Consider the following 103,224-nt stretch of genomic DNA (forward strand, 5'->3'; position numbering starts at 1 on the left):
CTATTGTTCTTAAAGAAAATAAAAAAAACTGTTTTGTTTATTTTTTTAAAAGGTACATTTTTGTTAAGCAAAGTTGTTTTGATAAAACGAAAACTTTTTGCTATTAGCAGAAAACTGATTCAAAACATTGATTTTTTCGATATAAAACTAACACTTCCGATAGCGAATAAATCGAAAACTATTAATTTTATCAAAAAAATGTATAGAACATTTTTAGCTTAGAATTAATGTTTTTATCAACTTTTGCGGTCGAAATAAAATAAAAAATGGCCACCCCCGAGATAGGGTGGCAACCACCCCCATGGTAAAAGTGCCTTTCGGCCTTATAGAGATTTTGATCCTTGGACTATCTACTACTTATTTTGTAGGTTTTGTCCCATTTTAAGCTTCATTACTTGGATTAAAAAACAAATCGCGTATCTTTATATCAGGGCATTTAGCACTAAAAACACCGGAATAAATCGATTTTTAAAAAAAGCACCTAGAGACTTGCAACTTTTGGCATTGTGTTCACGATAATGTCAGGAAAAAGATTACTATAGAAAAACCAGTGGAAATACATAATTGCATTTTAAATTGCATAAAATGCATCAAAAATTGCATTAACTTGTTAAAATAAGCATACCAAGTACCAGAGTTTATTACTCGGCCGTTTTTGAGGTTGCTAGATAGGACTGGACTCTCAGAACCGACCCTCAGAGCACCTGGTGCCTATGGTCACTGTTAAGGCACGTCATCTGTAGGTTCGAGGGATATCGGCACTAAATTGATGCTAACAGACTTCTCGGGGGTTTTTGGAGTTGCTGAATATGAATATGCCGTCAGAACGACACCCGGAGCACTTGGTTTATAGGGTCACCTCATCTTGTAGAGTTTCGAGGGGTTTTGGCACTAAATTAATGCAAACAGATTTCTCGGGGGGTTTTGGGGGTTGCAGAATACAAATTCGGCATCAGAACTGACTCCCAGACAACCTATGGTGCCCAAGGTCATTGCTAAGGCATGTTATCTTCTGGAGTTTGGAGATTTTTTGGGCTCCCGGTGCACAAGGGGTCGGTTCTGATTGCGTATTCTTGTTTAGCTACCCCAAAAACATCCGAGTAATCGGTTTGCAGCAATTTAGTACGGAAAACCCTCGAAACTCCAGATGGCGTGTCTTAGCAAAGAACCTGGGCATCAGATGCTCCGGTGGTTGGTTCTAATAGCTTATTCGTCTTCATCAAGCCCAAAAGCCCCTGAGTAACAAAGTCCTGCCCTTAATACACCTCTTTGGCATATTTATGCACTTTTGGATGCATTTTATGCAATTTAAAAGGTAACTATGCATTTCCAGCCCTTTTTCTCTAGTAGAATTTTTTCTTGGCATCATCCTGAACATTATTCAAAAATTGCAAGTTCCTAGGTGCTGTGTTTCAAATTCGATTTATTTTGTGCTAAATGCCCTGGACTATTTAGACGGCATTCGGATTAAGCATAATAATGCACTAATAATTGTTTATCCGTTAAAACTTATTTTATATTATAGCATTCCGCTGTAATTGCCCTATACATGATGCCCTAAAAGGTAATGTCAAAGGAAAAGCACAATCGAATGGACACCACAGCGAATCCATGCCTTTGACGACTGCAAAAACAGTTTAGCTAACGCTGCTTTACTGAGCCACCCTGTAAACGATGTTGATATCTCCATTACTTGTGACGCTTCCGATTTTTGTGCGGGAGCTGTATTACAACAAAAACGGATACAGGTATGAAACCTTTAGCTTTCTTTTCTAAGAAATTCTCACCTAGCGAAAAGAAATATAGTGCATACGACAGAGAACTATTAGCTATATATCTAGCCATAAAACACTTCAGACATATGATCGAAGCCAAGGACATAACGATATACACAGACCAGAAACCAATCACCTTCGCCTTTACTCAGAAGCTAGATAAATGTAGTCCTAGACAGTTTAGATATTTAGACTATATAGGACAGTTTTGCACTAACATTCAGCACATTTCTGGATTAACAAATATTGTGGCAGACGCACTATCTCGAGTCGATAACATCAAGAAAGATATCGACATCACTGACTTAGCTCTCGCACAAGAAAATGATCCAGAACTCAAACTTTTTTAAGTGAGAAAACATCACTTCAAATGAAGAAAATACGCTTTTCCGAACAAAACGTGAGTTTGTACTGTGACATATCAACATCTACAGCCAGACCATTTGTACTGAAACCACTTCGAACGGCAATTTTTCGCACCATGCATAACCTAGCACATCCCGCAATTAACAGTTCTGTGAAGATGATCACACAGCGATATGTTTGGCCATCCATTAAATCAGATGTGAGGAAATGGACTCAAGCGTGTCTACAGTGCCAAAAATCGAAAAAATCGCGCCACATTGTTTCACCTACTGGAAGTTTTCTACCACCTTCCAGCCAATTCGAACACGTCCACATAGACATTATAGTGATGCCGGTCTCAGAAGGAAACAGATACTGTCTAACATGCGTTGACCGTTTCACACGTTGGCCAGAAGCTTTCCCGATGCCTAATCAAGAAGCAGACACAGTAGCCAGAACATTTTTTTCTGGTTGGATAGCTCGTTTCGGCACTCTCAAGCGCATCACAACAGATCAAGGCCGACAATTCGAATCGCATCTCTTCAAATCAATATGCAAATTAACTGGAACTACCCATTTAAGGACAACCGTCTATCATCCGCAAGCAAATGGTATGGTAGAAAAAAGGTTTCATCGACAGTTAAAAGCAGCAATTCGATGTCATGAAAACATCTGATGGACCGAAAGCCTACCTTCAGTGTTACTGGACATACGAGCAGCGTGGAGAGAAGATTTAGGTACTTCAGCCGCCGAACTCGTGTACGGAGAACCATTGTGTTTGCCAGGTGAACTATTGTTTTCGTCACAAAGAAACACCGACGACAATGCTCACATTTATTTAAAAACGCTTCGTAACCATTTCGAAAACCTCCGTCCTACGCAACCGTCGCATCATGGATCCAAAAGTACCTTCATTTTCAAAGACATGAAAACCACCTCTCACGTTTTCATCCGCCGTGATACAATCAAAAGCAGCTTAGAAAACCCATATCACGGTCCTTTTCCAGTTGTTAAGCGAGGTGACAAGACTTTTGTCGTCCGGGTAAATGGAAAAGAATCAACAATTTCCATAGACAGATTGAAACCAGCTTACGAGCTTCACGACTCTACCCATCACGAAACAAAAAAAATGGCAGTATCCAGCAAAACAAATAACAGACCGGGGAGAAGAGCAAGACTTACCGGAAGCTACCAAGAAAGTGTCAGTTCACAGTATATTAAGTGATTTTTCGTTCTCCTCGTATAAACTGCGTTTTTTTTTTCTATTTTCAATTGTCATTATAATATGTATATTATATATTATTTATCGTCTTTATCACTCGAAGGGGAGTATATAGTATATAGCATTACGCTGTAATTACTATTTTCTGCTAATTTTAATTTTTATTTTTAATAACTTTTCGCAAAACGAAATACCTAATATGTGTCATATAAATTCACATGTAAATACAGAGCAGATGTTAAACGAAACGTTAAACAGATTGTGTAAGATTAATGTTTCTTTCAAAGAAACACTTCTTAATTGATTACGATGTCCCCAGCCTCGTTATGTCAAAATTCTTGAAATCCATAAAGTTTCTCAATTTATGGCTTTCTCTGGTTTATCTAAGAAACCGCAAATCAGTTGAAATAACAGTGGGGTTTCGTTCGACCCAGTCAGTCTACTACCAGTGTCTGCACAACACACACCCTTCGATTGTCGATATAGGTCAACAACACACCGCTTGTTCACACAAAATAAATAAACATATTACCGTTCGTTGTAGACATTATTTCTTTGTCGTTTTAATTAAATTCCGCCATACACCAACCGGAATATATATTTGGAAACAAAAAAAGTTACAAGGTGTATCACAATGTTTTCTACTATTGAGACATTCATCTATATGAAGCCATATTTACTTTACTGATGAAACACTTTCAACGTGATTATTATCTATATTTAAGAAATTGCATAAAATGAGTTTTTATAGGTATTCAATAATAGGTAATTATTGCCAGAACCAACTGTGAAGACCCGACAGTGAACGGTTACATCTGGACTCCGAAGTACTTAACTTCTCGTCGAAACATGTGACACTTCTTCGGGCCTAACTTCAAATTCGCTGCCCGCAGTCATTGAAAGATTTCTATTAGATTCTTGGCATGTTCATCGAAGGATCTTCGAACCACAATTACATCTTCCAAATAAACCCAGCATTATTTCCATGTTCGATTTCTTAAAAATGCCTCCATTAACCTTTAAAATGTGGCTGAATCATTACAAGAACCAAAAGGCATAACCGTAAACTACCGAAGCCCTGATCCTATCGCAAATGTGGTTTTCTTCCGATCGGATGGTTCCATGTCTACTTGCCAAAATCCACTTTTTAAATCGAGTGAGAAAATTGAATAACCTTTCAAATAAGCTAGCACACGACCCTTATTCTCCTTAAAAAAATCATCGATTACGTCATCACGTCCAGATGGTTGATGTCACTAGTATGATATACAGAGAGAGTCTGTAATTTGGAATAAATTCAATATCTCAAATACTAATATTTTTTTTGAAAAATGCTCAGAGCCGTCGATTAGTATTTCAAATTGTCCTTTTTGACATGCAATAATAATGTATACAGGGTGTCCCAATTTAGAGATATGACGTCATCGTTGATTTTCTTAAATGGCAATAGTGTCATTTTGATAGCTATTTTGATAGGGTGTGTAAAGTTATACATAACTGGCAAATATCAAATTGTTATTCTCTACCATTTACAAGATAATAAAAAATAACAAAGTTATGTCTGTAATTTGGATTAAATTCAATAATTCAAATAATAATTGTATTTTTGAAAAATGCTCAGACACGTCGATTAGTATTTTGAATTGTCATTTTTGACATACCATAATAATATATACAGGGAGTCCAAATTTAGAGATATGACGTCATCGTTGATTTTCTTAAATGGTAACACTGTCATTTTAATAGCTGTTTTAATAGGGTTGTAAAGTTATACATAACTGCAAAATTTCAAATTTTTATTCCCTACCATTTAGAAGATAATAAAAAATAACAAAGTTACGAAAAACAAGTAATCGAATAATAATTTAATTTAATTATTTCAATTAAGCAAATGCTCATAATGTTGCCCATTGACTATTTGACAATAATTAAGGGCAACATTATGAGCATTTGCTTAGTTGAAATAATTAAATAATTCAATTATTATTTGATTACTTGTTTTCATAACTTTGTTATTTTTTATTATCTTGTAAATGGTAAGGAATAAAAATTTGAAATTTTGCAGTTATGTATAACTGTACTATATCAAAATGAGAGTGTTGCCATTTAAGAAAATCAATAATGACGTCATATCTCTAAATTGGGACACCCTGTATCCATTATTATTGTATGTCAAAAATGACAATTTGAAATACTAATCGACGGGTCCAAACATTTTTCAAAAAAACAATTAATATTATAGTTCAAGTTCCTATCTCTCTAAAACTCTTAAATTAGCAAACACATTATCTCCGCAAATTGATTTCTTTGTGAACGACTTTACTGCGTTTTCCACACAATTATATTTATACTTAACTTAATGTTCTAATTTCAAGACTGATTTGTCAACTACTGTTATTGTCTTTGTTCTAGGATAAGTTGTATTTGTCAATTTCAAAATGTTCTAGCTCTCAATTGTTGAATGAGAGCAAGTAAGTTTATTCTTTATTATTGTTTGTTATGTATTTACCAATTTTGTATCTACTAGATCTTATTTTTCTAATTTGTGTGACATTTTAATTGTAAAAAATTTTAATTGTATCATGTACTAATGAACTTCGGTCCGTAAATGAATAATAAATAAATAAATAAATATTTGAATTATTGAATTTATTCCAAATTACAGACATAACTTGGTTATTTTCTATTATCTTGTAAATGGTAGGAAACAAAAATTTTATATTTGACAGTTATGTATAACTTTACACACCCTATCAAAATAGCTATCAAAATGACAGTGTTGTCATTTAAGAAAATCAACGATGACGTGATATCTCTAAATTGGGACACCCTGTATACATTATTATTGTATGTCAAAGAGGACAATTTGAAATACAAATCGACAGGTCTGACCATTTTTCAAAAAAATAATTAGTATTTGAGATATTGAATTTATTCCAAATTTCAGACTCTCTCTGTATATGTCAAAAAATTGTAATAGAAAAAATAAAATTCGACGTTTTTTCGGGATTTTTCCTTAAAATAATTAATTTATTCTATTTCGCTTTGCCACACTGTATAATGCCTAATAGTCTGGGCTGATTATCGGAGAATAGGCCATTTTTGGGAAAAGTTATTTACCAGCAATTTTATTGCTGGAATCGAATCTTATGATTTTATATATTAATAATATAGGTATGCAAAGTCCGCAGATAGTGTGCTACTTTTTTATAAACAAAATGGCGTCCGAAAATCGTGTTTTTTTCAATTTTTGCTCTATAACTCCAAAGATTTTAACTTTACACCAAAAACACTCAAATAAAAATTCAGCGCAATTAAATTCTGTATAGAGACGTGTTTCTTCCGATTTACTTCGACGAAAACTTTCCCCGGAAAAAGCGGGTTTTTCCAACAAAATTTTTAATTTTCAACTAAACTTTTAGATAAGTAATTGTTAATCAATAATTAAATAACTTGGTAAAGCAAAAGCCCTTTTCGTATAGATTATATTTCCAGAAGCCGATAGAAATTGAAAGAACAGTTTAGCAACAATTAAATTGTTAACTAAAAATTTACGGTCGCTATAATAACGACAATAATTGCGATGCATAAGAATAACTATGATTTTTTCATAAAAAGACACTATACCTATATAATGTACTTTACAGAATTGAAATTGGACTATTTAGGCGGCCTCAGGAATATTTTAAAATTATAAAGAATTTTTTGGCTTATAAACAAATTGAATATCTCGGGAAATATTAAACTAAATTAAATTTTAAAACCGGTATTCGAAAAACAGCGGCAGGATGCTTCTTCTAAAAGGAAAAACGTTTAATTATGATGAGTAGTTCCTGAGATACAACCGGTCAAAGTTGACCGGAATTTACGGCAAAGATATAAACAACAGGATCATAATTTTCAAACCATCAGCTTTTTATTTTTGTCCTCTTTTTCCACACCAATTTGCATATCCTTAAAATACTCATAACATATATTATTATAATAAAAACTATCGATAATACGTGTGAAAATTGCCAAAAATAGCAAAATTCCAATCAAAAATTAGGTTAGAGAAAATGTAACCCACAAAGTTCAAAATCGGTATACGTTAAAAAAATGCATTTTCTCGGCTTCCCATGGAGCAATTTCCTTCATTCTTTTTTGTTCCCAAGTAACTCGAGTAGAGGTATCGAACTAACGCATTATTAAATGTCAAACTTGCTTTTGTTTTGTTATAATCAATTAATTTATTTATTATAACACAAAATTTTAATTTGTTTAAATAAAAATTGTTTAAATAATTATACAGCTTTCAAATGAGAATATTTATGTTTTTAACTTTATAAGGTACACTTGTAGTAAGTTTATCTAAAAAAAGCCTACAACTGGAAAAAATATGTAGTTTTCTGTTCTTATAAATAAATTAATCTATTATAACAAAATAAAAGCAAGTTTGACATTTAATAATACGTTAGTTCGATGGCTCCACTGGAGTAATTAGGGAACAAAAAAAGAATGAAGGAAATTGCTCCATGGGAAGCCGAGAAAATGCATTTTTTTAACGTATACCGGTTTTGAACTTTGAGGGTTACATTTTCTCCAACCTAATTTTTGATTGGAATTTTGCTATTTTTGGCAATGTTCCCACGTATTATCGATAGTTTTTATTATAATAATATATGTTATGAGTATTTTAAAGATATGAAAATTGGTGTGGAGAAAGAGGACAAAAATAAAAAGGTGATGGTTTGAAAATTATGATCGTATTGTTTATATCTTTGCCGTTAATTCCGGTCAACTTTGACCGATTGCATCTCAGGAACCACTCGTCGTAATTAAATGTCTTTTCTTTTAAAAGAAGCATCTTGCCGCTGTTTTGCGAACACCGTTTTCACAATTTAATTTAGTTTAATATTTCCCGAGATATTTCCTATTTGTTTATAAGCCAAAAAATTGCTTATAATTTTAAAATATTCCTGAGTCCGCTTGAATAGTCCAATTTCAATTCTGTAAAGTACATTAGATGGGTATAGTGTATTTTTATGAAAAAATCATAGTTATTCTTATGCATCATAATTATTATCGTTATTATAGCAACCGTAAATTTTTAATTAACAATTCAATTGTTGCTAAACTGTTCATTCAATTTCCATCGGCTTCTGGAATTATAATCTATATGAAAAGGGCTTTTACATTACCAAGATATTTAATTATTTATTAACAATTTCTTATCTTAAATTTAAGTTGAAAATTAAAGATTTTGTTGGAAAAACCCGCATTTTCCGGGGAAAGTTTTCGTCGAAGTGAATCGAGAAAAACAAATCTCTATGCAGAATTTAATTGCGGTGAATGTTTATTTGAGTGTTTTTGGTGTAAAGTTAAAATCTTTGGAGTTATAGAGCAAAAATTGAAAAAAACACGATTTTCGGGCGCCATTTTGTTTATAAAAAAAGTAGCACACTATCTGCGGACTTTGCATACCTATATTATTAATACATACAATAATAAGATTCGATTCCAGCAATAAAATTGCTGGTAAATAACTTTTCCTTGTATTTTGCTAATTAGCCTAGAGTATAACTGTATAGTGCCCCAGGGCCTATCCTGAAGGAGTATATCCATCCTTTTGATTTCATATTTAATTTAACAATGTTCGACATTAGTCAACATTTAAAAGGTTTTAACCTCTGTATTTTTGGGTGGCTCAACCTGTAAGTATAACCAAATTTTGTTTTTTTACCTTGGTCAACATTTTAACTTTAAGTTTTTTGTTTAAATGTGTTCAAATGTTTTGTGTTGTGTGTTAAATGTTTTAACATTTTGTGTGGTCCGGTTTCACCAATAACAAATAAATCAATGACTAACTATTCGTCGAATAAAATTCATTAGACGTTTACATTTATATTTTGTTTCAATATAATTTTGATAATTTAAAGTTAAACTGGCAAACTTACTTTCTTCTTAATATTTACAGCGAGATTAATTTACCAATTTATTCGAAGAGTAAATATCTATTTGATAAATACATAAAATAAGTCTCATTTGGCGTTAGTAAAATGGAGAAATGTCAGTTTATTGGTCGAATAACTTTATTCAAAGAATAAACTACTATTTGTCGTTGGTGAAACCGGCCGTAATCAGGCCCGGCTTAAGGACCGGGCAAACCGGGCGCTTGCCCGTGACGCCGCGAATGTAAGGGCGCCGGAGGCGCCCTTGCATTCGCAGCTCCTCAGCTTTGTCGACCACCAACAGCGGGCGATCCACTAAGTTGGTGATCCACAACCTTCCTTTCTGATTCTGAACAACAAGTTCGACCAAGGAGAGTCAAGCGCCAATTTGATTATGAGGTACGAGATGAAGCAGTTGTGGATCAAAAAAAAAACTTCAGAAGTAAATTTTACCTCTACATTTTGGACACAACAATCGCATCACTTGAAGAGAGATTTTCTCAGTTATCCACCCACAATGACACGTTTGGATTTCTTTACAAACTGAAAAGAGAAGACATCAATACTCTAATGACTAAATGTGCAGACCTGCAGGTATCTCTAACTGATGGAGAGCACCGTGATGTTGAAGGACACCATATGTATCAGGAACTCTTACTGCTGGAAACAGTTCTACCCGATGATTGTGGAGATAAACCAAAGGACATTTTGAAATTTATTTTATCACATTCTTTAAGTGAGAACTTTCCAAACGTTTGTGTAGCTCTAAGAATTCTTCTTTCTCTTCCAGTAAGTGTTGCATCTGGAGAAAGAAGCTTTTCTAAACTTAAGTTAATTAAAAACTACTTAAGATCCACTATGTCCCAAGAACACAACGACTTGATTTAAGGAACATCATTAAGGACTTTGCTGAAAAAAAGACTCGTAAAGTTGCCTTTGTAAACTAGACTTGCAATACTTAGAGAAGCCTATCAGACTAAATTACATCATTGACACCAGGATATTGTTCATTTTTCTTTATATAATATTTTTAAATACAATGTAAATATACTTTACGTCCAAACTGTGTCCAAAGTCTTCTGTTTCTTTAACTGACACTGTGCAAAATATACAACGGTTATGTCAAACAAAATGGCGTTGATTTACTATCCAATTACATTTATTTGGTATTACACACTTTTTGTGAGTGTCAGATTGACACCGTCTGTGTGTCATATGCACATACGGTGTCAATATAACACACAGTTGGTGTCCAAATTACACACAGACGGTGTCAATATGAAACACACAAAAGGTGTTAACATCCTGTGATATCATGCTGTGTTGATTTAACACGAACATTTTTACAGTGGGGCTGTCAAAGGTCTTAAAATAAGCAGTTACTCGAAAAGTGTTGAAAAGTGTTGAAAAGTGTTGTTTTTATAGGGGTTTTTACTAGAAGCGGGGGGCGACTCAAAGGATCTTTACCCGGGTGAAAATTTCGTCTTGAGCCGGGCCTGGCCGTAATACGGTTATACTTTTTACATTTTATGTAACACTGATGATGCTCTTTTTAGAAAGCGGAAACGTTTTGTGATATTTGCGACCCTTTTAAGGGTTTTTAAATAATTATATCTTTTACTAAGAGAAATTCTTTCATTAAATTTACTTTTATAATGTATACCTTTTAAAGCAAAACATTTTATCTTATTTTATTGGAAAATACGGCTCTTAAACCGAGATTGCCATCTTGAAGTAAAATTGTTTTTAATCAATCGCATATAGCTCGCGGTTTTATTACCAAATAGGCCATCTCGGAAAGGAGGTCTTGAATAACAAATTTAACTTTATTAAATTAAAAGTACGGCCTTAAAGACTTAACTTTATAAATCGTTTTCTTCGCGAATAACTTTTCGAAATTTACGCATTATACAATAATTATGACTGACACTTTCAGCAGGGAGATGAGCTAATTGATGACTAATATTTTTATAACTTTTTTGGGTCATGAGTATGGTAGGTAGCAATCACAAAGCTTGAATATGACTATAAAATGTCAAAACTGATAAGAACTAATATAGTCCTGGATCCCGCGTACCAAAAAAAGTTGATTAATAGCGAGCTGAAATTTTGTTAATAGCTTAAGGGTGTCTCGTCGAACAAACTTTGATGGACGGGAACACTGGAACAGGGGAAGTTTTAATTGTGGAACAGGTTAAAAATTTGGAACGTCAGACTAAGAAAATGTTCCATGCAAGTATTTTGTCGGACAGAACTTCCAATTGATTTGTTACCTTTTACCCTTTCATTAAACTCTCATGCAAAAATCAGACTGGTATTTATCACCAACTGGGCATTTTAATAAGTGTCGGACTTTTTCGGAAAAGTGTCGGAAAGTTTTGATACGTTTCAATGTAGGGAAACATCGTTCTGCTTCTGCTGTTGTCATTGGCATTGTAACGATTACTTGAAGAACTCAAACTATATCAGAAAAATCTTCTTTCAAATTATTTTCAGTCAAAAATTTAACCTTTAACTACACGCGCTGGCGTACTTTGTACGCCAGATATAAGAATTCTACTGGAAATATATTTAAAAATTTAATTTTTGACCTTGCTTATTTTTCTAACCTATCACTGGAATGTGCTTTACAGTTTGGTTTTAGTTTCGTTATAATCGGCGTTCTGGGAAGATCGTAATTTACATTTTATTATTTGTTGTTTCCGGTGGTGGACAATATACCCCAGGATTATATTACTATAAGTCGTAATATAAGTATATATTTTAATTGTTTTTTAGTCATTATGGCAAAAAATATATTTTTCTTTGTAAACAATACTTTTTCTCCTGTAAAAAATCACATTTAAAAAAAATTTTTATTAGTAATTTTATTTATCATGGAATCCAGTTATTCCATGATTCCAGTTATAAATCCCAATTGGCTTACTGAGAAGGAACTCCAAGTATTCGCTGATGCCGAATAAGGTTTACAACAAACAACTAAGTGTATTTTTTCAAAAAAAATTAAACAAATCCGCTGTTTTTAAGTGTATTTTCTTGTGGCGTACAAAGTACGCCACGCGTGTAGTTATGTTATAACTTGATGCACGGGTAGTTAAAGGTTAAGAACAGCAGGGATTTACAATATCGTATATACAATAGAATCCAAACAACTTTTTTAGTACGGGCCTATGGCGACGCGTGACTTTTTCTAAAGTGTTACCAAAACCAGATGCAAAAAATCTTATTTAAAAAAATGAAAATATGGCTAAATGTATATACAGCTTCAATATCATTTAGTATATCACTTGAAACTCTCGAAAAAACAGTTGATGTTTCTAAATGTTGGCAAAATTTTAGATATTTTTTGGCAATTAATGTTAACAAATCCCTGTAATTGCCTTGATTGTCAGAGTCGTCGCCCCCAAAATGACCACGAAACGCTAATTCTTGTTTGGCCAAAAAACATACGGTATCTATTATAAGTGTGCTAAGGATATACCTATCTATTTTTTTAACAAACTCATTATGTTTAGCAACATTGGCTTTAAAAGCTTGGTTAAGCGAACTTTCGATTCTTGTTTTGCCAAACTGAATCAAATTGGGTATACATCTTACATGTAGGTAACGGAAAAATTTCATGTCTCCTTTTTAAAACTCTAAAACTATTTAAATCGTGAACCTGGTCCACCCATTTTTCTGTAGAAACCAGAAGACATGTCTAACCATACAGTCTATTTTTCTTGCAACCACATAACCAAGGATTTTCACTGTCCCAACTAAATTTAAAATATCGCACTACTTTTTTTGATTCCTTTTTTAAATTCTTTAAAATAGGTCTTTCATTTCCAATAATCTCATTTTTTTCTTCAAAATTATACAAGGAGAATTACTTTTCAAGTAGTTGATCCATCATTACTCATCCATGGTTAACTGCACGCACAGTTTTTATAGGTACTGTAACCAAATTTAAATCTGGTAACAGGGCTACTGATATACACAGCGCGCTTACGGGCTTACGCCGTCGCTCCTTCAAAATTTTCAGTCACTAGCCGGTCCCGAGCGCCAGCGTGGGTATATAACCATTGTAACCACAAATGAGACTGGTAACAGAGTATAATAAAGTGCAACTGAGTCACATAAACTCGCCAATTTCGTGTTTCTACAAGTAGTTGGCTATTTACTGAATTAGGTATTATTAATGTTGTTCTGAAGCTATTTTCTTGTGGCATTTTTACAATTTTAACTATTTAGAATGGGAAATAAGCCACAATATTATTAAAAAATGATTTTTATTAACGTTTCGACGCCCCAATCGGGTGCCGTTGTCAAAATACAAAATACTATTAACATAAACAAAAATGTTGTTGCTTAGTAAAAAAATTCTTCTAATAATTTATTTAATTTGACTCATTTATATCGGCAATTCAGATACATATAATACATTTTAAAGTAGAAGACTTTAAAATGATATTGCCAATATTTATGAGTTGCGTTCCTGGGACGACTTTACTGAAAGATAGTTCATTCGATTACATGAAATCAACCTCAACTCAAGAATATCCGTCACAAAAAAAATCATAGCATGTGATCTGTCTTTAAAAAGACAACCACATGCAACGGTGACATTAACATTCTCGCGTTAGAGATCTCATAGTAAATCACGAGGGAAAACCAGGAAAAACCTCGTGATACTATCCCGACACCGTAAGTATTTGGTCTTACATTTAATTTACTCTCAAAATTAATATCAAATTCTGACTTTACTATAATTTTGTTTAAATTATCAATAATATCAATAATACATGGATATATAAGTAATACTAAAATATAAAATATGTACTAACTCGACTATTGACTTACTAATTGTGGTATTTTCTTTCTATTGACTTCCTCTTTCAGTATGGGTATCCACATCCTACTGCATTCCACCGAGGAATTTGCGACACAATTGGTTTCGTTTAGCATAATTAGAGCCGCTTCTTTGATTTTTCTCTTTTTACTATCTGTTTCTTTCAGGAATATACTTGAATCTCTCCACTGAACGCTATGTTCATTATCCCATGCGTGTTGACATATTTGAGATCTATCAAATTCTCTATTTTTAATATAAGATTGATGTTCACTTATTCTAACATTTAATGGTCTTGATGTTTCACCTATATAAAACTGTTCGCATTCACAGGGTATTTTATAAATACAATTCTTTGTCCTTTCTTGTTCATTGTCAGGTTTAGTTTTAGATAGAATAGATCTCAATGTGTTGGTTGTTTTGAATGTTGTTGAAATGTTGAATTTATTTCCTATTGTTTTAAGTTTCTCGGATAGTCCTTTTATGTATGGTATTGATATTTTCCTCGTATTATTTCTTATGAATGTTGTAGGATCCCGTTCTATGTTGTTCTGTTCCATTCGATCCAATCTTGACAATTCCTTATTTATAAACGATAAAGGATAATCATTTTTTAATAAAACAGATGTTAAGAATTGTTTTTCTTCTAAAAATGAATTTTCGTTAGAACAAGTAATTTTGGCTCTATCATACAAGGATTTTATGATTCCCTTTTTAACGTTGATGTTGTGATTTGATTTGTAATTGAGATATCTGTTGGTATGTGTTGGTTTTCTATACCAGTACCGGCGCTAGGGTATAAGGCAGGGCCGGACTGGCTCATGAAAAAGGCGCCAACCCAAATTCTAAAAAAGGCGCCAACCCAAATTCTAAAAAAGGCGCCAACCTAATATCTAAACAAAGGCACCAGACCCCCTTCCTAAAATTTTACATCAAACTTTTTATGCAAAGTTAATCAATATTACTCGTGAATTTTTTTAAGTTTAATTTTAATTTAACTCCATGAAGTAATTTACTATTTTTATTGGGAATAATAAATTATATTAAGATGCCACAAAAATATAGCTTCAGTTTCCCAGTATCCCTTTTAGTCCGGAGACATTGGAGTGAGTCATCAGTGGTGGTGCAGCTGGAACAAACTATGAATGAATGAGATGATATGGAACATCATCAACTACATCAATATCAGTAGTGAAGGGAACAAAAGGCAAGTACTTAGCAAAGAGGAAAAGAATAAGGAGGAAACTATAATCTTCGGAAGAAGAGGGTCTTCGGTTAGAAGATATTCGGTCAGGGGTAGGGACCTCACCAAGACGGATGTTTCAGGGGAAGCAACCTTGCAAAGGAGCTCCTCACTTAGGGAAAAATATGTAGAGAGAAGGAGGAGAACTCCGACATAAGACTATGGTAAGAGCAATGGAGAAACGAGAGTTACAAATAATTTAGTGAGACTAATGTCTGACCATACAAACACGAAGGTCGAGATCAAGAATGATGTATGTATAAACCTTAAGAGTGTCACCGAAGACATAGAGAGCACTTTCAGACAAGTCACCCTCGGCAGCATTAAGAAACGAGATAGAAAGTGGAGAAAACCGACGAGGAAGAAAGAAGTAAGGAGAAGGCAAGTGTGTCCACATCAATGGACTTCGAAAGTTCTTCCCCGAAAAACTTAGTGAAAGAGAGATAGAAATGATCGCAACAGTCCCGAACTCAGGTGAAAGAGGCTTTGAAAAAATAAACGACATTATAATAAAGTCGAATGGGAAGAAAATATCTATATGCGGTCGCGAAACCGGGAAAATGGAATAAATCTGCAGGCGACTTAGTAGTGGTCATGGAACAAGGACTTTCCGGTGAGGGGAAAAGGTACCACGACCTGATAAGGGAAAAACCGGTAGTATCTACATACAGCCCAAGAGAGATGAAGTACCTTTAACTTAATACTATGACCACAATTACAAGAAAGGGTCAGGAGGAAGAGAACAGGGGAAATCGTCAGACTATTTTCATGGTTCCTGTAGAGAAATGGGTGACAGGGATAAGAGACTACTGGCAATTCTTTTGAAATTGAGGGAAGACATGGAGACACTGGAGATCAGAGTAATTATATTATCATAGCCCTCCATTACTCTTAATAATTGGGGGCTATAGAAGTAGGAACATCAGGCAAATCCTGAAAGTAATCTTCTTGGGTATGGACATCCACCTCTCACTGAGGAGTATGATCGAGGGGACGCAGAAGTTGATTGTGAAGGGAGGTGGAAAATCCTACGCCGAGTTGCTAATTAAGGGTAGCGCAGACACGAGGAAGGAAAGGATTACCGTCAAAAGCGCTAAGAAGATTAGGGGCGGGGAGCTCAACCTCGAAGTGGCAGAAAAAGAACAAGCCGAGCACCTGAAGAAGGCTATCGTGACCCGCACGGAGGGAAACACAGTAGAAGATGTCCGGAGCTATCAGAACCTGGTGAAAATATTTGATATAGACGGAGATGTCACAAAGGAAGAAATCCTGAAAATGGTTTGAAGGTATACCGGCAGCAGGAAGTCTAACGACGTCAAACTCGTCTCTATGAGAAAATTGAGAAGGAAATACAACCGTTACAGTCGGAATCGCAGCCAAGAAGGCGCTGGAAAGAGAACATATACCCATTGGCCGGAAGTCGTGCAAGATACGAGAGAGTGTGCATGTGCCTCAGCGGTGCCTCAGATGCCTGCAATTCGGGCATAGTAAAACCGACTGCAAGGGAAAAAACAAATCGGACTCCTGCTACCGATCAGGCAAGGGGGCACTAGGCACGAGATTAAAGTAATGAGGCGACTTTCTGTCTTACGTGTAAAGTCCGGTCACAGAGCCGACAGCTTACAGTTCTCGGAGTATAAAAAACTGATCCTGGAAAAGCGGGGCCTCAAGAGAGACCCTGCCACAAGAGACGAAGAAAGGGTCGATGAAAGCACCTAGGACCAGGAATCAGACAAAAACCATCTAATACGAAGTTCCTTCAAATAAATATGGGAAGGGCGAGGACCACTCACGATGTTGCAGAAACACTTGCACGAAGAGAAAGTTGTGACGTGGTCCTCTTTCAGGAGTCCAATGTAAAGTTGGTCTCTCGACAAAGAATTATTAAACATAGGAGATCTGATGGGACAGGGAAACACCTATCAGAATGGATAGACGCCACAGGGATTACTTTGCTAAATGACGATAAGGCACCTACGTTTGTGAGAGATAATAGTGAATCCTTTCTGAACATCTCACTGGTTTCAACGTCACTTCTAAACAGGGTCATAAGCTAGACTGTTTTGGAAGAAGAGTCGCTCAGCTTACATAAATATGTGAGTTTTGAAATAATGAGTAAAAGAAAGAAACAGGAAGATAGAGATATCGATCTAAAGAGACTTTTAAATGAGGAGGTTTTTATGGATGCTGTTGGCTTGATTGGTTCGAGATGCGAGGATGTAAGTAAGTTGATCGAGGGTCTAAGTGCGACATCACAGTTGGCTTATGTAAAGTCAAACGGGAGGTACGAAAGGAAACAACCATAATGGTGGAATGAGCGGCATGAATATCTGAGGACAAATTGTATTAGAGTAAGAAGGATACAACAAAATTCAACAAGGTATTAGGTATCAGATTAGCTTTAAAGGTATCAGATTAGATAAAGAATGCCTGATATGAGTTGAACGAGTTGAATTTTGTTGTACCCACTGGACTTATTATGTAGCACTCTAGGGCGCAACAATATTATATGTATAATATAGAAGTAAAAATTGTGTTCGAGGGCGCCGCTCGTTGCATCTAAGCTATTTATTAAAATATAATCAGCGGGGGTTGATACCTACGAAAGGCGCCTGAATCGCAAAAATGATCTTCGAGGGCGGCGCGCATCGCACCTAAGCTATTTGATTATCTGATACCTGATACATGTTGACAAGTTGTATTTTGTTCATTGTCTGGCTTCATTATTTAGGATTCTGGGGCGCAACAATCCAGTATGTATACTGTAGTTATGGAGCGCAGAAAAATACACCTGTATATTTAGGCCAATTGTGGGATGTAACATGTAACACTCTTTATATTAGATATCAGATAATCAAATAGCTTAGATGCGAGACGCAGTGCCCTTGAAGACCATTTTTACAATTTGGGCGCTTTTCGTATGTAAAAATATCCGCTATTTCTATTATAGTAGAAACAGCGAAAATTGATACCTATATGTCTTCGAGGGCGCCGATAAAAATTTTCTTCGAGGGCGCCGCTAGTTGCATCTAAGCTATTTATTAAAATAGAATCAGCGGAGATTGATACCTACCAAAGGCGCCTGAATCGAAAAAATTGTCTTCGACACAGCGGAAATTGATATCTACGAAAGGCGCCCGAATCGTAAAAATTGTCTTCGATGGCGCCGCTCGTTGCATCAAAACTATTTATTATAAAAAAACAGCGGATATTGATACCTATGAAAGGTGCTCGAATCGTAAAAATCGTCTTCGAGGGCGCCGCGTCTAAGCTATTTATTATAATACACACAGCGGAAATTACCCACGAAAGGCGCCGGAATCGTAAAAATTGTCTTCGAGGGCGCCGCTAGTTGCATCCAAACTATTATAAAAGAAACAGCGAATATTGATACATATGAAAGGCGCCCGAATCGTAAAAATGGTCTTCGAGGGCGCCGTCCGTCGTAGCTAAGCTATTTGATTATCTGATGCCTGATACAAGTTGTTTTTTGTTGTACCGACTGGCTTCATTATGTAGGATTCTGATTACTGAGGCATGTAAAAACATTTTTTAGGGGAATGGTAGCTGCATCATCTTTGTGTAAAAGTTCAAAAAAAATTTTTTCCAGTTTAATTTTTTTTATGGATAGATAGGTACTAACGAAGGCAAAAGGCGCACCGGCCCGAGGGCCGGTGGGCCGGCGGGCCAGTCCGGGCCTGGTATAAGGCGCCCGCCTGCAAAAGAAGCATAGGCGCCCTTCGGTGTTTTTTAAATTAGTATTTTGTATAGCACCGACAGAAAAAAGGTCATTTTGGCGACCCCCAAACAGGGGCGCCCGCCTGCAGTGCATCCCTTTCAGGCCAGTTATCGCCGGCCCTGTTCTATACACTTGAGTCTCATATCCAGTATCCTTCTTTGAGACTAAAACATCGAGGAAAGGCAGGGTGTTATTATATTCCTTTTCCATTGTAAATTTTATTGTCTCTTCTTGATCGTTTATAATATTCAGGAATGTATCCAACAATTCTGATCTATGAGGCCATATTGAAAACACATCATCTACATATCTCCACCATACAGTGGGTTTTAAATTTTGTTTAGAAATGATATTAGTTTCGAAATCCTCCATATAAATATATTAGCCAATAATGGATTCCAATAAAAATCATTTTTTAATAATATTGTGGCTTATTTCCCATTCTAAATAGTTAAAATAGGTATTATTAACACATAATATAATGATTATTTCTATTGGTAAAAATATTGGTAAATGGAATTATTCATCGTCATAAAATATTTATTTGCAAGATTTTTAACTGTTCAAATTAACTGTAATCAAACAGTTAAACGGTAATCAAATTCTAGCTCCTCAATACCTGTTGTAGATATTAGTTATTTGGAATAAGGGAAAGCCTTTAAATAATCTATAAAACATATGGGAACATTATTTTGTTGTTCAAAACAATTTTTGACGCTAAAGACGTCTTCTATCGTGGCATGCGGCTAATTTTATTAACTTCGAATTTTGGATTGAAATCGTAGAGTTGGGATATAATGAAGCGGATATAGTAATCGGTAAAAACTTAAAAACTTAACTTAAACAAAATCATAGACAACTAGACTGCGCACTGCAATCTAAAACTATAGTTGGAGAGATAGAAGCGGATTTTGTGCGTGATAAGTAATGTGGAAAAACTATACGGGGATAGTGCACCAAAATTTGGGAATAAGTAGGTCATGACGTAACTAAATAAAATCTCTAGGGGCGGAACGCTGCGTGGCCGACAAAGGGGTGGGGGTAGGGGGTGAATATAAAAAATATAAAGGGTTTTTTGCGACGTTCGTGATTGAGATAGTGAACCAAAATTTGGGAATAAGTAGACCATAAGATTACTAAGTAAAATCCCCAGAGCCGGAAATCAGAGTAGGGGACGAGGGTAGTTATAAGGGGTCAAAGTCGCGGTTTTTATTATTTTTTTATGACGCTCATGATCGAGATAGTGCACCAAAATTTGGGAATAAGTAGGGGTACGTAACTAAGTAAAATCTCTAGGGGTGGCACGCTGCGTGGCCGACAAAGGGGTGCGGCAGGGATGAATACAAAAAATATAAGGGTTTTTTTGCGACGTTCGGGATTGAGAGAGTGCACCAAAATTTGGGAACAAGTAGACCATGACATAACTAAGTAAAGTCCTCAGAGCCGGAAACCTGAGGTGGGGGACGAGGGTAGTTATAAGGGGTCAAAGTCGCCGTTTTTATTATTTTTTTTGTGACGCTCATGATCGAGATCGGTAAAAACTTAAAAGAGGGGGGTAGGGGTGAATATAAAAAATATAATGGCTTTTTTGCGACCTCCGTAATTGAAATAGTGCACCAAAATTTGGGAATAAGTAGACCATGACATAACTAAGTAAAATCCCCAGAGACGGAAACCAGAGTGGGGGACGAGGGTAATTATAAGGGGTTAAAGTCGCGGTTTTTGTTATTTTTTTTGTGACGCTTATGATCGAGATAGTGCACCAAAATTTGGTAATAAGCAGGTCATGACGTAACTAAGTAAAATCTCCAAGGGTGGAACGCTGCGTGGCCGACAAAGGGGTAGGGCAGGGGTGAATATAAAAAATATAAGAGGTTTTTGCGACGTTCGTGATCACTATCTCGATCACAAACGGCGAAAAAACCCCATATATTTTTATACTCACCCCTGCCTACCACCCCTTTGTACCCCAAGCAGCGTTCCGCCCCTAGAGATTTTACTTAGATACGTCATGACCTACTTACTCCCAAATTTTGGTGCACTATCTCCATCATGAGCGCCACAAAAAAAAATAAAAACCGCGAATTTTACCCCTTATAACTAACCTCGTCCGCCACACTGGTTTCCGGCTCTGGGGATTTTACTTACTTATGTCATGGTCTACTTATACCCAAATTTTGGTGCACTATCTCAATCAGGAACGTCGCAGAAAGCCCCTTATATTTTTTATATTCACCCCTACCCCCACCCCTTTGTCGGCCACGCAGCGTTGCGCCCCTAAAGATTTTACTTAGGTACGTCATGACCTACTTATTCCCAAATTTTGGTGCACTATCTCGATCATGAGCGTCATAAAAATAATAATAAAAACCGCGACTTTGACCCCTTATAACTACCCTCGGCCACCACTCTGGTTTCCGGCCGTTGGTGAAAGTCATGTACACAACTAATTATAGTTTTTCCATATTACTTATCACGCACAAAATCCGATCCCAGCTCTTAGACTACTATTATTCCCCAGTGCGACAGATAAGTAAACAGGTTATGGATCCCTTTCTAATCAGCAGCGTTTATCAATCACGTGAATCACGTGACTTTCCCACTTCCGCCGATTTGATAAACTCGTCGATTAGAAAGGGATGCATACCCTGTTTACAAATACTTTTCTCTGTCGCACTAAGGGAACAGTTATAGATTGTAGTCTATATTATGTATTATATGTCTACGTTTGTAGCAACCAATATAGACACCTATGCGTCTATATTATATTCGTTGTTTGTAGTTTAAGTAAATATATTTCTTTTGTGTAAATCTGGCTGGCCGTGCTTAAATTAATCACAATCAAACAATTAGACAATATAATTCAAAAATTTCTCTGTAGTTTCGAAATGGATCATAACATGTTCAACGAAAACTTTATAAAATTAATACTTTTTAACTGACTTAATTTATTACAAAACGTATGGTTCTTTTCATGAGCATTTTTCAGTGCATCACAAATGATAGAAAAAAAGGTTAGTCCGTGATAAATACACATTTATGACATTTATTCTAACATGACATTTTAGTTAAATCTGATAGTTGTCACATTTTATTTGCAATTTAATATAAAAACAAATCAATTGTGTTTATTGCATTTATAAAATGGTATTTTCTTTGATTTGTATAGTCTTAACGATTAAATTTTTTTTATATAGAATAATATAATATTATTTAATATTATATTATTAGCGCCATCTATTGAGAGCTAGATTAAATGTTATAAATGTCACCGACGAAATGTAATCAGCGACGTGAGTTTTTTTCTGTCACATACAATTTAATGCGTTAGAGAGAAATCGAAAAACTGTGAGGCACTGAAAAATGCTCATGAAAAGAACCATACATGAATTTAAATATGCATTTTCTCATGAGCATTTATCAGTGCGTCACAGTTTTTCGATTTCTTTCTAACGCATTAAATTTTATATGACAGAAAAAAAGGCACGTCGGTGTATACTTTGGTAATTATTCTAGTTCGGTGATTATTCTAGTTGTCGGTAGATGGCGCTATAACAGAAAAAAATTTATTGAATAATTATACATATCTACGAATATAATCTGTACAATTTATAAGACTATACAAATCAAAGAAAATACCATTTTATAAATGCAATAAAGACAACTGATTAATATGCCCAATGGCAAATAAAATTTGACAACTGTCAGATTTAACTAAAATGTCACGTTAGAATAAATGTTATAGGTAAATGTGTATTATCACGGACTTACCTTTTTTTCTATCATTTGTGACGCACTGAAAAATCCTCATGAAAAGAACCATACGCAAATAAACAAGTAATTGGGCTTGATAAGTCCTATGCTTTCACCCAAAGTAATCGAAAGTAGAACTAGAAGTCGATATTTGACCTCCTCGTGTAACTTTGCTTCGATTAGTGTACGATTTTACTATTGTTTGTTTTTTAACCAAGAGGAGTGATTCAAATTTACCGCGCCGTAATGCTTGTTTCTAATTGGTCCAACCGCAGGCAAGTTTACTCCATTGTTAATAAATTTTGACACTAATGACATTTATCAAATTTTGTCACTTCTGTCATTTTATAGGTTAATTAAGTATATCCGCGATTTTTTGTGTTTTCTGCATTATTCCTTTAAGTTTTAGATTTTTAGTCTACTTTTATATAAAAACATTTGTTTTTAGAACTCTTTAGCGATATGTTAGTATAATATAATATGTATGGATTATCATCGAAAGCTGATAGGATCAACGAAAAAAGAAGATGAATTTGGTGACTTTTTTAGTAAATTTCTTGTGTGAATCTGTCTTTCTAGTTTACTCCTCTTGGTTAAAAAATCAACTTATAATTTTGTTTAAACATTGTTTAAGCAGAAATAACTTCAAAACCGGAACTAAAGATTCAAACTCAACTTTGCAATACGCTTCGATTGATGTGTTACATGAACTATTTCTTCGACTATAATGACACTTCTGGTTAGAACTTTTTAACCGGAAATTATATAAAAACCAAAATTTTATATTTATTCTGATCTTGCTAAGGCACGTCAAATGGTATATCGCTTATACTATTTCGGTGACTTTAAAACGGTACTTACGGTTGCAACTCTAAAACCGGAAGTCCGATATCAAAAATCTCCCTTGGGGTATAAGCTTTCATTCGACACCTCATTTGTCATTCTGTCTTTATTAATAACGGAGGAGTTGTATTCGCGAGCGGAAAGACAGACGGACAGGCAGTCATGAAACCGGAAGTATATATTTGTTCTCGTCTTACGAAGGCGCGTCGAATAATATATCACTTGTACTATTCCGGTGGCTTTCAAACAGTACTTCTGGTCGCAATTCTAAAACCGTAAGTTCTATGTTAAATTTCTCACATTTAGTACCATCCTTGGATTATAAACTTTCATCCGACACCTCGATTGTCGTTCTACCTTGTATAGTGACGGAGGACTTATATTTGCGGTCAGACGGACAGACTAACAGACAGCCTAGGTCAAATTTCTCACCTTTATTACTATCCTTGGATTATAAGATAAGCTTTCATTTGACACATCATTTGTAATTCTACCTTGTATAATGAAATAGGAGTTATATTCGCGGTCGGACGAACAGACGGACAGACAGCCTAGGTCAAATGTATCACCTTTAGTACCATCCTTGGATTATAAGCTTTCATTTGACACCTCGTTTGTCATTCTAGCTGGTATAATGACGGAGGAGTTGTGATCACAGACAGAACAGACAAACAGACAGACGGGCAGAAGGACGTACATAATTCAAAGTTTTCACATTTGTTCAAAATTGGGTGAAAAAAACAAAGTTTTAGTTAAGATAATATTTTTTAAATATAACCGTTTCGCAATAAAATTATCTTCCACCTCTAGATTGTAACAGCTGGATATTGCGTCATCGCCCGAGTGAACCGTCATGTTCATTTTATGTCAAGCAAAGAAGTGAAATATGTAAGGGGGCTACATTGTGTTGTGCATTTACTAGATGGCTGACATTTCCGTATATCTATAAAGAAAACATCACAAGAATTTTTAAAACGAATGTAAATATTCCAAACACAATAACAAATGTAAAGGATATAAATTTTCCAACAAATACGGAAATGTATAAAGACGTCCATTTTGCTTTTATCTCCGGCGGACTAGCGGCAACTGGCAGTGCATTTGGAAAGCTGTCGGGGTTGCCTGACTTCGAGGTGAGTTTTGTAGTTTATTTTTTTGTGTAGTGCTGCTCAGTGTTATTTTATAATAGTTTTTAAACGCAAATAACGCAATTTGATTTATGTTTATCTTTAAATAAGAATGTAGGTTAATTAGGTACTGGAAAATCAGAAGATCTAATATTTTTAAAATCTGTTTATTGATGTACACTAATGAAATCAAAATAAAGGTAGAGGAGTCTGGAGCAGAATGAAACACAAAATTTGGTTTTACGGATAGCTATCCCAATTGAGACTTTTTCCAACAAAGCTGCTTACAAAAGCATCTGGAGTAAAAAATAAGTTCAACTGGTTATATGGAAGCACAAACACGAAGTCATTATACACTATGTTAAAATTGGTGAACTCTGTTCCGAATGAAATTAAATATTTTTGTCTCTGAGTCCCTGCTGAGGCATAGACGGATTTCCCAATAGTCTATATTTATGTCTGTGCTATATAATAGAAGATGATATGAATGATACCCAATTTGGGTTCCGCAAAAGTCTTGGAACAAGAGCGGCATCATTGTTTGCGTTTAATGTCCTCTCTCAAATATGCTTAGATGTGAACCTAGATATTTATTCCTGTTTCATTGACTTAGAAAAAGCATTCGACAGGGTCCGATATTAAAAACTAATATACCTAATTATTAAAGAACAGAGATATAGACAGATGAGATTTACGAATTATCAATGTGTATTGGAATCAAAAGGTCAATATAAAGATAGAAGAACAAGAGTCCGAGAATATTGATATAAAGCAAGCAGTGAGACAGGGCTGTGTTCTGTCGCCAGTACTGTTTACGTATACAGTGAAACCATATTTCAGGAAGCGGTAGTGGAACTAAGTGATGGAATCTCTATAAATGGAAGAATAGTAAATAAAATTAGATTTGCTGATGGCACCGTTATAATGGCAGTCACTCTGGAATCGCTACAAGAATTGGTAAATAAAATTAACGATTATTGTATAAGATTATGAACTAAAAATAAACAAGACAAAAGCTAAATTTATGATTGTCTCAAAAACACATGGAAATGAAAGGTTAATGATAGAGCAAACCCAAATAGAAAAAGTTGAAACATACAAATATCTGGGAACTTGGATTAATGACAAAAATGACCAAAGCAAAGAAAATAAAGTCTGAATCGAAAGTGAAACTGAAAATTTATAAAAATGAAGACAATGCTTACAAACAAAGACCTTCAGTTGCCTCTCAGATTGAGGGCTCTAGGATGATACATATTTTCTATATTACTATACGGAATGGAAGCTTGGACATTGAAGAGGCAACACATAAGAAAAATAGAAGTGTTCGAAATGTGGTGTTACAGAAGAATATTGAAAATTCAATGGGTTCAAAGTATTACCAATGTTGAAGTGCTACGACGTTTAAATAAGGAGTTAGAAATTATGAACAGTATAAAAACAAGAAAACTGGAATATTTTTGTCACATAACCAGGGGAGAAAAATATGAGTTGCTGACAATTATTATCCAAGGTAGAAGAAGCATAGAAAGAAGACGCATATATTGGCTGAGTAACCTTAGAGAATGGTTTAACTGTAGTCCATTACAACTATTCGGAGCAGCAGCCAACAAAGTGACCATAGCCATTATGATATCCAACCTCCGATAGGAGATGGAACTTTACTTTTAGGAAATGTTCGTTAGATCTATTCTCAGTATTTTGTTCAAGTGAATATTCTACCCCGAATGAAGTGAAATGGCTAAAGATGTTTCCGATACCAATGGTAATACGAAGAATACAGTAAGAAATCCAAATTTGCGAACATTTCATAAAAAATGCATTGTCTATGAGTATAAAGATAAAGTAAGGTGTCACATTTACTTACCTTTCTTTACCCTTTGACATTACTGTCCTTGTAGAACGGTCTCAAGCACTATCCTGTTCTAAGCCCAAAGTTTTTGATCTGAGCCACTATCCGCTGACGCTAAGTTACTGGAGGTTGTGTCCTGTAAACTCTTAAACAAGCTGCACAGAATGTACCAACAAGGCGAGCAGAGATAGCACATTATGCATCTCTTTTCTTCCGAATGTGTTCTAACTTAGTTTCCTACGCATTTATGGCAAAATCGTCTCTAGCTATATGTGACATGTTAATACTTTTATCATATTTATGTGAGTTTAAATAAGAATATTCCACATTTGAAGACTTTACTGATTAATTGAATTTAAAATCTATATATTGTTACAGGGCTACATTTTAATAAGGATTATATTTTTCGCTCTGATGTTATCTACAAATACTGCTTCTTTAACATTTTTTGTTAAAGCCTTGCAAAAAATTGCGTCAATAAATGCAACACTAATCTCTTCGGCTACAAATTATATTATAACAGTAAGTATAGCGAATATTTTTGTTATTCACATATTTTTCTTTATTTTCTATCGATTTGTATTTATTTATTTATTCATTTATAATAGTAGGTATACACACACCCAAACTTATATGGAATCACCATGTATTTCAAATTAATATTTATTTCTTTTGAAAAAACTTGTTATTGTTGCGAAGATTAAAGGTTTTTATTGAAAATAAACAAATATATAAGACAATCGGATAGTATAGCCCGGTACGGTATAGATTATTTGCTTGAGTTGCAAGTTGAACGAAAATAAATAAACTAAAGTTTGCGTCCAAAAACGAAAATATGCCTCATGTGGGGTTATACAACTTACAACAAGGAAATATTATTGGTCTTGTGGAGAAAGTAATGTTCTCAGATGGACATAGCTGCAGAGCTAGGCGTAATACAGGGCGTTCTCTCCAAAACATGCTAGGTAACAGGAACTAGGAAAGCTCAAAAATAAAGCAAGGGAAAGTCGCCAAAAGTAATAACGGCTCTCCACGATCGTTTAATTGTCCAATCAGGTGGAAGACACCCAACCATTTCTCACCTGCAGCTCCAAAGGCAACTTTTGGAAGCCACAGGTGTAACTGTTTCAGTTGAAATGATAAGAAGAGTTCGTACCAAGATGTATACAGCAGGAGACAGTTATGGGTCCCCGAGTTATCCAGGCAGCACAAGATTGATCGCCTAAATTGGTGTCTTCACCACCAAAACTGGAACATTGGGAATTGACAAAATGTGCTATTTTCAAAAACAGTCAGGATTTAATGTAATCAGATGGAAAATGGATCAGTGTACTTAGAGGTCGAGGAAGACAAGCAAGAACGAAAACTGTCAGATGTGTTCACAAATATACAAGGGGAAGTGTAATGTTCTGGAAAGGAATTGTGATCCGTAAAAAAACTACTTCAATTTTCATCCAATCAACTTTAACTGCATACAGGCATGTTGATAACCTGTATTCAGACTCTGGAGAGGTGCAATAGAAGAAAATTTAATTTAATTGCATGATTAATGGACCTCTACAGACCATTAGAGTGACTACAGACATCATTGAAGCAGAAGGTATCCCTTGTTTGGAGTGGCCTGCTTGCTCACCCGAGCTTAATCCTATAGCTATAGAATATTTGTGGGATATGCTTAAAAGAAAAATTAGAGCTTGCCGGGATAATCCACAAAACACCGCACGGCTAGTACAAGCTGCTTTTAAAGGATGGAGCAACCTACCACAACCAAATGTTGATACTTTGATTAGGAGCGTGCCCACGCAAACTGAAGCTTGCATAAGGACTAGAGCTGATAATACTGACTACCACAAGATACAAAAAAAATAAATAAAAACAAGTTAAACATTATTCGTTTTACATTGAAATTTTGTATGCTATTGACTTTAAAACAACTACTTTCAATTTGTTTGTTAAATACTTTATTGTTTTATTTAACTGCTATGTATTTGTTATAAAATTGCTTTAAAATAAATATTGTTTGACTTCGTCTGTACGTTTTTTTAAATTCGCACGGAATAGTAAGAAATATCAGATGATTGCATATAAGTTTGGGTGTGTGTATAAATATAAACAAGTAGGTCTTGGTAGAGAGTATGTGGATACTATCGCAAATATATACAAAATGCAAGAAGTGTCGTTAAAGAAGGAAACTTTTTATCTGAATCATTTCCAATAACAAGGATGTTGTCTGTCTCCGACTTTATTTATATTCAATCATCGCTAGAGCAGTGGAGGAAACAAGTATCCGGAATGGGAATAGACATAGGCGGTGGTAAATGTCTAGCAACTTTGTTTTTCGCAGATGATCAGCTAGTCGTAGCGAATGATGAGGAAGAATATGTCAAAGACAGAGTACCTTAAAATATGGCATGATGAATAAGATCCTGATTTAGAAATTAGAACCACAGAAACATGTAAAGAATAAAAATATCTCGAATCTATAATATCTAAAGGAAGGCACTACCAAAAGAGACATCGAAAACAGAACGCAGCAGGACAAAAAAGCGGTAAACATTCTAAACTCTCTACTACGGTCTAAAGATATAAGACAACAAACGAAATTGACAATCTATCGTACATTGGTAGAGCCTATTATGACTTATGGGGCAGAAGTTTGGCAGATCACGAAGAAAGATCGAAAAAGAATAGAAGTAGTAGAAATGGATTATCTAAGGAGAGCGTGTAGTATATTCAAAAAAGATCACATCAGGAATGAAGATATTAGAAGGAGGACAAATACTGTATATTCCAGTGTAGATAGAATTGAAACGACACAACTAGTGTGGTATGGTCACGTGAAACGAATCAATGAAGATAGATGGCCAAAGAAAACTTTAGATTACATACCACAACAAAGAAGAAGAAGGGGAAGGCCTTCAGTTGCCTGGGAAGAAAATGCACGACACATCATGAGAGTTAGGGCACAGCATAATAAACGAAACCAGCAAGGACACTCCCTGATGCCGCCTTTGAAGTTGAAAAGTACAGGGTCGCCATTTTTCGCGTAGGTAGTACATCTCAGTGGTGATGTGATGTGTTGGTTCATCAGTGTTGCCGATGTCACCAACTTTATTACCCGTAAAGGCCGCGTCTCACCATCAAGTAATTTGATCAAACAGTTTGAGCAAACTTGACGTACTTGAGGAAGTACGTCAAAGTGACGTCACAATTGCAGTTTTTTTGAAATTCTAAAAATCTGTGCTCTCACTATCAGTCTAGTTTGATCAATTTTTTTGTATTGAGTTGTCTAACTTGTTTGTACTTTATTTAAAATTAAAATTTTTCATTATTATCCACAATGAACACTCAGGATGTGACGTCACTAACTGTCACTTTCAGTTTGCTCAAACCAGTTTGATCAAATTATTTGATCGTGGGACGCGGTCTTAAGAGATTCTTTTTGAATAATTTCTGGAATTTATGCAAAAGATTAACAATACAATCGCCATTCATCGTCAATATTTTGTGTTATGTCCCAATTATTGACATAATTCCCACAGGCATACGTATAAAATTATGTTAAAAAATATGAATGTCATAAATTAAGTAAATCTGATAATTATGTATAAATCGGCAACACTGTCGATTTTCTACATTGTCTGGTACTACGCACAAAATGGCCGACGATCTGCGCAGTAATAGTGCGCGAACTTTTCCCGCCTACTAGTGTGTCACTGCTGTTGCGTTTTCTATGCTGTGGTTAGGGCCATCAAAGGAGACGAATGGATGGACAGAAAAAGATGGCGGTCGAAATGCGACAAGCGGCAGAGGCTGTAGGAACCTCGCTTGTAGATAGATAGGTATATATAAACAATCACCAAAATAATCTATCAAATGAAGGAATGTGAAGAAATACAAAATAAGATGCAAGTTTTATAGTTTTATTGATAGATATCATCAGAATCTTATAAGATCCTTTAGTTACAACTATCTACTCAACATCGATTTCGAATGGCTTTCGACACAATGTAACGCTATAAATTTTACGATTTCTAAAGTTCAAGGATGCAAACAGGAGATACCTACGTAAGAATAATCTCAAATCGATACTGGAATAAGATAGCAAAGATTATGATCGAGAATAGACTGACCGAGAAAATATAAATTAAATAGTCCCTGTAATTATTCAGGGAACAATAGAAAGAAAACGTGGTCCTAGACGACAAAGAACATCCTGATTCAAGAACTTCCGCCAGTGGAACAAAAAGATCATGTGACTAGTTGCCAATATGCTTGGAGGTCAAGACACTTAAAAAAGAAGAAGAAGAAGGGGCCAGATTACTTAGTAGAATGGCTTCTACTTATCACATCATATCTAAATATAATGAACTGGGAACAAAAAAAGTCATAAGAGAATTATAATGAGTTGTTCAACTGCTTGGCCAATAGATTTTTAAAGTCATGGCTATTAAAAATGAATAACCATTTTGAATTTCGTTGCAACACGAAACTACAGCCTTAGTCTTGGACGAAAACTTAGTCTTTTACTAGTAGTTGCTGCTAGGACATCCCTGCCATTTCGTTCGTTTCAATGTGACTGCACGCCGGGGTTTGTCGTGGTTGGGTCAGAGTGAGCAGCATTTACGTGCCTCCTGGTGAGAGACTAATAAGTTTCGAAACCGGTAGGGGTGCTTGCTGCACTCTCTAATTGAACTAGAATATGAAGCGGCTGTAGTTTAGTGTTGCAAGGAAATTGAAAATGGTTATTCAGTTTTGATTTACATGTTTACTCTGATTTGAGTACGAAGGGAAACATTCTCGTTGGAACTTTACCGCGCTGAGCATCTGTTATGGCTTGCAAATTTTAGAAGCCTCGGAGGTGTAACCAGAGAAGGTTCCAATTGTTTTCGATCTGGTGGGATGTAGAGTAATATTTTTAGTGTTGTTTAATGTGCTATTAGATTGAAAACTTACGCCCGATTTCATAATCAACTTAAAGTGAACATTAACTAAAGATCACTTTAAAGTTGACATTTACCCATATGAATTGCATTGATAAAGGTACCAACTTAAAATTTAGTCCACTTTAACTGATTATGAAACCGAGCGTTAGTCTTTTTTCTAATGGATATTAATAAATAATAATTCTGCTGGAAAAGGACAACTAGAGAAGTCTTATATTTCAATTCATTCAGAGAGTGCCATAAACACCCTAACCGGTTTCAAGCTCCCAAGCTGTCATCAAAGAGTGTAATATATGACTTTCTCTGAATAAACTAAAACAAATCAGACTGCTATAGTCGGAGATATAGAAGCGGATTTTGTGCGTGATAAGTAATATGGAAAAACTATACGGGGATATGTTGAATTAGTTGTGTACATGACTTTCACCAACGGCCGGAAACCAGAGTGGAGGCCGAGGGTAGTTATAAGGGGTCAAAGTCGCGGTTTTTATTATTTTTTTTTGTGACGCTCATGATCGAGATAGTGCACCAAAATTTGGGAATAAGTAGGTCATGACGTAACTAAGTAAAATCTCTAGGGCCGGAACGTTGCGTGGCCGACAAAGGTTTGGGGGTAGGGGTGAATATAAAAAATATAAAGGGTTTTTTGAGACGTTCGTGATTGAGAAAGTGCACCAAAATTTGGGAATGAGTAGACCATGACTTTGGGAATGAGTAGATTTTACTTAGTAATGTCATGTCTACTTATTCCCAAATTTTGGTGCACTATCTCGAGCAAGAACGGCAAAAAACCCCCATATATTTTTATACTCACCCCTGCCTACCACTCCTTTGTACCCCAAGCAGAGTTCCGCCCCTGGAGATTTTACTTAGTTACGATGGCCTACTTACTCCCAAATTTTGGTGCACTATCTCCATCATAAGCGCCACAAAAAAAATAATAAAAACCGCGTCTTTTACCCCTTATAACTACCCTCGTCCGCCACTCTGGTTTCCGCCTCTGGGGATATTACTTAGTTATGTCATGGTCTACTTATTCCCAAATTTTGGTGCACTATCTCAATCACGAACGTCGCAAAAACCCCTTACATTTTTTTATATTCACCCCTGCCCCACCCCTTTGTCGGCCACGCAGCGTTCCACTCCTGGAGATTTTACTTAGTTACGTCATGACCTACTTATTCCCAAATTTTGGTGTACTATCCCGATCATGAGCGTCACAAAAAAAAATAATAAAAAACGGGACTTTGACCCCTTATAACTACCTTCCTCCCCCACTCTGGTTTCCGGCTCTGGGGATTTTACTTATTTATGTCATGGTCTACTTATATCCAAATTTTGGTGCACTATCTCAATCACGAACGTCGCAAAAAAACCCCTTATATTTTTTAAATTAACCCCTACCCCCAACCGTTTGTCGGCCGCGCAGCGTTGCACCCCTAGAGATTTTACTTAGGTACGTCATGACCTACTTATTCCCAAATTTTGGTGCATCTCGATCATGAGCGTCATAAAAAAATAATAAAAACCGCGATTTTGACCCCTTATAACTACTCTCGGCCCCCTACTCTGGTTTCTGGCCGTTGGTGAAAGTCATGTACACAACTAATTCAACATATCCCCGTATAGTTTTTCCATATTACTTATCACGCACAAAATCCGCTCCCAGCTCTTAGACTACTAGTACCGGATTACAGCAAAATAACACGATACGGGTGCCGTGGCGGCATCTACTTACAGCAATCAAAAGTTTTACTTCAATAAAATTAAAAATAATATTAAAATAAAACTTTTATTGAGACCAAGTGTCTGGTAACGCCTTCGTGGTTTCTATAATTTGCAAACCATACGAATGCTGAGGAAAGAAGGCTAGGAGAGATCTATGAATTGCATCTCACTTCCTGCCTACTAATCGTGGCAAAATTCTAACGAAATAGTCAATGGTTATTAACTTAATGGTTATTAAATTACCTATTAAAATCGTTAAAAAGGAAGAAATTTTGATCTGAATAAGAGTTACGGACACGTACAATATTATCTGGGTCTTAAGGTGTTCTACCTTAAAGATGAAATAATCTTAATTTTTGGTTTACGTAACTTATTGTTTAGTAATAAATACCCTTTTTTCAGGCTCTATTTGGTTTCTTAATTTTTAAGGAGACCACATCGTTATTATGGTGGTTTGGCATATCTTTAATAATGATCGGATTAGTACTTATAGTATCTAATACAACCAAAGAAGATAGGAAGGGCAAGAATGAATAACAGTATTAAAAAATAATAATACTATAGACTTGTTAATGTTATAATAAAATAGTTTTTATACAATCTTATAAAATAAATACTATTCAGATTTTTCGAGCTGTTCTCTTTTTAACATACATAAAATATTGATCCAAACAAACGAACATACTCCGATATATGTGACTCTGTAAACTGCTGGAACCACCATGAAATTTACTAATTGCGCTGGTAGCCAAAAGCAGCAACTGGTTTTAAATGTAGGTATAAACTTTTGCCTGCATTCTTCGAAAATGTCTTTCTTACCTTCCATTATGCTCATGGCTAAAAATAAACGAGGATTAAAATAAAATATAAATATGAATAAATACAAATTAAAAAGAAATCCAAAGAACCGGAAAATTAAAAATTTCTTTCGCTGGAAAAAAAAAACAACCTAAATCCGAGACTTATATACAATACAATACAATTTGAAAAGCAAAAAAACGGACGATAAATGGATTGGCCTGGGGAATCTACAATATACATTCCACGACATTTTGTTAGGTAAAAATCCAACAAATTTTATTCGAATGAGTAAAGCTGCCTTTTAGAACATCACACTTTGATTCACGGATTTCAAGCAAGCAATAGAAACGAACCCAGCCTGATGAGACTTGCATACCCCTAAAATTCCATACGGGTATACAATTAATTGGGATAAGAAGATTGATTTGTGTAAAACTTCACCCCGCCCCAAAGGATGGGTATATCCTCCATTGTTAGCTGTTCTTATGTAAACATTTCTCTTCTTAAAGAAGTCTGAGTCTTCTCTAGATTTAAGGCTATTCTCCATTCTTCTATTATATCCAGTACCGACTGTTGACTTCTTACAGGTATATTCAGGTTCCTGTGTCTTGTCGCTAATGTAGTGTCGTCTGTATATAAAGGTTGAGTAGTGATCCGGGTTTCCTTGGAACGTCTGCTATTTATATGCTATACAAAAGGGGCGATAAGACCACCCCAGCTTCCAGAGTTCCTTGTTCAGACATTACTTGTTCTATCTGGACCCTGAACTTCGGTCGCCTAAGTTAGAGGTGTGGAGTCTGGTCATGGTCACATTGTATCCATATTCTATCATTTTGAATGTTAACCCCTTATGCCACACTCTGTCGATTGCTTTGCTTACATCCAGGAAGACTGCTCCTGTGTATTGATTGCAGTTGAATCCATCTGTTATGTATTTTGATTATTAGTCTGATTACTTGTAGTTGTCTGGAGTGTTAAGATCTAGAGTGCTTCATACATTATTCCTAGTCTGTCTGTCTCTGTTTGGAGTTTGGATTAGATGACTCTTTCTGATACCTTGCTGACTGCTGTAGGTAAGCTAATCGACCTGTAGTTTTTCGGAAATGTGGGTTTTTTCTAGACTTCGGTATCATCATTGCTTCGGCTTCCTTACGTCGGTGTGGGAAGAGCCTGCATCTTAAGAAGATACTATAGAGTCCTGTTTTCTGTTTCATCTGGAACAGATGCTATTCTTGGTGAGCTCTTCCTAACCAGCTCACTGATTTTTTTTCTGTAGAAAAATTCACGGATTTTAAAAGAGTAGATAGATTTAAGGATAAAATTAAGATACTCAATATAAATTTGGAAATACTGAAGTAGCTTTTATTAGATACTTACAGGTGTAAAAAACTACCAGCAAACCAGCTGTGAACGTAAACTGATCAATGAGTAACTTCTTCGCTGAAATTTTTAATGTTGTCCCTACAATTTTTTTATCTAGAAATCTATACCTAAAACAGAAGAATTTGTTTTAACTGACTTTAAAGATACAGATAAAGAGAGTTTTAAAAGATAAATAGGAACAGGGTAAGCTATGTATTATGAATAAGGTAAATTCAGTAGAAATTCAATATTTTTAGACTAGTCAAAGAACGGGTTATCAAAAATCCAGGTTCCTGAGACAGATAAAAATTAATAAAAAACGCAGATATCCGTTTCAAAATACATAAATTAATTTTATTCTTTTAAAATTTTGTATATCAAGTCGGTAGAAGTATTTCTGTCGCCAGATTTCTCCTCATATAGTAGGTGGATATCGTTTTTTACTAATTCTTCTCACTCGCGTGGCTCTGAAATTAGAATATCTGTCAGACAATTACTGTTTAAAGGTAGTAGTTTGGTTTAATATAATACTGTCTAACAGTAATGGTATTTCATAGATAATCTGGATTTTCTATCTTCTCAGCGAATTTAGAAAAATCTAGGCTAACCATCATCTACCAATCCACTATGACAAGCTTGATATCGTTATAACTTTCTGTCGCCAGATTTCTCCTCATATAGTAGGTGGAATTATACTACCTAATTCTCCTCACTCGCGTGGCTCTGAAATTAAAATCTCTGTCAGACAATTACTGTTTAAAAGTAGTAGTTTGGTTTAAAATAATACTGTCTAACAGTGATGGTATTTAATGGTTAATCTGGATTTTTCTATCTTCTCAGCGGATTTAGAAAAATCTAGGCTAACCATCAACTACCCATCCACTATGACAAGCTTGACATCGAAATGAATTCACTGAGGTCCAGATATATTTCATTGTTAATGGGCAAAGAAAGCAGGTTCTTTCAGCTTCACCAGCGCCTAGAGAAGACCATGGGAGAGGAGAGCAACTTCAAAGAACCAGGAAGTACACCAAATGGCCTATATCGATGAGGAACCACTAAGCTTTGAACTGCCCCGTAATGCATGGACAACAGAATAGGAATAAGCAGCTGCAGATGTGCTGACAGCTTACATATATAGGGAAAAGCCCTTACTCCTGAGTGTAACTGTGGTGTGGAACGACATACTGTCCGTCAAATGGTTGAAGAATGCCTCCGAAGACCGTTCCCTGGAGTTTCTTGTCCGCTGGAACTTTCATATCATGTACACGATATAGTTCTTGGAGAGGTTTTGTGGTAGGCACTTAACAAGAAAGGAATTCCTGGTATATAAATATTATCAAAGGAAAGTATCAAGGTAGGAGAAGAGTAGGAAAACTGATTGTAATAGAATGCATAATATATCTTTATTCATTGTTTAGTCCTTATTTATTCTCATTAGTTCTGAATCAGATAAGGAGAGGGATACTGATAGGACCCAAAATAGAAACTTCTAGAGACATGTAGTTAAGGATGCCAAACCAACATAGGTGTAAAAGCTAAGAGAATGGTGGTATTTTGGTGTAAATTTCAGATTAACAATCTACATTGTGATTTGACGCAGTAATTTACGTTCGAGTCCCCACAGTTTTATACGATCACAAGTTTTTTCGTAGTTAATAAATGCAATATGTAGCGAAAAGTTATACTGATTCGTTGATTTTTCTTATTAATATTCTAAGAATATGAAGGTAATCATATACAATTAAATCACTTTATATACTATTCAATCCCACGTGACTTCTTTTTGTTTTTGTTTCCACGTGGAAACAAAAACAAATTAATCTAAAGCACTTATTATGCTAGCAGGTAATGATTTCTGGGTCACTACTGCAGCGAAGGATTATTGCATGGGTTCAGGATGATTTATAACAAAGTTTTGGTGTTTAAAAATCAATATTCACAAAACTGTGAAACATTTTGATACTCTACTAAAGCATCATAACATTTTTCAAAACGTAACAAAAGAACAAATTGTGGGCACAAAACGGGATTTCTTCATCTTCTGTGTTTTTTAACATAAAATATCAAAATTCAATTGTTTTGGCTTTTTAGATTTTAAAAATAATGTTTTCAATATTTTTATCATTAAGTATTTTCTATGGGAAATAAGCCACAATTTTACTAAAAAATGAATTTATTAACGTTTCGAAGCCCAAATCGGGTTTCGTTGTCAAAATATAAAATACTATTAAAATAAAGAAAAATGTTGTTGCTAAGTAAAAAAATTCTTCTAATAATTTATTTAATCTGACTCATTTATATTGGCAATTCAGACGTACATTATACATTTTAAAGTAGAAGACATTAAAATGATATCGCCAATATTTATGAGTTGCGTTCCTGGGATGACTTTACTAAAAGATAATTCATTCGATTACATGAAATCAATCCCAACTCAAGAATATCCGTCGCAAAAAAATCATAGCATGTGATCTGTCTTTAAAAAGACAACCAAATGCAACGATGACAGTAAAATTCTCGCGTTAGAGATTCCATAGTAAATCACGAGGGAAAACCAGGAAAAAAACCTTGTGATACTATCTTTCATATCAAGTCTTACAAAGACCAAATCAGATAGTAAAAAGAGAAAAATCAAAGAAGCGGCTCTAATTATGCTAAATGAAACCAATTGTGTCGCAAATTCCTCGGTAGAATGCAGTAGGATGTGGTTACCCATACTGAAAGAGGAAGTCAATAGAAGGAAAATACCACGATTAGTAAGTCAATAAGATATCGAGTTAGTACAAATTTTGTATTTTAGTATTACTTATTGTATATCTACGTATTATTAATATTATTTATAATTTAAACATATTAAAGCCAGAATTTGGTATTAGCTTTTTTAAAAATAAATGAAATGTAAGACCAAATACTTACGATGTAGGGATAGTATCACGAGGTTTTTTTCCAGGTTTTCCCTCGTCATTTACTATGGAATCTCTAACGCGAGAATTTTACTGTCATCGTTGCATTTGGTTGTCTTTTTAAAGACAGATCACATGCTATGATTTTTTTGCGACGGATATTCTTGAGTTGGGATTGATTTCATGTAATCGAATGAACTATCTTTTAGTAAAGTCGTCCCAGGAACGCAACTCATAAATATTGGCGATATCATTTTAAAGTCTTCTACTTTAAAATGTATATTTTAAAGTCTTCTACTTTAAAATGTATAATATACGTCTGAATTGCCAATATAAATGAGTCAGATTAAATAAATTATTAGAAGAATTTTTTTACTTAGCAACAACATTTTTGTTTATTTTAATAGTATTTTGTATTTTGACAACGAAACCCGATTTGGGCTTCGAAACGTTAATAAATTCATTTTTAGTAAAATTGTAGCTTATTTCCCATAGAAAATACTTAATTGCAAAAATGCCACAAGGAAATAGCTTCAGAACAACATTTTTATCATGTTATAAAATGTTAAATGTAAACTAAAACTTACCTACCAAGTTGCTATCAACGGACCCCCTATCCCGGTTCCATAAATGACATATTTGATAATAGTGTTGGTGTCATATGGTTCTATTGGTTGCTAAATTAGAAAATGACCATTTTATTTTAATTATGTTGACTTAAGAAAGTTTTTAATATTAGACCTGGATCCTGCGCACCAAAAAAAAAGTTGATTAATAGCAAGCTAATTATTTGTTAATAGCTTAACGGTATCTAGTCGGAGAAACTTTGATGTGTGGCAACACTGGAATACGGAAAGTTTTAATTGTGGAACAGTTTAAAAATTTGGAACGTCAGATTACGCAAACGTTCCATGTATTTTGTCCGGAAGAACATCCAATTGATATATTACCATTTTATTAAACTGTCATGTAAAAATCAGACTGGTGTTTATCACCAACTGGGCATTTTAATGAGTGGAACACGAAGAACATGTCAAATGACAGGAATCGTGTTGGTTAGTAATAGCAGTCTGATTTTTTCCAGAATGGGACGTTTCATCGCCACCGTTTCGATGCCGCCGGTTCATCGCCAGTCCATTTCATCGACGTACGTTTCATCGCCAGTTAGTCAGTTGATTTTGTATTATGGGAGATGACACGACACGACGTTAAATTCAGTTCAAAACTTATGACAAATAAAAAGATAAAAAATATTACCATATTAATTTACTGTTCTATTTCTACTTCCCCTAAATTTGATACCAAATAGTATTAAATTTGTAGTGTTAAATTATATTTTATATAATAAAAGTTTAAAAGTCTATTAAATGTAACTGTCGAAAGTAAATGTAAGTCCCGGCGCTAGAGTAAAAGGTGCCCGCCTGCAGTGCATCCCTTGCAGGCCCGTCGCCGGCCCTGGAAATGTAATCAAGTAATTATGATCAAGTAAATGTAACTGTCGAAAATTGGTCGAAAATTCGGAAATATATCAGTTAGCGATTAACTGACTGGCGATGAACCGGCCGGCGATGAATCGGGCGGCGATGAACTGGCGGCATCGAAACGGCAGCGATGAACTGGCGGCGATGAAACGTCCTAGACCCGATTTTTTCATGAGAGTTTATTGAAAGGGTAACAAATCAATTGGATGTTCTGTCCGACAAAATACATGGGACGTTTTCGTAATCTGACGTTCCAAATTTTTAAACTGTTCCACAATTAAAACTTCCCCTATTCCAGTGTTCCCATACATCAAAGTTTGTCCGACTAGACACTGTTAAGCTATTAACAAATTTTCAGCTTGCTATTAATCAGCTGTTTTTTGGTACGCGGGATCCAGGTCTATATTATTTACGTGCAATTATGGTAAGAGATAGTATACATATTAAGTGCCATTTTCAAAAAATTGCATTAGATGTGTAGTCCTGTCGCCAGGGGGGTACAACGGTCATCTTTATTCAGATGGACTTACTCAAGTTTTATGTATTATGACCCGTAGAACACGATTTATTTTTTGTAACAGTTGATTCGGATGTTGATAAGATTGTTACAAACAAAGAACTTGATAAATTACATAAAAGCGATTTTTCGCAAAACAAAAAAAATTTTTTTGTATTCTTGGGGTCATTTTAAGTAAAAAATGTTCTTACAAGTTTTTTCGTAGGATGCATAGTTTTCGAGATAAATGCGGTTGAACTTTCAAAAAGTCGAAAAATTGCAATTTTTGAACCCGAATAACTTTTGACTAAAAAATAAAATAGCAATTCTGCTTACCGCATTTGAAAGTTGAAAGTTCAAGTCAAATTATAACGATTTTGAGTATTTGCATTGCTAGAAATTAATTTTCTTATTGTCAAACAAAGCTATACACAAATAGTGTTTCCCGTGCTCAATGCATGCGTTTTAATGCAGGCTAGGCTACGTAGAAATTGCTAGGACTCGCCTATTCGTTCGATTTTAAATGAGAAATGCATTGAAAACATCACTCAAGCACTATGTGTTTATATCTTTGTTTAACAATAAAAAAAATAATTTATCTACTATATATCATATTATGTATAAGTTTTTAGTTTGTGAAAACTGTCATTATAGATAGCAGTGCGTGAAGGGTTTAAAGTGTGCGTGAAGGGTTTAAAGTGTGCCTGAAGTAACAATGTATTTTAAATGGAATTTACTTATTCGCACACTTTCAGTGGGTTTTTTGGCACACTTTCATATAATCAAATATCCTTAACTTTCGCGTTGTCATGGTGATGACAATATGAGCAATGACTTACAAAAAAATTTTTGACAGTTTTGTGGTTTGAAAGTAGTTAGGATTTTTAAATATCAAAGTTCTAAAAATTATAGAATAGAAATGAATTCTAGTGGCGAAGAGTTACAGTTTTTTTATTTGTTTATCGTAGATAAAATATTGTGTGAAACTGTGCGTGAAGTACTTTTTGCGAACTTACGCGATGTATAACACTCGCTCCGTTGTCGCTCGTGCTCTAAAAATCGCGTGCGTTCGCAAAAAGCATACTTCACGAACTGTTTCATAAATAACTATTTTAGCAATGCAAATAATCAAAACCGATAGAATTTGACTTGAACTTTCAAATGCGGTAAACAGAATTGCTATTTTATTTTTTAATCAAAAGTTATTCGGGTTCAAAAATTGCAATTTTTCGATTTTTTCAAAGTTCAACCGCGTTTATCTCGAAAACTATGCATCCTACAAAAAAACTTATAACATTTTTTGCTTAGAATGACCCAAGAAATACAAACGAATGCGGTTTTGCAAAAAACCGCTGTTATGTAATTTCTCAAGTCCTTTGTTTATAACAATCTTGTCGACATCTGGATCAACTGTTACCCAAAAAATTCGTGTTCTACGGGTCAAAATACATAAAAAAAACTTGGGTAAGTCCATCTGAATAAAGGAAGCCGTTGTACCCCTTAGCGACAGGACTAGTGTGGTAATAAACGAATGCAGAAATAAAATTTGAAGACTTCTAACTTAACTTTTAAGTTTTCTAATTCGGAGAAGATTGGAGATACCTATAGCAAGTTATCATCAAGTTCTTGAGAAGAGAAGTTTTTAAACCCCGAGCGTATTAGTGGTACAGTAAGAAATTCTTGAATCTTTGTACTTAGTAGTTCTTAAGTTATCAGTTTTTGGAGTTAGTGGAAGATATTAGTTGTATGGCAGTTATTCAGTTTTTAAGTTCAGAAAATAATACGGTGCCGTTAGTAAACTTTTTTTGTGTGAATGAATTGCATCATAAATTATTTTTCGACTGTGACAACAATGTATAAAATCATATATCTAATAAAATCCAGTGGCAACAGATGTAACAGTGAAAACGAATTATGGTAGGGGAGCCCAAGCGGGGATTTTTGCAGTTACTCGGGCGCGTCAGACTAGCATATGGGGAGAAACCTGGTGCCCTGTAGATGTAACTCTGCCATATATTGGCTCTTAACACAGGGGAGTTCGTTAAGGGGACCCGAAAAAAAAATCTATCCTTAAAAAAACTCGCAATTGTCAGATTAAGATAAGGTAAGTTAAGTACGTGCAAAAGAGTGTATATTTCAAAAATCTGACGATTTGAGCCAGGCGTAAGGAAATGGGTGAGTCCCAAAGTTTCACAAGAAGAATATATGATACCAAACACGACTTCCCACGGAGAGGGGTGGGGGGTAAATTTAATATTTTAAATACGAATCCCGCGATATTTCGCGAAATGAACATCAGATCGAAAAACTGTAAAATACACTTATTCAATATTTTTGAAAAATCTATCGAACGGCACCAAACAGGACCCCCACGGAGGTGGGGTGGGGGTTACTTTAAAATTTTAAATAGGAGCTCCCATTTTTTATTGCAGATTTGGATTCCTTACGTAAAAATAAGTAACTGTTATACAAAACATTTTTTCGAATTATGGATAGATGGCGTTATAATCGGAAAAAACGATTGTTGGAAATGGAAAATTAAATTAAAAAAAGGCAAGCTCCCACTAAAAGGGAAAACTTTACTTAACTTTTTTTGGTTTTAGGACCTAATAATCACAACACAATAGGTCCCCATAACGCTCGAGTGACTGCACATTTAGCATACTTTGCTCCCCTACATTACAGAATAGAAAAAGAAAAAGATCTGTCCCGAGAAGATCATTTAGATACAAATTGGCCCAATCCATATTAAACAAATTTGGTATAGCTAATCACTACTAAAGTATTTTATAAGAAAAGAATATAATAAAAAAAACTTTAACCAATACTACAACTACATGAATAATTATTAAAAGCCTCATAGTTCATATTCATATAAAATAAATATTAACTTTGAAAATATACTTACAGAAAGTTTTTTGGACAAAGTTTGTTGTGAAAATTCCGAAAATGTACACAAGGTTCCATAAATAATTGAATTTGTAATAATTGGACGTTTTACCAATGAAGTTTTTATAAACAATCTAATGCTGTTCATGCTGAAACAATAAATTCACTATCAACTACTGTACAAGTAATTAACAAATTCACTACTACAAGTAATTAAAAAAAAATTAAATTTGAAATTCCTGTTAAAAAAAATTTCAAGGCCACATTTTATAATAAATTTTTACATAAAACAGACATTTTTTATTCAGTGGTAATCAAACGTTTTCATGCATAGCTGATTCTTATTATCTATTTACTCACGTATTCATAATATACAGCGTGTGTCAGCCAAATGGAATAAATTCAATAGTTCAAATACTAATTGTTTTTTTGAAAAATACTCAGGGTGTTCCAATTTAGAGATATGACGTCATCGTTAATTTTCTTAAATGGCAACACTATTATTTTAATGGCTATTTAGATAGAGGCTGTAAAGCTATACATAACTGCAAAATATAAAATTTTTATTTTCTAACATTTACAAGATAATAAAAAATAAAGTTATGTCTGTAATAGTCCTGTCGCCAGGGGGGGTACAACGGCCTCGTTAATTCAGATGGACTTACCCAAGTTTTTTTTATGTATTTTGACCCGTAGAACACGAATTTTTTGGGTAACAGTTGATCCGGATGTCGATAAGATTGTTATAGACCAAGAACTTGAGGAATCAAATAACAGCGATTTTTGGCAAAACAAAACAATATTTTGTATTTTTTGGGTCATTTTAAGCAAAAAATATTTCTACAAGTTTTTTAGTAGGATGCACAGTTTTCGAGATAAACGCGGTTGAACTTTCAAAAAATCGAAAAACTGCAATTTTTAAACCCGAATAACTTTTGATTAAAAAGTAAAACAGCAATTCTGCTTAGCGCCTTTGAAAGTTCAAGTCAAATTATGTCGGTTTTGATTATTTGCATTGCTAAAAATTTATTGTGTTATTGTTAAACAAAGCTACAAACAACTAGTGCGTGAGTGATGTTTCTATGATTTCTCATTTAAAATCGAACGAGTAGGTAGAATAGGTACTAGTGCAATCAAGACTATTTCTACGTTACATGCGTTAAAACGCATGTAAAAGCACGGGAAACCCTACGTGTTTATAGCTTTGTTAAACAATAAAAAAATAAATTTTTACCAATGCAAATAATCAAAACCGATATAATTTGACTTAAACTTTCAAATGCGGTAAGCAGACTTGCTATTTTATTTTTTAATCAAAAGTTATTCGGGTTCAAAAATTGCAATTTTTCGATTTTTTTAAAGTTCAACCGCGTTTATCTCGAAAACTGTGCATCCTACGAAAAAACTTGTAGAAATATTTTTTACTTAAAATGGCCCAAAAAATACAAAATATTGTTTTGTTTTGCCAAAAATCGCTGTTATTTGATTCCTCAAGTTCTTGGTCTATAACAATCTTATCGACATCCGGATCAACTGTTACCCAAAAAATTCGTGTTCTACGGGTCAAAATACATAAAAAAAACTTGAGTAAGTCCATCTGAATTAACGAGGCCGTTGTACCCCCCCTGGCGACAGGACTATAATGTGGAACAAACTTAATAGTTCAGTTCAAATAATAATATTGTTTTGTTTTTGAAAAATGCTCAGACCTGTCGATTAGTATTTCAAATCGAAATTTTTTACATACAATAATAATGTATACAGGGTGTCCCAATTTAGAGATTTAATGTTATTTTTTATTATCTTGTAAATGGTAAGGAATAAAAATTTTATATTTTGCAGTTATGTATAACTATACACACCCTATCAGAATAGCTATCAAAATGATGGTGTTGCCATTTAAGAAAATCAATAATGACGTCATATCTCTAAATTGGGACACCCTGTATACATTACTATTGTATGAAAAAAATGTCCATTTGAAATACTAATCGACAGGCTTAAGCCTTTTTCAAAAAAAAAACAATTAGTATTTGAACTATTGAATTTATTCCATTTGGCTGACACACAGCGTATATTAAGAATATACACGCAACCAAACTTATATGGAATCATCTGGTATTTCTTAGTATTTCCTGCGAATTTAAAAAAAACGCACACACGTAGTCAAACAGTATTTATGTTAAAGCAATTTAATAACCAAATACATAACAATTAAATAAAACACAAAAGTACTTATATTAACAAATTGAAAGTACAGTCCAACCCGCTTATTGGAATAGCCTTCGTGTCAAGCAAAAGTATTCCTATAACGGGGATATTCTAATAACCGATCATTGGTGCCTAGCAGAAACGTTTTCTGTTGCAGAATCTGTTGCAGAAATGTTAAATGCAGAATGTTGAAGAAACATTAATACTATTGTTATAACGTACGTTTGTAAAAAAAAATTACTTTCAAATAAATGTACCTATTTGTGTTTCATACTACATACTTCAAACATTTTTACACCATTAGGTATAACAAACCGACTCCTTACTATCATTACCTCCTATATACCAATTTTATGCAAAATGATATATTTACATAAAAAAATTATGATTTTTCCCTCGATATCTAGCCTTCCTATTGTATATTGCTTAGAATTAATCATGAACTTGGTTTTCTTAACGTTCATTCGTAGTTCATATTTTATACTGACTTGATGTAATATATTTAGGTACTAATCGTTGCAGTGCTTTTAAACTGTCTGCAAAAATAGCGGTGTCTTCTGCGAATCTTATGTTTTTCAAGATTTTTCCGTTTACTGATATACCCTGTTCTTTCTCTAATATTGCTTCATTAAAAATAGCTTTAAAAATAGCTAAATATATGTTTGCTGAACAATAATTGTTTAGCTGAAACTAAAATATGTTTTTAATATAACACTTTTAGTACCTACCTATATTGTTGTGCATTACTACAAAATGTATACGTATCGTAATAGTTTATTTTGACAGTATATTTTGGCACTACTTTGAGTTTTTTGAACAATTATAAAGAAAAAAAGAAGGTAACTTCGGCAACAAAAAACAAAATTGTTTTATTTCCACAGATCCAATGAATGATAATTTGTTATTCTGCAGATAGGCGCTATTTGTGATAAACAGTTCAAATAAAATAAAATAATGTTACAACTTAACACGTATTTGTGATAATTTTACGCGGGAAGTTCTTTTAAAAACCAGTGCGCATTTCAAAATTAAACGTCTTGAAATGGACACGTATGTGAAAGCAGATATGCTCCGCCGTGTACGTGCCGATTTCAAAACTACCCGGTCTTGAAATGAACACGGAAACGTAAATACGCTTTCGGGACCTGAAATGTCTGTTCCTTAAAGCGGGATATTCCTTTAACAGGTATTCTTATAAGCGCGTTCGACTGTAGTTGTTTTAAAGTTAATAGCATAAAAAATTTCAATGTAAAATGAATAATGTTTAAATAAAAACAATTATTGTTTTTATTTTTTTTTTGTATTTTCTGGTAGTCAGTGTTATACTCCTTATGCAACCTTCAGTTTGCGTGGGCGCGCTCCTAATCAAATTATCAACATTTTGTTGTGGTAGGTTGCTCCATTCTTCAAGAGCAGCTTGTACTAGACGTGTGATATTTTGTGGATTATCCCGGCGAGCTCTAATTTTCCTTTTAAGCTTTCCCACAAATACTCTATAGGGTTAAGCTCGGGTGAGCAAGCAGGCCACTCCAAACAAGGGATACCTTCTGCTTCACTGATGTATCTAGTCACCCAAATGATATGTGTAGGTCCATTATCATGCATGAAAATTAAATCTCCAAACAAGAGATATCTTCTGCTACAATGGTGTATCTAGTCACCCAAATGATAGGTATGTGAAGGTCCATTATCATGCATGAAAATTAAATTTTCTCCTGTTGCACCTATCCACAGCCTAACTACAGGTAATCAACGTATATACGAGCAGTTAAAGTTGATTCGATGAAAATTAAAGGAGTTTCTTTACGGATCACAATTCCTCTCCAGAACATTACACTTCCCCTTTTATATTTGTGAACAGATTTGACAGTTTTCGTTCTTCCTTGTCTTCCTTGACCTCTAAGTACACGATTTCATAGGTCATCTGATTTTACACAAATCCTGGCTTTTTCTGAAAATAGCGCAATTTGTCAATTCGCAATGTTCCAGTTTTGGTGGTGAAGAAACCAATTAAGGCGATCAATATTATGCTGCATGGATAACTCGGAAACCCATAACTGTCTCCTGCTGTATACTTATTGGCACGAACTCTTCTTCTTATCGTTTCAATTGAAACAGTTGCACCTGTAGTTCCAAAAGCCGCCTTTGGAGCTGCAGGTAAGAAATAGTTGGGAGTCTTCCAGCTGATTGGACAATTACACGATCGTGGCGAGCCGTTATTACTTTTTGGCGACTTTTCCTTGCTTCATTTTTGAGGTTTCCTAGATTATGTTACCTAGCATAGGTTTTGGACAGAACGCTCTGTGTTACGCCTAGCTCTGCAGCTATGTCCCTCTGAGAACATGCACCACAAGTGAAATAATCGTTTCCCTTTGTAAGTTCTATAACCCCACATAAGGCATATTTTCGTTTTTGGACGCAAAAGTTAGTTTATTTATTTTCGTTCAATTTGCAACTCCAGCAAATATCCCATACCGTACCGACCTGTACTATCTGATTGTCTTCTCGATTTGTTTATTTTCAATAAAAACCTTTATTCTTCACAACAATAACAAGTCTTTTCAAAAGAAATAAATATTGCTTTGAAATACATGGTGATTCCATAATATAAGCTTGGTTGTGTGTATATTGAGAATATTATGTATATACCCAAATACGACTTTCAAATTTTGTTTGCTTTTAATTTAAATGTAGAATCTTATTAAAATATTTTTATGTTGAAAATTCAATGAGCCTCATTCCATTCTCATTTATGATAATACGCAGACTTTATTTTTCTATTGTAGGTTGGTACCTGTTCAATTTTCACATGCAAAAAATATTTTTATATTTTTTGCTGCATTAAATCTCTTATAGCAACCCTTACGTTGAATAAGTACCAGGGCAAGCAAGCAAGCAATTTGATTTAACCCGACCTGTGGGAATGTCCACCCTCTCGAAGGAGTACATTCGGGTGTAACAATTCATTGGGGCGAGGTGTTTTGACCCGAGTAAAAACAGGGATCACCCCACCTCGCTCCAATGCCCCAGGCCATCCCTTTCCCCCCCATAGCACGCTGATGCGCGATGGGGGCACAACTATCGTAGCCAAATGCTCTTCACAATGGAATCCTGGGTAATAAGATTCCAATGTGGTACCCTAATCGAATGCAAAAACTAGGCCAGCGTGATGCGCTCTATGCCTTTATCTTCTTTCTTACTTATCCGCGGAACTAAAAAATTGCTTGCTTGGGCCCCGAGTCATCGTGCTGAGCCCTAGTGGGCTCCGCCCGATGACTCGTTGCTCGAGTTTGTATGTGTTTTATGGTTTTTTTATAATTTTTTTGGGGGCTTTCGCCATTTTTTTATTTTATTTATATTTTTTTGGGGGCTTATGCCCTTCTGTAATTTTCTAAAATTCACTTACCTTAGAGGCGATCGTGGTACTTGATCTTCGTATGTAACGCTGTCCTCGGCACTTGTTTTCGAGCTACGAACTCACTACTATCACTTATCACTTTTATACTCTTATCCCACTATTTGTTGCTTCGGACGTCTGTGCTTCCATCGGTGGAACTCATCATACCTTAGCGTCTCTCGCAGTATGTAATTTGGGTGGTGCTCCAGTTCCGCGAATTTGGTCCTTGCCTTATCTGTCATGATTTCGGTGACTCTCACCTGTTGGAGTTCTCTGAACAGGAATCTTTCAGCTACATATCTTGGGACTCTGGCGGCCTCCCTCAAGCTGTTGTTGTGGGCTGCTTGGATCTTCTTCTTGTGTGTGTTACTTACATGTCCCCATGCGAGAGACGCGTATGTTAATACCGGTAGGATTATACTATTGATCAGTCTTAACCTTGTTTTCAGTCTTAGTTTGCTTTTCCTGCCTGTGAGTCCTCTTAATGTTGCTTTTGCTATGTTGGCCTTCCGGACTGTGGCTTCTACGTGTTGTTGGAAGGTTAATCCTTTGTCCATGATGACTCCTAGGTATTTAGCTTCGTTTTTCCACTCGATGGGTCTGTTCTGCACCGTCAGCTGTTCCTCTGGCTGTTGTCTTCCTTTCTTGTATAGAACCGCTTGCGTTTTATCTGAGTTGATAGCTATCTTCCATTTTATACTCCATTCTTCTATTTCTTCTAACGCTGTTTGCAGGTTGGTCACTGCTATATCTACATTTCTATGTTTGGCCGCTATCGCTGTGTCGTCGGCGTAGAGGCTCATGAGGGTACCTGGTGTTCTAGGTACATCAGCGGTGTATATCGTGTACAGCAGGGGTGACAGGACCGCTCCCTGGGGTACCCCAGCTTCCGGGTTTCCGAGCTCGGACAGGACTTGTCCTATCCGAATCCTGAAAGTCCGGCCGCCCAAGTACGACGAGATTAGTCTCGTCATCGCCCCGCTGTACCCGAAATCACGCATTTTGTATAAGAGCCCCTTGTGCCAGACTCTATCGAACGCTTTACTTACGTCCAGGAACGCTGCTCCAGTGTACTGCTTGTCGTTGAAACCAGCTGCTATGTACTCGGTTAGTCTGAGTACTTGTAGCTCGCTGGAGTGCTCTGCTCTGAATCCGAATTGAGCTTCTGGGATGATATTTAGTCTGTTCGTTTCCGCTTGCAGTCTGCTTAGAATGATTCTTTCCACTATCTTGCTGATCGCTGGAAGTAAGCTGATTGGCCTGTAGTTCTGCGGGAATGTGTGGTTCTTGCCAGGTTTTGGGATCATGATGACATGGGCCTCTTTCCATCTGTTTGGGAATATCTTGTATCTTAGTATTGCGTTCACTATATTTGTGAAGTACACTATAGCTTTTCTGGGCAAATATTTTAGGGCTCTATTTGTTATTTCGTCTAAGCCAGGCGCTTTTCTCGGCGAACTGTTTTTGATGTGTTCGTTGATTTCTTCCGGTGATGTTGGGGGAATGAAGTCCTCAGGGTCTTCTGGTCCTTCTTCTTGTTCTTCAACTTCTTCCAGGAAGTCGTCGTCTTCGTCTTGGTGGTAGTTTAGGTCGCATTCCCTTTCGAGTGTAGCCCTCATCGCTTCTGCTTTATCCGCTATGGTGTATACCATACCGTGTCTTCCATGTAGTGGGGGGATGGGTTTTCTGTCGCTTCTCAACATTTTCTGTAGTTTCCACACATTTTTCATGTTTGAGTCTTGTTCTTCCGTCTCTTGTACAAAGTTGTCCCATTTTTTACTACGGTGGAGTTGTAGGGCCGTTTTGACCTCTCTGTTTAAAATATTTGCCCAGGATTTGTCTACTCGATTTCTTGTTCTTCTTGCTGTTTGTTTTGCTCTATTTTTTTCCCTTATCAAATCTTGTGTTTCTTGTGGAATATCTTTGAACCTTCCCATGTAAATCTCGACTTCTTCCTCTGTTGTGCTGCTTCTGATTGCCTCTTGTATGATGTTTTCGAGCTCTAGGACTTTTCCTTCTATTTCTTCTGGATTGTTTATCACTGGCACTATATTTATTCCTTCACTTACTAGTCTTTTGTAGTTTGTCCACTTTATTTTCTTTTTTGTTCTTTTTGGTGGGTTTGTCTCTTCCCATGTTCCGATCTCTAGTAGGATGGGGTGGTGGTCAGTTGATCCTTCGTTCAGCGTAATTAATTCTGATTGCAGCCCTAGGTTTTTGGCCACAACTATGTCGATATGGGTTGGAAGTCCATTTCCTGGGTAGTGGGTAGGTTCTTCTGGGCCCATTGCTATTGTGTCTTCATTGTTTTCTATGTATCTATTTAGTAGTCGTCCGTTTCGGTTCGTAGCTCTGTCGTTCCAGATGGGGGATCTTGCATTCAGGTCTCCTATTATGATGGATGGTTCGGCGATGTTTAGGAACGCATCTAGGTCATCGTCCATTAAAGGGTCTTGTGGTCTTACGTAAGCTGATGTGATTCTTACTGCTCCTTGCCTCATTTTCACTTCTACTGTTGTAGCCTCCATGTTGACCAGTGGTGGAGTCGTGAATCTGGTGTGTCTGATTCCCTTTTTTACTAGGATGGCCGTTCCTCCTGATCTTCTGGTGTGGTCGTTCCTGTATACATCGTATCCAGGGAATTTTAAGTTAAAGTTGTTAGTTAACTTGGTTTCCTGGATTGCTACGATGTCCATCTCGTATCTACTTGCGATTTCATCCATGATGTTCTGGTTTGTTGATATTCCTCCTGGATTCCAGGAGCCTATCCTCAAGTATCCCCTGTCTGTCAGCATTACTTCTGCGCTTCCCTGGTGCCTTGTATAACTTCTCTAACTACCCTAGTCACTATTCTGACTATGTAGTCTTCATCAGGGATCGCTGTTTGGTGTTGGTTGTTTTGCGTGGCCTGGGCGTAGGTGGTGCCGGTGGCTTGTGGTCTTCTTGCCTGTGGTTGTTGTTGTTGCGGCCTCCTTGGTGGGGGTCTTCCCCACGTAGGGCATCTTGGGCATCCTCTGTAGCTGGCTGGATGGCTGCCTTTACAGTTGGCACATGTAGCTTTAACTTCTTTGGCCCTTTTGCACATCTTAGTGGGGTGATCCTCACCGCATTTGACACACCTGGGGTCCTTGTGGCACGCGTTCTGGGCGTGGTGGTAGCCTTGGCAGTTGAAACACTGCGTGGGTCCTGTCGCTTTTCGGAGATCCTCTACCACGACCTTCATGTGGCACAGGTTGGTTATGCGTCTCGCCGCCTCGACGTCCCCCTGATCCAGAGTTATGACGAACATAGGTAGCTGTCTTCTTGGGCCGGCTCTTGTCGACATATTCTTTGCTGCTTGGCAGTCAATGTTATATTGATCTGCCATGTCATTCTTGATCTCTTCCTCTTTGGTATTCGTTGGTAGCCCTCTTATTACCATTTTAGGTTTTACTTCTTCCTCGAATGGGAAGGCTATCCATTGTAGTCTCTTCTTGGGATCTTTTAGGGTCATGTTCTTTGCGTAATCCTCAATAATGTGTGTCATCTTTCGATAATCTTCCGGGCTTTTCGCCTGGATGAGGGTTTCCCTTCCGCTTCTGGAGATCTTATTTGTCGTGATTACGCCTTGTTTCTGGGCTATACTGAGGATAGCCCCTGTCTCGCTCACGCTCTGTAATTTAATTACAGGCGGCTTACGTTGACGGGTTACCTGTTGTTCAGGTAACGCGGCAGCTTCTTCTTGCTGGTTGGTCTCCATTTGGTTCGACTCTGAATCCTTGGGATGCCGTGCGGCAGGCGCATTTCCACCCGCGCTCGTAGGTGGATGTATTGGTGGGGCATTTCCTCGGGGTAGGTTGAAGGAATCTTCTGGTGGGGGTGAAGCAGCTCTCATGGCGTTTCTAGCTTGATTTTCCCATGATGTCGTCTCGTCTTTTGAGATGGGTGACTTCAGTTTTGGGAAGTCTTCTTTATTTTTTGGATTCTCTCGTATTTTTCTTAGTCTCTCCTCTGCGGGTGACCTTTTGGCTTCAGGGATTGGCTGCGATTTCTCGATTTCAGAGACTGGCATCTGTTGGAGATTCTGTAGGAGTCCGTTCATCTTTATTTGTTGTTCTGTCATTGTTTTTTGTTGTTCTAACAGATAATCCAATTGGGCTTGCAGTTTTAGCATCGTTTCTTGTTGTTGAGAGATTTTGATTAACAATTTCTCGTTTTCGGCCTTTTGATGGTCTCTCTCTGCCGTCATCGCCTCTAGCATCTTCCTCATCTCTTCTTGCTCGTTTGTCTTGAGTACCTTCTCTTTCTTGTTTTCTTCGGCTTCACTCTCTTTCGGTTTCGTTCGTTTGGTGGTGCCTCTGACTGCCTGCTCTGCCTCATCATCCATGGGCTCTGCTGTTGGATTTTCTCCGTCCTTCTTCGCTTCTGCGTCGTTCTTCGGTTTCTCCTCTTTTTTCTTTTTGGATTTCTCCTTCTTCCTCTCGCTTCTAGGTTTCTTGAACCCATTTTCATCCATGGATGAGCAGTCGTCGGTGTCGGAACTCAATTCCTGAAACAGGTTAGAGCCCACTTTGCGTGAGCCCTCATAGATTGGCGGGGATTGCGCCATGAATCGGGGGTGTGATCGAGACCTAGCTCGATCAATCGTCTGGGGTTGGGGGCGAACGGTCCTAATTTTGGACGAAGCCTTTTTTTCTGTCGACTGGCCCGACGCCAGCTCGACTTCAGGGTTGGCTCCCTGCACCAAGCGCGGTTGTTCACGTACCCAGACAGAACTGTGTACGGGTTCCACTTGAATTTCTCAATCTACTGACCTAGGGGCCGGGGCTGCATCAATGTAGATTCTCAAAAGCTACACCCTGCAGTGTCGAGGTGCAGTGTTTTAAACTACACCCTTCCCTTACGGAGGCACAGTAGATATCCCGTAGCGGGCTCTCGTCGAGCCCGCTATTTCTTTTTCCGCTAGCCGATCTCTAGCTGTGGCGTCTCAGAGAACTCAATAGAAATTCCCTAAGTTTCACCACATCCAGACGAACGGCTTTTGCCTCACCTTCTTGCCTAAGGCGAAAAAGTGTTACGGTTTCGCTATCACGCTTACATTCGTGATGGAATGAGAATTCCTGCTAGCCGAAAACAACCTTTTCACCGTCTGGCTTCTTGTCGTCCGCGTCTTCTCGCCTCGGAGAGTGAAAACGCTCAACTGTTACCTCGCTTACATTCGAAGTAGGACTAATAAGTCCCCAGCCGAACAATCCCCACTACTCGTTGGCTTCTCTTCGCTGCTTCTCTGCTCCGCTCCGCTTGCACGCGTGTTACTAGTCTAGTGGTCGGCACTAGACTGTTACTTACGAGTCTCGCTGTATTACTCTACTAGTAATACGTATCACGTGTATATATCACGCGAATTCATATTCCAAATATGACGCCATTTTATCTTTGTTTTTATGTTAACGTATTCGTTAGCCCCTCCCCTTTCCTATGATACCTCACATGTCACGATCGGACCAATAACAACGGAGATATGCTTTAGTGCCGTTTTGGCTATGCCGCCATCTAAAAATACTGAAATGGAATAAAAATGGCGGATTGGTGTCATCTAGCGGAAAATAACTATGGTAGATTCCATTATGGAAGATTCCTTGTGACGTCAGCATCTATCTCACTCTTACTCATTGGAAAGGTACTTCTCTCTCTAACACATTGATTTCCCTATCTCTGTAGTGAGGGAAACTTTGGTTATCTACTATGGAAGTAGATAACCAAAGCTTTTACGACTATAGAGATAGGGAAATCAATGTGTTAGAGAGAGAAGTACCTTCCCAATGAGTAAGAGTGAGATAGATGCTGACGTCACAAGGAATCTTCCATAATGGAATCTACCATAGTTATTTTCCGCTAGATGCCACCAATCCGCCATTTTTATTCCATTTCAGTATTTTTAGATGGCGGCATAGCTTTTACGACTATAGAGATAGGGAAATCAATGTGTTAGAGAGAGAAGTACCTTCCCAATGAGTAAGAGTGAGATAGATGCTGACGTCACAAGTAATCTTCCATAATGGAATCTACCATAGTTATTTTCCGCTAGATGACACCAATCCGCCATTTTTATTCCATTTCAGTATTTTTAGATGGCGGCATAGCCAAAACGGCACTAAAGCATATCTCCGTTGTTATTGGTCCGATCGTGACATGTGAGGTATCATAGGAAAGGGGAGGGGCTAACGAATACGTTAACATAAAAACAAAGATGGCGGCATAGCTAAAACGGCACTAAAGCATATCTCCGTTGTTATTGGTCCGACGTGTGAGGTATTGGAAAGGGGTGTGTTGGATCGTGACGTACAAATGGATCGGTGGAAAGGGGCACGTTGCATATACTATATTTTATCTATGACCATAACATAATATGTTATTTAAACCAATCACGTGCAGAAATCTAAGCATTACGAGTTGTATACTATATTTTATCTACGACCGTAACATATTCGGCATTTTTATTCAAATTCGCCATTTTTATTCAAATTCACCATTTTTAACCCAATTTTCCTTGACATTACGTCGAAGAAATCTACCATAGTTTACCTATTAGCCGCTGAATGACGCCATTTTTAGTCAATTTTTATTCAAATTCGCCATTTTTATCCAATTTTCCTTGACATTACGTCGAAGAAATCTACCATAATTCAGCTATTATCCGATAGTTGGCGCTATACATCTCGTTAGCATTGGTCTGATTGGAGATTGTGGTACGTTAAAGGTGTGGGTAGTAACGAATATATTCATCGATATGAAAAAGAACTTCGACTGAGTTGACAAAGACAAAAAAAAATCTAGAAGGAAGATATTTAATAGAAAAAGATTGCAAATTTTCAAAGCAAAAGTCTTTTAGAGTAATTCGATTGAGAAAATTATATATACACAAGTAAAAAGAGAGGCATAGACAATAAAAGTTGTAGGTATGTAGTACCTAATGACAAAGACAAAAAAAATCTAGATGGCTTGACATTACGTCGAGGAAAATTGGGTTAAAAATGGTGAATTTGAATAAAAATGGCGAATTTGAATAAAAATGCCGAATATGTTACGGTCGTAGATAAAATATAGTATACAACTCGTAATGCTTAGATTTCTGCACGTGATTGGTTTAAATAACATATTATGTTATGGTCGTAGATAAAATATAGTATATGCAACGTGCCCCTTTCCACCGATCCATTTGTACGTCACGATCCAACACACCCCTTTCCAATACCTCACACGTCGGACCAATAACAACGGAGATATGCTTTAGTGCCGTTTTAGCTATGCCGCCATCTTTGTTTTTATGTTAACGTATTCGTTAGCCCCTCCCCTTTCCTATGATACCTCACATGTCACGATCGGACCAATAACAACGGAGATATGCTTTAGTGCCGTTTTGGCTATGCCGCCATCTAAAAATACTGAAATGGAATAAAAATGGCGGATTGGTGTCATCTAGCGGAAAATAACTATGGTAGATTCCATTATGGAAGATTACTTGTGACGTCAGCATCTATCTCACTCTTACTCATTGGGAAGGTACTTCTCTCTCTAACACATTGATTTCCCTATCTCTGTAGTGAGGCAAACTTTGGTTATCTACTACTAGTAGGCAATACTTGGTGGCATCTAGCGGAAAATAACTATGGTAGATTCCATTATGGAAGATTCCTTGTGACGTCAGCATCTATCTCACTCTTACTCATTGGGAAGGTACTTCTCTCTCTAACACATTGATTTCCCTATCTCTATAGTCGTAAAAGCTTTGGTTATCTACTAGCAATAGATGCCTATAGTAGATAACCAAAGTTTGCCTCACTACAGAGATAGGGAAATCAATGTGTTAGAGAGAGAAGTACCTTCCCAATGAGTAAGAGTGAGATAGATGCTGACGTCACAAGTAATCTTCCATAATGGAATCTACCATAGTTATTTTCCGCTAGATGACACCAATCCGCCATTTTTATTCCATTTCAGTATTTTTAGATGGCGGCATAGCCAAAACGGCACTAAAGCATATCTCCGTTGTTATTGGTCCGATCGTGACATGTGAGGTATCATAGGAAAGGGGAGGGGCTAACGAATACGTTAACATAAAAACAAAGATGGCGGCATAGCTAAAACGGCACTAAAGCATATCTCCGTTGTTATTGGTCCGACGTGTGAGGTATTGGAAAGGGGTGTGTTGGATCGTGACGTACAAATGGATCGGTGGAAAGGGGCACGTTGCATATACTATATTTTATCTACGACCATAACATAATATGTTATTTAAACCAATCACGTGCAGAAATCTAAGCATTACGAGTTGTATACTATATTTTATCTACGACCGTAACATATTCGGCATTTTTATTCAAATTCGCCATTTTTATTCAAATTCACCATTTTTAACCCAATTTTCCTTGACATTACGTCGAAGAAATCTACCATAGTTTACCTATTAGCCGCTGAATGACGCCATTTTTAGTCAATTTTTATTCAAATTCGCCATTTTTATCCAATTTTCCTTGACATTACGTCGAAGAAATCTACCATAATTCAGCTATTATCCGATAGTTGGCGCTATACATCTCGTTAGCATTGGTCTGATTGGAGATTGTGGTACGTTAAAGGTGTGGGTAGTAACGAATATATTCATCGATATGAAAAAGAACTTCGACTGAGTTGATATGTACGTAGTAGAAGAACAAAGCAGATTCTGCCATCAAGATAGGGAAATCAATGTGTTAGAGAGAGAAGTACCTTTCCAATGAGTAAGAGTGAGATAGATGCTGACGTCACAAGGAATCTTCCATAATGGAATCTACCATAGTTATTTTCCGCTAGATGGCGCCACCAATTCGCCATTTTTATTCCATTTCAGTATTTTTAGATGGCGGCATAGCCAAAACGGCACTAAAGCATATCTCCGTTGTTATTGGTCCGATCGTGACATGTGAGGTATCATAGGAAAGAGAAGGAGGTAACGAATACGTTAACACAAAAAACAAAGATGGCGGCATAGCCAAAACGGCACTAAAGCATATCTCCGTTGTTATTGGTCCGATCGAGACATGTGAGGTATCATAGGAAAGGGGAGGGGGTAACGAATACGTTAACACAAGAAACAAAGATGGCGGCATAGCCAAAACGGCACTAAAGCATATCTCCGTTGTTATTGGTCCGATCGTGACATGTGAGGTATCATAGGAAAGGGGAGGGGGTAACGAATACGTTAACACAAAAAACAAAGATGGCGGCATAGCCAAAACGGCACTAAAGCATATCTCCGTTGTTATTGGTTCGACGTGTGAGGTATTGGAAAGGAGCGCGTTGGCTCGTGACGTACAAAGGGATCGTTGGAAAGAGGCACGTTGCATATACTATATTTTATCTATGACCATAACACAATATGTTATTTAAACCAATCTAGACGGTCGTAGATAAAATATAGCATGCAACTCGTTAAGCTTAGATTTCTGCACGTGATTGGTTTAAATAACATATTGTGTTATGGTCGTAGATAAAATATAGTATATGCAACGTGCCTCTTTCCAACGATCCCTTTGTACGTCACGAGCCAACGCGCTCCTTTCCAATACCTCACACGTCGAACCAATAACAACGGAGATATGCTTTAGTGCCGTTTTGGCTATGCCGCCATTTTTGTTTTTTGTGTTAACGTATTCGTTACCCCCTCCCCTTTCCTATGATACCTCACATGTCACGATCGAACCAATAACAACGGAGATATGCTTTAGTGCCGTTTTGGCTATGCCGCCATCTTTGTTTTTGTGTTAACGTATTCGTTACCCCCTCCCCTTTCCTATGATACCTCATATGTCACGATCGGACCAATAACAACGGAGATATGCTTTAGTGCCGTTTTGGCTATGCCGCCATCTTGGTTTTTTTTTGTGTTAACGTATTCGTTACCCCCTCCCCTTTCCTATGATACCTCACATGTCACGATCGGACCAATAACAACGGAGATATGCTTTAGTGCCGTTTTGGCTATGCCGCCAGAAAATAACTATGGTAGATTCCATTATGGAAGATTCCTTGTGACGTCAGCATCTATCTCACTCTTACTCATTGGAAAGGTACTTCTCTCTCTAACACATTGATTTCCCTATCTCTGTAGTGAGGGAAACTTTGGTTATCTATGTACGTGAAGAAATAAGTACCAGGGCAACCCTGTCCTCTACAGTACCATTCATCCCCTCCTAGTCTTACCCTCTCTCGTAACCCTACGGACAGGCAATATTGGATTCAAATAGAAGAAATCGATCTCTAGCTAATCAGCCGTCCTACGGTCAAGACTCTCTCTTCACCTACACCCGCCAAAGGGTGAGCCTTTCTTTTGGGCTAAAACGAAATAAGCAGTATCTACGTGTTACGTTACGCGAGGAACAGTAATTCGCAAGTGCGGTAATCAAAACTCAATTCGCTGTGACCGCGGATCTAGTGATTTACAACATTGCACAACCTGGTAAGACTCAATATACATATTAATATTGTCTGTGTAAAACCTTATCCTTTATACTTAAACCTGAACCAGTTAAAACCTCATATATAGTCCAGACCCTCCGAAAGTATATTCATACTGTCACATATGTACAAGAATCACCTACTGTATTTCTTTCCCTAATTTTGGCTTAGCATTACCTACTAATTATTATCATATCATGTTCTGGCATGCGATCAACCTCTGAATATAACAAGTCACATAGGTATTGACTAAGGTTATACGATACCTATTAATATTTACAGAACATGCTCCAAAATATTCGGCAGATCTAATAAGCAAAGTCATCAGTCACCTTAGGTTCGCGGACGACATAGTCCTGATAACAGACCGCATTGATCTTGCCATCGAAATGTGCGAAAGGTTCTATCATGCCTCTACACAAGTGGGTTTAAAGATCAACTACTCAAAAACACAAGTGATAGTGATGACAAACCTCGTTGAGAACATCAACAAAGCTGGAACAAGTATAGACAACATCAGCATACAAATATCTGGGGCACGAAATTCGTTTCAGTAGAGACAACCAGACCAACGAATTAATACGTAGAATAGGGTTGACTTGGGCGGCTTATGAAAAGAGATGTTTTCAAATCAGCTCTTCCTATCTGCTTAAAGAGAAAGGTCTTTGATCAATGCGTGCTGCCGGTTCTAACCTATGGTGCTGAAACTCTACGCTCAACGCTCACTTAAGACGTCCGCAAACAAAATTAGAACACAGAGGGCAATGGAACGGTCAATGTTGGGATTAACCCTAAAGCCGATGCCGCACTGCAGGATGCTAGATGGTCGCTTGGAGGGTGGATTCTAAAGGTGGATGTTGGAGGGGCGCTGCATCCTGGACGCAGTGAAAGCGTGACTGACTGACTGCTGAGGAATCGTTTGTTTCATTTGTTACGTTACATTTGGTTTGTTTTTTAGCATAATATCGTCTTATTAGAGGTAAAACTCACTCACTACACTTTTCAGAAAGTGGAGAAAAATCGACTTAAAGGTAAAAATTGTTTTTTAAATTCACATGACTTGAATATTGAATTTTTTTAATGCAACTGCAAAGAATAAATAAAACAGATATTTTCAGCCATGTTTCGTCACATAGTGGGTCTGCTGGGTCCCAAATGGCCCTTCTTTTATACACAGCACTTATTACGCTTTCCTCCGTGGCCAGGCTACCCGGATGGAATATCAAACACGACTGATTTGGGTGGATAGACGCCTAGCGAACCACCGGATGGTTAGATGGCAGTGGGAGGCCACTGCGGCGACCGTCGTTTTCTTATTCGTGGTATAAGTAGCTGGATGGTCGCCAGGCAGGTATCTACCATCCTACCAAACTTCCTGCAGTGCGGCATCGGCTTAAGAGACCGAATAACCAATTCAGAATTGCGCCATAGGTCGGGAGTAACCGACGCAATCAAAATAATATCGACCTTAAAATGGAACTGGACAGGGCACAGATAACCAGAAAGATGGACAGATGGACAGATAACCTGAAGTGGATATGCCAAAATTGGACGCAAGCGATTCAGAACAGGGATTTGTGGGGTGAACTACGAGAGGCCTACGTTCAGCAGTGGACAAGTATAGGCTGAATGATGATGATGAATAATCAAAGACGGGAAAGCAGTCAAAGCCATAGTAGGTCTGCTAACAGGACACTGTAAGCTGAATGGGCAGTTGAAACTGATCAGATTGGCAGCTGATGACAAATGTATGACAAAAAATGCGCAATAACTACCCGTTGAAACCCACCAAATTCCATTTGCATATCGCAACCGGTTTTAGAGCAATAAATAAATCGTCAGTTTGCAAGAAAAATTTAAATCTCGGAAACGAAGCGTTTTCGGACATACTGTCATCATTTTTTCATTCAGAATTTCCCCTTAAGGTGTGTCATACTTATTTAAAAACACCCTGTATTGATGAAAAACATGGCTAGTTGTGAAAGTTCTTAATTTTTTATTGAAGTTATACTTCTTTAGGCACGAGGGTGAATTTTAATTTTTCTGGGCGCATGCGCACACCGACAGTATGGTATTAGTCGTTCAAATCCTATACGGGATCTGATTGGGTGTTAAAATCATCTGTCAATAATTGTTCAATATGGAGATTATAGATAAACAAATTTGTGTAGTATAAGTATTAGTTTTTATTGTTGTGATGGCAGAGAAAAGAGCAAGTTTATAATTAGTGACTTTTTAAATGGTTTTTAAAAGCGACAGGTACGTAATAATTGTAAATGTTTCAGTGTCCTAATAAAACATTACATAGGTAGGTACCTACCTATTTGGAAAATTTAAAATGAACCTACCAAAATAGTATGTAGGTAATGCTTTGGTTTACGTAATTTGATTGCCTTCAAAATTTCTATCAATATTCACCATATTGCTTTCTTACTCTATGTTTTGTTGTATTTTATTATTTCAATTCTGCATAAATCAAAATAATTTGGTTAAATTCAGAACTGTCAAAAGTTTAAACCGTTTAGTTAGTCGATCTTCCCACACGATGCATGTGTCTCCGTGGGTAAAAGTGTAAGATGAATAAATTTCAATACTAACTGCGCTAACATAAGCGGGTTCGAACCCCAATAGAAACTTTTATTTTTTTATTTTTTTTATATAATTAATGATTGTAAGTATATTTATTATATAATTTTTTTCAGAAAATACGTATTTTCCGACAATTATTGTTCAGAAATTATTTGTGGCATTTTTCAATGTGTTTGTGTGTATTTTATTCTTTTATTTTTTTAATTCTTGGTATTGTTTTAATAAAAATTTTTGAAAAGTAGTAAGTTTTAAAATTAGTATATTATTTAAATAAAATATAAACAAACTGTTTAAAGTATGTTAATTTCGATAAAAACGATCAAGGCAGGTTTTGTTTATAAACTGCGCGTCATAGAAAACGGGCACAATAAAAAATGAGTCATTTTTGATGTCGCGTATCTCCTAAACCTGTTGTCCGATTGAAATGATTTTTTGAATATGTTATAGCCCTATTCTTTGTCAATATCCCTGTAATAATATTTTTACTAAACAGGTAAATTTTCATTATATACCGGGTGTACGAATCAAACTGTGATTTTTTCTCAAAGTTCGCAACATCCTGTGGAATATTCTAGCATTTGTAAAATACTGAAATTAAAACCCAACTATAGCCTCAGGTTTTCTTAACATTCTGTTTTTTTATTCATTCGCTTATGTTGGATAATACAAAAGTTATGTACTTTAACAACTAGCCATGTTCTTCATCAGTACAGGGTGTTATACGTCTAAGGGGTTTTAGGGACTAAATAAGTTCGACAAACTTTAAGGGGTAATTCTGCATTAAAAATAATGACAGTTTGCTTTATAATCATATATCCGCAAAAGCTTCGTTTCCGAGATACGGGATGTTAAATTTTTTCTTACAAACTGATGATTTATTTATTACTTTAAAACCGGTTGAGATATGCAAATGAAATTTGGTAGGTTTTAAGAGATGGTTATTGCGCATTTTTTGACATTTAACTAAGAATTTTATATTCACTATTGGAGCGCATATGGGTAATATGACCGATCATATTATTCGTATGCACGCCAATGGTGAATAAAAAATTCTTAATTCTGTCAAAAAATGTTCAAAAATTACGTCTTAAAACCCACCAAATTTCATTTGCATATCTCAACCGGTTTTAGGGCAATAGATAAATCGTCAGTTTGTAAGAAAAAATTCAACATCCTGTATGTCGGATACGAAGCATTTGCGGACATATGTTTATAAAGCAACCGGTCATTATGTTTTCATGCAGAAACCCCCCCTCATGCACCCCTTAAAGTTTCTCGTACTTCTTTAGAAACACCCTGTACTGATAAAGGGCATGCCTAGTTGTTAAAGTATATAACTTCTGTATTATCCAACATAAGCGAATGAATAAAAAAACAGAATGTTAAGAAAACCTGAGGCTATAGTTGGGTTTTAATTTGAGTATTTTATAAATGCTAGAATATTCCACAGGGTGTTGCGAACTTTGAGAAAAAAACACAGTTTGATTCGTACAACCGGTATACAATGAAAATTTACCTGTTTTGCAAAAATATTATTACAGGGATATTGACAAAGAATAGGGCTATAACATATTCAAAAAATCACTTAAATCGGACAACAGGTTTAGGAGATACGCGACATCAAAAATGACTCATTTTTTAGGGTGCCCGTTTTCTATGACGCGCATGTATTTGATTCAGAGTTGGACCACCATCTCCATATAGCTATTTCAGCATCCTTATGCCTCATCAGTGAAGCTCAGAAGTCTCAACAGGAAATACAAACAATTCTGCCAATTTAAGACAAACCATCGCGATGCAATGAACCCACCTCTGAGACGCAATTTAGCGACATCTCTCGTATTACGAGGAAAACAACGAAAAGCCCCAGATACACAGTTTACTACCTTTTAAACAATTAGAATAATTGAAATAAAAATATAATAAACAATATTTTAAATCTAAGACTTTTCGTTAATAAACTGCTTTCTGGCTGCATCCCGTATCTCCGGATTTTACAATATATAATCACAAGAGACGACGAAAGTAGGAGAAAGCAAATAGAGGACGCTTAGGCCACGCATTTACCTTCCCTTCGTCAAGGAAAAGGACCGAAAGACAGTTTCTAAATACTCAAACTGAGTAAAAATGAAAAAGATAAAAAATATCAAGGCAGGTTTTGTTTATATTTGATTCAGAGTTGGACCACCATCTCCATATAGCTATTTCAGCATCCTTATGCCTCATCAGTGAAGCTCAGAAGTCTCAACTCTGAAGGAAATAAAAACAATTCTGCCAATTTAAGGCAAACCATCGCGATGCAATGAACCCACCTCTGAGACGCAATTTAGCGACATCTCTCGTATTACGAGGAATTTAATTAATTTCGTTGAAATCATATAATAGAAGTATAAATTCTTACGTTCTTTTTTATCTAACATAAGCCAATGAATCAAAAAACAGAATGTTAAGAAAATCTGAGCCTATAGTTAGCTTTTAATTTCAGTAGTTATTTTATAAATGCTAGAATATTTCACAGGATGTTGCGAACTTTGAGAAAAAGATACAGTTTGATTGGTAAACCCGGTACACAATGACAATTTGCCTATCTAGCAACAATATTATTACCAATTTTTTAGGTGTCAATTTTTTGAATGCCAATGTTTAAGATGGTTAATTTTTTGGAGAAGTGTATATTCCATTCAACTTACGATAGTCATAAGACTACCAAGAAATAAAAATTAATGTTTAGTAACCCTCTGTATTATATTTAACAATCAGTATTTTGAAAAATAAAAGATTTTTGTAAGCCAGACTTTTTGATTATTTTTAAACGTATCTCCTTGGTTAAAATAATGTCATCTGAATAAATGAAACTAATAAAACAATCATTTTTAGAGTAAAATTAAAAGAAAAAATATTTCAGAGCTACACTAGCTAAAAGTCTAATGATTTATGCTATTCATAAGCGGGTGATAAATTTGAAAAATTAAAAATTACGCTTATGAAATGAAATATTAGCATTGCTGCTGTTTAATATTCGAGAGTAATAAAATAAAGGCGAAAAAATCTGAAATCCAGCTATGAGCCAACTTAGAAACTTATGAATTTACATAATTGCATATGCAGATTCTTTTTGTCCCAAGCAAGGGATGTAACACGAATTTTTATTCTTAAAAATTAGGGGTCGACAAGACAAGAATTCTTGTCTTGATAAGCACTTCTTGTCTTGTCTTGAGAAAAAATCAAGAAATTTTAATAGATCCAATAAGAAAATAAAGAAAATATCCAATGGTTCACCTCGATGGTACCTCGAGCGTGAAACATTGGATATTTTATACATCCATGTGTAAAGTCACATCAATTTTATATGTTCCTATGACGGATTAATTTTAAAGGGTTTTTACCCTAATATTTTTAATTTGGTGGTTAGCATGTTTGATTCAAGAAACACTAATGATGATCGGTCAACCGATTGAAAACTAGTTCTGTTTGTTTTATGATGTAGCCCTGTATATGGATTTCAACAAATATACCTTTTATACATTTGGTGGGTTTTAAGACGTAGTTATTGCACATTTTTTAACATACAATTAAGAATTTTACTGTCATCCTTGCATTTGGTTGTCTTTTTAAAGACAGATCACATGCTATGATTTTTTTGTGACGGATATTCTTGAGTTGGGATTGATTTCATGTAATCGAATGAACTATCTTTTAGTAAAGTCGTCCCAGGAATGCAACTCATAAATATTGGCGATATTATTTTAAAGTTTTCTACTTTAAAATGTATAATATACGTCTGAATTGCCAATATAAATGAGTCAGATTAAATAAATTGTTAGAAGAATTTTTTTACTTAGCAACAAGATTTTTGTTTATTTTAGTAGTATTTTGTATTTTGACAACGAAACCCGATTTGGGCTTCGAAACGTTAATAAAATCATTTTTTGGTAAAATTGTGGCTTATTCCCATTAAAAATAGTTGATTATAAAAATGCCACAAGAAAATAGCTTCAGAACAACATACAATTAAGAATTTAATATTCACCATTAGCGCGCATACGTGTAATATGACCGATCATATTACTCGTATGCACGCTATGGTGAATATAAAACTTTTAGTTTTACGTCAAAAAATCCCTATAATCCCTATATAAAAAATAACTATCTTTTAAAACCTACCAAATTTCATTTGAATATCTCAACTGGTTTTAAAGCAATAAATAAATCGTCAGTTTGTAAGAAAATATTCAACATCCCGTATCTTGCTTGGAAACGAAACACTCGCGGACATACGTTTATAAAGCCAACTGTTATTATTGTTTCATGCGGAATTACCCCTTAAAGTTTGTCACACTTATTTAGAAACACCGTGTATTGTTGAAGAACATGTCTAGTTGTTAAAGTACCCAACTTTTTTATTATCCAACATAAACGAATGAATCAAAAAACAGAATGTTAAGAAAATCTGAGGGTATAGTTGGGTTTTAATTTCAGTATTTTATAAATGCTAGAATATTCCACAGGGTGATGCGAACGTTGAGAAAAAAACACAGTTTAATTGGTACACCCGGTATACAATGAAAATTTACCTGTTCAGCAACAATATTATTACAGTGGTATTGTTAAAGAATCAGGCTATAACATGTTCAAAAAATTACTTAAATCAGCCAACAGGTTTAGGAAATATGAGACATCAAAAATGACCAAATTTTTGAGTGGGTCGATTTCTACGCACGTAAGTTTATTTGTTTTTTTACATCAACTACAGAATGATACTAAGGAGAATACATAACAGCAGGGAGATACTGGATTCCATCAAAATAAGAAAACTTCAATACTTGGGTCATATAACACGTGGTAACAGATATGAACTCCTAAAATTAATTATGCAGGGAAAGATTCAAGGAAGGCGCAGCATAGGTAGGAGAAAAATGCCCTGGCTGAGAAATCTCAGAAAATAGTTTGGATGCAGCTCAACTGAACTCTTTCGGGCTGTAGTGTCGAAAGTGAGAATAGCAATGATGATTGCCAACCTTCGTCGCGGAGATGGCACGTACAGAAGAAGACAAAATTATTCTTCACACTGCTGTAGAATAAAAGACTGCTTTAAATAAAATAAACTTTTTTTTTCAAGCAAAAATGGAATTCTTCAACCAGCCAATAGAATAAAGATTGAAACGGCTCTGGCCAGAAGACTTATGCCATTTCCAATGAATCATCAATTATTCTATCTCCTATTTGATAGAACTTTGTTGCATATCATATAACACACTGAGGATTACCATTGTCAATTATGAAACCTTAAACATATATTATAACTTTGGAATTTTTCCTAATAACGAATGGAGCCGGGGAATCACCGAGTGATTATACCAGGGCGCCTGCATTTAAATATCAAACAAAACATTGTCCCGATGGCGCCGTTACAATTCGCGACGTCGGACTGTCGCATTTGCACCGAATATCCAAATTAGTAAATGGAATTTAACTATGCCGTTAAATTTTTATTAAGTACTTATTTTATGTTACTTCCTTGAATGTTATAAAAAAAGCTCGTAACTTTCTTAAGACCCCTGAGTCATCTCCAGGGAACCCCAAGGTTCCGCGGACCACAGTTTAAGAAAAGTGGTCTTAGATAATTATATTATGAACCTGCTCCTTTTCTATAAAGTCCAACCTTAAATCTCAAACTAGTAATAAAACCACATATAGTGCGGCAGATTCGTGCAAATATTAAAGAATTGTGCATTTAATGGTAGGTACAAGGTAATTCTGAACTTAGTATGAATTGGAATTGTATTGTTTGTTGTACTTACTATTGAACAGCTAACATTTTAATAAATTATATTTAAAATCTTTTTTTGATGTTATCTAGGTGCAATTGCAGTTGCATAAATTTTAGTTGTATTGATAAGATTGCCAAATATCGCTGTAATCGTTGCTTTACTTCTAAAAGTATTTGCAGTACATCTACAATTTGCGTTTTCTTGACACTTTGATAAACACATTTACGTTCTTGTACTGCAGCCATTTTTAAACATAAAAATATAAAGATATAATAAAAGTATTGTGACAGAAAAACTCAAAATGTCACAAATGGCATTTAAATTAGAAGACGTGACAAATATTTTGTTGATAGCGGATACGAACTAAATAACAGTTAGACAAAGGTTTCGCTCAGCTTTATTATTATTGTTATTTTATTTTCATTGTTAAATTGTTTTCAGCTTCCATTCTTGAATATTTTTTTTGGTTTTATGGCATAGACTTGGGTGCCAATTAGCCAGTCACAACTTTTTTTTCTATTCATGCATAAAGAAGGCAATGAGGTCCTTAGAGTTCCATAGCAAACTCTTCCACAGCTCTCTACTCAGTTCAGAAGCTGCAGCTGGCCGCTATGGACTATCCAAGTTGCTCACCACATTTTTCATTATTCCATTCTTGAATGTATAACTCCTTTTTTTGTTTAGGTTTCTTTTCATGTCAGAGGTTGAAAACCATCATCAGTATTTTAGCCTTCTTAGAACATATCTAAAGATCTCTCATAAGTTGCATTCAATATATCTTATTTATCATCTCTAGAATTATTCTTAGCTAATACGTTATGCCTCACCTGATAATTTTAAAAATTAAATTTAGTTTTACTGTATAATTTAAAGACGTGTGCTGCAAACTATCCCCCCTTTTTGTGATAGGTTCTCTAATCCTAATTACCTTTTCATATAAGACTTACAGTTACCTTACCTAAACTAACCTAGAACCACACCTAAAAATAAGAACAAGAATACAAATGGTAAGAGCAGCTTGCCTCAATATGAACATTTTTCTAAACAACCGCAGCCTCAGAAGAATCATATTAGGTATTAAAAAAATGAACACTCTAAGCTAGAGAGAAAATATAGAAAACAGAACGGAATTGAACTAAATTACAAATCAAAAAGACTCATGCGACAACCTGGGATATATTGAGTGATAATCCATACAAATACAGGACAACATCTTCACATGGCAGAAGATTTCACAGAAGATTCCAAAGTAGAACACGAAGGATCTGTTTTTAGGTGGATGTGAGAGGTGGCATTCGGATTTTTGCGGATAAAGTTAGGTAATAACTTCGCTAATAATAATTGACTTGTGCTCCTTATCAAATATACCCGGAACATTAATAAAAAAAATAAAATATTTAAAAATTTCGTGTTTTTTTTCTACTTTCTTTGCTTATATGTAACTTTAAAACGATTCATTTTGGAACAAAGTCGTATAGGAATAAAACAAAGATAATTAAATTTTCTATCAGATACGATTATATATAGCAATAAATATAAAATAAGGGGGTAAAACTAGCCAGTCCTTATTCAATGTTTTTCCATCACTTAGGTTACACTTGGAACCTTCCTAATTCGCTTAGAAAAATTTTGTAATGTGCTAAAACCGTCCACCAAATTTCATTAAAATTGACTTACTAGATTTTGCATAATAATTTTGCAATCTAAACTTTTTTTTTAAAATTAAATTTTTTAAAATCTTGCACAACAAAAATTAAAACATACAAAGATTTGTTAATTTTTTTACATATAAAGAAGCACTCCACCTATCTAATGCACTTTACAGAATTGAAATCGTATTATTTAAGCAGCCTCAGCAATGTTTTAAAGTTATCAACAATTTTTTGGCTTATAAACAAATTAGTGCTGTGTCCAGGAGGGGGTGCTACGGGCTTCTTTATTTAGACAAACTTATCCAAGTTTTTTTATGTATTTTGACCCGTAGAACACGAATTTTTTGGGTAACAGTTGATCCGGATGTCGATAGATTGTTATAAGCAAAGAACTTGAGGAATTACATAACATCGATTTTTCGCATTCTCGTAATTCGTAATTCTAAGCAAAAAATGTTCTTAAAAGTTTTTTCGCAAGCTGCATAGTTTTCGAGATAAATTATTTTTTTTTTTATTATTAAACAAAGCTATTTGTTCATAAACCAAAAAATTGTTTATAAATTTAAAACATTGCTGGGGCCCCTTAAATAATCAGATTTTAATTCTGTAAAGTGTATTAGATAGGTAGAGCACCTCTTTATATGTAAAAAAATTAGCCAACTTCTAAATAGTCTCTACTTTTAGTTCAGAAAGATTTTAAAAAATTTGAACTTTTTTAAAAACATTTATATTGCAAATTTATTATGCAAAATCTATTAGGTCGATTTTAATGAAATTTGGTAGACCATTTAAGTAAGTTATAAGAATTTTCTAAGCGAATTACTAAGGTTCTAAGTGCCACCAAAGTGGTTAAGAAACATTGAATAACAATAGGCGTATTTTGCCCCCTTATTTTGTATTTATTGCTATATTGCAGAAAAGGTAATAACTTAAGACATTTTTGACCAATCGTACAACATACGAAATTCAATTATCTTTATTTTATTCCTCTACGACTTTGTTCCAAAACGAACCGTTTTAAAGTTATAAGCAAAGAAAGCAGAAAAAAATCGATGTTTCTCGAAATTTTTAAATATTTTATTTTTTTTATTATTGTCCCGGGCATATTTGAGAAGGAGCATAAGTCAATTATTATTACTGAAGGTGTCACCTAACTTTATCTGCAAAAATCCGAATGCCACCTCTCACATCCAAAAATACACGTTTTTTTTACAGATTAGTCCTGGTTTAAAGCCCTACCTATGATGATAATCACCAAAACAAACTTTCTGATTCTATGAAATGCAACTCCCCTGCGCTAGAAATCTGAGATTGTATTATAATGGTCACTAATATCACAAACTCTAATCAACAGTATTCCAAATTTTAATAGAAATCTGAAAAAACTTCAAGCCTTTGGAGTCTTTGATAGTTCAGAGCAAACGGCATACATTCAAATGCAAGCATTACAAATGTATGTTTTTGTTTTTGGTGCAATTCCTGCACAAAAAATATGCACCCACTGCTACATTTGCAGCATCGTATCCATGGTTCCCCAGGATTGGATTTTGAAAAGGCTTCAATTTCAAATGCTTCTTGTGGGTCTATTTTAATTAGTTTCCTAACCCGTGTTGTAGTTTACTTTGAATTTTCTCTGTTTCTTTTTGTTTGGATTCCGCCAGGAAGGGAGTGATGGTGAGTACAGTTGGAGTCGGTTTTCTTTTGCTTGTAGTTGTTTGTTTCGATGTGGATGGTAGACGACTTATGGCATCCAGTGCAATAATCCATTCAACATTTTTCGTGTTGTTTGCTTCATTATTCTTTGTACATAAAAAGCACGAAAGCAACATCATATCAGTAAAAAGTTTCTCTACTAGAGTAGTTTCGTTAACCGTGAAACTAAATGAACGGTATGCCTTAAAAATCGTACAGATATATGCCCCAACAAGTGGCCATGCGGACTACGAAGTAGAGGAATTCTACGATGACATTTTTCTAGCCTTAAATGATACAACAACACACTATACCATAATATGCGGTGACTTTAACGCTAAAACGGGGAGAAAGGCAGACGATGCAGAAACATCACTGGGAAAATTTGGTTTGGGACATAAAAACGAACGCGGTGAAACTTTACTTACCTAGTTTCTTGTTGGAGAAAAATCTATTCCAAATGAACAGCTTCTTCTACAAAAAAAGAACATCGTAGATGGACGTGGCAGATCCCAAATGGAAAAACTAGGAACAAGATCGATTTTATAATCACCGACAAGAAGCAAATCTTTAAAGACGTTACAGTTCTAAACCAGTTTTCAACAGGTAGCGACCACAGAATGGTAAAAGTCTCGATATAAATAGAGCATAGGAAAGAGAGATACCGCATGATCAAAAAGAAGTCCGCAACTACCTAGACCGAGCCTAAAAATTAAATGCATTTGAAGAACATATCAACAGCATTCTCGTAAGCGATAGGAATACAGACTTAAATGTTAACACCCTTAATGACATTATAATAGAAGCTATGGAAGAGAGCCAGAAGATACACTGCCAAAATACATAACAAAAAAATCACATAACAAAAGTATATGCCCCCAAACACAAGCATTAATGGAGGAGCGGAGAAAAATGCAAAGTATTTAATAGAAGTAAAGAACACCATGAACTTAGAGAGATAAGTAAAAGAATACAAAAATCTAATAGGACGGACAACCGAAAATATAAAAACGAACAAATTCAACACACAATTACAGATAACAAGAGCCTCAACGTTCTATGAAGACAATAATTAACAAATGGCAAAAAAGTATTAACGAAATTAAAGGATAGAGATGGAAATATCATCATCAACAGAGATGAATTATTAAGGGTAGTACAAGACTTCTCTACAGAACTATACAACAGCCAAAAAAACCATGATAAGCCACTAGAAGATTCAAGAAAAAGGTTAGTCAACCAAGGATCGGAATTGATGCCTGATATGTCAACAGACGAAATCATAAACGCATTGAGAAAAATGAAAAGAAATAAAGCTCCGGGAGAAGGCAATATCGTTATGGAAGCAGTAAAGATTGGAGGAGACAGACTTTTAAACAACATAAAAGAATTGTTCAACTTATGTCTGCACCAAAGTGAAACACCTGCAAGATGGCACAGTGCACTTACCATCTTATTACACAAAAAGGGCGATCCAACAGACCTCGAGAATTACCGGCCCATAAGCCTATTAGACCACCTCTACAAGTTATTCAGAAGAATAATAACAAATAGACTGGAAACAAAATTAGATTTTTACCAACGTAGAGAACAGGCGGGTTTTAGGAAAAACTTAGGCACTAACGACCACGTACACTGCATAAAAGGAATTATAGAAAAATCTACCGAATACAACCGACCATTGGTCCTGGCTTTCGTAGACTTTTGCAAAGCATTTGATACAATAAAAATTAACAGCATAATGAGAGCGTTGGAGGAAAGTCGTATAGATCATATCGATACTCCAAACTGATAGCGAACATATACAATAATGCAACCATGACCGTCCGACTGCACAAAGATACCAAATCTATAAAAATCAAAAGAGGAATTAGACAGGGAGACACCTTATCTCCCAAACTCTTTGCAGCAGCAGTACTTGAACATGCTTTCAAACAATTGTCGACGGTGAAAGGCTGTCCCATCTACGATTCGTAGACGACATAGTTCTTATAACAGACAACTTAAAAGAGATTAGAACTATGCTTACTGAGTTAGATGCCGCCTGTAAAAAAGTTGGTTTAAACATAAATTTCGGAAAGACACAATACATGACAAACCTGGTACCAAGCGAAAATCCAAAAGTCGACGTCAACGAAATAGCATTGGTTCATAAATATAAATACTTAGGGCATGAAATCCAAATTACCAGAGACAATCAAACTGCCGAATTACAGAGAAGGATCACCTTAGCATGGGCTGCATATGGAGCTCTATCAGACATCTTCAAGAGCAAGTTGCCAAATTATTTGAAAAAGAAGACGTTCAACCAATGTGTGCTTCCAGTCATGACTTCGGCGCCAAAACATTATCGTTAACGAAACTTAGAGTGGCCCAAAGAAGAATGGAACGGTAACTACTTGGACTGGCGTCACAGATGTCATAGAACGAGTAGCATGGCTGAAGTGGAATTGGGCGGGCCATGTAGCCAGAATGAAGGACGGGAGGTGGACCCAAAAAATTACAGTATGGAGGCCAAGAGAAGATAGAAGAAGTAGAGGTAGACCACCTACACGATGGACAGACGACGTCAAAAGGATTGCTGGGAATTGGTTACAGAAAGCCTAAGATCGACAAAACTGGAAGAGATTAGGGGAGGCCTATATTCAACTTTGTATGCAGAAGGCTGGATGATGATGCTTCATCATATGATTTATAACAACTGAGACAGAGACACGTACTTTCATAAAGGTTGTCGACAGTACTACAATTTAGCGTTTTGAAGTGGAATGCAACTCCAGATTTGTGCGGTTTATTCAAAACCGGTACTGTGTCGTTTTACCCAAGTATGCCGTTATAGGTCATATAGAAACTCAGACTAAAGATTAAATAGCAGAGGTGACAGAACACATCCTTGTCTAACTCCCCTCCTAATTTCCACTTCTGCGGATGTGGAATCTTCGATCCTAACTCTGGTGTTTTGGTTGCAGTACAAGTTTTTTAGTAGTTTGATGTTTTTCCCATCTAAACTCCCACTATCGTATTGTAGGCGCTTATATAAAATTTTTAAGTGCACAAGTTGTATTATGTAATAGATACCTCCAAAGATTACAACATATAGTCCAAGAGGCAGCGCTAAAAAATCTCTTTGAATTTACTAAAGCTAGATTTTTCACAGTTGATTAGCTTTCTCTTTCTAGCATATGATGGCCGCTGCCTCTGTGTCTGTGTCGTTCCATTACTCCCACCTCTTGGTAGATACGCTCACACTCGTACGACAGACAAAGATAGCTAGACCACCGTACTTGATATTGGCGTTACACCCCGATGCATTGAGTGGCATATCTCTAGTCTGGTCTATTGTTAATATGTCTATGAGGAGAACCCGTGAGCAAAAATATTTCTAAAAGATGAAAAAAGATGAACTTTTCGATCCTAATAGCATTATTAATAATATTTAGAAAATATTAAAATATTACTAAAAGATTTTTAAATCGAAAACTTATTGGTCCATTTCCTTGGTAACACCTCCAAGGCTTCTAAAATTTGCAAGCCAAATGGATGCTGAAGCGAAGAAGACAAGAGAGAATTCAAAAAACTTACAATTCACGACCCCGTCTGTTCAGCTGGTAAATTCCAACAGAAAATGGACCTAGTTGCTCGAAGGAGTAAAGACCAATATAAAAATAAAATAAAAATTTTCTCCATGTGGAGAACAAGCCTACGTTCTTTCCGATGAGGCTCCAATAAGAGCCGAAAATCGCGATTCAAGGGACTGGACTGCGCTCCGTATTCTAATTGAAAAGTAAGATTGTTTTGCCTTCGCATTGCAGCTGAATTAAAAATAAAAAAATTTATTTTAAAAATATTTCTCACTGCAATGTCCGACTTTTCTCACTGCGTAAGAAATTGTTCGTTTTGAATGTATGTAAATAGTGAGAGAAGTTGCACATTGTATAGCACCCACAGATAAATATTTTGTCCTTACAGCAGATCCAGAACAAATTTATAAACTGACAAAAATAAGCAAATGCGTCAAATATGACAATTCAATATTTTTGTTTCTATAATTACAAACACTGTAGTGGGAGCACGCAAAATAGAATTCTATTTTCACTTTCAAATAAGATATGATGACTTAATAACAGACATTCATCCTATAAAAGCTGGTGTGCCCCAAGGAAGTATACTTGGTCCCATACTTTATACTTTCTTTACAGTTGACTTTCCAACCGATGACAATCACCTAACAGCTACTTTTGCAGATGGCACTGCAATTATGGTGAAAAACAAAAATCCTGAAATTGCGACTCGCACATTACAAACAAGATTAAACAAAAGACGAAAGTGGGCTTGTAGATGGAGAATAAAAATAAACGACGAAAAATCAGCCAATGTAACTTTCACAAAATGCCAAGGTGCGACACCATCAATATATTACAACAACCACCTAATACCAAAAAAAGATAGTGAATAGTATTTGGGATTGCATCTAGACAGAAGGCTAACTTGGAAAACACATATCTGGAATAAACGTAAACAACTAGGAATTGTAATTAAAAAACACTACTGGCTAATTGGAAGTAACTCACCACTATCATTAAAAAATAAATCCCTGGTCTACAGTTCCATCATAAAGCCTATTTGGACATACGGCGTACAACTCTGGGGTAGGTACAGCATCTGACAGCAACATAGCGATCCTAGAACGATTCCAGTCAAAGACATTAAGAACTATAGCGACTGTCCCTTGGTTTATCTCAAACCAGGTGATTTACAGTGATTTAAAAATCCCTACAGTGAAACAAGTGATCGCGCAGTGTAGTGATAAATATCTAAAGCGTCTTGAAGTGCACTCCAACAATCTTGTAATCGGTCTCCTTGATAACAACAGTGTACAAAACAACAGACTAAATATTCGTAGTCTACTGGAATTACCCTATAGACAAGAGACAACAAGTAAAAGTTTAGAATAAGCTTAGATTAAGTAGTGAAGTAAATAGATATAAGGCATACCAATGTATATCAAGTTGGAAAAATACTCAGCTAATAGAGTTATAGCCACTGGGCGATCACTCTTAATGTAAAATTTCTGTTCAACAAAAATGCTTAGTGTTTATGGTTTGAAATAAACAGATCGCGTTTGTAAAAAAAAAAGTTGCTGACGTCACAACACGAATTTCACAATGCGAGAATCGACGGTTGCTAGGCAACGTGAGGTCAATAAAATAGAATTCTATTTTGCGTGCTCTAACTACTGATTTGGTGGCATCACGAATATTTGAGTCAAAATAATAATATGTCTATTTTAAATATTCGATTTTCGGAAAAATAGTATGTATACCTTGTGGGAAAAGCCACATTCCCGGACTCTTCAACTCTGCATTGCCTTGTCTCGGCTTGCGCCTTGACGGCAAGCTCTCCATCGTCCGGGAATGTTAAGCTTTTCCTACTAGGTACACAATGTACTATTAACGATTCTGAGTATATACTCTACTCTATAGTATTAGTTAGCACACTAAAAACTAACTGATAATTTAAAGATCTTAAGATAAAAAATATGTACTTACATGATTCAATACATTCAAAAAATTATATCAAACACTATTTTTACACCTTCAAAATTTCAATATGTAGGTAATTTTAATAATAGCTTGATGATAAGATAAAACACAATATAAACATTAGAAGTACCTACAATAAAACACGAACGAATTTTTTAGATGTGGTTGTCGGTTTAACTATTCATTTCATTCAATTCAATTCAATTGGGAACAATTTCGATTAATTTAAAAAAATTATGATAATATATACGTACAACCTTCATTGTTAAAAAAATGTGAACTAACTCCGTTAAAAATGCTATAAGGTGAACTGGTTCGCTGCTTGATAGAAATGTAAAAAGTTAAAAAAGTTGGTGATAAAATAAAAACAAACAGGAAGGTTCATTTAAAAATTGGAAAGAATTTGAATTAAGGTGCCTGCTTGATTGTGATCGGTTAAAATGCTCTCAAATTTATATATAGAAATATAAAAATACTTACTACATTTCAAACATTCTTATTTATTAATGAAGTTAGACTATAATGTTAGATCAGGGCATTTAGCACTAAAAACACGGGAATAAATGGATTTTTAAATACAGCACCTAGAGATTTGCAACTTTTTGCATGTGTTCAAGTTCAACATGATGTCACGAAAAAAGTCTACTATAGAAAAATGGGTGGAAATGCATAATGACACTTTAAAATGCATCCAAAATGCATAAACATGTCAAAATAAGCATATTAAGGACAAGATTTTGTTATTCGGTGGGTGTTTGGGATCGCTGAACACGACCAGGGGCGTAACAGAGGCCCCCGCAGCATGAAGTTTACGGGGGATCCAATCTATCTGGGGCCCCATCTTGTCTTCTGATATTGTGTAAAAATCTGTTATTGGTATATTATTTTACGTTGTGTGTTTAAATTTAGCGGTGCAGAAGGCACAGCGGTGCAGAAGGCAAAGAGAAACCACTGCACTATTTTCCCAAGAGAATTTCTTCCCATAACGATGACAATTTCGGCAAGTGAAGATGGAATGTGTAGCGACCCGACTCACGCTCGGCGCCATCTCGGTTCCGGGTCGGATGGTGTGAAATTTGCTACCGGCTGCCAAGGTGTGAGGGATCAGGCACCTGGCAGAAATTGTGCGACTGAATCCAAATTTTCATTTAATTTAAGAAAATGTCAGCGAATTGGTACATGGAACGTCCAGGGACTGATCCAAAATCCTGGAAAGTTACACATAATTGAAAAAGAAATGGCAGACCACAATCTTTCGGTACTGGGACTCTCAGAAGCTCACTGGAGAGGAAAAGGGCATTTTAAAACAACTGCTGGCAACGTCGTCTATTTTTCAGGCCCAGATAACAAAAGTACAAATGGAGTCGCAATAATTGTACCCTCTAAACTTAACGACTGCGTAATTGGATATAATACTATTGATGACAGGATAATATCCCTTAAAATGAGAATATCCACCAATACCCTACACCTTGTCCAGGTATACGCTCCTACAACAGCTGCACAAGAAGAAGACATCAACAGGTTCTATGGTTGTTTAGAAGAAACTGTTCGCGCTATTCCGAATCGTGAACTCGTCATAATTTTAGGAGATTTTAACGCCAAAGTGGGGTCATCTAATGAAAATATTGAAGGAGTGCTGGGCAAAAATGGACTAGGACAGAGAAATGAGAATGGTGACCGTCTAGTGGAGTTCTGTGTAGAACAACATCTTACAATTACAAACACATTATATCAACATCATCCACGGAGATTATACACATGGCGCAGCCCAGATGGACGAACAAGGAATCAAATAGACTACATCCTAATAAGATCAAGATGGAAATCGTCGTCCATCAACTGTAAAACATATCCTGGCGCAAACTGTGGAAGCGATCATCAACTCTTGGTATTGAACGTTCGACTTCGTTTTAAAGTCCCCAAAAGAAGACCCCAGAGAAAAGTCATGTTTCTAAGTCCATCAAAAATCAATGACTTCCGACAAAACCTAGAAGATGCTCTTTCTTTAGACCAAGTAGATAATGACCCTGAGAGCACTTGGATCTATCTCAAAGATAAGGTAATCGAGGCTGCAAAAGACTGTGAGGCAGCGGTTTCCACTGGCCGTAAGCCATGGATATCCGATAATACGTGGACTGTGATTCAACGCAGAAAAGCACATAAAACTAGATACGGAACAAACGATGAATACAGAGCGTTATCGAGAGAAATCAGAAAACAGTGCCGCAAAGATAAAGCTGATTACATCTCTCAAATATGCAGAGAGATAGAGGAACATGGCTGTCGAAATGAACCGAGTGACTTATTCCAGAAGATCAAACTCCTTACCAGAGAGTTTAAACCTCAAACGTGGTCTGTAATAGATAAGGAAGGTAATTTAAAGACCGATACTGATGAAATATTGGAAACATGGCGAAACTACTGTGGCGAGCTATATAAAAATAACGAGGTATCAGCAGAAAATCAGTGGCCTTCTGACTACCCTAGAGAACCTAATGTCTTACTCGCTGAAGTCAAATATGCAATTAAATCACTAAAGGGAAATAAATCCCCAGGCATTGATTCAATACCATGTGAAATACTACAGTTACTAGGTGACAAAGGATTACATATCATCCATTCTATCTGTGTCGCTGTTTGGAATTCAGGAAAATGGCCATCTGATTGGTGTACCTCAATTTATATCCCACTACACAAAAAAGGAACTACTACCAGATGTGAAAACTACCGCACACTGTCACTAATAACACATGCTAGTAAAATCTTGTTGCATATCATCAAAAACAGATTAAAAACCTATCTACATTACCAAATACCTCAGGAACAAGCGGGGTTTGTAAAGGGTAAAGGTACAAGGGAACAAATCCTGAACCTGAGACAACTCATTGAAAAGTCTAGAGAATTTCAAGTACCTATGATTATATGCTTCGTTGACTACCAAAAGGCATTTGATTGTGTAAGCTGGATAAATCTGTGGTCAATTTTAATAGAAATGGGCGCACCAATGCACCTGGTGACACTTATTAAATATCTATACCAGTCTAATATAGCGACAGTACGACTAGATCAGAAGTTCTCAAACCAATTCAAGACCGAGAGAGGTGTTAGACAAGGATGCGTGTTGTCACCTGACTTATTTAACATTTATGGTGAACATGTCATGAGGATGGTTTTAGAAGGATGGGCCGGTGGAGTAACAGTAGCTGGTAAGAAAATCTCCAATTTAAGATTTGCTGATGACACTACACTTATAGCAGCAAATGAGCAAGAAATGTTTGATCTTCTGCGAAGAGTTGAGTACGAAAGCAATAGAGTTGGTCTGAAAATCAATAAAGCTAAGACAAAAATAATGGTGGTCGACAGATTTGACACTATTCAACTGACTAACATATTACAGGAATACCAGATAGTAAACACCTTTGTCTATCTCGGGTCTAGTATAACTAACGATGGTAACTGTGAAGCAGAAGTTCGGAGACGTATTGGTATGGCAAAAAATGCGATGAGTCGCCTAACTAAAGTTTGGAAAGACAGATCTATCTCTCAAAATATCAAGATGAGACTGGTGAATGCCCTTGTATTCTCAATATTTCTATACGGAGCAGAGACTTGGACTCTTCGCGCATGCGAGCGCCAAAAAATTGATGCCTTTGAGATGTGGTGCTGGAGAAGAATGCTGCGCATACCTTGGACAGCTCATAGGACAAACGTTTCCATTCTAAACCAACTCAATATTAAAAAAAGGCTGTCCACAATATGTCTGCAACGAATTCTGCAGTTCTTTGGTCACGTAGTTCGCAGAGGTGACGACAGTTTGGAGAGATTAATTGTTTCTGGAAACGTTCCGGGGAGAAGATCAAGAGGACGATCACCAACTAGATGGTCTGACCAAATAAAGCATTCAGCTGGAAACTCATTCTGCGCAGCTCTTAGAGCAGCTGAAGATAGAGACCAATGGAGAAACATTGTTAGGAATATTGGAAGAAATCACGATCCTCAGTAATGGGGAAACGACAGGAGAGAGAGTTTAAATTTAAGAACGTAAATTTCTAAATAGCCATATTCGACAAGTAAATCATCTCATATCTATAAACTTAATCTTTTCCGGACTCACGAATTTTTATGGTAACGGCAATAAACTATATTGCTTTGTACGTGATCATTGAGAGATTTGAGAATTGCAATTTGCCGAATTTCAGAACAATATTTCTAAATCTAGAAATGGGTTTTCTCTTTACATTTAGTATTTCGATACAATTATCGGCAGTAGTTTCCAGAGGCGTAACAGAGGCCCCCGTAGCATGGGATATCAATATTGCGTCTTCTTCATAACCGAGTATTTTTACTTCTTTGTTTCCCACTCTGTATCCTCTTCCTTTGTTGATGCTGTTGGCGATTTCATTAATGATTAAATTGGAGAGAATTGGGCTCAATGAGTGCCCTGCCTTATTCCATTGCGCACGTCTATAGATTCTGTAAGTTGTCCATCTATTCTATAGGAACTTCTCTATTATACAGAAGATGGATTACATGTTTAAGTCTTGAAGCTTGCGGGGGGCCCCAATATGTCAGGGGCTCCATCTTGTCGTCTAAAAATGTGTCATTTTTATATTATTATAGGCATAAGTACATACGCAACCTTTTTTAAGCAGTGTAGTATTGAAAATAAAGTTGTCCTTCAGATAGATATGTATTAATAAAATTGTAGATTCGTCGTCGTCGCGGCAAAAGTCACTAAGTCCAAAATAACAGATCTGAGAAAACGAACATTTAATGACTTCTGCCTTGCAACAAAATGGTAATTTTGGACTTATGCGTATTCAATTACTTAGGCAATCATCTCTACGTACTTTCTAGGACTTCGTTATTTCTGGCGGACTATGAAAATTGATATTGTGAATCGATCAATTTTAACAAAAGTGGACTTAGTGAGTTTTGCCGTGACGATGACGATATATTCGCTGATAGTAGTACACGAAGAAAGTTGTTAGAAAGTAAGTAAGTAAGTAAGTTATCAAAAAAATATTTTTAGCAAAGACGTAGCTTATAGAAAACAAAAAAATTGGTCCATTCATGAAGTCAATCGACACAGTAAAAGCAAAGTTAAAGCTCATGAAAAATTTTTCTTATTTGTCCAATTCCAAATCGAATATTTCAACGTAAAATAACCAAAATAAAGCACTTTTCGGGGAAAACTTAATAAAATGTTTTTAAATGTGTAAAAAAAGATTTATTTTTTGTAAAAGAATCTAGGATCAAAACTAATCGAGTTAAGCTCAAAATAAAGTTGGCCCACTTTTTTTGGTAAAAAAACGTGTAAATTTCCCCCTGTTTAGCACTTCAAATAGAATTAATAGTTAGCGCTTTACCATTTACTTTATATATTATGTATTGTTTATGATCTGTAAGTTTGACCGGTTCAAAGTTTTTATTTTTGAAAAAAATTGGTTTTTTAGTAGGAAAGGGTTTTTTATTTTGGAAAATGCCCTTTTTCAAAATAACTTATAAAGTATTATTGATACAAAAAATCTCAAATCGTAAAGAAATGTAGGTTTTGCTTTTATAAATATTATGGTTTTATTTTGTTATTAACACAAAAATTGGTTAAGATATGGCTGTTCAAAATTTGCATACTCTCGTGATTAGTGACTCGTTCAAAAATAAGGTCTTTGGACCAGGGAAACTTACATATCATATAAAAAAAATGAAGTAATTTGTAAAGCGGTAATGATTAGTTTAATTTGGGGTGCTAAATAGGGGGAGACTTTCACGATTTTTTACCAAAACAAGGGGTCTAACTTTATTTTGAGTGTAACTCGCTTATTTTTGATGCTAGAAACTTTTATAAAAAATAAAGATAAAGCTTTTTTTAAAAAATTTTCAATGAGTTTTTTACGAAAAGTGCTTCATGTTTTGGTTATTTCACGTTGAAACATTGAATTTGGAATTTGAAGAATAAGAAGAATTTTTCGTAAGTCACAACTTTGTTTTTACTGGGTCGATAGACATCATTTTTTTATAAGCTACATTTTTGCTAAGAATATTTTTTAGATCAAATTCTTTTTGAGTTATTTGCGAAAAACCGCTTGAAAACGTGGTTTTCTTGTTGAACAATAAACATTTTCACTCGCAAATAATTTAAAAAGTATTGACTTGATCACTTCCGTGGTGACACTGATAATTACACGGAATCTCCGTATTTCACGGTCATTTACTAGTACGTTTTTGTTACACAAGTCGTATTTAGTAACTTTTTAAAGAGGGCCCCATTTCCCTGCGGGGGGTGGCGACGGAGTTTGTTACGCCACTGAACACGACTACGCCATCATCTACGCCCAAGGTCACTACTAAGACACGCTGTCTGGAAGACCCCGGACCACCTGGTGTCCAAGGTCACTGCTGCGGCATGTTATCTTTAGGATTTTGGAGGATTTTTGGGCTCCAGGAGCACGGGGGGGTTGGTTTTGATGGTGTATTCTTGTTTAGCGACCTCAAAAACCCCCCGAGTAATCTGTTTACATCAATTTAGAAGCGAAAACCCTCGAAATTTCAGATGACGTGCCTTAGCAGTGATCCCGGACACCAGGAACTCCGATGGTCGGTTCTGATGGTATATTCATCTTTAGCGACCCCAAAAACCTCCAAATTACAAAATATTGCCCTTAATATAGTTATTTTGACATGTTTATGCACTTTTGGACGTATCTTTATGCTCTTTAAAATGCAACTATGCATTTCCACCCATTTTCCTATAGTAGATTTTTTCCTAACATCATCCTGAAGACAATGCAAAAAGTTGCAAGTCTCTATTAGGTACTGTATTTAAAAATCGATTTATTTTTTGCTAAATGCCTGGCCTATCAGTTCTATTTTGAACTTTTATTATTGATTTATTTATTTGTATAAAAATTAGTTCTAAAAAGTGACTAGTGATGACATTTAAAGGTGGACTGTATACTGAAAATTAATACACTGGGGTTTCAGATATCAACTTAAATTAAAAGATGATTAGAATTCCTGATGTATATTTTTTTATTAGAGATAACTTATCTATCTTGAGATAAGCCTCTTGCATTGAAACCATACTGCTATAGAGAAAACGGTAAAAGGAAAGCTTTTTCCATACTAACTAAATCCTAATATTGTCCTTTGTATGAGCATTTTTCAGTGCGTAACAAATGATAGGAAAAAGGGTAAGTCCGTGATAATACACATTTATGACATTTATTCTAACATGACATTTTAGTTAAATCTAACAGTTGTCACATTTTATTTGCAATTTGGAATAAAAAGAAATCAAATGTGTTTATTGCATTTATAAAATGGTATTTTCTTTGATTTGTATAGTCTTATAAATTATACAGATTATATTTGTAATATTATCTAATTAAAAAAATATATATATTTTTTATTATGGCGCTATCTATCGACAACTAGAATAACTAGAATAAATGTTATAAATGTCACCGACGAAATGTAATCACCCACGTGCCTTTTTTCTGTCACATACAATTTAATGCGTTAGAAAGAAATCAAAAAACTGTGACGCACTGAAAGATGATCATGAGAAAAAGAATAATTACACATTATTACAAAAATGAATATAAAACTCACCATACTTTCGGGTTGAACCGCGTCGATTGTCACTGTGCCAAGATTTTGACATCCTCTCTGATGTATTCTTCAGGGCTTCCGGTTTCTCAGTATCCCCAGCTCCCAGACACTACTTACTGCTGCTGGAGAGGACGGACGGTTCATTTATTCCGTCGATGGCGGGGCTCACTGACGTGGCGCTTAGGTAGGGGTTGGCGCGAAGACTCCTGACTGCGGGATTTTGATTGGCAGGTGGAGCGAGCGATGTTTTCTTTAGGAGAGGTCTCCATGTCGAAGGCAACCGGGTGCTGCAATCTCTTTTTTTCAGACATTTTGGCCGCTTTTCAATCCCTATTATTGCGGATAATTTTTGAGACCGCGAGCACACCAGAGACATGTTAACCGTAGACAAGGCATACTGAGCAAAAAGCGTAACGCGCGGCAGTCGATCGGTGGTCTATCTATCTCTTTTTACTAAGCGATAGTGAGTGCGCAGACTGCAGACTTTTTAGTCGGCTACTTAATCAGTACAGAGAGGTATGCAGATGCGCACACTGCACCGATGCATACCTCTCTGTACTGATTAAGTAGACGACTAAACTATCGGCCGACTAAAAAGTCTGCAGTCTGGGCACTCACATACCGCTCATATGACGGACAAATATGGCTAGACCACTCAAAATGAATATGACCAATGGCGTCCTCGATATCGGCGTTACACCTCGATGCACAGAACGGCCCATAGCCAGTCTAATCTACAGGTTATTATATCTATGTAGCAGACAAACGAAGCAGAGGTCGACCACCAACGCGCTGGACTGACGATGTAAAGAGAGCTGCCATGAACTAAATGATGGTAGCTCAAGATAGGCAGACATGCAGAAACTTAGAGGAGACCTATGTTCAGCAGTGGACGATAACGGCTTGATGATGATTAATATTACCATTATAGCTTTTTTCAGGAAAGTAAAACGAACAAGATTATGTAAAAATATGTTTATTATACAAAAAAACAAAGAAACTTAAATATTCTCTATGATAAACACAAACCAAAACAAAAATGTTTGTTGAACAAATTGACTGAGCATAACAAGTTGTAAACAATTTTCTGTATTTATGTTTCTTCTTTTTTATTATTTATGGTTTTATTTCAATTTCCTTTTTCAAGGTTTTTATTTCCTTGAAATTTTATGTTGTCTCTATTAAAAATTGAAATTCGTTTCGATTAAAACAATATAATAATATGGCAGTTGTCTCTAATATTTTATTAAAATCGTTATAGTTATAGATATGCCATTTAAAATATTTTACTGCTGCCACACTTTTTGCTTACTTTTCGGATCAATTCACTTATATTACTGCATAATATCGTCCAGTTACTGTTAGGAAATAATATTTATTATTATGACCTTTTTATTAACAGCAATTTTTTTAGTAACAGCAAAGCACTACTGGTGCACATCACGGATTCAACGAAGTTAATAACTAAATGGAATGATGACTAAAACTGTAACAACATTTCTACTTGAATAAGTTATTTTAAGTTTTATAAAAATAAACAATTCTATATCCAAACCCATACATATAAGGGGTGTTCGACAGGGATGCTTTTGCCTCTTTTATTTGACATTTATTCGGAAGCCATATTTCACGAATTTGGAAGATGAAGAGATGAGAATCAAAGTGAATGGAGTATTGATCAACAACCCTAACAACACAAAACATTCCAGGAATGTACTATCAAAGTTCTATTAATGTTTGAATGTCCTGGACATTCAAGGAACATTCGGTGAACATCTGATTAAATTATTGGTGGAATGTTACCACAAGACACTCTATGAACATACTACCAATGTCCTATATTTTAAGTGAGGCCATTTACTATTAAATTTGCGTTCATTTTCAAATTTGCCGCGCGTGTTCTATGTAAGTAGGGTCGCGTGCCGCGTGGTCATCACATTTTCACATTTAATGATAACCTAAAACTTTATGATTGGATGGAAAATGGAAATTAGAATTAGAATTATATAGTGGCTTTTTTTGCTGTTCTGTATGTTTATATATAGTTTTGCTCTGGCCGGATCTCTTTTGTTTAAACAATTATGTAATTATGATAAAATCCGTTTTTAATTTTCTTTATTCTTTATGAAACGAATTATTTATGCATATTATTACCTGTAAATAGTACCTGTTTCTTTTGATGTTTAATTGTAAAGAATAGAAAAATTAGCATCCATTTTAATTTTTTTTAGAATCAGCTGAAAGTGGTCTACTAAAAATCAGGAAGGAAACGTATAGCCTTGTGGCTATGAAAGGCAAATGCTCATTGGTATGTGACAAACAGTGATCTCCATAAGGACCTAGAAATGGAACCTGAATATAATCATCAAGTAGATGGCAGGAAGTCACGAGCAACAACTTCATAAGAACGAGAATATTGAGGAAATCCAGCTCCTCGATACTACTGGGCAAACTAGAAGATTGAAGAGGACAAAGCCTTTTGAACTAGTTCGAGTGATAGGTGATAGTGAAAAGCAGAGCATAGTGCTTGTGTACCTGTGTATTTTAAAATAGTGTGCGATCTTGTTAGATTAGATAAGAGACGCTATGGGGTAAGCTCTTCATTTTAAGGAACAGTAGTAATTTAGGTTAAATTAAAATTGCTCATTGGTCAGTTATGACCAGATTGTAATTGTAATGTACAATTCAATACAATGAATCATCATCGTAGCGATGAATATGGAAAAAAATATATGACAAGATTTTGTGCAATAAAAATGTTTATAATTGATGGATTCGACCGTTACTTGATGGAAGTTCATTTTATCTAACAATAAAACACTGAAAACGTTTGTTTTCTATACTTCCACAAAATTTATTATAACTAAGTGACTACAGCTGTTTCGGCGGAGTGCCTTTCTCAAGTAATATAGTTTACAATGTGTTTGCCTTTTTAAGTCTTCAACTGAAGAGGTTGAGGAGTGGGGAGCTGTTTGTCTCGAGTTGGTCATTCAGAATTATATCTGTATTTTTCAGTTTATTAATTTCCATAGATTCTAAAAAAGATAGCTTAAGGCCTTTATTTTGAATATGTAGAATTTGAAACTCTTCGTTGAAAGAATGATTATGATCTAGAAGGTGAAGTGCGTATGTAGAAGTGTCTGTTTTTCTATTGTTGAATGCCCTTTTGTGTTCTGCTATCCGTTTGTCAAAAGTTCTGCCAGTTTGACCGATGTATGTTTTCGGACAGTCACCACAAGTTAGTTTGTACACACCACTCTGTAGTTGCTTTCTCTTTCGGCTTTTATTGTTCTTAATATATTTGCTTAAGTTGTTGTTAGTTCTGAAAGCTGGTGTTATTCCTTTCTTTTTTATGTATCTGGCTATTGTTGTTGTTATCTTGCCAGTATATGTGAGTACCAGTACCAGTACCAGTGCCAGTACCTTCTGCTCTCTCACATATACTGGCAAGATAACAACAACAATAGCCAGATACATAAAAAAGAAAGGAATAACACCAGCTTTCAGAACTAACAACAACTTAAGCAAATATATTAAGAACAATAAAAGCCGAAAGAGAAAGCAACTACAGAGTGGTGTGTACAAACTAACTTGTGGTGACTGTCCGAAAACATACATCGGTCAAACTGGCAGAACTTTTGACAAACGGATAGCAGAACACAAAAGGGCATTCAACAATAGAAAAACAGACACTTCTACATACGCACTTCACCTTCTAGATCATAATCATTCTTTCAACGAAGAGTTTCAAATTCTACATATTCAAAATAAAGGCCTTAAGCTATCTTTTTTAGAATCTATGGAAATTAATAAACTGAAAAATACAGATATAATTCTGAATGACCAACTCGAGACAAACAGCTCCCCACTCCTCAACCTCTTCAGTTGAAGACTTAAAAAGGCAAACACATTGTAAACTATATCACTTGAGAAAGGCACTCCGCCGAAACAGCTGCAGTCACTTAGTTATAATAAATTTTGTGGAAGTATAGAAAACAAACGTTTTCAGTGTTTTATTGTTAGAAAAAATGTTTATATTTATCAAGGATGTATTATTTGGTATGGCCACATATACTTCTGGTATATCGTCGGTGATGTGACAATACCTCCTATCTGCTTATTCATGAATTTTGAAGGAGACGAAAAACCATTTTTAGGGTCATCTCCTGTTTTAGCCCAATAAATGACCGTTTTTGAGTGTAATTTCCAGGGGCAACTCCGAATTGCATGAAAATTTGGATTTAGGTTCTACTTACCCTCCACTTCAAAGTTGAATTTGTGCCGTTGGTTGCTTTTACTAGGGGGTGACATTTACCCCTTCTCGGGGGGTGAAAAACGTGTGTTTAAAATAAGGTCGGAAATGGATAAATTGACTTATTTTAAGCACCTTTTGTTCTATAAAGTTTTTTACGTAAGACAATACTTTTCGAGTTATTCGCGATTTAAAATGTTGATTTTTCGACAAAAAAACTACGTTCTCAGACCGTTTTTCCCAAATAACTCAAAAAGTAAATATTTTATCGAAAAAAATATTTTTAGCAAAAGTGTAGCCTATAAAAAAACGAAAAAAATGGTGTACCAATAAAGTCTACAGATTGAGTAGAAGCAAAGTTGTAGCTCATGAAAAATACGTTCTTATTCGTCTAATTCCAAATCGAATAATTCAACGCGAAATCACCGAGGAAAGAAGCGTTTTTCGGGAAAACCTTAACATTTTTAAATTATCGAAAAAAAGCTTTTTATTTGTTTTTTACAAAAGTTTACAGCATCAAAAATAAACGAGGTACACTGAAAAAAAAAGTTGGCCCCTTTTTTTGGTAAAAAAATCGTGAAAACCTCCCTCTATTTAGCACCCTAAATGAAATTAATCGTTTGGCTTTTTTACCATCTATTTTAACTGTATGTGTATTGTTTATATGATCTGTAAATTTTATTGGTTTGAAGTGCTTATTTTTGAAAACATTTGGTTTTATAGCAAAAAAAAATTTCTAAAAATTTCTGAAAAATTTCATTTTTTCAAAATAACTTAAAAAGTATTAGTGATTAGAAAAATCTTAAGGAGTAAAAAAATGTAGGTTTTGCTATTATAAATATGCTACAGTATTTCTCATGATCATCTTTCAGTGCGTCACAGTTTTTCGATTTCTTTCTAACGCATTAAATTGTATGTGACAGAAAAAAGGCACGTCGGTGATTACATTTCGTCGGTGACATTTTTATAACATTTATTCTAGTTATTCGAGTTGTCGATAGATTGCGCCATAATAAAAAAATAATTTTTTTTTAATTAGATAATAATAATACAAATATAATCTGTATAATTTATAAGACTATACAAATCAAAGAAAATACCATTTATAAATGCAAGAAACACATTTGATTTGTTTTTATTCCAAATTGAAAATAAAATGTGACAACTGTCAGATTTAACTAAAATGTCATGTTAGAATAAATGTCATAAATGTGTATTATCACGGACTTACCCTTTTTCCTATCATTTGTTACGAACTGAAAAATGATCATGAAAAGGACAATAGTTTCAATTTGTTTCTCCGTAAGACAAAAACTGGTTAAGATATGGTTGTTCAAAATTTGCATACACTCGTGATTAGTGACCCATTCAAGTTTCTTAATTATAACCCTTTCAAAAATAAACACTTTAAACCGGTGAGACTGACAGATCATATAAAAAATAGATAGGTAAGTAAATTGCTTGTAAAGCGGTAGCGATTAATTTCATTTGGGGAGCTAAACACGGCGAGATTTTCATGATTTTTCACAAAAAAAAAGAGGCCCAACTTTATTTTGAGCGTAATTCGATTATTTTTAATGCTAAAACTTTTGTTAACAATTAAAACAAAACTTTTTATAAACACTTTAAAAAAGTTCAAATGGGTTTTTCCCGAAAAGTGCTTAATGCTTCGGTGATTTCACCTTGAAATATTCGATTTGGAATTAGACGAATAAGAGCGTATTTTTCATGAGCTACAACTTTGTTTTTATTTGATTTATATACTTTACTGATACACCATTTTTTTGGGTTTTTTATAAGCTACACTTTTGATAAGGATATTTTTTTCGATGAAATATTTACTTTTTGAGTTACTTGCGAAAAACCGTCTGAAAATGTAGTTTTTTGTCGAAAAATCAACATTTTCAATGGCAAATAACTCAAAAAGTATTGACTTACGTAAAAAACTCTATAGAACAAAAGTTGCTTAAACTTAGTCAATTTATCCATTTCCGGAATTATCTTGGACGTACGTTTTTCACCCCTGAGAAGGGGTGACTGTTACCCCCCAAGTAAAAGCAACTAACGGCACAATTTCAACTTTGAAGTGGAAGGTAGAACCTAAATCCAAATTTTCATGCAATTCGGAGTTGCCCCTGAAAATTACACGGTATCGCCGAATTTCCCGTTCATTTACTGGGCTATATTCATATGTAAATTTTGACATGTTTTGTAGTAAACAGATAGTTGAATTTACTACAAAACATGTCAAAAAATATCATATGAAAACAGGAGGTGACTGTAAAAGTTTTTATTCTCTCTTACAAAACTCATGAAAAAACAAATCGGAGGTATTATTATGTCACATCAGTGACTATATCCAGGGACTGTCTAAAAAATATACTGTGAATGTCCAAAGAACATTCGTAGAGATTCATGGAATGTTCCAACAAGACATTCAAGGAATGTTTAAAATGCTGACACAGGACTTTCCTGGGACATTTAGGGGACGTTCTTGTGCTTTTTACGACATTCCAGGGATGTTTTCAATGTCCTGTGTGTACATTCTAGGAACATACATGGAATGTTTGGTGTTATTAGGGAACATCCCATATGCTAATGACGGTGTCTTAATTTGTGGCAACATATTCGATCTTCAACAACTTATCACTCTTTAATCGGAGAATACAGTAAGCGAATGGAATTAGTGATTAATACCAAAAGACCAAATTCCTGATCCATTTCCAGAAACTTGGATGCCCTTGAAAACTCCACCATAAGACTGAGTACCAAGTCCATTGAAAGAATGAGCAAAGGGTACCCCCCGTTAAGATAGGCAAAATGCCCTCACTCTCAGAATTCAATTTTTTTAATTTTTTTACGTTCTGTGCAATTAAAAAATGAGATAACGCGGATTTTTAGCTCGCCACTCCCCTTACCCTTCCCCCCACAGCCAAAAACGTAGATTTTTAGATTTAATTTTTTTTAGTTGGGTTGCAATTGATTTAAAAATTTCAAAAAATTCACACGTGTAGCTGAGGCTTTTACAAAACATGTCCATTTTTTATGAACCCTTAGGTCAAGTGTACATAACCTCAAATTTTTTTTTAACTTTTTTAAAACCTATAACTTTTTTTTGGAGGCGGCTGCAGGTCCAATTTTTTTTGAATTTTGTGTATTTTATCAAAAGCTATCTCCCTGATTTTTTTCAGATTTTTCCGTCAGGTGCGCCATCTTGAAAAATCCGGAAAACTCTTTTTTTAGGGGGTTTTTGGGGATTTTCTCCATTTTATAGACTGCAACATAGATCAACTCAAGGTTTTGTTAATAGATTATGTATAATTTGAAACAACTGAGTATATTAGTATATTCAAAAATTGGGCGAAACACTTTTAAACTCCCCAAAAACCATGTTTGTTTAAAGTTTTGTAAGGATTTTTGCGGGTCTAATTATTTTTTTTTGAGGTCGATACAGCCTGAATATTTTTTTTTAATTTTTGTACGTTCTATATGATTTTAAAAAATTAGGACTCAACGCAATTTTAGGCCACTTCCCCTATTCCCCCTCCCCCACAGTAAAAAATGTCAATTTTTCGATTTTATTTTTTTTTTAAGTTGCAATTAAATTATAAATGTTGTTCTGAAGCTATTTCTTTGTGACATTTTTGTAATTAACTATTCTAAATGGGAAATAAGCTACAATTTAACTAAAAAATTATTTTATTTTCCATCTGTAATGCGATAGACAGAATACGATAATCTGTGACGCACTGAAAAAATGGTTTGGGACGATCTATATAAATAAGTCAGATTAAATTAAATTATTAGAAGATTTTTCTACCAAGCAACATTTTTGTTTAATTTATTAATATTTTGTATTTTGGCAACGACGTCCGTGGCGCACATCGAAACGTTAATAAAATCATTTTTTAGTTAAATTGTGACTTATTTCGCATTTAGAATAGTTAGTAATGATTAAATTATAAATTATAAAAAATTCACACGCACAGCTGAGGCTTTTAGAGAATATCTATTTTTATGGACCCGCAGGTCGAGTGTACATATTATAACCTCATTTTTTTTGTTTTTTAATAGGTACGTATAACTTTTTTTGGCGACGGCTGCTAATTTTTTTGTGGTTTGTGTATTTTACAAACTATCTACGTTTGGCTCATAATGCAAATAGTCCCCGCTGTATGCTTGTCCCGTTAGGTAAATTATTCCGATTAATTTTTTTGCACAAACTTACTCAAAAACAGGTCCTTACAACAAATCCACAAGGTGCCAGGCAGTACCGCGGTAGGAAAATTGTTTAAACATTTTTTAAACGAATTCAAAAAATCAATTTTTGCACTTCGGACAAATTTGTTTTAGATTCTCTGGATCAAGCTGAGCAAAAAAGGTATCTTGTGATTTTTCTATAAAATTGACTGTTGTCGAGTTACATGCAATTTCAAATTTGAAAAACGCGAAAATGGCCATTTACAAGGCTTAATAACTCGATTAAAAATTATTATTATGAAAGTCATTATTGTGAAAGCCAAGTGACCAACTCAAAGCTTTAAAGCCCCCTCTGCAATAGCCTAAAGAAATTTTTGTCATTATTTTATTACTAACTATTATTTTTAATAATTAAAAATGAGCGATAAGCATGTATTGAAGCGGCCGTCCGCGAGAGAGCGAGATGTACAATATTCATTGGACGTTTTAAAAAAATATCGAATGGAAGTCAAAAATACGTTTTAAAAAAATAAAAAAGGAATTTTGAGGTTATATTGTACACTCGATCTACACGGGTCTATAAAAAATAGATATGTTTTGTAGAAGCCTCATAAAATTTTTAAATTAATTGCAACTTTAAACAAAAAAAAAAAATAGAAAAATTGACGTTTTTTGTGGGGACAGGGGGGGGGGGGGGGTGGGCTAAAAATTCGATTAGTTTTATTTTTTAATACTATGTAACGTAAAAAAAATGAATAAAAAAATATTCAGGCTGTATCGATCTCAAAAAATACCATTAAGCCCGCAAAAACCCTTACATAACTTAAAAAAACATGGTTTTTGGGGGGTTTAAAGGTATTATGCCCAATTTTTGATAATCCTTAAATACTCATTTATTTCAAAGTATACATAATCTATTAACAAAACCTTGAGTTGATCTATGTTGCAATCTGTAAAATGGAGAAAATCCCTAAAAACCCCCTAAAAAAACAGTTTTCGGGATTTTTCAAGATGGCGCACCTGACGGAAAATCTGAAAAAAATCAGAGAGATAGCTTTTGATAAAATATACAAAATGCACAAAATACATTAAATTGTGGCTTATTTCCCATTTAGAATAGTTAATTACAAAAATGCCACAAAGAAATAGCTTCAGAACAACATTTATAATTTAATTGCAAACCAACTTAAAAAAAAAAATAAAATGGAAAAATTGACATTTTTGGCTGTGGGGGAGGGGGAATAGGGGAAGTGGGCTAAAATTGCGTTGAGTCCTAATTTTTAAAATCATATAGAACGTAAAAAAATAAAAAATATATTCAGGCTGTATCGACCTCAAAAAAAAATAATTAGACCCGCAAAAATCCTTACAAAACTTTAAACAAACATGGTTTTTGGGGGGTTTAAAAGAGTTTTGCTCAATTATTGAATATACTAATATACTCAGTTATTTCAAATTATACATAATCTATTAAAAAAACCTTGAGTTGATCTATGTTGCAGTCTATAAAATGGAGAAAACCCCCAAAAACCCCCTAAAAAAACAGTTTTCCGGATTTTTCAAGATGGCGCACCTGACGGAAAAATCTGAAAAAAATCAGAGAGATAGCTTTTGATAAAATACACAAAATTCAAAAGAATTGGACCTGCAGCCCCCTCCAAAAAAAAGTTATAGGTTTTAAAAAAGTTAAAAAAAAAATTGAGGTTATGTACACTCGACCTAAGGGTCCATAAAAAATGGACATGTTTTGTAAAAGCCTCAGCTACACATGTGAATTTTTTGAAATTTTTAAATCAATTGCAACCCAACTAAAAAAAATTAAATCTAAAAATCTACGTTTTTGGCTGTGGGGGGAGGGGTAAGGGGGTGGCGAGCTAAAAATCCGCGTTATCTCATTTTTTAATTGCACAGAACGTAAAAAAATTTAAAAAATTTAATTCTGAGAGTGAAGGCATTTTGCCTATCTTAACGGGGGGTACCCTTTAAATACCTGGAAACGTGGCTTTTTGCAGACTAGACATCGGACTTCTTTAAGTTCCATCTTCTATCGAAGGTTGGAAATCATCATGGCAATGCGGACCCTGTTGACTGCCGCTCTAAATAGCTCTGCACTACTGCATTCGAACCATTCCCGTAAGTTCTTAAGCCAGGATGTTCTTCGTCTTCCCATATTTCGCTTTCCCCGGATTTTGCCTTGCATAATAAGTTGTAATAATGAGTATTTTGCCCTCTCATCACATGTCCCAAGTACTCAAGTTTTGGTCTTTTGATAGTTAGTATTATTTCCGGTTGATTCCTATCCTTCTAGTTACTTCCACGTTCGTCATTCTTTGAATCCATGATATTCGTAGGATTCTTCTGTAACACCAAAATTCAAAGGCGGCCAACTTATTCAAATGGACTTGTTTCAACGTCCATGCTTCCAAGCCATAAAGAAGAGTAGAGAACACGTAACATCGAAGCATCCTTAGGCGTAGTTCTAACCTTATATCCCGACAACAAAGAAACTTTTTAAGTTTAATGAATGATGCACGTGCTATTTCAATACGTATCTTAATTTCTTTGATTTGGTCTACATTTGATGTTATCCATGTTCCTAAGTATTTGTAGTTATCCACACTCTCAATCACAGTATCTTCAATAGTTAATTGGATGTTTGCGTGTGCTGATTTAGTTATTATCATGCATTTAGTTTTCTTTAAATTCATCTTCAGTCCGTACTCATGACAGCGTTCATTAAGGCGTTGCATTACGTTGTGTAAATCATTGTTGTTATTCGTTATTATTACTGTATCGTCTGCAAAACGTAAGTTGTTCAAAACTGCTCCATTGATAGATTGAATCTGAGAACGCTTCTTGAAATACCGCTTCACTGTAGACATTAAAAAGTAGTGGAGACAGCACGCAATCCTGACGGACTCCTCTCTGTATTTTGATATCTTGGGTGTCCTGGTTGTCAACTCTTACCTTGGCAGTTTGATTCCAATATATATTAGATATAATTTTCATGTCACGACTGTCAATATTTTTGCTTTTTAATATATCTACAAGCTTTTTATGCTGAACTTTATCAAATGCCTTTTCAAAGTCTACAAAACATAAGTACATATCCTGATTCATGTCCATGCATCTCTGGGCCAGCACATTCAAGCCGAACAAAGCATCTCGTGTGCTCATACCATTTCTAAATCCAAATTGTGTGTCACTGATTTCATATTCGAGAGTTTTGACAATTCTGCTGTGATTATTTTCAAAAATGTTTTAAGCGTGTGACTCATTAAAGATATTGTTCTGTAATTCGAGCAGCTTGTTGCACTTGACTTTTTGGGAATTGCTACAAATGTCGATTGCAGCCATGGTCTGGGGATTGTGGCAGTATGATATATTACATTAAAGAGTTTAACCATTACATCAATACCATCTTCACCAATAAGTTTTAATAATTCGATGAGCACATCATCTGGTCCAGTAGCTTTACCCTCTTTCGTGTTTTTAATGGCATAGATGACTTCTTCTCTTAATATTGGTGGTCCGGTATCTGTGATTTCTAATGACAGTTCTCCTCTTTCATCATTGAAGAGTTGTTGGATGTAATTGGTCCAGTGATACAATATCTCCTTCACGTCAGTAATAATATCCCCTTTATCAGTTTTAAGGGTATTCGTTCTTGTATTTTTTCTAGAACCTGTCATTTCTTTGATTTTTTTGTGTAAATTAAAGCTGTCATACTTTTTATCCAGGTCTTCTATTTCTTTGCATCTGTCGGAGAGCCACCTCTCTTTTGACTCTCGAATTTTCTTTCTATTTCTCTGAATTTCTTTGTATTTATTCGGGTCTTTTGTTTTATGCTTTCTTCGTTCTTCCATAAGTTCAAGAATTTCTACTGTCATCCAAGATTTTGTTTTTTCTCCAAGTGGTTTGAGGGTTTATTTTCCAAATGACACTAAAGCGTGTTGAATTTTTCCCCATTTTTGGTCAACAGTCGGAGTTTCCGCACTATCTTCTTTGACTTTCCTTAAGTTCTCGTTTATTTTAAATTTCGTTTCCCCATATGTGTTGTCTTGTTTGAGCCGCCTTGTATCCATGATTTTATTGGATCTAAGGCTCTTTACCTTCTTTAGTTTCACTCTCATAGACAAAACAACAGGGTTGTGATCGGGGGATATGTCCGCTCCTGGATAAGTTTTAGATGATATTATAGAATTTCTATATCTTCTGTTGACGATAATATAATCTATTTGATTTCTGACTATTTTGTTGTTATTGTCAGCTGGTGACTTCCATGTATATAGTCTACGTTTAGGAAGTTTGAACAAGGTATTTGCAATTATGAGTTCCTCATTGATACAGAAATCAACAAGCCTATCGCCACGTTCATTTCTTTCCCCGAGTCCATATCGCCCCACACAATTCTCCACTTCTCCTTGACCGACTTTAGCGTTCAAATCGCCCATTATAATATTTATGTCATGTCTTTTACAATAGTTAGCTTCAAGACATTGCCAATTTGTTCATAGAAGGCCTCTATGGTGTCTTCATCCTTGTCTGCAGTGGGTGCATATACTTGGATTATATTTATTTTACGATTTAAATGAGAGTTGAGAGACAGCAATAATACTCGGATCAGAATAGAGAACAGAGTGACAAACGGCTTTCCGAGAATTTTTATCAACTATAATTCCAACTCCCTGTTTGTGATTGGGGTCGTTGTTTCCGGAATAATGCAGTGTTCCATTTCTGGTGTTACATTTTCCTGATCCAGGCCATTGTATATCACTAAGGCCCAGTATGTTAATCTTCATTCTGTACATTTCCGACACAGCGTAGTTTTCCTAGTTTGTAGTTTGCCTGATTGGTATAAACCGATATACATCGGACAGGGAAGTAAAATGTCGCATTGAGCAAGCTCAACAAGCTTTCATAAAATTCAGGAAGGTACTGACCTGTTCAGAGTTCGATCTTCAACTGATATTAAGGTTTATTAAGTGCTACGTATGGTCGGTGTTGCTATATGGCGTAGAGGGCTGGACACTCAAAACGAGGGATATAAATAGATTACCTTTCGAAATGTGGCTTTATCGCCGTATCCTAAAGATACCATCGATGGCGAAAGTCACAAATGTCGATGTCCCTAAAATAATCAACCAAGAACGCCAACTTTTCGAAACCAGCAAGAAAAGGAAAACGGCATATCTGGGTCACATCATGCGAAATGAAAAAAAAAGTTTCTCCAACTTATAATCGAGGCTAAAATTGAAGTCAAGAGAAGAATGGGACGCAAGAAAATGTCCTGGCTCCGAAACATAAGGCAATGGACGGGGATTAACGACATACAATCTCTGATGTCATTATTTTTGTTTTCGAGATGTTTATATTTAATATAAAAATAATGACAAAAAAAATAATGACAAATTTGGTACCCAACCAAAACATCAGTATTGTTGGGAAGGAAATAGAACTCCTAGATAGATATAAATACCTGGGACATGAAATTACGATTGGCAGGAATAACCAGACTCATGAACTGAAGAGAAGAATAGGTCTTGGGTGGGCAGCATGAGGAAAACTGAGAGAAACTTTTAAAAGTGAGTTGCCCACATGCCTAAAGAGAAAGGTATTTGATCAGTGCGTCCTCCCAGTCTTGACGTACGGATCAGAAACACTCACCTTAACAAAAGCCTCGGCTACCAAACTAAGAGTCACGCAAAGAAGAATGGAGCGGTCAATGTTAGGAATAACTCTGCGAGACAAAATCAGAAACGAAGAAATCAGGAGAAGAACAAAGGTGACTGACGTCATCGAGAGGATAGCCAGGTTGAAGTGGAGATGGGCAGGACACATAGCCAGAATGACAGATGGGCGATGGACGAAGAGGTTATTGGAATGGAGGCCAAGAGAAGACAAGATAAGCGTCGGTCGACCGCCTACAAGATGGACTGACGACTTAAGAAAGGTAAATAAAAACTGGATGAGAGCGGCGCAGGATAGATGGGGTTGGAAACGAGGGGAGGAGGCCTATGTTCAGCAGTGGACTTTTGAGGTTGGATGATGAATCTCTGATGCATATTGCAGAAACAGAGAATTAATATCGCTAACATCCATTAGTACATTTGCATCTGAAGAAGAAGTTATTTTAAAGTTATATTCTTCCATTTGTAAGCGCTATTGCTAATCAAGAAATATCAATATACACTGACCAGCAAAAGTAACCGGACACGTGAGATTCTATAGTTTTCTCTTTTTAGTTTTGTTAAATTTTCAATTCAATTGATAATACCTTCTTCAGCCTTTTTGCATCTACTTTTGGACAAACGCCTCCCAATGACTTCTTCATTCTTCTCTGTTTAGCGCTATTTGGTGCCAGTTTCTCCCCACTTTAGCTTTGATGTTGTCTAGCCATCGTTTTTGTGGTCTTTCTCTACTATGACTGTGCTCGCCTGGTCTCCAATGTACGTCCATCTTTCGTTGATTTCCGCGCCACGTGTCCCACCCAGTTCCATTTCATTTGTGCAATTATTCCAATTATATCTTCCACCTTCGTCCTGCTTAGCACGTCCTCATTTTTGAATATCTGTTTTCTCAGATCGCTCAATCTATTGGCTGATACCTCTGTAAGTGACATGGTCTCCATTCCATAGGTCATAATAATAATTGGTAGAATACAACTGTTGAATACCATTTTTTACTCGGAACTCGGAACCTAACTAAAAAATTATACAGGGTTGCGAGAAAGTCTGGCAACACGGCAATTTCTCGAAAACTGTTAGAACGATTTTTTTAGATTTTTGTGGGTGAGGGTCTTTTAATACGGCCGATACTATAGTGGTAATTACATTAATGTCAAATCTTCCGTTTTTCTGGAAATCTAATGAACTTTCTTATTTCAAATGGAACACCCTGTATATTTTTTGCGTTTTGGAATTCCTAAGGGATACTGATTATTTTTCATATACTATTCCCTATACCTAAATGCCATAATTGCCAAATTCTGAGTTATTGCTACATTTATTAAAAAAAAAATTTAAACAATTTCTAAAAATCAATTTTTTTGGCCCGGGTAGGAATTATTTTAGGTTCATTGGATCATTGTGAACAAAAAAGGTCTTTTGTAATTTTCCTCTAAAGTTAATCGTTTCCGAGTTATAAACAATTTAACACTGAAAAAAATCGAAAAATTACGATTTTCTAGGTTCAAAAACACAAGTAAAAAGTATTACTTTTGAAACTACGAAGTGCCTAAATTCAAGTTTAAGCCTTATTTTATCAGTTACCTATAAGCAATTTGGTCTTGTTTCATTTTAAAATATTATTTTTTAGTTTTTAATGCAGCTCGATCGCTTGTTCTCTCATATGCGCTTCATTAATGATTAAAAAAACAATATTTTAGAGTAAAACGTGCCAAAAATTCTTATAGGTATCTGATAGAAGAAGGTTTGACCTTGAATGTAAGTAGGTTTTAATTTCAAAAATTATTTTTTTACTTGTGTTTTTGAACCTTGAAAATCGTAATTTTTCGTTTTTTTTTCAGTTTTAAATTGTTTATAACTCGAAAACGATGAATTTTAGAGAAAACATTCAAAAGACCTTTTGTTCCAAATGATCTAAAGAACCTAAAATATTATCTACTCGGGCCGACAAAATGGATTTTTATAAATTGTTTAAATTTTTTTTAATAAATGTAGCAATAACTCCGAAATTATGGCATTTATTTATAGGGAATATCATATGAAAAATAATAAGTATCCCTTAAGGATTCCAAAACTTAAAAAATATACAGGGTTTTCCATACGAAATAAGAAAGTTCAGTAGATTACCAGAAAAACGAAGGATTTGACAAAAATGTAATTAACACTATGATATCCTCCGCATTAAAAGACCCTTATCGTTCTAGCGGTTTCCGAGAAAATAACGTGTTGCCAGACTCATTCGCAACCCTGTATGCAGTGACTACAATTAGACACTACAGGTAAAAAATGGATTCAACATGGATTGTATGTTGATAAAAACAGGTATAACCAATAAAAAGTCGCTTGTTTACTAAAAACGTACTCTTTTAGACGTTAAAATATAGAATTCCTCTATTATAAACAAAAGTATAGATTTTATGCCGGTAATATACGTGTATTGACCTCAAACCAACATAAGTTGTTATAAATACTTTGTTTCTTAAAAAATTATCTTAAAACAGCATCTAAAATAACACGTATTTAAGAAGCACGTATTAACACATACACTGCCAAGTTTTTTGTAGATTTAGCTGTACTTTTTTATATAGATATAGATCATAAAAATAGTCATTGCACCTATAGTATATTTAAAATATTTGGTACCTAAACTAAATTTACAATCAAGATGCAGTACAAATAAACAAACCAAGACACGTTAAGTGCTACTAGGAGCACTTCCGAATCATAATTTACGATGTATATACATTGTAAATCCCAAATCATGATTTCCAAAGTTTACATATTGTAAATTATGATTCGAGAATGCTCCAAGTAGCATTTAACGTGTCTTGGTTTGTTTATTTCTATTGCATCTTGATTGTAAATTTAGTATAACTACCAAAATAAATCGATATATTAAATTATATCGATATTTTTGTATCGATAAAAAATGATACATTTACTGTATAAACTATTTGAAAATAAATGGAGTCAAGAGAAAATTTCCAAAGAATGGACAGAAAGCATTATAATCACTATCCCAAAAAAAGGTGACACCTCAAAGTGCGAGAACTGGAGACCTACAACCCTCTTATGTGTTGCGAGCAAAATAATGACCCGTATCATGCTTAATAGAATGAAAAATAAAATAGACCAAAAATTAAGACCAAATCAAGCTGGCTTCCGAGCAAATAAGTCATGTATAGACCAGATCTGCACGCTCAGAATGATCATCGAGCAGTAGTGGAATGGCAAAGTAAACTATATCTAAACTTCATTGACTTTAGAAAGGCGTTCGATATCCTACATAGAGAAAAATTGTGGGAAATAGTGGAGAGTTATGGGATACCGGACAAATTCTTAAGAATGATGAAGTTGTTTTATGAAAACACCACAGCAAAAGTAATATACGACGGGAATTTAACAGAACCAATCGACATGAACAGCGGTGTAAAGCAGGGTTGTATACTGTCTCCTACTCTGTTTAATATTGTCATGGACTGGCTTATGAGAAAAAGCAGCAACGGTAAAACTGGGATACACTGGAATACCTTTGAACAATTAGAAGATCTTGAATACGCAGATGATGTATGCCTACTTTCAGCAAAGAGACAGAGCATGCAGAAAAAAGTGAGAAATTAGCCAAAGAAGGTAAAAAAGTGGGTATGGAGATAAACATGAATAAAACTGAATTAATCAAGATTAACACAACGAGAGAAATGGGCATACACATAGAAAACCAAGAGCTGAAATCAGTGGAAAGAGTTAATTACCTAGGAAGTATACTGAACACGACAGGAGGAGCAGAGGAGGATATCCAGACACGAATTGGCAAAGCAAAGACAGCATATTATATGTTAAAAAATATATGGAAATCTAATGAGATAAAACTGGACACCAAAGTAAAAATTTTCAATAGCAATGTAAAGGCAGTACTATTATACGGATCACAAACATGGAGAATAACAAAACACAACACTGGAAAGATTCAATCCTTCATCAATAAATGCTTACGAAAAATTCTAAGAATATTTTGGCCCAACAGAATTACAAACTCAGACTTATGGAAAAAAACGAAACAAGTACCAATACATAAAGAAATAAGAAAGAGAAGATGGAAATGGGTGGGCCATACTCTGCGGAAACCAGACACAGACATAACAAAACAAACATTAGAATTCCAACCTTCAGGAAAACGGAAACAGGGGAGGCCGATAAATACATGGAAGAAAACAATTATTAAAGAAGCAGAAAACGTCGGCCTAACCTGGAAAGAAGTTAGAGAAAAAGCACAAGATCGGCAAAAATGGAGAATGACAGTAGATGCCCTATGTTCCAGTGGGAACGAAGAGGATAAGTAAGTAAGTAATAAGTTGTGTAATTATATCCGAAACTTACGTGTCACTTACAGGAGACTCGGTGGTCTAGTTGTTGAGCGTTCGGTCAGAGATCGAAAGGTCCTGGGTTCCAATCCTGGACGATTCATTTTTTTTTATTTTTGGTTGTTTTAATAAAAAATTTTTGAAAATGGTAGATAAGAAAGTTAGTTTAATATTTAAATAGAATACAAATAACCTGTTAAATATATTTACTTCGTTAAAATATATAATAGAAGAATAACTTCTTACGTGCGTACAAAGTACACACACACATTCTTTTTATTGAAAATCGACATGTGGCAATGTCGCATTCTTATGGCAGGAACATGTTAAAAAAAAAACAGTGAAATTTGTACACCCCATAAAAATTTTATGGTCGTTTGTTCTCTTAACCCCCCCCCCCCCCCAAACTTTTGTGTACGTTCCAATAAAGTTATTATTGTGGTACCATTAGTTAAACACAATGTTTTAAAAACTTTTTGGCCTATTAGTATTTTTTCGATATGACTG

At 35.5% G+C, this 103,224-nt stretch overlaps 2 protein-coding genes across 8 annotated transcripts; one reads left to right on the forward strand and one right to left on the reverse strand.

Moving 5' to 3' along the window:
• The first annotated feature begins 24,510 nt into the window (after positions 1–24,510).
• On the forward strand, positions 24,511–33,962 carry LOC126890083 (transmembrane protein 42). The gene is made up of 3 exons (XM_050658921.1): positions 24,511–24,814; positions 27,039–27,182; positions 33,737–33,962. The coding sequence occupies exons 1-3, from the start codon at positions 24,722–24,724 to the stop codon at positions 33,869–33,871; spliced, it is 372 nt and encodes a 123-aa protein (XP_050514878.1). The 5' UTR covers positions 24,511–24,721; the 3' UTR covers positions 33,872–33,962.
• LOC126890081 (mpv17-like protein) lies at positions 33,898–84,317 on the reverse strand. Of its 7 annotated transcripts, none has more exons than XM_050658917.1 (5): positions 84,218–84,317; positions 43,289–43,418; positions 38,995–39,080; positions 35,513–35,625; positions 33,898–34,171 (listed from the first exon to the last, which is right to left on the reverse strand). In XM_050658917.1, the coding sequence occupies exons 2-5, from the start codon at positions 43,415–43,417 to the stop codon at positions 33,951–33,953; spliced, it is 549 nt and encodes a 182-aa protein (XP_050514874.1). In that variant the 5' UTR covers position 43,418; positions 84,218–84,317; the 3' UTR covers positions 33,898–33,950. The 7 variants fall into 7 exon arrangements, with proteins under 7 accessions (XP_050514874.1, XP_050514870.1, XP_050514873.1 ...); XM_050658913.1 differs by having other exon boundaries at positions 84,223–84,296; XM_050658916.1 differs by lacking the exon at positions 84,218–84,317 and adding an exon at positions 76,607–76,892.
• Positions 84,318–103,224: the final 18,907 nt, after the last annotated feature.

The sequence above is a fragment of the Diabrotica virgifera genome, chromosome 8, assembly GCF_917563875.1.
Source record: "Diabrotica virgifera virgifera chromosome 8, PGI_DIABVI_V3a".
Classification (NCBI taxonomy): Eukaryota; Metazoa; Arthropoda; class Insecta; order Coleoptera; family Chrysomelidae; genus Diabrotica; species Diabrotica virgifera.

Coding starts and splice junctions, on each gene's coding strand:
- LOC126890081 (XM_050658913.1), bottom strand. CDS start 84,269: ATGTCAAAATCTTGGCACAGTGACAATCGACGCGGTTCAACCCGAAA. Junction 43,419..84,222: donor CGACGCGGTTCAACCCGAAA/GTATGGTGAGTT, acceptor TTATTGTTTCAG/CATGAACAGCATTAGATTGT. Junction 39,081..43,288: donor CTTTGTCCAAAAAACTTTCT/GTAAGTATATTT, acceptor TTTCTAATTTAG/CAACCAATAGAACCATATGA.
- LOC126890083 (XM_050658921.1), top strand. CDS start 24,722: ATGTATAAAGACGTCCATTTTGCTTTTATCTCCGGCGGACTAGCGGCA. Junction 24,815..27,038: donor CGGGGTTGCCTGACTTCGAG/GTGAGTTTTGTA, acceptor ATATTGTTACAG/GGCTACATTTTAATAAGGAT. Junction 27,183..33,736: donor CTACAAATTATATTATAACA/GTAAGTATAGCG, acceptor CCCTTTTTTCAG/GCTCTATTTGGTTTCTTAAT.